Source organism: Leucopleurus acutus (genome assembly GCF_964270905.1).
Source record: "Leucopleurus acutus genome assembly, chromosome: 3".
NCBI lineage: Eukaryota > Metazoa > Chordata > Mammalia > Artiodactyla > Delphinidae > Leucopleurus > Leucopleurus acutus.
The window spans coordinates 64799915-64943079 of NC_139145.1; the positions used below are offsets into that span (position 1 = coordinate 64799915).

General features: G+C 46.8%; 2 protein-coding genes across 2 annotated transcripts; both read left to right on the plus strand.

Moving 5' to 3' along the window:
* The first annotated feature begins 15144 nt into the window (after nt 1–15144).
* VDAC1 (voltage dependent anion channel 1) lies at nt 15145–40236 on the plus strand. Its single transcript, XM_082837348.1, has 9 exons — nt 15145–15189; nt 25242–25314; nt 25848–25897; nt 26575–26727; nt 26822–26874; nt 32378–32605; nt 36451–36601; nt 38270–38327; nt 39284–40236. Exons 2-9 carry the CDS (start codon nt 25248–25250, stop codon nt 39373–39375), a joined length of 852 nt encoding a protein of 283 aa, XP_082693474.1. The 5' UTR covers nt 15145–15189; nt 25242–25247; the 3' UTR covers nt 39376–40236.
* Nucleotides 40237–43811: 3575 nt separating this feature from the next.
* LOC309960136 (keratinocyte-associated transmembrane protein 2) lies at nt 43812–56538 on the plus strand. Its single transcript, XM_082836763.1, has 3 exons — nt 43812–43950; nt 52841–53361; nt 55060–56538. The coding sequence occupies exons 1-3, from the start codon at nt 43824–43826 to the stop codon at nt 55189–55191; spliced, it is 780 nt and encodes a 259-aa protein (XP_082692889.1). The 5' UTR covers nt 43812–43823; the 3' UTR covers nt 55192–56538.
* The last annotated feature ends 86627 nt before the right edge of the window (nt 56539–143165 follow it).

Below are 143165 nucleotides of genomic sequence, written 5' to 3' on the forward strand. Positions count from 1 at the left end.
AAAATAGTGCAGAGAGGTCTCATGTACCCTTCACCTAGTTTCTCCCAGTGGTTACATTTTATGTCACTGTGGTACAATATCAACCAGGAAATTGCTGTTGGTACAATGTGTGTATAGTCCTATATCATTTTCTTACGTGTTTAGATTTATGTAACCACCAGCACAGTCAAGATACAAAACTACTCCATGACCACAGAATTCTCTCACATGCTGCCCTTTTATAGCCACACCCATCACTATTTCCCCCACCATCTGTAACCCCTGGTAACTACTAATCTGTTTTCCATCTCCATAATTTTGTCTTTTTGAGAATGTTATATAAATGGAATCATACACATGTGCTATTTAAATTTAAAGTTGAATTCGTTAAAGTGAAATCAAATAAAAAAATCAGTTCCTTGGTCTTACCAGTCACATTTCTAAGCTCAGTAGCCACAGCTGACCAGTGACTATCACATTGGGCAGCACAGATATACCGCTGTTTCATCGTTGCAGAAAGGTCTATTGGAAAGTGCTGCTTTAGGGAATAAGACCAGATCCATGGTTCACAAATGCTGATTCATAGCCCACGGCACCCGGGAATGTCATGAAATAGAGAGTCCTGAGTATATTACTCATCTGTTGCTGTTTAATAAATTATCTCCAAAGTAGTGGCTTGAGACAACAGTCAACCTTTATTATCTTGCATACTTTCTGTAGGTCAAGAGTTAAAGAGTGACTCAGCCGTGTAACTAGGCCCAGAGTCTTTCACAAAATTGCAGTGAAATGTTGGTCAGGGCTGCGGTGTCTGGATGCTTGGCTGGGGCTGGAGGACTGACTTGCTCACATGGCTGGAAAAGTGCTGCCTGTTGGGGTGACCCCTCATTTCCACTTGCCCAGGACTAACAGGTTTCATGGGATGTGGGACTTTAGTGTGAACACTGGGACTGTCCTGGACAAGGAGAACAGTTGTTGGCAGGAGGACTCAGTTCCTCCCACCATGGGCCTCCTCCGGGGCTGCTTGAGTGTCCTTATGACATGGCCATCGGCTTCTCCCAGAGTGAGTGATCCTAGGGAAAGCAAAACAGAAGCTCCGATGTCTTTTCTGACCTGTCTTGGAAGCACATGGCGTCACTTCTACTGCATTTTTTCATTAGAAGCAAGTCACTAAATCCTTTGATCCACAATCAGGAGAGGAGAATTAGGATCCTCCTTTGGAAGGAAGGATTGTGAAAGAATTAGTGGGCATATTTTAAACCCTCTACACCGGCCTATACTTGGGATCCTGATTGGGCAAATGGGGCACAGCCCAGGAAACCATACCAAGGTTCCCTGTTGACCCCTGATGTGCAGTCACATTTGCCCATCTCAAGGTCCTGTCCCACCATAAGATAGTGGTCATCCCACGTACCTCAGTGGATACTCACAGGAGGGAAGAGGGGGAGGGCAACTCCAGGCTAGTGAGATTGGTGAGCTGAGCATGATTCCTGAAGCTCTATTAGATTGCTTGGATGTCCTTTCCCACAGGATGGGGGAACAACAACTGGGAACCATTGAGAAAAGTTAAAAAATTCTCGCCACACTGAAACATTGAATGCTTTTACAAATGACCATCACCAAACTACATAGCAACAAGGGAGAAACAAACTTATGACACAATATATACACTCGTGGGATGGTTGAAATGCTATAGCAATACAGGGACAAGGTCTGGAGATGAATTCATTATACAAACAGCAACATAGTTGCAGTTATGGTAAGTGGGTGGGGAGAGAATTGTGAGTAATGTAAAGAAATGCATGTTAGTGTTACGTATATTGTCTTTTCAATAAAAGAGAGTGGTTCCTTCTTCAGACCTCAACTGTCACCTTTCAGAGGCCTTTCCAATCTTGGTTAAAGTTGGGCCCCTCTAGTTTTTGGTATCTCAGTGCCTTGTTTGTGCCTATGTAACACTCGTAACATTTGAAAATATGTTGTCTCTCCCTGCAGCCTCTGAGCTCCTTGAAAAAGGCAGGGACTTTATCTGCTTTTGTCCCCTGTGGTCTCTCCAGGGCCAGAACAGTGCCTTGGACATGTTTGCGGATCAGGAACTGTTGAGTGAGGCATGAAAGAGGTGATGTCTGTGGGAAGGAGGAGGGAGATGCTGCAGGGGAAGGACGCAACGGGAGGCCTCTCATGGCTGCCTGGGGGAGGGGGGCTGGGAGTCAGCCTAGTCCAGTGGCCCCTGGTCCATGGATGTCCAAGACCCCACGAGCCACCCACTCTTGAGACTCTGATTAAATTGGTTTTCTCACGCTTGGCGCTGTTGCTCATCTGGGCTAGATGGTCCTCCTCGTTGTGGGCGCTGTTTTGTGTGCGACGCTTGGCAGCACCCCTGGCCTCTCTCCAGTCTTTGCCAGTAGCACGTGCTCCCCCCCTGTGGTGACAAACATATCTCCAGATGCATCCAAATACTCCCTGGGGATCACCCTTGGAGCTGGATCGGAAAACCAGCCCAGCACCCTAGTGGCCTGAAATCTTTGCATGACGATGAGCTGGGGGTATAAATGAGGGAGACTGATGCCTGTCTCACCGGAAAAGCTTCTTTGGTTTTTTTTTTTTTTTGGCCGCACCACGCAGCGTGTGGGATCTTAGCTCCCTGACCAGGGATCAAACCCGTTGCCCCCTGCAGTGGACACGCGGAGTCTTAACCACTGGACCGCCAGGGAAGTCCCCCGCCTTTTGTTTGTTTGTTTGTTTTTGGAAAAGCTTCTTTGAGAATTTGTTGTTCAGAGCCTCTCGGTGATGGGCACAGAGTGTGCTGCCACCTGTTGGTGGATGGGTGGGAGTGCACCCTTGGCTCAGCCAGCCCAGAGCCAAGTGGAGCAACTTGCCTTGGCAGGTGGACTGCAGTCGGGCTAGTTAAGGGCCGCTCCTTAAGGCTGGGCCAGAGAAGCCCCACATAAGGCCAGGGTGTGCAGCAACCAGGGAAGTCAGCGAGAATGGGACATTTTCCCATCATTTTGGTTAAATGTTTAACGACCAACTTCATTGGTTGCTCTCTCCCCTTTTCCTACAGACGTGATGATTCCTCCACCTCAGACTCTCTTTCCCACCAGGCTGGGCTTGGGGAAAAAGGCAGGAGGTTGGCGCCTCCCATGGTCAAACCCAAACTCACCATCTTTCCCACACCTGTCCCTCCTCAGTGCTCCCAGCTCAGTAGAGACAGTACCAGCCCCTCATTACACAGCCAGAAGCATTACCTCCATCACTGAGCCCTACAGATTCCTCTACTTCCTCCACTCTTCCCATCTTCACTGCTGTTCTCACCATTGTCTGAGCCACATTCATCCCAAGCCTGGGCTAGTGCAGTGGCTCAGCTGTTCCGTTCCTTTGTTCCATGTTGTGTTGCCTGGGGTCACACTTGTGGTCGCATTTAGCTGGGAGCTCGGCAGAGCTGGAGTGTTCTAGATAGCTGCCGGGGGTGGGGGTGTGGAGGCAGCTGGGCCCCTCTCTCCAGCAGGGTAGTTGAACTTATTTGCGGGGGGGACCGGGCTGCAAAAGACAGAGAGCGGCAGTTGACTGGTCTCTAAGGTCTAGACTCAGAACTGGCACAGTGTCTCACCCACCACATTCTGTTGGCCATAGCAAGCCCCGAGGCCAGCCCAGTTTTAGTAGGAGGAGAAGCAGACTCTACCTCTTGATGAGAGGAGAGGTTGGGATGAACTGACCTCCATCTTTACAGACAACCGACCACGCCCACCTTCCTCTGGTCAGGTCAGGCCCTCCATTCAATATCCACTTGCTCACTTCATTCACATCCTTCATTTCTATTCAGAAGTCACCTTCCCAGAGAGGCTTTCCCTGACTGTCCTGAGTAGATCACCCCCCTGCCATTGGTCTCTACCCCACCCCTGACTTAATTTTCTAAAGAACACTTACCAGCACTTGACATTGTAATTCATATTTATTTGCTGTCAGTCTTGCCCACTAGACAGTAAGTACCAAGAGAGGAAGGACTATATCTGCTTATTTTAATGCTGAGTCCCCAACATGTGGAACAGTGGCCGGCCCATTGTAGGACCTCAATACGTAGTTGTTGAATGAATGAATGAATGTTTCTAAGAATCTTTCTTCCATAGAACTTATCAAAGTTCATCTTTACATGTTTATTTGTATGATGATCCGAGCAAAGTCTATCTTTTCCACAAGGGAAGGGACAGTGTCTGTTTCTACCAACCATTATACTAGGTCCCCAGTTCTTAGGGCAGTGTCTGGAAAACAGCAACCTGCAATGAATATTGGCTGAGTAAATGAGTAGGAGGGACAGGATATTGGCAAAAAGTGAAGCATCTTCCTAGAGAGTCACATCCCTCTCTACAGCACACAGATGTTGGATCTTGAAGAAGAGCAGTGTTAAAAAAAAATCTTCTGAATTTCTTTCCTTTAACACCCCAGGGGACTGATGTTCAGAGCAGCCACACCCCGTATTTCTTCCTGTGAGGTTATGTAAGGTCACAGCCATTCTCTGAGCCTGCTGTTCCAGGATCAATTGGGGTGCCTGTGAAAAATGCAGGTGCTGGCCCCACCCCGGAAATATTAATGGAGAAGCTTGAGAGGTGAGGCCCCGCTCCCTTCACCGTCCACCAGCCCTGCAGGTGACTCTCATGTACACCACATGTTCAGAAACATCACCTTTCCATTGCTGTGTTCTAAGTTTGGATTTTCTTGGACTGCTTTTCCCTTAGGCTAGCTTGTGTCTCTTAAGACCTTGGTAGCTTTATTTACTTATTTCCCCAGGAAGGCTTTGTAAATAAGCAGCCTGTTCCATAATCCCTGGAAAATAAAGAGTGTTTCCTCACTTTTGCTGAGCCTGATGCTCAGGGTCATGAAGAGGTCATGTGGTCCAGTCTTCTGTGGTCGGGCAGGATGATGCTTAAACCACACCAGACAGGGAGGAAGCTAAACTTGGTTCTCTCCTACTTCAGATTTACTGTGTATGGAATAATGAGGTTTGTGTTTGTGGCTTAGGGAGAAGAGGGGTGAGGTCCTTGGGGGTAGGGGCGTTTTAGCACACTTAAGGGGAAGCAAGGATTTCCCCAGGCGTTAGGAGGAGCTGGGGAGGAGTGAGGGAGGGAATAAAGGGCCTAATCTTCTTGTTTTGTAATACCAGGGCAGTAGGGCTGCTAAGTTTATTTTATTTTAAAAATTTATTTATTTATTTATGGCTGCGTTGGGTCTTCATTGCTGCACACAGGCTTTCCCTAGTTGCGGCGAGTGGGGGCTACTCTTCGTTGCAGTGCACGGGCTTCATTGTGGTGGCTACCCTTGTTGGGGAGCATGGGCTCTAGGCGCGCAGGCTTCAGTAGCTGTGACACGCAGGCTTCAGTAGTTGTGGCACACGGGCTTAGTTGCTCCACGGCATGTGGGATCTTCCCAGACCAGGGCTTGAACCCGTGTCCCCTGCATTGGCAGGCGGATTAACCACTGGGCCACCAGGAAAGCCCAGGGCTGCTAAGTTTAGATTTGAACCTGAAACTTCTAAACTTCCGAGAGGCATCCAAAGCTGCTGCTGTCTTGGGCTCTGCTGACTGTGGCTGGAAGTGAAACAGGAGGGAAGGAGGCAGGGCACAACCTCTGAAAGAGTGACATAGCCCGAGGACATGACATAAACTGATTAGAACCAAATGGGTCCAAGATGGCGGACAAGTCGACTTCCACTAGACCTTGAGCCTCAGTATACACTCACTGTAACACATCAGCAAGCTAAATGACACACCCACAGGCGCTGTGACGGATCCAAAACAGACCTCAAGGATCAAAAAGTGGTCGGTGGCCCAATTCCTGGAAATCCCCGCCCCTTCCTGAAATAGCTGGAATACTCCTCCCACTCATTAGCCTATGAAATTACCCACCCCTATAAAAGCTGACAACCCCATACCCTGGTGCCTTTTCTCACCTTCTGAGATGGCCCACACTCTGTCTGTGGAGTGTGTGTCTCTCTAAATAAATCCACTTCTTACCCGTCACTTTGTCTCTCACTGAATTCTTTGTGCGATGAGACATCAAGAACCTGAGCTCCATTAAGTCCTGAAACCAGGTGTATGATCTCAGTTGAAAGACTGTGGGTTTTGGCCGGGTTCGAGTCCCAGCTGCATGGGTTCGAGTCCCAATCTGAGTTTAGGCTAGGTTTGAGTCCTGGCATGTGTGTTTAAGTCCCAATCTGAGGTGCACGGTTCCAGAAGGACTTTGTCTGTGGCTCTGCAGTCTCCTCCTGGGCAGCTGGGGGAGCTGGTGGGCAGTAGAGAAAGGAGGGTCCTAACAAGTTTTAGGAAAGCTCCAGCATTTCCAGAGAAAACCCTGTTGGTCAGCCCGCCCTCTACAATCTCTTCTCCAGCACAGACTAGAGTAGGTCACAGAGGAGAGGCCTATGAGAGACTGGGGTGGGGACAATAGCAGGGACACTTGAGCTCCTAGCCAGGCTGCTGATTCGTTGTCTGTCTACCTGTCACTGCCCACACTGGAAAGAAAGTTCTTCCCAGCAGCCGGGAAAGAGGAGCAGAGGAAGCAACTACTCTCCAGCTCCTGGAGGAGACCTTGGGGAATAAAAACCAGTAGGCAGTGTGCTCCCAGCCGGGGCAGATGCCTGGTGGTCTGACAGCAGACCTCAGTCAGCCAGGAGAAACCAGGAAAAGCCAGTCCTTGGGCAGTGTGTGTGTGTGTGTGTGTGTGTGTGTGTGTGTGTGTGTGTGTACACGTGTGTGTGTGGGGGGCGGTCAGGGCAGTGCAACATTAGAGGGAGGACAGTCAGCAGGACGACCCCCACTGCTGACACCAGTTGCAAGTTTGGGGTCTCCAAGACCATCCTTACATTTGATAATTCAGTAGAAGGACTTGCAGAACTCACTGTGGGCCGTTATACTCACACTGATGGTTTGTTACAGGGAAAGAGTACAGATTAAGATCAGCCAAAAGGGCTTCCCTGGTGGCTCAGCGGTTAAGAATCCGCCTGCAAATGCAGGGGACACGGGTTCGTGCCCTGGCCTGGGAAGATCCCACATGCCGCAGAGCAAGTAAGCCCATGCGCCACAACTACTGAGCCTGCGCTCTGGAGCTCACGTGCCCCAAATACTGAGCCCGCGTGCCACAGCTACTGAAGCCTGCGCGCCTAGAGCCCGTGCTCCGCAACAAGAGAAGCCACCGCACGGCAACCAAGAGTAGCCCCCGCTTGCTGCAACCAGAGAGAGCCCGCGCACAGCAGCAAACACCCAATGCGCCAAAAATTAAACAAATAAATTAAAAAAAAAAAAGATCAGCCAAAAGATGAGAAGCGTGGGGCAGAGTCCAGGAGGGCTCCAAATGTGGAGCTTCCAGCTGCCCTCTCCCAGTGGACTCACAGACACTGTTAATTCCTCCAGCAACGATGTGTAACAATACCCATGAACTATTGCCCACCAGGGAAGTTCACCCAAGCCTTGGTGTCCAGAGATTCACTGGGGCTCTGTAGTCGACTATCCACATAGCTGACATCAGCCTCCAGTCCCCCTGGAGGTTCAGCTGATACCGTGTGAGTCAAAGCACCCGCCCTAAATCACAGTTAGTTTATCCTGTGTGGCCAGTCCCCACCCTAAATCACACTGTTAGTTTATCCTGTGTGGCCAGCCCTTGCCCTAAGTAAAGATACTCCTATCTGGCGTGACATTGCCAGGGCTCAGAGGTTTCTTTCCAGAAGCCTAGGGCAAAGCCCAGACCTTCCTTTGGGTGAGGTTAAATTCTTTACACGGGCAGATTAAACAGTACCAGCCCACACCATGGCTGTGAGTCCATTCTTCCTGGAGGATTCACAACGCATGGAGCATGATTCCTAGATGTCTGGCCATTAGGACAGAAAACAGCGTTTGCCAAGGTGTGCAACCTGCAAAGAGGGGCGTTAAGTGACTCCAAGTCAGTCCTCTTTCTTTCTTTCTTTTTTTAAACAATATCTTTAAAAAAAATATATTTATTTTAGGCTCCATTGTGTCTTCTTTGTTGCTCACGGGCTTTCTCTAGTTGCGGCGAGCAGGGACTACTCTTCGTTGAGGTGAGTGGGCTACTCATTGTGGTGGCTTCTCTTGTTGCAGAGCACGGGCTCCAGGTGCATGGGCTTCATTAGTTGTGGAGCATGGGCTCAGTAGTTGTGGCTTGCGGGCCCCAGAGCGCAGGCTCAGCGGCCATGGCGCACGGGCTTACTTGCTCCGCAGCATGTGGGATCTTCCCGGACCAGGGCTCGAAACCGTGTCCCCTGCATTGGCAGCCAGATTCCTAACCACTGCACCAGCAGGGAAGCCCCAGTCCCCTTTCTTTATGCTGCGTGTCCCTTGTCATTTATTCAGTCATTTATTTACTCACCATTTACTGAATACCTGCAACGTGATCAGCACTCATTCTAGTTGGGGAGACAGATAACAAAGAGCAAACCAGCTGTTAAGTCATTTTAAAGGGTGCTGCGTGCTGCGGAGCAACCAGGGCTGAGCTCCGAGTAAGGACGGAGGGGAGAAAGGAAGCTGCCTTAGATTGTGGGCGGGGAAAGGCAGCTTTGAGGTCGTCCAACTGAAGCTGAGGCTCAGAGAATGAGAAGGCACCAGCTGTGGGAGAAAACAACAGAAGTCAATGCCTGGCAGAGAGACACATGGGCCTCAGCTGCCAGCTGACGCCTCCAAACAGATTGTGAAAAGGTGCCCAGAAGCAGAAACACAGTCCTTTTCTTGTGGCTGACACAATCTTGTTGGGACCCAAGGCTCCATGAGCTGTGGCAGAATTTCAGCCCCACGCATCCCCTTGGCCTGTGCTTGTGCAGTGTGTAAACCACTCCACCCTACATGGCGGGCTTGGACAGACAGTGTCTGGAAGCCAGCATCCCTGGGCAGCCCTACAAGGTTGGTACCAGATATAAACTCCATTTGACTTCACCCACCATTTAAATTAAAAAACAAAACACGTTGTGCCTCTTAGCAGAGTCCATGATGTAGAAATTGGGAAATTCTTCATCAAACCCCAGACCCTTGGGCAGTGAAGGCAAGTCATGGGGAAGAGGCAGCTCCATTTCTGCCTTTAGAGAAAAGCACATGTGTCCACTTACTGGTAAGGTCTGGAAAAGGGGTTCCCTGCAATAAAAGGGGATCCCAGCTGAATTCTCCCCCCGTTTTCTTCATCTCTCTCAGGAGCCAGCACATGCTGAGCGAAGGAGAAACGCTTGTTCCTCTTAGCTCAGAAGTCTCTGGTAGGATTCCAGCCCGGGTCAATTCTCCTCACCACCCTCACAACCCACACCCACGTGCGCAGGCACACACACTGACGTCCCTTTTAGGGGACCGGACAAGTAACAGAGCCGGGCCTGGACTGAGGCCTGGGTTGGCTGCACAATGATAGGAAGGTCTGTGTTCCAAACTGCAGTGGGTTTTATATAGCAGAAATCCCTGCCTCTTTTCATGATTGTTTGCTTTTAATATGTTTACCACATTATTTAAAAGTTGGAAAGTAGAGAATATAAAAGAAAAAAGCCACTTGGAACCTTGCCATTTATTAGGGGCCACGTGTCTGTGTTTCCCCACCCCAACTCCATTGTTGAACCACCAATGGGAAGGTCTTAGGATGTGGGGCCTTTGGGAGGGAATTAGAGCTAGATTAGGTCATGAGGGTAGGGCCCTCACGATGGGATTAATGCCCTTATAAAAAGGAGAGGAGACAAGGGATCTCTCTGCCTGCACACATCAAGGAAGACCATGTAACCAGGCAGAGGGCTCTCACCAAGAACCCGATCATGCTGGCACCCTGATCTCAGACTTCCAGCCTCCAGAACTGTGAGGAATAAATGGCTTTAAGCCACCTGGTCTTGTTACACATAGCAGCCCGAGCTGACAGCATTCTAACAAATCATTTTTAATATTGTCTTCCAAAGGTTCATGTATTAGTTTCCTACTGCTGTCATAACAAACTACCACAGATTGAGTGACTTAAAACAATTTAGATTTATTATTTTACATTTCTAGAGGTCAGAAGTCCAAAATCAGTCTCAGAGGCCTAAAGTTAAGGTATCAGCAGGGCTGGTCCTTTCTAAAGGTTCTAAAGGAGTATCCATTTCCTTGTCTTTTCCAGCTTCTATAGGCTGCCTGCATCATGTAGCTCACAGCCCCTTCTTACATCTTCAAAGCCAGCCATGTAGCATCTTTTGGCTTCTCTCTCTCTTTCTCTCTGATCTCTTCTTCTGTTGTTACATCACCTTCTCTCACTCTGAGGCTCTTATAAAGATCCTTGTGATTACCCTGGGCCCAACTGGGCAATCCAGGTTAATTTTTCCATCTCAACATCCTTAGCGTAATCACACCTGTTAAGTTCCTTTTGACATGGAAGTCTTGTGTGATGAGGGCAAGGACCTCTTGTGGAGGTCATTATTCTGTCTACTATTTTTAAGGTTTTTAAGCTGTGGTTGCAGTAATACTGAAATATAATAGTAACAGAAATATTTCCCCAGAGGAAGTCTTTGTAACCTTCTTTCCTCAAGGTCATGAGTGCTCCACTGAGGGGATGTGCTTCTGTTTGCTCATGCTGGAAACCAGTCTGTATTGCATTCTGGGCTGCGATCCATCTTTCTGAAGCTAGCATTCCCCATACTTGGGATTGTTGCCTTAGCATAGGTTCTCAGGAACAGGTCAAAGGGAGCAGGTTTATGATTTGTATTACATATTGCCTAATTGCTATCCCGGATTGTATCACTTTACGTGATCTCTCCTAATCAACCTCATTTGGCTTTGTTAAAAATGAAAGAAAGTTCTTTTTCTAGGAAAGGTATTACATCCTCATTAAAGAATATCTGGGAAATACAGAAAGAGCCAAAGGAATAAAAATACCTCATAGTCCCATAAACTGAAACACAGCTTAAATTAGTATTTAATACCGTTCTTTCTAATATTTCTGTCTTTGAGCGTATATATAAACACCACCACCACCACCACCATGGTTATGATATTGGAACTTCTTGGAACTACTTTAGTTGTGGGACACCTCATGGTTTTGGATATGGGGGAGAAAAACTTTTATTGTTCTTATCTTGGGATGGTTACCATCTTGTTTTTCCAATTGATTTCTGCTCTCCGTGTCACTCAGAACCTGGAGGCCTGGTCAAGTCCTTTCCTGGATAATGAGTGACAGGGCACATTGTAGGGAGTATGGACTGGGATTCTTGACCACAAATCCTCAGTCTTGACTCCTCCTACCCAGTCTCTAGCCTGAAAAATGGTTGGAAAGTTTAAGTTTTATAACAATTCAGCTTTATAATCCAATTCATTGATGCTGGTTACAAGTAGAATATTTTTAAAGAATAATTTATATATATATGTTCCATCTTCCATCTTCCATTTCTATTTTCATGGACCTCATCTTCAAGCTCTGGTTACTTGACAAAGACAGTATTAAGAAATCATATTGAGGAAGTCCTGGCCACAGCAATCAGATAAGAAAAAGAAATAAAAGGAATCCAAATTGGAAAGGAAGAAGTAAAACTGTCACTGTGTGCAGATGACACGATACTATACATAGAAAATCCTCAAGATGCCACCAAAAAACTACTACAACTCATCAATGAATTCAGTAAAGTTGCAGGATACAAAATTAATATACAGAAATCTCTTGCATTTCCATATACTAACAATGAACTATCAGAGAAACATCAAAAAGAATACAATACCTAGGAATAAATCTGAGAGGTAAAAGACCTATACTTGGAAAACAATAAGACATTGATTAAAGAAACTGAAGACAACATATACTTACACTGATCACCCATTCCAATATTAAAAATGAAAGTAAAATCTCCTCTTTCCTAGACGTTGTACATTGCTCTGCTTGCACAGAGGAGAGGAACAGAGTTAGGACCTGGAAGAAAACCTAATCCAAACTGGACTAAGCAAAAAGGGAATCTTTCATTTCAGAGAGCTAGAAAGCACAGGGGGTAGTCAGAGGCAGGGCTAGATCCTGGAGCAAGATGTCCCCAGGACCTGGTTTCTGTCTCTTTTGTGGGCTGGCTTCATTTTTAGGGAAAATCTTTATTTCAACAGACTCAGGAAGTCTGGGCGGGTCTCACTGGTCCATCCCTATAGCCAGGGGAGTGCAGTACTCTGATTGGTCAGGCTGAGCCAGGGTCACCCCAAGGACAGCCCTGGAGTTAGGGATGGAGTCAGCTCCATTAAAGCTTGTGTACTGAGAGGAGAAAGAGAAGGGTCATTCCCCCAAATGAAAACTTTTAGACTTGACCTGGATTTCTTAGTTTGCAAGAGAGGACCTGATTGGCCACTCTTGGGTCAGGTTTCTATCCCCAGCCCAATCAGCTGTAGCAGAAGGAGTGGAGGCAGGGCTGGCAGTGTGGCTCTTGGTGGTGTGGTAAGCCTGGTAGGACAGGCTGCCTTTGCTCAGCTCTTCCCTCAGGGCTGCGGTCGGGAGGGGTCAGCACTAGGTCCTGAGGCTTCCGTGTCCTACCTGATTTCCTTCACTGTTTTCTGAGTGCTTATTTGCATGTGTCTCATTTTAAAATCACAAAAACCCTCTGAAGTTGAAGCTGAGAGGTTGTGCCTCTTGCTCAGGGTCACACAGCCAGTAAGTGACTCAAAGGGCACTCGGGTGATTAATCTGAAAGTGAAACTGTGCACCTCAGATTGGGACTCGAACCCATGCAGCTGGGACTTGAACCCACGCAGCTGGGACTCGAACCCGGCCAAAACCCACAGTCTTTCAACTGAGATCACACACCTGGTTTCAGGACTTAATGGAGCTCGGGTTCTTGATGTCTCATCGCACAAAGAATTCAGTGAGAGACAAAGTGATAGGTAAGAAGTGGATTTATTTAGAGAGACACACACTCCACAGACAGAATGTGGGCCATCTCAGAAGGTGAGAAAAGGCACCAGGGTATGGGGTTGTCAGCTTTTATAGGGGTGGGTAATTTCATAGGCTAATGAGTGGGAGGAGTATTCCAGCTATTTCAGGAAGGGGCGGGGATTTCCAGGAATTGGGCCACCGACCACTTTTTGATCCTTGAGGTCTGTTTTGGATCCGTCACAGCGCCTGTGGGTGTGTCATTTAGCTTGCTGATGTGTTATAGTGAGTGTATACTGAGGCTCAAGGTCTAGTGGAAGTCGACTTGTCCGCCATCTTGGACCCATTTGGTTCTAATCAGTTTATGTCATGTCCTCGAGCTATGTCATTCTTTCAGAGGTTGTGCCCTGACCCCTTCCCTCCTGTTTCAAGAGTAGCACCTAGGGGAGCCCCAGAAGGGACCCAGAGACGGTGGGGCATGGGGAACTCTCCCCAGGCTGAAGGTCAGTGAAAGGGAGGTTGACAGGGAGGTGCTGGAGGGGAGGGAGCACCTTGAACATTTGGTCCAAGTGTCACACCTGGGCTTTACTGACCTTGGGCAGGCATCTGCTCCTAGCTCGTGAGGTTTCTGAAGCTGCATCTTCTAGAAGAGCCACCTGAAGCTGCATCTTCTAGAAGAGCTACCTACCTCTCTGAGGTCCTGTCCTCCCAAGTTCTTCCTCACTGCATTGGTGGGTAACTCAGTGGCTTTCCAGGAGTGGGCTGGGGCCTTTGTATGGGGGTGGGGATGGCCACGTTGGGGAGCTCCAAGTCTCCAGTTAGTCATGGAGCAGGTCATGGGCCTGGGGAGAGTTCTGGTATTAGTCTTCTACTCTTCAGGACCTCAAGGCGTCCAGGAGCTCCTCCTCACATTTTCAGTCAGACCGGAGCCCCTACAGGGGCAGGGCACTCTGTTCACACCCGCTCCCCCACCATAAGCTCCTTTCTTTCTCAACACCCCTAGGGCACTGGAATACTACTTGCCACTTTCCTCATTGAAGCTGCTGCCTCTTTCCAGCAGCCTGGCCTGCTTGCCTCTTTGAACGCCCCAGTTGCTTACTCCTCTAATTTGTGCCACAACTGCTGCGAGCAGGTGTCCTGATTCTGTAGACTGGCGCCTCCCCCAAGGGGCCCTAGACGCCTCAAGCCTTGGAGAACGTTTTTTGGCCAAAGGCGAAGGATGTGCAGAATCTTCATCCAGCCTGGCATTCATTAATTCTCCAAGTCCGCTAGGGGTGGGTCGCGTAGGCCTAGGGGGGAGACTGCGCAGGCTTTAACCGAGCCCCTCGGGCAGGCAGGCCCTGTCTGAACGCGGGTTCCCGAAGGGCCCTAGGCTGGTCCGCGCGCCATAGGACCCAGCAGAGGACGTTCTTGCAAGAGGCAATTTACTTTTCTCACTTCTCAAATGCTCCGAAAACGGCTGCTAGCAGCTTCGCTATAGGGGTAAACTGTCTACTCATCTTGAGGGGTTTTCTCGGCGCGTTCCGTTCCAGGCCCCTGCAGGGATTTGCGAGCCTGAAGCTGCAAGACGGAGGGTCGGAGGCGCCGGAAACATTGTGTCTGGAGCCGGGAGCCGGGAGCCGGGAGACGAGGGCCGAGGGCCAAGAAGCAGCATTCGTGGGCGCTACTCTGTATCCGCGCCGCCTCGGGCGCCCATTCCCCTCGCCGAGTCTGTGACTGCCCTCAGGGGCTCGGAGTCTGATTTAACACCCTGAGCAGGTTTTGCTGGGGAGGACCCGGGGGTCACCTCGTCCACCCAGGCCAGGCCTTGGTCCAGCCACCCGCCACATCAACTCCCGGGGGAGGGGTGTTGTCTCCCAGCTCCGAGGCCGAGCAGGAGGCCCAGGTCCCCGCGTGTCTTCTGTTAGCGCAGGGGACCTCGGCCACTGCTCAGCTAACCGGAAGACCCCTCCCTCCCCGAACGCTTCAACCTGCAGGGACCTCCAGCAAGGTCGGCCCGCGCGGGCGGCGACACGCCTGTCCCTGCGCACGCACACAACTCTGCACACGTCAGCCCCACGCTGTCCCGCCGCCCTGTGCCCGGGCGCACGCAGGCAATCACGCGTGTCCGCACTCGCCCGTGGGTACCCGCGTCCGCCGCGAGTACCGAAGGGCCCCGAAAGGTCCGCGCGCGGATCAGGCGCTGGAAGCGAACCCGGTCGGGGCCCGGGCGGTGTCCCGGGAGGGCCCAGGGGGCGGAGCTCGCGGGGCCGGCCTCGCTGGGTCGGGGCGGGTCTGCGCCGCCGCCGTCTGTGCCGCCCCGCCCTCGGCCCCGCCGCTGGCTCTGTTCCTCACGCTGCAGCCCCCGCCGTAGCCGCCGCTGAGCCCACTGCCACCGCTTCTGAGGTAGGCGCAGCGGAGAGGGGTCAGGCCTCTGACTGCGCCCCGAGTCGCGGGCCGGCCCGTGGGGAGTTGGGGGAGGAGATGGGACGGGGAGCGGGTGAGGGCGAGGGGCCCAGAGCCGGGCCGGGGCAGGGAACGGGAGCGGCCCGCCAGGGCCTGGCGGGTCAGCGGCTGGCAGAGCAGGCCGCGCGGGGCGGGCAGGCGGCGAGCAGGCCCGGGCGGGGGAGCGGGTGGCCGGACATCCGGAGGCGCCTGCGGCTGGGGACCAAAAGCCCGCGGGGACCTTTGGGCGGAAGGGCACGGGCCGCCGCGTGGAGGCCCGGCCCGCCTTAGGTCTAGGTGACCTTCCTTGGAGGCGACCTCTGGCCCTCGATCCCGCCAGCGCGGGTCGGGCAGGGACCCGCCCGCCACCTAAGCTCGCCGGGCTGGGCTCACGGACCCGTGCGGGCCACGCTGTCGCCTCGGGGATGAGCTCATGTGACGACCGGGGTCCCGCGCCCCCGGCCCTGCACGCCCTGTCGGGTCCACGCCCGGAGAAGCTGGCTTCCGTCACTGCCTGCGCCTGCCAGCACCTTCCGGGCGGAATGGGAGGCTGACAGTCGACTTAGGCCGCAGGGACCAGGGCCGGAGCTGGGGGCTGGGCAGAAGGTTAGGCCTTAGAAAAAGAGGTCCCGCGGGTAGTGATGTGGCCTTCTTGGCCTTAGGAGGGATTCCTGCCAGATTCGGTTGCTCATTCATTCATCAAATGCAGCGGTGCCTTCACGAAACTGCTTCCGAGCCCTTTGGATTTGAGGCACGCAGCATTAGTGATTTGTCCAAGGTCACACAGCCGGGAAGATACTAAGCCTCTGTTTTTTCATCTGTAGAACGGGAGCAATCATACCTCTTCTTCATTGGGCTTTTGGGAAGAATAAAATGAGTTGATTAACTTCAAACATTCAGAACAGTGCCTGGTAGGGAGAAGGTCTGGGCAGAAACCTTGACACTTACCCTTGAGGCTTTTAGGGGAGGATCTAGCCCATCCCCTGCAGACTATTTTGCTCCACGTGGTGCTCTGGAAAGGGTTCAATAAAGGTGGTCTCTGTTATTTTAAACATTATTATTAGGCATTTGTGTGCCGGGCATTGAGTAACTTTCAGGGTAATTTAAAAAACCTTTAAGTTTACAGACAGGATCAGGCTGGAGCAGAAAGTTGAATGTGGGTTCAGACCTGGGCTAAGCCTAGGCCTGTTCCACCTGAGGCCCCCAGCCCCTGGACCAGCCTCACCTCTCCAGAGGAGATAGGGAAATGAACACCTCCTTTGCCTAATGTGCTGTAGGCAAGGGCAGGGCAGACTGCCCAGGGTCTGCCTTCTTTCCACCCCAGCTCTGGACTGAGTTCCTACAGGGTCAGGCTTAAGCCTTATACAACTTGGTTTTCAGTGTGTGGGGTGGTGCCACCTGGCAATACTAGGTACTTGAGAAGGGTCTGTGGGGGTGAATGTACTCTTGCTGACAGAAGGATAGTTTTCACCATTCCAGCATGTGGCTTATAGTAGGTGCTCATTAAGTATTTGTGGGATTATTGAATGGGTATATGTGGTGGCTGCAGGCCCAGACCATAGTCCCTTGATCTTGGACATCCTTTTTGAGGGACACACGTCTCATTCACTTTCAGAAAATAGCCTTGCCTAGCAGAGAGTCACAAATAAATAAAGGGCTACAAGGGTGTGTACAGCCCTGGAACAGTGATAGGCAGAACTGTTGCCTAATTTGAAATAATTGCTTTGAACATGTTATCCTCATTCTGTGACTTTCCAAGTCCTCTGGGAAACTTGTTGAACTGGTGTTTCTGGGCTTGCAGGGCTGGGGGTGACACTGGTGAAGGGGATTCTCCTAAAGCCCTTGGGCCTGGTGCCTCTTCCTCTCAGATGGTGAGGGGGTCAATGGCTTCTACTGGAGTTGTCCTGAATAAAGTGCTTGAGCCTGGGTATGGGGGGCTGCTCTCAGTCAATTAGTTTATTTCTGCTATTCTATAGGCAGGGGCTGTCTGTAGACAAACAGAGGGGCTCAGGGGGACCATATAGTGAGGATTTGCCTTTGGGCCTCTGGCCCCACTGGACAGTAGGCACACGTCGACAACCACCTCCAAGATGGTGGTCATGGGGAACATTCACCGCCACCTTTACCGGTAAGGTGCTCCCAAAATCCATTTTGCCCTTGATGGGATTTCTCAAAGTGTGACATCTTTGGTAAGAGAGAGGCATGTATGGCTGAGAGCCAGCCCAAGCCTGCAGGCAGCCCCCCAGGGTGCTCAGGGGCTCCCCTCTGGTTGCCACTGAGGAAAGGTGATCAGGTGATCAGCTGGGCCTGGGCACAATCCTCCATTTCACTGCCTGCTCTCAGAGGGGTGAGGGTAAGTGAGAATCTTAGCCCTTTACCCAGAACTCTGCTGGAAAGAGTCCAGGAGTGCAGATTGAGCTCATATAACACAGCTCTGACATGAGCCATAGGGTCTAGTTACAGGCCAAGTTACTTTCTTGTTCCTCAGTTTCTCCACTCTAACTGTGATCGTCATCATTACAGTCATTCTTTATTGAGGGCCTGCCCAGCACTCTCCTGGCTGGTTGACGTATGTATTATGACGTTGAATCCACTGTCCTCCAAGCTCTGGGAGAGAGGTACTGTCGTTTCCATTTCACGGGTCAGGAGACTTGAGCACAGAGTGGTGAGGTAACCATCCCAAGGTCACACAGCTCAGCAGGAACGGGGTTGGGATTCAGGGCCTGGACTGGCTAGCTCCAGTGCCGATGCTTTCACACTGCAGTTGCCACTCCAAGGGGCCACTGTGAGGAGCTAATAGATTTGAGTGCCTTTTGAAAGGTAGAACTTGCTATTCAGAGCGGCACTGTTACCCTTTTACACTGATCAGAGGGAGCATGTGCATGGCTGGGTATAGTCTAGCTGTCAGTGGACAGCAGTCAATGGAGTTACCCTGTTTGTTGCGAGGACAGTGGCACAGGGTGTTTATCAGGAGAAGGGTCAGTTTTCCGTGGGATGAGGTAGGAGGCATTCTTCCAGTACCTGGCTGGACAATATTCAGCTAAACAATACCTCATTATGGTTGGGGAGAACTCTGGACCCTGTGGTTCAGGGTGACCTTTCGGCAACCTGCACAGCAGCTATAATTAGGATAAGAAATATATAAAATGAAAATCTGTAATAAGTTCTCGCTGTGTTTGCTACATGTTTACTGGGTACCAGCCACTGTACTCAGTGCTTTGTACTAGCAATCTCATTCAGTCCTCAGAATGGTGCTGAGTCAGGGACTCTTTTCCTGTACTGGAACTGAAGAAAAATGAGGGGCAGATAGGTTGTGACTTGCCCAAGATCTCATAACAAGAGAGTGGTGGAGTAGGATTGGAACTCAGGTCTGCTGGACTCCCGAGTCTACCTGCCCAGGCACCGTCTATTTTATCTCCACTGGGTCAAGCCAGGCAGCGAGCAGGAGCCCTAGGTGCACCTGGGATCCAGACCTTGGCAGGCTGCCTGCCAGCCCCGGTCTTCTCCTCTTGATGGGTAGGTGGGCAGGCAGGGTGTCCCCAAGTCAGCTGCATTCTCTTGAGGCTTGTGGAAGGCTGTGCCGGTGGTGGCCCACCTCCCAGGGTGTTTTAAAATAGAAGCAATACCTGGAAAGCCCAGCTGCCCTGTGTGAGACATTCATGGAGGGGGGTGGGAGGACAGATGCACTGAGAGGACAGACCTACCAGAGTCTGGAGTGGATCTGGAGGGGCAAACAAAGAATGTCCAGAATAATGGATTGTGGTTCCACTGCCACTTATTGAGCCCGGGCATTGGCTTTGCCAGCATCCTGGAGATTCAACCAGGGCCCTTCTCCTGGGCTGCCACTTCTGGTGAGAAAGTGTGGGGTAGGGGTGTAGGGAGGCTCCTGATGGCGTTGGCCTCACATACTGGCTTTCAGAGCAGCTCTGGCCTCCTGCGGGCGAAGTTTCTTTTCCTGGTCCCCAGAGTTAGGAGTAGTTGCTTTTGCTCTAATCCCTGGCTGGTCTGATGCCCCTCTTATAGGCTGGCCCAGTTCTGCCCTGACAGACTACCTAGAATGGTGTTAGAAATAGCAGAGCCAAAGGCTTTCCTACAGTTCTCCCTTCCTAAGGGGAACCCGGGATGGTGATGGTGAAGGCGATGATTGCTGTGTTGGTTGGGTTCCTTGCAGGAGTCAGATGTACACTCCCATGGGTTAATTAAAGAAAGCGTGATGAAAGGATCATCTGCAAAGGTATGGGCAGAGTGTGGGGGACCTGACAAGGGGTGTGGGCCCCTTGGTCCTTTAGAACAGGAGGGGGTCCTTTGGCAGGAGCTGTGGCGTTGGGTAGAGGAAAGTCACTGCCCACCTGAGGACCAACAGGGAGGCAGCCTGGGGGATGAATACCCCAATTGCACTCTCCCATCTTCTGCTGGTGCCCCCTATTTGCTGACCCCAACCCATAGCTCACTGAAAACAGTCCATAATGATCAGCTCTTGGGGCACAGAGCAGGACGGAGGAGGAAGGTGGATCTGGAGGGGCAAACAGAAAATCTCCAGATTAATGGATTGTGGTTACACTACCATTTATTGAGTACTCACTGTGTGTCAGACATTTCTGCATGCTCTATTTTCCTTACTTAATCCTTGCAGCAACAGTGGTAGCAAGGCACTATTGTTAGCCCCATTTTATAGATGAGCAAAATGAGACCCTAGGAGTATAAGTGGCTTGTCCAAAGTCACACAGCTAGAACGTCTGCCAGGCTCATAGCCCCTTCCATTCGTCACTGTGCCCTGCCACCTGGGTACTCGGATGGGTGGAGAAATGCCATGGCAGGGTGGCTCCTGGTGTTTAGGTCCTAGCCCAGTTATACCCTTGCCATTAAAAATGTTGTCTGTTGACCCACTGGGTGTTCCCTGTGTTCAGAAAACTTTTCCTCTCCACTGTTGCTGACTCAGCCGTTTGGACCCATGGCCACCCTGCTCTCTGTATCAGCCATTGCAATGGTTGCTGGCTTTCTGAGAGCACCAAGGCTCCCCTGCCTGGATCCTTCTGAGGGAGCTTCTGCAGAGAAAAGAACATGCTTCAAAGTGGGGGTTCTGGGGGGTGCTTGGTGCGGGGAGCCAGCCCACTCTTCTCAGTGGCATCTGAGGGCTGCCCTGCCTGTGCGATAGGCAATGAAAGACTGAGAGGGAGGAAGGAGGCTTTTGAAAACGTGCCTCAGGTGACTCTCATGCACACTGAAGTTAGGGAGCTCTGCCCTGCTCCTACCTTCTGGGCAGGGTGGCCAAAGCCATCAGTGGTCACCTGAGGGTAGAATGTGCCCCCCACAGGCCTTACCTGTTAACCCTGCCACCTCGGTGTGATTTGAATCTGTTCTTGGAACCAGTATAGACACTTTGATGGTTTTCCCTTCTGGCACCTCTGCTGCAGTAGCCTTTTGGAATGTGACTTGTGGCATCATGAATGCAGCGTGGCTTAATTTTGAACACATTCATTAGGTTTTTAAATTTTCTGTCCTTAGTTTAAAAAAAATTATCAAGTACACAAACAACTTAAGTGATTAAGTAGAATCAAAAATGAAAATCCTATTTTAACTTCACTCCTTTCCTAAACCCCCTTTCCTTTCTAGAAGCAGCTCCAAGGCAGCCACAGTTTACAGGTTAGCTCATGTCCTTCCCTTTCACATGCTTTTCCATCCATTCACAAATGTGGAACATATAAAGATGCATATGTAAAATGGTTTTCCTCCAATCACATGGAATTATACATTTTCTGTGGCTTGCTCTTTTCATTGAACTATTATCATAGGTAGCTTTCTATGCCACCACGTAGAAATCCACCTCATTCTTTTTGATTACCACATGGTATTCCTTAGTTTGCAAGCACCTTAATTTTTATTCATTTGTTTCCTTATTGGTGGACATTTAGGTTGCTTCTGGGTTTTGTGTTAAAAATAACCCTTCAGTCAGCATCCTCCTGTATACATCTTTGGGTGCCTTGGGTGCCACTGTGAGTGTGTTCCTAGCAGTAGAATTGCCACTAGAGTTACTGCGTGTTCACTTAGGCACTGCCCACCAATGGGCTCCTCAGGGGCTGTACTGTACGTAGTATTCCTACTTGGGGAGAATGGGAGTGATCATTTTCCAGTGCAACAGTAGATATTGTCATTTACATTTTTGAGAATCCATTGGTTGAGTGAGCTGCCCAAACACAGATGTGTCAGACTTTCTACTGTGGCTCTGTGAGGCCCTTTTAATAAAGTCTGCTTGGCTCTGATGTCAGAAGTGGCAGTACTCTCTTCTGAAGGCGCTTGGTTGGTCTCAGCTTGAGTTCAGCTCTCCTTAGGCCATTGTGGCGGTGGGGCATGCTAGTTGTGCGTCTCCCCCCCCATCCCTGGTGATGCCGCAGTTTCCCTGTAGAGGGAGCTCCTGCCTACTGGTTACGTTGTCATTTACTTAGTCCCTATTGTCGGATACTGTTTCCTTTTTTTTTCTACTGTAAAAATACTTTGATGCTTACTGCGCGTATACTTATTAAACAGACAGTGCTGTCAGAACACCCTGCTTCATGCTCAGCCTCTAGAAGCTGAGTTTCTTCTTTTTTTTCTCTTTTTTATTGAGGTAACATTGGTTTATAACATTGTTTCATGTATGCAACCTTATATTTCTACTTTTGTGTGCACTACAGTGTGCTCACCACCAAAAATTTAGTTTCCATCCATCACGATATCAATCCCTTTACCCATTCCCACCCTCTCCCCTCCTTTTTCTTTCTGGTAACCACTATTCTGTTCTCCATATCTATGTGTTTGTTTTGGTTTGTTCATTTATTTTGTTTTTTGTTTATTTATATTCCATATTTGAGTGAAATCACAGGGAATTTGTCTTCTCCATCTGATTTATTTCATTTAGCATAATACCCTCAAGGTCCATCCGTGTTGTCACAAATGGCCAGATTTCATCTTTTTTTTTTAATGGCTGAGTAGTGTTCCAGTGTGTGTGTGTGCGCGTGCGTGCGTGTGTGTGTGCGCGCGCGCGTGCGCATTATCCAGTATTCTCCATTATCCATTCATTATCCATTCATTTGTTGGTGGTCTCTTAGGTTTTTTCCATTTTTTGGCTATTGTAAATAATGCTGTGACGAGCATAGGAGTTCACATGTCTTTGCGAATTCGTGTTTTCATATTCTTTAGATAAATACCCAGAAGTGCAACTGCTGGCTCATATGATAGTTCTAGTCTTAATTTTTTGAGGAATCTCCATGCTGTTTTCCGTAGTGGCTATACCAGTTTATATTCTCACCAACAGCGTATGAGGGTTCCCTTTTCTGAAGACACGTGGGGTGGATGCTGCAGAGACAGATGGGGAGTGATTTGGAGCTGATTGAGGTGGTGGGAGGGGCCAGGACCAGGGTTCAGTCTCCAGGTCAGTGCAGGCAGGGTGTTAAGTGAGAAAGCAGAATGCTGAATTCTCTCCCCATCTAGTCCTGTTCTGAGAAAGTGTGGATGGCAGTCATTGTTTTTACATTAAAATTGTTTTTGAAGCAGGTGCTGAGAACTGTGCTGGGTGCTGTTTGCAGCTGTAGGAAAGCTGGGCTTCTCAGAGAGGCAGAGCTGCTTCAGTCCTGTCAGATAAGTGCAGCAGGAGACGAGAGGTGGGGAAGGAGGAAGACTCCGTGAAAAGCAAAAGGGGAAGCTACAGCCACACAGCCTTTGGTGCAGGGGAGTCAGCGTCTGGCCCCCCTTGGTGGGTGTTACCTCAGGGCCAGGAGTGGGTTTGGCTCCACTCAGCTCGTGGCTCCTGTGCATCTTCCTTGCCCGCTGCTGCGCTGGGGATGCAAGGAGAGCCTGGCCTTATGTGAGCTCCCTCTGCCATCCCACCTCTCCTGTCCTTGCATGGTAATCTCCTCAGTGGCCGCTTTAGGGTGATTTTTGCTGTGGGTGGAGTGTGTTTTGACAGTTGGCTTTGCTTTTCAGTTTTGGGGATTAGGGATAAGCAGGGGCATTTGGGGAGCATTAAATGATGAGTGTTCTGACTTTTTCCTGAGGGATGGACCAGTCCAGACGTGAAAGCCACGTGTGCCGCGTGTGGTGAGGCGGGTCCTGGAGCCAGGGGAGGGTACTCGGGAAGGCCCTGACCTCTGAGGTACAGGAGGTCTTAGCTGACCCGGAGATATTGCCACTGGACTGCTCTCCCTGTCACCCGGCTGGGGCTGAGTTTGTAGCCCAGCTGGGAAGGGGACAGTACTGAAGAGGGGTGTTCTGTCCACTGATCACTGTTAGCAATCGGTGTGTGTGTGGAGAATGTTCTGGGCCCTTTGCTGAGATGTTTTGCACGTTTCCTTGGGGCTCTGTTACCTCAGCCTTCAGTCCAGGGTTGTTTCATTGCTTCTCCTGGGAGGGGCCCAGGCCCATCTGTGGCTGGGGCGTGTGCCTAAGGCAGAGAGTGTTTCTGGAGGACCTGGTGGATGGTTTCCTGGTTTGTCCCTGGGGTGGGTGTGCCTATGGGGTTCATTTGGGGTGGAAGGGGAGAGGGGAGAGAGCCTTGAAAGAGCCAGTGGGAGCAGCCTGAAATGGGTCTTCCACCGTGTTCTTTATGCCCTGATCCTAATGGGGACTGAGTTGCCCATGGTTCTGGCCCGATCATGTGTGAGAAATACAATAACAACAGCAACAAAAATAGGAGCACGTAAACAGCTTACTGGGCTGCTCCTCTCTGCTCTGACACAGAAGGGAGCTGGGACAGAATTAGCAAAACCTCTGAAAAAAGTAAAATAGGACCAGGACCACAGTTTTATAATTTAAAATTGTGCAAGTTTATAGTTTTTTAACATTATACTCATTGGTTTTTTGGGCTCCCTGCAATGTCTTTGAAGTTGAGGCTTTGGTCAGGATGCAACTTCCAGTTGTGATATTGTTCCCCTGAGATCACTTGCACCACTTTTCATTGGGTTCCCATTTAACCAGGAATATGCCATGTGGGTGTTAATTTGTGTGAATACATTTATATGTGACTTTAGGTGAGGTGTATGCAGTTTGGTAATTTAGGTATGCTGTATTTAAAATGGATGGAACCGTCCTTGGGTTAATTGAATTTCTGGCTGAGGCTAACAATTTTGGAGATGGAGAAGATGTAGGAGATGGTGCTTTCTCGCATTCCCCTCTCCTCCTGGGTGGAGCACAGAGTGTGTGCCATCTGGATTAGGGTTTTAATTCTGTGTACATAATGTATCAGTGCAGAGCCTCCCAGCAGCGCAGTGTGGTCCTTAGGGCAAGGACTATTTGAAGTTCTTGCCTTCCTTGAACAGCGAGGTGTTTAATAAATGCTTGTTGACTGACTTAGTGATGTGCATCAATCCCAAGTAGTACTTTGATAGTTGGTTTTAAAAGTCAAGTCACATTGAAGCTCAATAGATGTTTATTTGAATTAAATTTGGGGGGGATGTGGTTGCATTTCCTTCCATGTGAAGAATTGCCTAGTTAGGTAGGTAGGTTTTACTGTTTTCTCTATGAGGAATATGATACTCTAAAAGTGGGTTCCCGTAGCAAAGGTTTTGTGAAAAGTTGGGTCCATTCTGACACATAGTAGATACTCCATAAATATTTGTTGAATGAATGAAATCAGAACTGTATAGAAAATACGTTGCCATGTATTTAATGTCCTAGCAGTTGATATTTTGTCAGAAGATTTGTTTTATTGGCAAGAGTCCTGCAGTTCAGTAAAGTAGCTGGCTTATGGGACTGTGTCTTTGCCAATGAATTCATTTAGAAAATATTGACTGACTCCTACCATATTCTGGACCTGTGCTCAGTCCTGGGGATGCCTAGGAGAAGAGGTCCAAAGTCAGGCTGGTCTGCTGTCAATAAAAACTTACTGGGTGTTTCAAGCTCTGGCCACAGAAAGAAGCAGGAGATAGCACAGTCTTCTTTGTCCACACCTGGGGGAATAAGGTATGTGGAACTCAGTGCTGATGATTTTTATTGGTGGAAAACTTACCAATGTGTTTATTCTGGTGGTTCTTTTATTATAGCAGAAGATGGCTGTGCCTCCCACGTATGCTGATCTTGGCAAATCTGCCAGGGATGTCTTTACCAAGGGCTATGGTGAGTGTTGCATGGAGTGGCCTTTCAGCTCAGAAACTGGGTTGGCATGTTTGGTATTTTACCCATTACAGTTTGAGAGACTTGGGTCAGTCAGCTCTCAGAAACTTCATGTCAGGGAAAAAAGATAAGCCTTCTGTGGCTAGTGAAGCAGTTTTGGTTGTGCACCCAGTACGGGTAGGCTTGTGAATTGCTGCAGACAAGTGGACATTCTTGTTTCTTCTCCTAGGCGGGAGCAGGTCTGTGGATGCTGCTGCAGTGGAGTGCGGCTTCTAAATTTGGAGCTCGTCTTTAGGCATGTGCTCACGCTGTCATGCACCCTTTTCTCAGACTCCACTGGGAGTGCAGGTGGGGCCTGTGTCTGTTCTGCCTGCCACTGTTCCATGGCAGCCGGGCTCCACACACAGAGAGGCAGGCAGCAGTGGAGACCGGTGCCCTCTGCACTCATCTCATTTTTAAACAACCTAAGGGAGGCAGAGATGCTGCTCTTGAGTTAGTTATTTAACCTATTAACAGTTACCATGTTCTTTCTTTAGGGTTTGGCTTAATAAAACTTGATTTGAAAACAAAATCTGAGAATGGACTGGTAAGTTGTCTGCCTCTATGGAGCATGGATATTTATTGTAGATCAATAAATAATCAATAACTTCCGTCTGGGTGGCAAACAAAGGGACTTTTCTGATTGTGGCAGCTTGTGGTTGTCACATTCATTGCATCCTCTGTGGCATGGGTGGTCCAGGGGAACCATGTGACTAGGTCCCCAGTTCAGCAGCTGTTAATACTCATAGGAATATGGGGCAGGCCTCAATTTTATTTTTCCTCATGTTTCTTATTTCAAAATTGACCTGTGTTCCATACCACATAATTATTGAAAAAAAACCCCAAAGCTTAGTAATCCCTTTTAGATTGTGAATTGTTGGAAGGAGGAAGTTTTGGGTAGAATTACTGCAATGTCAGCTTTAGCTCAAAGCTTTTTCTCTGTACGAGCCTGGAGGTAGGACAGAAGGAGAATTGCCTTCCTGTCCAGACTAGAGAGTTACAGGGGAGGAAGGAATCTTTCTCCTGATAAAGAATTCCCTGAAAGATTCCTTTAATTAGCAGACTCCATCTGTACTTCACATATCTAACTGAATTATAGAATGAGCTTTTGCACCCACACATTCAGGGTCTCACCTCTTGCATAAAGGAAAGTACAGTGCATTTAGGGGTGGAGCAATGCAGAATGAAGTGCTGGCATGCAGGCTGTGACTCTCTTCTTTCAAGGAATTTACAAGCTCAGGTTCAGCCAACACCGAGACCACCAAAGTGACGGGTAGTCTGGAAACCAAGTACAGATGGACCGAATATGGTCTGACGTTTACGGAGAAATGGAACACTGACAACACACTAGGCACGGAGATTACCGTGGAAGATCAGGTAATGGTCACTTGTGAAAAGACACAGTTTTATTAAGTGACATCGGCTGCCTGTCTTGTGACTAAACCTGTTGGTGAATTTCTTTTCTGTTCAGCTTGCACATGGCCTGAAGCTGACCTTCGATTCATCCTTCTCACCAAACACTGGGTAAGAATATCATCTGCTTTCTCCATAAGGACCTTTAGTGGTGTTTCATAGTAAGATTTAAGATTCATTCTGTGCTGTTTGTTATTGTTCTCCTGGCCTCAGCTGTGGAGGCTGCAGGATTTCTGGTCCAGTAATGCTCCATTCCATGTGAGTGAGGCGGCTCACAATGTAAGTGGCCAAGGCTCTAGGGCAGCAGGCAGTGTTTGGAAGCAAGGGCTGCTGGTCACTGTTGCCAGCCCCATTTTTCATGCTGGAGGGCCTCTTCCCTAGCTTCCTACTTAGGGACACTGAGAGTATGTGGGCTTAATTGCAAGGTGGCTCCTGAGACTGCACTTTCCTGCTTTAGGCCCTCCAGTCACAGATAGATTAGGCTTGCTGGTTATTGGGCACGTCAGGAGGCAAGAGGGCATGTTGATCTGCCTCAGCTCCTGGTGCTTTTCAAAGTGGCTGGAGGGAATCAGTCTCTTCTAGAACACTCTCTTGTTTTTTTCCATTCAGAGCAGTGGGTCTCTAGGCCTGGGAAGGTTGTTTTGCACACTGATGACAAGGCCAAGGGCATGTATTGAATTTCATTTCATAGTTTTTTTAGTTTTTAAAAATTGTGGGGACTTCCCTGGCAGTCAGTCTAGTGGTTAAAACTGCACGCTCCCAGTGCAGGGGGCACAGGTTCAATCCCTGGTCGGGGAAGATCCTGCATGCTGTGTGGTGTGGCCAAAAATAAAATTTGTGGTAAAATACACATAAAATTTACCATCTCAACCATCTTTTTTTTTTTTTTTTTTTTTTTTTTGCGGTACGTGGGCCTCTCACTGTTGTGGCCTCTCCCATTGCAGAGCACAGGCTCTGGACGCCCAGGCTCAGCGACCATGGCTCACGGGCCTAGGCGCTCCGCGGCATGTGGGATCTTCCCAGACCTGGGGCACGAACCTGTGTCCCCTGCATCGGCAGGCGGACTCTCAACCACTGCGCCACCAGGGAAGCCCTCAACCATCTTTAAGTCTTTATTTTTCATGACTCTGACACTTTCAAAGGTGATTGGCCAATTATTTTGTAGAATCCTTGATTTGGATTTGTCTGATGTTTTCTCATGGTTAAACTCAGGTTATTTATTTATTTATTTATTTTTCAGGTTATTTATTTTTGATAGCTGTAGATAGGATGTTGTGTTCTGTCCATCTTGGTGCATGACATCAGGGGGTATATATCAATGCGCCTCATTACTGGTGACGTTACTTTGGTCACTTGTTTAAAGTGGCGTTTGCCAGATTTCTCTGTAAAGTTACTTTTTTTCTCTTTATAATTAACAAGTATCTTGTGGGGAGATGCTTTGAGACCATGCAAATATTCTAATTTTTATACTTTGACTCACAAATATTAGCATCCATTGGTGATTCTTGCCTGCAACAACTGTGTTTGGCAAATGGTGAATTTCTTTCTTTTTTTCTTTTCAATTTATTTTTTTATATGTTATTTATTTATTTTTGGCCGTGTTGGGTCTTTGTTGCTGCACGCAGGCTTTCTCTAGTTGCAATGAGTCAGGGGGCTTATTGAGGTGGCTTCTTTTGTTGCAGAGCATGGGCTCTAGGTGCGTGGGCTTCAGTAGTTGCAGCACGTGGCCTTCAGTAGTTGTGGCATGCGGGCCCCGTAGTTGTGGATCACGGGCTCTAGAGTGCAGGCTCAGTAGTTGTGGTGCACAAGCTTAGTTGTTCTGTGGCATGTGGGATCTTCCTGGACCAGGGCTCGAACCCGTGTCCGCTGCCTTGGCAGGTGGATTGTTAACCTCTGTGCCACCAGGGAAGTCCCCCAAATGGTGAATTTCTATTCCCATCATTCCTTCTACATTTATTAATTGGGATTTTACTGAAAGGAAGAGCTCTTTCTTCTCCACCTTTTATTTATTTGATCAGTTATCTGTATCAGTACGGATTCTTGGACATTTATTTTATTCTGTGGATTGTAATCCATTACTATATTTTGTTACTCATATTGTCCCAGATATGGCCATTGGGAGCCTTCAAGTTGACATCCTGTGTGCTTTTGACAAGCCCCTGTCGTTTTTTTGGAGCACTTCTTCAGAAAGTGTACTTGTTCTTCCCTAGTCCTGCTATCAGCTGCTTCTCTGAGGAGCCTTTGTTCCTTTTATTGAAGAATGGTGTTTAGAAACTAAGACTGTGGGTACAAGATGTACTCATTGCTACTGGGTATTTGAGGAAAGTTTTGATGACTCGATGGAGATTGGAAATGAAAGCTGACTTTCCAAAGTGTCTGAGGGGTACAGCCTGGGAATATCCTGGCTTCCTTTAAAGAGGTAAGCATATACCACATTTGGATGAAGCTGCAGACAGACCTCATCAGGGGACTGGCACCCACACTGAGTACTTACCACAGATCAAGCCAGCTTGTTAACCACAGATTAAGAGTATACCTCTCTCAGGTGCTGTCAAATTAGCACCATTATTTAAATAGCTTTAAAAAATCCCAATAATATTTGAAAGAGGAAAAGCTCCAAAGGCGTAGAATGCTGCCTTAGAGCCAAGCCTGGAGAGAAACCTAGTCACTGCCCCACCAGTGCCCTTTCCCTGGGGACCTGGTGCCTCTGGCCAGAATCCAGTGGGGTGGCATGTGGAGGCACTGTGTAACTGTCCAGTGTGGCTTGTGCACACCACTGGTCAGAGGCCCTGGTACAGGTGTCACATTTTGTGTCAGCAGCAGCATTTTACCCAGTGGTTAAAAGATGCCTAATTTCTACATGTCTTGATTTCCCCTTCTTTCTAAATGTCAGCCTCTGAGCAGCTGTTTTTTTCATCAATCATCCTACCCTGCTTGGTGCCAACTGGATACTTGGTCATAACCCAGGTTTCTTCCTCTAAAGAGCCGGCAGACCAAAATAGGTTTATTTTAAGTTTTTCTTATTGAGAGTTAGTTTGATTGTCACTCCTTTCCTTCAAAGCTTGCAAAAATGCACAGAAGCAACTTGAACAAAAGTTGTAAGTTTCATTGTCACTAGGGAAGGGTGTTAACTTTATTTTCACCTATGACCTCTGAAATTCTGACTCATTGGAACTTGGAGTGTTTAATCTTTAAATTTTTTATTATGGAAAATTTCAAACATGCGAACGAATACGGAAAAGCATATTATACCTTCATCATGTTCTCATCACTCAGCTTTAATAATTATCAACCCATGGCCAATCATGTTTTACTTACACATCCATAATCAACCCCTCCCACCCTCAGATTATTTTGTAGTAAATAACAGATATCACATACTTTCATCTGTACATATTTTCATATGTATCTTTAAATAAGTTTCCTTTTAAAAAAAGCATAGCCACAGTATCATTACATTGTGAAAATTAATCATAATTTCTTAATATTGTCAAGCCTAGTCTCTTCAAATTTACATGATTTCATGAAAACTTTTTAGAGAATCAAAAATTGTCCGTGCAAAATTGTAAAAATTGCTTCATATGGCTCCTAAATCTTAGTTTTTAGGTTCTTCTTCTGTTTTTTTCCCCTTGCAGTTTATTTGTTAAAACTAGATCATTTGTCTTCTAGAATTATATATAGAGTAAATTTTGCTGTTTGCGTTCTGTGGTGTTGTTTAACTTGTTCCCCTGTCCCCCACATTTCCTGTGAATTGCTAAGTCTAGAGGCTTCATCACATTTAGATTCCGTTTTGGGGGGTGCTGAAATCTGCTTCCATAGGGAGGCACACAGAAGGCCTGGTTTTCTCTTTGTATGTTAGTGCCATTCATGATCTACTCATAAGGGGTTACGAATTGGTGATAATTCCACCTTTATCTTTCCTTCTTCATTTTTAAGCTGGAATATTTCTATAAGGAGAAACTTATCGAATCTTTGGTTATTTTGAGATATAGTTAGTATAGGAAAGGTGGGATACATGTTTGATTCCTTTCTTATTTACCCTTTTCAAAATAACAGATTGATCCTCTAGTCTCTAAAGATGACCAATGTGTGTGTGTCTTGAGTGTCATTATGAGTTCATAGATTTAAACATTTGATGTGCTTCAGTCGCTGCTGATATTATTCTTGATGCTTATATTGTCTCATATTTGAAGCCCTTGGGAGCCTGTTTTTTTTTTTTTTTAAATATATTTACATATTTACTTATTTGGCTGCGCTGGGTCTTAGTTGCAGCACGCGGGATCTTTTAGTTGCGGCATGCGGGATCTTTTAGTTGCGGCATGCAGGCTCTTAGTTGTGGCATGTGGGATCTAGTTCCCTGAACAGGGATTGAACCTGGGCCCCCTGCACTGGGAGCATGGAGTCTTAACCGCTGGGCCACCAGGGAAGTCCCTGTGGGAGCCTCTTCATCTTAGCTCTCCAGTCCTTTTGCCCCAACCTCAAAGTCTTTGATAGCTTTGATAGATGCTTCAAGCTCATTTTGCACCTTTCCTGCCCCAACCTGTAATCTGCAATTTTCTGAGGAGTGCTGGTTCCTTTTAGGAGGGAATGGTATTTAGGGCCCCCAGTTTGGGTGCTGGGGATGAAGCTTTAATCTCAGTGTGAATGAAGCTGGGCTGGACAGGGCTGTGTGGTCCTTGAACCTTGAAGCATATCTGGTTTCTCCTGTGGTGTCTGCTGAGAATGTTTCTCGCTGTGGAAGATGTCCATTTTGCAGTTGAATGACAAACAATCAGGTGAAAATAGTCTAAATTTTATTTGATAGATGTGATCTCGTCTCTAATGCTGACTTTTGGTAAAAGTCATTGTGATAATATATTTGCAGGTGACATGAGTCACCTGCCTTTCCTGAGAAATGCTGGGTCTTGAGTAATAGTCAAGGGAGGCACTATCTGGCCGTATACGCAAATCTGGGATCAGCAGACTAGACCTGGGATCTTGTCCAGTCCACCAGGGCTTCCTGGCCCCCTATGACTGCAGGGCCCCAGGTTCTACCTCACTATCCAGTTCTCTGAAATATATATTCATTGGGATCTCATAGATACTGAATTAAAAGCTATCTAACTGTTGTATTTACTTAGAAGGGAATTAGTATATGTTTCTTTACTAAGTGAGCCACAAAGTAAGAAGATGACCATCTCTTTAAAAGCTGCTGTTTAGATAGCTGCCTTCATGACAGATGTATCTTTTCCACAGACTTGGAAAATAGCAAAGATGCATCTGTTTCATAATTACATGGTGGTGCTCTGCATAATGAATGCCTGTGTAGGCCACTGTATTAAGCACAGGGAGAGGATAGTAAAAATTACTTAGCGCTTCTTTTTCCAGCTTTTCTTGCCTGTGTTCTTGCTTCATTATGGTGGCGTTTCTTCATTATTCTGGATTCCAGTTGAAGAGAGGTTGTGTTCTGCCCATTGTGGCACAGAAGTTGCTTAAGGGAGATCTGGGGCCCTGGCTTTGCCTTCCTACCCTCCTATTCAAACGGGGATTATTATTTTTTTAAATTTGTGTCTCTTGGCATGCTTGTTGCAAGATGAGTTAGCTTCTGATTTTAATACAACTTCTTTTCCTCCAGGAAAAAAAATGCTAAAATCAAGACAGGGTACAAGCGGGAACATATCAACCTGGGCTGTGACGTGGATTTCGACATTGCCGGGCCTTCCATCCGGGGTGCTCTGGTGCTGGGTTACGAGGGCTGGCTGGCTGGCTACCAGATGAATTTTGAGACCGCAAAGTCTCGAGTGACCCAGAGCAACTTTGCAGTTGGCTACAAGACTGATGAGTTCCAGCTTCACACTAATGTGTAAGTGTATGTGAGTGTGTGCAGTCGGGGGATTGTTTACCATGATTTTTTTCTAAGCTTAATTTTTAATCACTGGGAAGTGAGTTTGTTGGAATCAGATGAGCCAAATGGCCTGCTAGTATTGTTCTTGTTTCCCACCTACCCGTTTCCTGAAGTGATGTAGTTTCTTACTATTCTGTGAACAGTAAATGTTGTCCCTGGTACACACAGAATGGCTGATCACTTACGGCAAGGGCATGATGTCAGTCCACAGGCGTGTTCCTTCCCTGCAGCTTTATGGACATTGGAGGGCCTTTCATTTTAGTTAACAAAATGGGGGTGGGGAGGTGTAGCTCTCTTTCTCTGTATACTGCCTGAGGACCAGCTTGCTGTGCTTTAATGAAATGTAGGCATGGGAGCCAAATTAGGAGTTGATTATCTCAGTTAAATACTGAGTGTCTTCTCTGCATGGCAGAACATTTAAAAGTTTATTAACTGGACAGTATCATGAAGGGAAGAGGAAATTACAGGGTAGGTTAGAGAGAGCCCTTTGTAATCAAACTTGAGGGTTGAAGCAGAGTGCTGATTTAGATTTAAGGGAAACAGATTTCATCCATGAAATCTCTGTAGACATGAAGAACTAAGGCATGGTGCAAGTTGGGTACAAATTTACCAAATTTCTCTCTTTCCACTAGAGGTCACTAAAGTGACTTCTAAAATTTAGAGACAAGTAAATGGTATTTGGGTCTAATAACATTGGGTCTAGTAACATTTCCGTAATAAAAATTTTTGAGGAATTTTTATAATTAATAAATTAATATAATACATTAATATAATAAATTAATAAAATTTGAGTCTTTTAAAACTAAAAAAATCACAAGAAAACTATGGAGATGGACAGCCCAGTGGTTGGGGGAGGAGAACAGGAAGGGTGTCACTTTGAAGGGGTGGCACAGGGGAGTTTGGTATTGGAACTGTTCTGTATCCTGGCTACAGGAGTCTTTGTATTAAAATTCATAGAAATGTTTACTGAAAAAGGTCAAAAAAGATACGTAAATTTAAAAAAGGTAACATGCAAAAAAGCCATAGGAAAAATATCACATGCATAGAAGTGTTTTTTAATTGAAAATTTTGGCTGACATGGAAAGTGCTTCCTTGGTTTGGAATTGGGAACTTGCACCAGTTCCAGGAAGAGCAATGACTTTTAGGTTTTACTAACCTGAGTTTCAAGATTTTTAATAAGTGGACATGGTTTATTTTTGGAACTGGCATGGAAACAGCTGACACAGCTAATCTGGGTTGCCCTGGTCTTGCAGAGGCCCAGGTGTGTAACAGGTGTTCTGTGTGCTTCATGTAGATGGCTTTTTTGTTTTTGTTTTTGTTTTTGTTTTGGCGGTACGCGGGCCTCTCACTGTTGTGGCCTCTCCTGTTGCGGAGCACAGGCTCTGGACGTCCAGGCTCAGCGGCCATGGGTCACGGGCCCAGCCACTCCGCGGCATGTGGGATCTTCCTGGACCGGGGCATGAACCTGTGTTCCCTGCATCGGCAGGCGGACTCTCAACCACTGCGCCACCAGGGAAGCCCTAGATGGCTTCTTTAAAACAAATTAATTAATTAATTAATTTTTGGCTGAGTTGGGTCTTCGTTGCTGTGCGCAGGCTTTCTCTAGTTGCGGCAAGGAAGGGCTACTCTTCATTGCGGTGCGTGGGCTTCTCATTGCAGCGGCTTCTCTTGTGGCAGAGCACGGGCTCTAGGCACGTGGGCTTCAGTAGTTGTGGCGCGTGGGCTTCAGTAGTTGTGGCACGTGGGCTCCGGTAGTTGTGGCTCACGGGCTCTAGAGCACAGGCTCAGTAGTTGTGGTGCATGGGCTTAGTTGCTCTGCGGCATGTGGGATCTTCCTGGACCAGGACTCAAACCTGTGTCCCCTGCATCGGCAGGTGGATTCTTAACCACTGCGCCACCAGGAAGCCCTAGATGATTTTTGTTTGTTTTTGTTTTTTTGCGGTACGCGGGCCTCTCACTGTTGTGGCCTCTCCCGTTGCGGAGCACAGACTCCGGACACGCAGGCTCAGCGGCCATGGCTCACGGGCCCAGCCGCTCCGTGGCATGTGAGATCTTCCCAGACCGGGGCACAAACCTGTATCCCCTGCTACGGCAGGCGGACTCTCAACCACTGCGCCACCAGGGAAGCCCCCTAGATGATTTTTTGTTTACAACGAGTTCCTTTGTGGTTTTAAGAGTTCAGTACAGGAAGGCAGTGTTGCTGGTTTTAGAATGTATTGAAAAATCTAATGTTTAAACACATTTAAGCCCAAGGAAATTTCCCCGTTTGAGTTAAAATCTATTATTTTTGACAAGCTGCTGTTTTGTAGCATGCTCAAGACTTTCTGAAGAAGTCAGGATTCTCTGTGAATCAGGTGGTGTCTATGCTCTTCCTGTACTTTCTGGAAGCACAGTGTCTGTCTGGCTGAATTTCAGGGAAAACTTAAGAGTTTAGAATGTATTTGATGAGCATCTACTTTAGGGAGAGTATATTAGTGAAGAGCAGAGTTTGCAATGAAACAGCAACAATTTATTCATGGGTTAGTGAGTTCTAAGCTCTTTGCTGGATTCCAAAGCGTATGGGACCTGCCTTAATAGTTTCCAGTGCTATTTCCACTGGAGACACCCAAAATGATGAGGCAGAACTTTGACATTGTATTTTTTTAAAATTTCTTTGTTTTATTTGTTTATTTTTGGCTGCGTTGGATCTTCGTTGCTGCACGCTGCCTTTCTCTAGTTGCGGTGAGCGGGGGCCACTCTTTGTTGCGGTGCGCATGCTTCTCATTGCGGTGGCTTCTCTTGTTGTGCAGCACGGGCTCTAGGCGCGTGGGCTTCAGTAGTTGTGGCACGCGGGCTCAGTAGTTGTGGCTCGCGGGCTCTAGAGTGCAGGCTCAGTAGTTGTGGCGCATGGGCTTAGTTGCTCCGTGGCATGTGGGATCTTCCTGGACCAGGGCTCGAACCCGTGTCCCCTGCATTGGCAAGTGGATTCTTAACCACTGCGCCACCAGGGAAGTCCCCTGACGTTGTATTTTTATGTTAAAAATGTTAGAGTGGGGAAGGGGATATTCCCAGAGGCTGCGGTCAGTACGGTGTGTTTGGAAGAGAGGAAGGAGTTTGGCTTGCTGGGTTTCATTCCATTTTTGAAAGACAGAAACATTTTGTAATGTAGCAAGTTGCTCCTTTCCAGATCTCACCAGGACCATAGATGTTGCAGCATGGGCCAATAGTATGCATAGGCCAACAAGTCTGAATAATAGGTTAAGCTCTCCTGTAATTGCTGTTCCTCCTAGGGCCTGGGTCAGTTCTGGCTGTGCACCCTCAGCAGTGGATGCAGCTAAGGGTGCTAAGGGTGCTGGTGCTAAGGGTTATAAGCTGCCTTCTGAGGAACATGAGTGGCCCAGACTTTCTTGCCATTTCTGGCTTTGTTCTCTCTTTCCATTTTTATAATAGAGCATTTATAAAAGTAATAACCTTAGCAGCAGAAGAAAGAAATCACTCAGAATCCAGAATCCCAGTGCCCTAGTTACTGCTTTTATTTTAAAGATTAATGTAGAAGCAAACTTCAAGTTCCATGCAGCCTGAGTAGTTGACTGAGCTGCCTCTGGGTGTTCCCAGTGATGGCTGAGATAGCCTTTCCCTTCCTCTGAACCTTCCTGACCCTGGTGTCTGTGCCATTCCTATCAGGCTTGCCGTAATTTGGTGCCTGTGTTGTGATCAGTTGAATCCATTTACAACATGCTTGTCCTCTGTTAGACTTGGTCAGCTCTGCCCAGCTCAGGTCGCCTTCCTGGGCTGCTTGGCATCCGTGCTGTGCTTATTTGCAGAAACGACGGGACAGAGTTTGGTGGCTCCATTTATCAGAAGGTGAATAAGAAGTTGGAGACTGCTGTTAATCTGGCCTGGACAGCAGGAAACAGTAACACTCGCTTCGGAATAGCAGCCAAGTACCAGATCGACCCTGACGCCTGCTTCTCGGTGGGTACCTGTGGAATCATGTATCTCTGAGACCTTACCCTGACCCTTAGGTTGGAATCCTTTTGGACTGATGGAATTCCATGCTTTGGCTAGAGATCTTCTCACTGTGAAAGGGTTCACAATGAGTAAAACGATCAGAGTAATGGTATTTACTGTGGCTGCCAGGCACTGTATGGAGACCATTATATGTGGCTTACTGTATTTAATTCTTATACAACCCATTTGAAATAGGTGCTTTTTTTTTTTTTTTTTTTATTATCCCATCCATGTTTTCACAGATGAGGAAATGAAAGCTTAGTAACTTGCCCAAGGGCAGGCAGGTGGTAAGTGCTGGGGTTTGTGTTTGACCCAGACTGCCTTGCTATGGAGCCTCCTTCTCTAACCAGTCCCTGTTCCATGCTGCAGACTGTAAAGGGGGTTACCTTGAACCTGAAGGTTTTAAATGTTCCTTTCCCCCTCAGTTTTCATTCTCTTGCCCAGCTCCTGTACTGCATATTAAGAAATCAGGCCCTGGCATTGGGTGGTTGGCATCTTGTCTTGCAGACCCTGTAGCATAGCTAATGGACCCTTGCGTTGCTGCACAGTTTTTGCGTTAAGTCTTGTTGAGCTCATCTCTGTTGTCACAGGGCACTGCCGGCTGTATCCTTTTTGGGGTGGAATGAGGAAATCTCATGTTGCAGGATGGTTTCTGGGCTGACTTGTGTAATTTACAGACAGCCTATTTTAAGTCTCCTGAAGTAGGAACTGAATTTGGCTTCCTTAATGTTAGGCACTTTAAAACAAAGGAAAAGGGGCCTTATTATTTGGAGGGCATGGGCAAAATGGAACATCTAGATGGGGCACTGACTGCCTGGAGGCCTAGTTTCCTGTTTTCTCCTGTGGGAGATGCTGCGTCTAAAAACAGCATGTGAGCAGGAAGACACACACCCTGGTAGCTCTGGCTTTCGCCAGGTGTTCTCACAGCGTGCGCTTGCTCTGCTCCTGACCTCTCCTTACTTCCCCGGAAAGGGGTCAGGGAGAGGCCCAGATTTCCCTACAACTCAGGCAGAAGAATAAGGGTGAAATTATTATCGACTCAGCTGCTTTATTGATTAATTTATTAATCAGCATTCAGTAAGTGCTGACATTTAAGTGATTGTCTAGGTTATTGTTTTGCTCCAAAAATTCAGGCTTGTCAGTGCCAAATTTTTTTGATTTTTGCTTCTCTTTTTCATGAAGAAAAAATTCGAACAATGTTTTGCTGTTTAAAAAAACGCTTTAAAACCCCATCTGACATTTGGTCTGTTTTTCTTTATCCCAACAAATACAAGAAAGTCTTTTATGTCTCTGGCCATAAATGAAGGTGTCCTCACCTGTTATAACTTAAAAATACAGACCTACTATGTATAAATGGAATTGGGCACACATACTGTAGGGAATCAAATGTAAATAATAACTTTCTTTTACTTGAAAATTGTGTTGTTTCTTTGCGTTACCCTTCTGAGACCTAGTTCCTAAATTTGATATATTTCATATTGAATTTAATGAATCCTATAAACAGAGTGGTCATGAAAAAAGAGAATTTGATACTGAAGTCCAGAGTTGGTTGATTAAAAAGCTCTTATTCAGTTTGGAGACAGAAATGTGAAGTACTTAACATTTTCACTCTCTTATCTTTTCCTTGACTAGGCTAAAGTGAACAACTCCAGCCTGATAGGGTTAGGATATACTCAGACCCTAAAGCCAGGTATGTGTTGGTTGTGTGAAATTAGTTCTTTGTCTTAAAAAAGATGTGGTGCTCGTTTGCTGCTTCATGTTATTGCTTGTAAAATGACTGTGTAGTACATTGTAAATGAGTGTATATAAAGTTTTATAGTTGACTGTTTGTAAAGGAGTTGCAGAGTCATTATAAAACGGTTGGCGAATAGGAGAAGTAGTAGGTAGGAGGAAAAAGGCCAAGGCTAACATGTATTACATTTTTGGTTATTTTCTTCCATTCTTTTTCCCAGTGTGTGCCTAATGCTTGATACTTATTTCCAGCAGGTTCTTAAAACCAGCCTATAAGTCATCCCCATTGTGAAATGGGTTTGTAGGTTTCCTCTGCACAGTTAGCTAGGCCAGTCCATAGTATGTTACAGCTACAGGAAATAATACCCCCTTGGGGTTAGTTTGGTCAGACTGGGGCTTTGAACCCTGGAAATCTAAGGTTACATGATGGCAGAATCAAGCTGTTCTAGAGAAAATAGCATTTAGTCGTGTGTGTGTGTGTGTGTGTGTGTGTGTGTGTGTGTGTGTGTGTGTTTGCATTTGTGTGCATGCTGTGATTGGGAGTGTAAGACCGTGGAGTCTGATTCGTGGTTGGGGTTTCATTTCAACGGGCTTTTGCTAAAGAAGTTTTCTGCATGGATTTTGTAGTGGGGATGATGAGAGGATGAAGGAAAGTGGATTTGGGTGAGCTATGGAGTCGTCATTATTGTTGCACAAGCTCATCCTCAGCTACCCAGTCATTAGTCGGATGGCGCTGAGTAACAGGGATTCAAGGGCCTGTGGTTTTGCCCCTGCTGATCACACTCAGCTGGAACAGGTTCTGGATCTGGTGTGGTGTCACCAGTGTGCTTCAGCCATCCTCCATTTGCTAACCTTTCTTCTCTTTTCTTTCCTCCCTCTCTCCTCCCTTCCTCTCCCTGACTTCTCCCCCTGCAGGTATCAAACTGACACTGTCAGCTCTGCTGGATGGCAAGAATGTCAACGCTGGTGGCCACAAGCTTGGTCTAGGACTGGAGTTTCAAGCATAAATGAATACTGTACAATCGTTTAATTTTAAACTATTTTGCAGCATAGCTACCTTCAGAATTTAGTGTACCTTTTAATGTTGTATGTCTGGGATGCGAGTATCGCTAAATATCATGTTAGACTTCCAGGTTAAAGATGATTCAGCTTTAGAGTGTTACCCTTTCAGAGGTACAGAAGAAACCCAATTTCAAAAAAGGTCCTTTCAGCTGTAGACTTGAGGGGGAGCTTGCTGGCCCCTCTAGAGATGTCAGGTTTCTTTTTTACCTAGAAATGGCTGCAAGTGGAAGTTGATAATTTGCAGGCACTTTGTAATTTGTAAATTCGTATTGAGTAAATGAATGAAATCGTGACTTCCTGAGAATTGAACCTTGGTTTCCTACCCTGATTGAGGAGAGGCTGTTGGATGGTGTACACAAACTCATCTGAAAGGGACTTTTTTAGGCAGGGACTTTTTCCACCCCAATCCGTCACCTCTTTTACACCAAAAGTAGTCTGCAGGGCGTGGTAGCTGTTTCTTTTGTGCCATTTTGGGGTGGAGAAGGTGGATGTGATGAAGCCAATAATTCAGGACTTAACTGTGTTTTTTCTCATGTTGTGTTTTTTTGCCCTTGCACCAGAGTATGAAATAGCTTCTAAGAGCTCCAGCTGCAAGCTGGGAAGAGTCTCTGTGACTGTAATCACATGGTGACAACACTCAGAATCTAAATTGAACTTCTGTTATATTCTCGCCACTCAGTTTATTTTTTAGCAGTTTAATGGGTACATTTTAGGGTCTTCCATTTTGTGTGGAATTAGTTCCTCCCCTTCAAATGCTGTAATTAACATCACTTAAAATAAAACTTGAATAAAATATTGAAACCTTATCCTTCTTTTGTTGTCTTTATTAATAGGAGTGTGAATAAACAGGACATATGTTTGGTCTTGTTCTTTGGCCCCTTGGTGTGGCTGTGTGTGTGTGATATTTTTAGTTTTCTATTGCTGCATAACAATTACCACAAATTTAGTGGCTTAAAACAACACTTAATTATTTCACAGGTCTGTCTGTCTGAAGTCCAAGCACCGGGTGCCTGGGCTCTCTTAAGTTTCTCACAATGCTGAAATTAGGATGTCAGCCGGACTGTGTTCTCATCTGAAGTTTGGGGTCCTCTTCCAGGCTCATATGGTTGTGGCAGAATTCAGTTACCTTTCGTTGTAAGATAGTGGTTTCTATTTCCTTGCTGGCCATCAGCTAGGGGCCACTTTCAGCAAATAGAGGCCACCTGCACTCCTTGCCATGTGGTGTCCTCCATCTTCAGAGCTGGAACAGAAAAATTTCACTGTCAAATCCTTCCCTACTTCAAATATCCTCCAGAAGAGCCCAAACACCTTTATAATTTTTTGAAAATTTGTTTTTAAAATTAAGATGTAATTGGCCTATAACATTATATTAGTTTCAGGTGTACAACATAATGATTTGATGTTTGTATATATTGTGAAATGATCACTACAATAAGCCCAGTTAACATCCATCACTGTACAGAATTGTTTTTTTCTTGGGATAAGAACTTTTTTTTTTTTTGCGGTACGCGGGCCTCTCACTGTTGTGGCCTCTCCCGTTGCGGAGAACAGGCTCCGGACGTGCAGGCCCAGCGGCCATGGCTCATGGGCCTAGCCGCTCCACGGCATGTGGGATCCTCCCGGACCGGGGCACGAACTCGTGTCCCCTGCATCGGCAGGCGGACCCTCAACCACTGCGCCACCAGGGAAGCCCGGGATAAGAACTTTTAAGATCTACTCTCTTTGCAACTTTCAAATAAATAACGCAGTACAATTAATTATGGTCACCATGCTGTACATTACATCCCCATAACTTATTTATTTTATAAGCATTCCTGTCCTTTTAAGGGCTCACCTGATTAGGTCAGGTCCACTGAGGATAATCTCCCATTAAAGTCAACTGTCCACACATCATAACCTAATCACAGGAGTGATATCCCATCATATTCACAGATTCCTCCCACACTCAAGGGCAGGGGATCATATAAAGGCATGGGTCATTGAATATGGTTTCAGAATTCTGCCATATATATTAAAAAAAATAACACGGATTTCAAACGTTTACGAAGTATCAATAGAATAGTAACAACTGCATATACATTATCCAGCTTCATCAAATGTAGACTTTTTTTTTTTTTTTTTTTTTTGCGGTACGTGGGCCTCACTGTTGTGGCCTCTCCCGTTGCGGAGCACAGGCTCCGGACGCGCAGGCTCAGCGGCCATGGCTCACGGGCCCAGCCGCTCCGCGGCCTGTGGGATCTTCCTGGACCGGGGCATGAACCCATGTCCCCTGCATTGGCAGGCAGATTCTCCACCACTGCGCCACCAGGGAAGCCCTAGATAGTTTTTTCTATTCAATGATAAATAATTTTAGGCAGAATTCCTTTTTATGGACGTTTGGAAGTGACAATTCCCAACAGGTATCAGATTTACTTCCAGCATTTTGTGTAACTGGTCACCCCAAACCTGCTGGCCTCAGTATTTGTTATACTGTCTTCATCAGGTTCATAGGGACCCGCAGCTATTTCAAAGTTCACTTTATTAAATGTGTCCAGAGATTTTGGTCCATAATGGTTGTTGGGTACATCCAGTCAGAAGCCAGTTGCATTTTTGGTATTTTGAAATGTACAAAGGGCCCTCTGAGGGAATATTTTCCTCTCATTTACATATTTTCTGGTTGTTGCATGTCAGAGTATTGTGCAAAATGCTTTGAGTTCATGATATCTCACCAGTAAGAGAATTGAAATAATCTGGTATGGGGCCAAAGGAACAAAGTGGACAAAGAAGAGAGGATTGAAGGTGTGTTTATTACAGGAAAAAGGCCTGATTAAGTCTGAATCTCCCAACATGCAGAAGCTAGAATTGAGAGGCTTATTCGTTAAACTGAGTGAAGGTTTCTGTACTCACAGAGGGAAAGCTCCTGGGGAACTTGGGAAGACTTTGTACCCTGGCTACCCTGGAAGTTTTGCAATAAGTGCACCATTCAGTCTATCTGGGCTTGTGGTGGGCTTAAGGAAATGAATAGATGAATGACCTCTTAGTTTTCTTAACACAGAGTTTGTGTTTTTGAGCGGTCACTAGTGCCAGATAAAATGTTAAAGGAAACCAGATTGAGGAGAACACAGGCTTTTCTCTCTTCAAAGAGGCAGTTCAACTGTCTCTGGGGGATAGCAGCAATCCTCTGAGGAAATCATGGAGACCAGAGTGGTGAAGCTGTGGGGTAAAATAAATGTCTTGCTTCATGCCATGCTGATTTTCCTGCAAATCAATCAAATGTAATTTTACGAGCTGAAGCCTATAGACATTAAGAAAATATTCACAGAACACACAGACCAAAGCATTGTGGCTAGGGCCCTAAGGGAACTTCCTGGAAGTTTCTAAATTTGCACTTTCATATTCTGGGGGGTTTAAGTTAACAACATTTAAAAGAAGCTTATTGTAGGAAATGTGGAAGCTGTTTGCACACCTCTTTCCTAGCCCACTTCCCTGCTTTTCCTCCATAATACCTTTACCATTGTATATAGTATGTATTTTACACGATAGTCTCCCTCACAGAAAAATAAATTCCACAAAAGTGTTTTGTTCAGTGCTGTATATTGAAATATGGAGAGGTACTAAGTATTTGTTGAAGTAATAAATGATTATGGGGAAATGTTAAAAATAGAACACTTAACCTAAAATTCCACCAACCTAAAATTCCACCACCCACTCAACATTTATTTCCTTTGCCTTTTCTCATTTTTGGTTGCATTGGGTCTTTGTTGCTGCGCACGGGCTTTCTCTAGTTGCGGCGAGCAGGGGGTACGCTCTGTTGTGGTGCTCAGGATTCTCATTGCGGTGGCTTCTCTTGTGGAGCACAGGCTCCCTGCGCGTGAGCTTCAGTATTTGTGGCTCATGGGCTCTAGAACGCAGGCTCAGTGGCTGTGGCACAGGGGTTTAGTTGCTCCGCGGCATGCGGGATACTTCCTGGACCAGGGCTCGAACCCGTGTACCCTATATATTGGCAGACGGATTCTTAACCACTGCGCCAGCAGTGAGGTCCCCCTTTGCCTTTGGGAGGGGGAGGGCGGTTACTTCTCTTTTGGGATCAGTCTATTACACAGATGGATACTCCTTCTAAAAATGTTCTAAAAGTTATTAGCTGATACTAGCTCATCACGTGGGAAGAAGGGGCTCGTTCTGACTCTCTTCACACCTTACACAATACATCCTTAGCTTGCAGCCGAGTTTCTGGCGCTTCCCTTTGCCCCAATTCCCGCTAACACTCTCCCTCATTTCCGGCTCCCAGAACCCCACTCCAGGCTGACACGTCATCACGTTGGGACGTAAACGCCTACGGCCGCGATGCCATACGCAGTGTCTGACGTCATGACGTAGAGCCTAGCAACAGCGCAGGCTCGCAACCGAGACCGTTATGGCCGCCGCCACCCTGAGGAGGATGAGGAGCGCCCAGCAAGCGAAACTGCGGCCCAGGCCGGCCATCCAGCTCCCCGGAGGGCTGGCGCTGCCGCTGGTCCTGGCGCTTCTGCTTGCGTCCAGTGGTAAATGGGGCGTGGCGGTAGGGAGGTCGCGGGAAGGGCCCGGGCGCGGGCGCGGAACGCCAAGACGGGCCCGACCAGGGAACGGGCGCTTCCGAGTGTCCGGAGCAGGTGGCGATGTCTAGAGGGGCAGGGTCTCTACAGCCCCGAAGAGGGAGAGTAGGCTGTCTGAAGGGGTCTGTGGAGGTGGGGTCTCCAAGAGGCCTGAGAAGTGGGGTTGAGAGCTGCAGGGACCCAGGCAGCGAGCGTGTAGATGGGCGGGGAGGGAGGAGTGGTGGTGGTGTCTAGAGTCTTGAAAAATGGGTTGCCACAGAGAATGGCGGTGATGCGGTCTCCAAGATCCCTTGGAGGTGTCGATTACAAACAAAAACGCACAACTGTTAAGAACTGTGAGTTTATTCAGTGTCTTACTGAAGGCTGTAGCGGGGGTAGCCAGTTTCTCAGTTCTGAGAAATTGTTCGAAGAGGTGAGGCAGGAGCCAGGTTAATGGATGAATTTTTTTGCTGGGAAAAAAACATGTAGTCAAACATCAAAAGATTACTGCTCATCATAAAGAACAGACATCTGAAGTTCATAATTTTAGTACTTTGTATGGGAAGACGCAAGAATCTGGGGTTATTGAAATTCTTCCTTAGGTATGCATCTTACCTGTCTAGGACCCGTGTATCCAAAACAGAATACTTCATCCTGTTTTTCTCCATCCTTAGTTCCCCTCAGATCCACTGTAGGTGGGCAACTGCAGTGGCTAATAGCTTGATTCTTGTAGAACTGGAATGGCATGCAACGTTCTTTTTTTTTCTTTACAGAGATGGGAGTTAGGAGGGTCTAGAAGAGAGCACAGAGGGGACAGGTGCTGAGGAGACAGCCGAGAGTAAGAGGTGTGGTGTCTAGAGAGAGTCCCAAGGTCAGGTGCGGGTGCCCAGGGGTTTAGCTGGGCCAAGGGAAGGCGGGGGCTTTCCAGAACGGGTGGGATCAGCGGTAAAGACGAAGGTGGGTAGGGGCCGAGCCGATGGAATAATTTGGAGAGCGAAAGTGAAAGGAAAAGAGCTATCTTTGAGTATTGGTGCATCTGTGAGGACTGGGAGGTTCCGGGGCTTGGTAAAGAGCCAGAATGCTGGGGCGTTGGACTCCTGAGGGTCTTGGGAGGAGAAGAGGAGTTCTGGGACAAGGGAGATTCTTTGTAAACATGGTCCCCCTTCTCTGTGTCCTGGGTTAACCAGACAACCCTGCTTCATTTCAATGGATCTGTAGGATTTAAGTATTTATTTTTTAATTGAGGTATAATTGACATATTAGTTTCAGGTGTATAGCGTAATGATTTGATGTTTGTATACACTGTGATCGCACACTAAGTCTAGTTACCATCCATCACCACACGTAGTTAACATTTTTTTCTTATAATGAGAACTTGTCAGATTTACTCTTAGCAACTTTCAGACATGCAGTACAGTATTATTAACTATAGTCACCGTGCTGTACATTGCATCCCCATGACTTATTTATTTTACAAGTGGAAGTTTGTACCTTTTGATTCCCTTCACCTCCACCCTGCCCCTGTCCCCGCCAACCACCATTCTGTTCTCTGTATTTATGAGTTTAGATTTTTAATTTGTTTTGTTTTGTTTTTTAGATTCCACATGTAAATGAAACCATATATCTGTCTTCCTCTGACTGATGTATTTCACGTAGCATGTAAATGAAATCATATATCTGTCTTTCTCTGACTGACGTATTTTACGTAGCATAATGCCCTCAAGATCCATCCATGTTGTTGCAAATGGCAAGATTCCATTCTCTTTTGTGGCTGAATGATAATCCACTGTGTGTGTGTACCACAACTTCTTTATCTATTCATTGATCCATGGGCACTTAGGTTGTTTCCATATCTTGGCTATTGTAAATAGTGCTGCACGATTAAGTATTCCTTTTCTTAGAAATGTTACATTGTGAATCAAGATATTGAAGGCTTTATTGAGAAAAGAGGAAACCTGTAGACCATGGCCTGAGACTTAGGGGGAACAAATCCACTAATAAGAATTTATAATGATTAAGCAGTATCTTGTTTAGTAGTCCCTTTTTTATTTCAGGTCAAGACATGATCCTTCTTTTTCTGCCTAAATCTTGTTTGAGTTCAGATGAAAAACAGTATAAATGGGATAGTGTTCATTTATTTGCCAACAGGGGCTGTCTAGCCATACATTCCTGTACTACAGTGCTGTGGTTACTTACTTGGGTTTCCCCAGCAGCCGTGAGGGCAGGGCACCTGGACCACCCTCCCAGAAGTGTTTGTAACTCAGTGGGAAAGGACTGTGGCCCATTTTCCCAAGGCCCTTTCATTGTTAGTAAAATATAATGAGGATTTCTCTGGTTGATACAGATACTCCTGTTCCTAAAGTTCCTAAGTAGCATGGTTGTTTTGGTCATTTAATCATCTAAGAAAAAACTGACATTTAAGCATTTATATTTCTTGCTGGAGTGCTTAAGATATACAGTTTGGGGAATATGTAGCTGGTAACTATAGTTTCAAAAACAACTTTTTCTCTTAAGAGATGGTTGAAAATTTTCTGATGTGTGGGTAAGCAGGGTGAGTGTGGAGTATTAAGGTGTCCTCTTGTCTTTTTTTATTTGTTAAGGCCCCATAAACATTGCTCCAACTATACTAGGACATTTCAGGGAATGGTTTTCTTTTATTAAGTTTTTGTATATATCAATTTTAAATTCAGGTTATTCCCTATTGAAAATAACTTAAATGAAAACTAACATGTATGCTTTTAATAGGGAAGCAGCTCCATTGTAGTACAGTGTAGCATGTGTAAAGCTTTGGGTAATATAAATGTTTTTTGTAAGCGTGCCTTATGGTAAAGTGATTTCAAAGTAATTACTCTTGTAATAAGAAAATTAAAGTCTAGCTAGAATATATTGCATTCCAAACTTCAAGTAAGCATAGGAAGTTAGAAAGTTTCTATATCAGATTTATTTAAACTTGTTCCGTATTAGGTTTCTTAAAATTTCAGTGCTTGGGTATATTCTTGGCAATCTGTAAGACTTTTTACAGATGTTTTTGTTTTGGTAAAGTTTAAAGAAGTTAATGTAAGTGTTATTTTGGATCACTGGATGCTCACTGTCTGACCCAGTCTGGCCATGCCATTTCAAAAGTGCCTGCTTTCTACATTGACCATCATATTGCTCCTAGATGTTGCCTAAATTTATTTAATGTGTATTTAATTTTTAAGGCAGTGTGTGAATGAATTCTCAGGGTCTTCTGCATTCTTGTTCGAGAAATATTGATATAGTTTTTTTTAAGGCAGTTTTTAAAAAGGTACCAGTAGGAGAGAATTAAATTAAAAAATTTTAATTTTAAAGTGTTAAGTTTTAACTAGAGAGGTGATATCAAATAGGAAAGGGTAGAAATGGAACATATATCAATATGTAAAAGTCTAAAGTTTATATATATATATATATATATATATAAACCGAAACAAATCCATAAAGTCAGAGTTATCACTTTGTTCTGAATACTCTTTATAGCTGACTGGATCAACCTCTTTCATTTGAAGGAGTGGCAGTCCAGGAGGTTGATCTAATTTACGTCAAATGTTTCAGATGAAGTCCTAGTTTGTTTTCTTGTATATAACGTCCACGTGTCTTTTGGCTGTGTTTTGTGGCATGTGGGAACTTAGTTCCCCAACTAGGGATCGAACCCTTGACCTCTGCAGTGGAAGCACCAAGTCTTAACCACTGACTGCTAGGGAAGTCCCAACTTCCAGATTTTTACTCCTTGAACAATATTTATTAATTCTGCTCCTACTTGGTGCTAGGTATTGGAGTTACAGCAACAAATAGGGTGATGTTGGAGATATCCTTAGAAGAGTGGCGGGGTCTTACCTGGCTGAGAACTATGAGAAAGGCTTTTCAGAGGGTGTAGTAGGTGCAAAAACGCTACTTGGGAAGCAGTGTAGGATTTGTGGTGAGAGTTGAGCATTTTCAATAAATATTTATTGAATGCCTGCTATCTGTTAAGTAGGCAGTGGGGATAGAATAGTTAGGAAGATTAGTAGGAGATAACAGCATTGAGATAATGGGGACCAGATCATATAGGATCTTATAGGCTATTATAAAGACTTTGAATTTCACTCTTGAGGGAAATGGAGAGCTACTAGATGGTTTTAAGCAGAGGAGTAACGTCATTTTAACTTAAGTTTTTACAGGATGACTCTGGCTGTTATGTTGAGAGTGGACACTAGGGGTTAAGGGAGAAGCATACCGATCATTTAGAAGGCTACCATAATAATCCAGGGGAGATTGTGGTGGCTTGGACTAGGCAGTAGCAATGGAGGGGTGAAAACTCTTCAAATTCTGCATATATTTTGAAGGCAGAGAAACAGATTGGATGTGGGGTGTTAAAATAATGACTCCAAGGCTTTTGGCTTGAGTAACAGAAAAATGGAGTTGCCATTAACTGAGAGGGAGACTATAGATAGAACAAGTTTTTGTTTTTGTTTCTTTGTTTTTTCTTTTTGGAGTGGGAAGAAAAAATGCATTTCTTTAACCTTTTCATTCTGAAATAATTGTAGATTCACTTGCAGTTGTAAGAAATAAAATACAGAAATTCTGTGTACCCTTTACCCAGTTTTTCCCAGTGATAACATCCTGCAGAACTGTAGTATAATATCACAACCAGGATACTGATATCGATACAATCAAGATACAGAGCATTAACATCACCATAAGGATCTTTCCTGTTGCTCTTTTATAGTTATCCTCACTTTCTTCCTATCCCTACTCCCTCCTGAAATCCTGGCAACCACTAATCTTTTTTATTTCTACAATTTTATCATTTTGTGAATATGATACATGGGATCATATGGTATGTAACTTTTTGGGATTGGCTTTTTTCACCTAGCATAATTCTCAGGAGATTCTTCTAAGTTGTTTCATTTGTCTATAGTTTGTTCCTTTTAATTGCTGAGTAATATTCCATGGTATGGATGTACTACACTTTGTTTAACCTTTCATCCATTGAAGGACATCTGGGTTGTTTCCAGTTTTTGGCTATTATGAATAAGGCTGCTATAAACATTTATATACAGATTTTTATGTGAACATGTTTTCATTTCTCTGGGATAAATGCCCAGGACTGTAACTGCTGGGTCACATGGTAGTTGCACATTTAGTTTTTTAAGAAACTGCCAAGCTGTTTTCTGGAATGGTCGTCCTATTTTACATTACCAGCAGCAACATATGAGTGATCTTGTTTCTCTGCATCCTTGCCGACATTTGGCATTGTCATTATTTTTTATTTTAGCCATTCTGATAGGTGTGCAGTGATATCTCATTGAGGTTTTTTTAAAAAAATTAATTATTGGCTGTGTTGGGTCTTCGTTGCTGTGTGCGGGCTTTCTCTAGTTGGGGTGAGTGGGGGCTACTCTTTGTTGAGGTGCACGGGCTTCTCATTGTCGTGGCTTCTCTTATTGTGGAGCACAGGCTGTAGGTGCACAGGCTTCAGTAGTTGTGGCATGTGGGCTCAGTAGTTGTGGCTTGTGGGCTCTAGAGATCAGGCTCAGTAGTTGTGGCACACGGGCTTAGTTGCTCCACGGCATGTGGGATCTTCCCGGGCCAGGGCTCGAACCCGTGTCCCCTGCACTGGCAGGCGGATTCTGTGACCACAGATTCGTAACCACTGTGCCACTAGGGAAGCCCTCTCACTGAGGTTTTAATTTGCATTTCCCTAATGGTTAACATCTTTTCATGTGCTTATTTGCCATCTGTATGTTCTTTTTGGTGAAACGTCTCTTTATGTCTTTTGCCCATGTTCTAACTGGATTGTTTGCTTTTTCACTTTATGTATTCTAGATACTAGGCCTTTGTTGGGTATGGGGCTTACAAATATTTCTCCCACTTTGTAGCTTGCCTTTTCATCCTCACAGGAAGGTCTTTCACTGAAAAAAGTTTTTAAGTTTTGATGGAATTGGGCTTCCCTGGTGGCGCAGTGGTTACGAATCTGCCTGCCAATGCAGGGGACACGGGTTCGAGCCCTGGTCTGGGAAGACCCCACATGCCACGGAGCAGGTAAGCCCATGCGCCACAACTACTGAGCCTGTGCTCTAGAGCCCGCGAGCCACAGCTACTGAGCCTGCGTGCCACAACTACTGAAGCCCGTGTGCCTAGAGCCCGTGCTCCACAACAGGAGATACCACCGCAACGAGAAGCCCGCAATGAGAAGCCCTACTCTACCGCAACGAAGAGTAGCCCCCACTTGCTGCAACTAGAGAAAGCCCATGTGCAGCAACGAAGACCCAAAGCAGCCAAAGATAAATAAATAAAATAAGTAAATTAAAAAAAATTTGATGGAATTCAATTTATGAATTTTTCCTTTTATGTATTTTTGGTATCAGGTCAAAGAATTTGTTGTCTAGTCCTAGATTCTGAAGATTTTGTCCTAAATCTTCTTTAAAAAATCTGTGTAGTTTTACATTTAAATTTGTGATACATTTTTAGTTAATTTTTGTAAAAGGTGTGAGACTTAGGCTGAGGTTCGTTTAGCTTGTTAATATGGTGGATTACTTTGATTTTTGAGTATTGAGCCAGTCTTGCATCCATGGAATAAACCTTAGTGATCATGGAGTATCATTCTTTTTATATATTGCAGATTTCTTTCTTTCTTTTTTTTTTTTTTTGGCTGCACTGCGTGGCTTGTGGGATCTCAGTTACCCATCCACGGATTGAACTTGGGCCACGGCAGCGAAAACCCTAACCACTAGGCCACCAGAGAACTTTATATTAAAGTTGATTTCTTTTTAAAAAATATTTATTCATTTATTTATTTTCGGCTGTGTTGGGTCTTTGTTGTTGCACGTGGGCTTTCTCTAGTTGCGGTGCGTGGGCTTCTCGTTGTGGTGGCTTCTCTTGTTGCGGAGCACGGGCTCTAGGCACGTGGGCTCAGTAGTTGTGGCACACGGGCTTAGTTGCTCCGCGGCATGTGGGGTCTTCCTGGGCCAGGGCTCCAACCCATGTCCCCCGCATTGGTAGGTGGATTCTCAACCACTGCGCCACCAGGGAAGTCCTAAAGTTGATTTCTATTTGCTAATATTTTGTTAAGGAGTTTTGCATTTCTGTTCATGAAAGATATCAGTCTGTAATTTTCTTTTTCTGTAGTGGCTTTGGTTTTGGTATCAGGATAATAATATTAGCTTCATAAAATGAATTGTGAAGTGTTCCCTCCTCTGCAAGTCTCTAGAAGAGATTGTGTAGAATTGGTGTTAATTCTTCATTAAACATTTGGTAGAATTCTCCAGTGAAACCATCTGGGCCAGGAGATTTGATTTTGGGGAGTTTTAAAATTAAAAATTCAGTTTCCTTGATAGTTAAAGGGCTATTCAAATTATGTATTTTGTATGGGGTAAATTGTGGTACTTTGTGTTGTTAAGACTCTGGTCTGAAACTTTCTCTTTTAGTTGGCTTTTTATGACATTGCTCTGGCAGGGGAGGTGGGGATTGGTGCACATTACTGGCAGGTAGAGCTAGAAATCTAGGGTCTCCACTTGATCTGTGTTGGCACCTGAAGGGTGGTGGTGGTCCTGTTAGTTCTGGGTAGGGGTGGGAGTTTTGGCTCCCCTCATGGTCTGCACTGACATATTGTTGGGGGTGGCCTCATTACTGCTAGACCATGGTTAAAGTCTTGACTGTTCACTAGGCCTCCTCTGACATCATCCTATTGTGGAGGGGAAGGGGCACCTCATTACAGCTTGGTGAGGGTGGAAATCTAGGCTCCCCACTCGGTCTTTGCTGGTGTAGGTGTGAGTGGAGCCACAGTTTTTTCTGTGTTGTTTGCTTGGAGTAGAGCAGTCACTGTCTAAAAGTTTTCTTTCTTGCTAGGCTGCCTCTCTCCTGATCTCCTGGCAAAAGAGAGCAGGCTTTTTGGGTGGCCCTTTTTGTCCACACCCGTGGTGTTTCCAGGTTGCTGGGCTCTTCAGCTCAAGTCTGGAATATGTGAGGTAAAAAGAAAATCCAGAAAAGTCACCACTGGGTTGTTTCTCATGTCCTCAGGTCTCTAACCACTCTGCCTTATTCTTTCCACCTTTCAGAGTCATCTTATGTTATTTTATATGTAATATGCAGGGTTTTAATTTGTTTTTAGTGGGAAGAATAGGGAAAAATACATCTACTCCATCTTCCTGGAAGCCAAAGTCAGAATTCATTTTGAACATGTTAATTTGAATGACAGACGTCTAAGAGGAGATATCAGGTAGGCAGCTGGACTTATGAGCCTAGAGTTCTGGTAGTACATGGAAGTTCTCTTTTGATGGCTTCATTTTTCTCAGAGAAATTAGGAAGTGATGTTAGCCTTTAAAAATGAGGACAACAGAGAAGGTGTTAGAAGTTTGAGGACAGAGGAAATGTGAATGGTCTGCTAAGGGAGTAGAAGGGTGAACGGACTAGGAAAATACAGTATAATTGCTGACAGCATTACATGTATATCTCAATTTTGGGCATTGAATTTAAAATGAAATAAAAAAATGAAAAAGTTAAAATGAAATAAATTGAAGTAAAAAATGAAATATTCATCAGATAACAATTGCCTTGCCAGATAGTAACAACTTAAGCAGCATAAGAGACCTACTGCATTACATAGCCTGCCACTGTAAGAAAAAGAAAAGAAAGAATAGAGAGGGGTTTGACTTTAGGTCACAGTGGCAAAGTTCACACAGAGCTTGTACCCTCTGTTTTCATTTCACAGAGGTTTGACTTCAGGACCCAGACTCTACCCCAACCCCAGAACAGAAAGACAGGTGGCTGATCCTAGCTTAGTGGAAAATTTAGGTATATGTGCTTCTAGCTTGGTGGAGATAAATTTGAAGATTTCAGTTTAATGTTCTTTATTTACTTATTTTAGCTCTATCACAGGCTGATTCGCCGAGCCAGACTGTACCGAAGTCACATGTTTCTACTCCAAATATGGATGCTTTAACAAATGAAACCAAACCTTCTGTTTCCCAAATCAACATCACTCTCCCTCACACAACTAGTACAGAAAAAAGTGGAGTGGCATCTCTGTCCCCTCATCCCTCGCCTACTACTTCTCTGTCCCAAGAGGAAGCTGATAACAATGAAGATCCTAGCATAGAGGAGGAGGATCTTCTCACACTGAATAGTTCTCCGTCCACTGCCAAAGACACTCTGGACAATGGAGATTATGGAGAACCAGACTACGACTGGACCACCAGCCCCCGGGACGATGAGTCCAATGAGGCCTTGGAAGAAAACAGGAGCTATATGGAAATTGAACAGTCAGTGAGATCTTTTAAGACCCCACCCTCAAATATAGAAGAGGAAGATAGCCATTTCTTTTTCCATCTTATTATTTTTGCTTTTTGTGTTGCTGTTGTTTATATTACATATCACAACAAAAGGAAGGTAAGTTTGGGATTTTTCACCCCCTCTAGTTGCCCTCTATAATCTCAGTCATATTTCTTATTAATACTTCTGCTGATTCATATCAGTTTATAAATTTGTGGTGTATTTTAACAAATGAAAGACAGAATGCTTTACTACATGTGCTTCTGAAAAAAGAAGCCAAAATATTTTTATTGAGCAAAACCAAAGCCCAGTGATTTTTTTAAAAAAATGTTTTGTATCTTAACTTAGCATCGCTACTTCACTGGGAGTGCTTGTGGAGAGAGATTGTTAATTTAAGACTTCTAATTTATTAAGCACTGAACTTTATGATATTTTGATAACTTTTTTCCCTGGTTGTTAAAGTATTACATGTCTTTTTTAGGGACACAGAAAAGTGTAGAAAAGAAAATACAAGCTACTACCCAAAGCTGAGCATTATTAACATTTTGGTATATTTCTGGTCTGTAAATGTGTGTATAGTTCAGACATATATGTGTATGTTAATTTTTAAATGAATTTGATTATTTCATATAGAGTTTTGTATCTTCCCTTTTACCTAACAAATCATGAGCATTTTTCATATCATTAATATTCTTTAAAAACATGATTTAATAGCTACATAATTTATTTGGCTATTTTCCTGCTGAGTATTTAGATGGTTTTCAGTTTTTGGTTCAGAAATAATATTGTGATGAACACTGCTGTACTGGAGTTGGTGTGTTGGACTACGTGAGGCAGAGGAGGCATAAATAGGACTGAATGGATAATTTAGTGTGAAGGTTCATCTGGGCACTGTGTAGTCCCAGAGCTAAATAGTTAAGCTTTTTAAACATTTAAAGGGAGATCAAGCACAATGTGCTTTTTCTTTTTTTTTTTTTTTGCGGTACGCAGGCCTCTCACTGTTGCCTCTCCTGCTGCAGATGGAGCACAGGCTCCGGACGCGCAGGCTCAGCGGCCATGGCTCACGGGCCTAGCCGCTCCGCGGCATGTGGGATCTTCCCGGACCGGGGCACAAACCTGTGTCCCCTGCATCGGCAGGCGGACTCTCAACCACTGTGCCACCAGGGAAGCCCCACAATGTCCTTTTTAATACTTATTGGCCAGGAATTCTCAGTCTTGACTTTGTTGTAACTTGCTTTGTTATTCCTGGCAGCCACCTTCCCCTTTGGGACCTTGATTTTCTCACTTGCGAAATGATAGAACTGGACCAGAGAATTTCACAATGCCTTCCAGCTTTGAGAATCAGTGATTCTAATATTTTACTTGTTGTTTTGACTCAGAAAACAAGCAAACAAACCCTTTGGTTATTTGTGGTTTAGTGGTCTGTCACTAGCTCTGTAAATATTTGTAGGTGGACAAAATTTTGAATGCCAGTGATATTTTATTCCAGTGTTTAGTGTTGGACCATCTCTATTATAAATACCTAAGGGACTTGTTAAACAGGTAGGTTCCTCGACTCCACTGCAATCTACTAACTCATCTCTGAAGAGAGACGCCAGGAATCAGTCTTTAATAGGCATTCCTATGTACATTAAAAATTAAAAAGCACTGTCTCACCTTGTTTACAAGATGGAAAACAAAATAGCCCTTTTGTTGTTGACATTTTACTTTTGTATTTGGGAACCTAGGAGAGAGATACTTCACTTGTTATAAAAAACTTTTAGCATGTCCTCTATTTTCTTTTTTGCATATCTGATTTATTTTGTTTTATTCCAGATTTTCCTTCTGGTTCAAAGCAGGAAATGGCGTGATGGTCTTTGTTCGAAAACAGTGGAATATCATCGTCTAGACCAGAATGTTAATGAGGCAATGCCTTCTCTGAAGATTACCAATGATTATATATTTTAAAGCACTGTGATTTGTGTTAGCTTATTACATAATTTTATTTGCTTGACTTTTTATATGATATTGTGCAGATGTTCGCCATTGGCAGTTAGTACTTAAATGAGAGGTGGGCCTCTCTTTATTTTGCCTTGGTGCTTTGGAAGTTAAGTTTCATGAACAAGGAGTATATAATTTTTTTATCTACATTTTTAGAGTTGAATTCAATCAGGTGTCCAAAATGTGGAGCTAAGCATTACCTGTTTTTATTGTTTTAGATTTCTTTATTGTTCTTTTTCTGGAAGTGTTAGTAATGCTACTTTTAAAAGATCCCAAACTTACAATTAAATTCTAACACATCTGATACTGCTGACTCAGATTCTCTTTCTGCCATCCAAATACTGTTTCTTAAGCACACATTTCTTTGTGCTGTCAAACTGTATCTATGTATGTAAGGATGTATGTAATAATGCTTTATATATAAGTAACATTTTTTTCTTCCAGGAAAATTGCTTTGGATATTTTTGGATAATTTATACATAATTTATTATTGCTCATTCTGACCACAATTTTAAGTAACACATTAATAAATTTGTCTAGAAATTCTGCAGTAGAGACTCTGCAGTTTGCAGTAGACATAAATAAAATGTTATAGAGAGCATTTTTTGGTTTGAATTACTGAATTAAATTTAGAGGTAGAAATTGTCATAAAATTTTAAATACGTGAATAATTGCTTTTACTTAGCAACTGATTGTAGCAAGGGTTTCTCCAAGCTTTCAAGCTAGGGGCAGAGTTTAAAATTATACCATATTTGTTCACTTGTTTTTTTTTTTATAGTAAGTTTGAATAAATTTTCGGGGCCATGTCACTTAAATAATATTGTATCTAAGTCTTTCAAATTAAAATTATACCTGAATGAAGTTGTTTGTATACATGAAGGATATATGTGTATGCTGACTCTTTCTCCCCCTGTATTTGTTTTGTTTTCTTGTTCTTTTTTAATAGAAACTGGAAATGATTTACTGTATTTAATTTTAGCCTGTCTTTCTATCATAAGGAGTTGATCAATATGTAAATATGTGATTTGAAACCTGGTTGACTTCTTACAAGTGTCACGACAACTTTTTAGAAAACATAACCCCTAATATATGTTAAACACCACTCACAAAGCCCAGATGAGCCAGTGGGCATGCGGTTTGTGTAGAGGTGGAAGAGGCAGGGCAGTCCATTGTTGCTCTTGGGTGGACAATTTACTGTTATAATAAGGAAGGGAAGCAGAGTGGAAATACACCTGAACTGTTTTATTGCAGTAATTTTTTTCATATCTGAAATTGTATTATTTAATATTTTGAATAAGATTTTAAAAATAAATGGCAAAGCTATAAATCCATGATTTTATAAGTGTGTTTCATTTTAATGCTGGCATGGGGTCCTTCATTTGGGTGGTGATAGATGGGTAGTGCTGTGTCTGGGAGGAAGGTAAGCTGATTAGCTTGCTTTTATTCCTTTTAGCAATAGGACTGTGCTTCTATGAATTCCACGTACATTTCTAGATCTTACTTTAGGTCTAGTTTACTGTTATGTACTGAAGTTTATTGAAAACTGTAGCAAAGTAGGATTGCAAAGAAAAGTAAAGCAGCTAAATCAATGTGCACTTGTAGCATCCTAGCTTCCCTGTTGTCTCCCTGTTGAAGGCCCCCCGATCCTGGAGGATCATCCCGCTTAGTGGATCTGGGGTTCTTGGGTGCTTCCGGATGGCACAGTCTTTGCTACCCATGTCCCAGTGCTGCAGTCAAGTAGCCTCTGACTTGGAGCATCAGACTGTACATTGATTTAAAATGCTGCCAGTGTCTTACAGAGGCACCCAAGCCACTGGTCTATAAATGTGTATATAATTCACACATATGTGTATGTTAACAATTTTTAGATGAATTTGACCTCTATAGCGTTTTGTATCTTGCTTTTTACCTAACAGATCCTATCATTAATATTCTTTAAAAACATTTAATAGCTACATAATTTATTTAGCTATTTTCCTCTTGAATGTTTAGATGGTTTCCAATTTTTGGTTCAGAAATAATATTGTGGTGAACATTTCTGTACTGGAATTGGTTTGTTGGGTTAAATGAGGCAAAGGCGTAAATAGGATTGAATGGCACAGATAAGACCCACATTTGAGTCTTACAGCACTAATATATCCTACTTACATGTGGTATTGTCTGCTGCCTTCTTTCAGTGTCAGTTTCTGGAGAGACCAGGAGCACTGCACCAAATGTTGGTACTAACGGCAAAATAGAAAACACTTTAGTTCCTCTTTCTGTATCTTATCTGAAAAAGAATGTGTTGAAAGTTGTGAGGCAGACAGAAACAGACATTTAGAATTTGTGCAGGCAGGCATGTCTTGACTGGGGTTTTGATTTTAGATGTGAACTCAAGAGGGTGAGTGCAAGCTCTTTGGTAGAATGTGTGCAGGAGGCGGCCCTCGCTATGGTTTGCTCCACAGAGTGTGAGCTTGAAGACTGAGACTGGCCCTTACTCAACTCTAGCCCCTTACTCAGCACTGCCTGACACCTGCTAGGCCCCTTGAAATCATTTGATGACATACTTGCGAAATTAGATGAGAAAACAGGCCCTGCACTGGCTCATGTAGTCAGCATACAGTCTAATACTACTAACATCTGGGACCTAGCACTGCAGGCAGTGGGGGAGAACCAAGATGTAGTGTGTGAGCTTTATCTGAATATCCACATTCCTACATGAGCTAAAGCCCATATTAATTGTGTGAGATATCACCTCTTCATTCAAATCCCAGGTTCTGATCAAAGCAGCTGCTGCCCGTGAAGGTGAAGGGGATGGAGAAGGTTACTGCAGGCACAGCTGCCAGTGTTCTGGTTCTCTCTTTACCTCTCTGGCTGACTTTGCATTTTGTCTTTCGCCTTTTGCCCTCTCTCAGTCCTATCTGGTGGTGCAACAGTTTGCCTCCTTTTCAGCAGTAAGCTGAAAACGGTGTGGGAACTTTCCAGCAGAAATTCAAGAGGTTATAAGTATCTTGTGAGGGCCAGACGTCTTCCAAGGGAGCTGAAAATGGGGCTGTCCTGAGGTTTGAGGTCAGTCTGTAGCTAGATTCTGTTCACCTCTCGTTTTACTTACTTGACATTTACTTACTTGAGGGGAAGTTGCTAGGATAGATTGTGGAAATGGAGCTGGGGCCATTTCCGACTCCCCTCTCAAGAGCCCTGTGTGGTGGTGACCTGCTGTCTAGGCTGCTGAAGTGACTCCAGGGAGCCTGATTTTGGACCCATAAGCAGCAGCTTTTACCCACCTCTCTTCCAGCTCCCTCTTATGGAGTCCCAGACCCCTCTGCCACTATTGATGAGGTTTCAGATTTAAAAGCCCCTGCTCCTTAGGAAGCCTTTCTCTACCTAACACACTAATATTTCTGCTCTGAAACCCTATGGATCTTTCTCTCAAAACCCCAAAACTCCCTCATTTCTCTGCTGGGAAACCTAGAGATGCCGTGTTCTGGGAATCCTTTACTTCCCGCATGCCCTTCTAATAGGGCCCTTTGTGCTTCTCTCCCAGGCTACCCTTCGGAATGTGGATTGGACAGCACTCCCGGGACCCTTCCAAAGGAGGCAGTGCCTTGCAGTGGGTTAGAGCTCTGGTGGGCCCTGGGTCAGACAGTTCTGGGTTGGATTCTCACCCTAGGCCTGACCTCTAGACTCAGAGTCCCTCACATGCCATTTTGCAGCCTCCAGGGAGAGACCAAACACATTTCCTGATCCCCTGGGAGTGAGGAAGGGTCCGGGATCTCCAGGGCTAACTTGAACGTCCCTGGGCTTTGCTGAGTCTAAGGACGTCCTGGCCCACGTTGCACCTACCTGCTCTTCTAGGAAGACAGACCTGGGGAGAAATGGAGGGGAAGGAGGAGTGTGGGATGAGGTCAAGGCTGGATGACTTTGGTCTGAGCTCTGTGTTTGTATTAGCCTCCTACCTTATAAAATGGGCAACTGGTTAGCTTCCGGGTTTGTCAGGAAGAAAAAATGGATTTATGTTTGTGAAAGGACTTTGTGTACGGGGAGGAGTTTCCAACACATCACTGACGACAGAAGAGCCAGCTTGAACCTTGGGCCCACCAAGGAGTGAGAGCCCGAAGGAGCTGCTAGAAGCTGCCCACAGTCCTGGGACTGCCTGCCCAGCTCCCCCGGGGCTCGCTGGAACCATGCAGCTTGTCAGAGCTGGGTTTATACCCTGTCATCTAGGCTTGTACAACCTGCTAGGGAACAGATGGGGCTTCCTTGGAGCCACCCAACCCCATTCCCTCTTCCCATCCTCATCCTTTCCCTGAAGCAAGGCTAAAGGGTCCTTCCCATCATGCCCTGGGCTGTTCCCAAGAACTTTGTCTAAAGGCAGTGAGACCCAGGACCCCAGGGAGGGTTGCTTTTAGGCTCCTCAACGTGCCTGAGCTAAGGAAGCCTGCAGGTCTGCCGGGGGTGAGGGTTGGGAGGCGTGCAAGGACGGAGGCAGGGCTTGGGAGCCGAGGTTCACCCTCAGGTGTCCACTTTCTGCCATTACCACAGCATCGCACTGAAAGCCAAACACCTGGGCTCCTTTCACTCCGGCTCTCTGCTGTGAGCTGGGGGTGCCAGTAGGTCAAGGCAGACACTGTCTCTGTCCCCATGGTGCCCTCTGTCAGGCAGAGAAGAAAAGGAATTAGCAGTCACAGTGAAGTGTGATGAATGTTATACGCCAGAAACCAGATTGCGCCTTTTTTTAAAAAAAGTTTTTGACCATGCTGCTTGGCTTGTGGGATCTTAGTTCCCTGACCAGGGATTGCACCCCGGCCCATGGCAGTGAAATCACAGAGTCCCAACTACTGGACTGCCGGGGAATTCCCTCACCTTTGTTTCTTCATGGTCAAGGTAATTTTTTTTTTTGCGGTACGTGGGCCTCTCACCGCCGCGGCGTCTCTCGCCGCGGAGCACAGGCTCTGGACGCGCAGGCCCAGCGGCCATGGCCCACGGGCCCAGCCGCTCCGCGGCACGCGGGATCCTCCCGGACCGGGGCATGAACCCGCGCCCCCCCCACCCCCCCACCAGCAGGCGGACCCTCAACCACTGCGCCACCAGGGAAGCCCTCCAGGTGCTTCTTTATTCACCTTTCAGAGGTAACCATTTTCTGATTTCTTTCATCGTAGATTAGCTCTGCCTGTTCTACAACTTCATATAGGTGGAGTAAAAAGTATGTATTCTCTTGTGTCTGACTTCTTTTGATTAGCACAATGTTTTTACTTTTGGTTTTTGTTTTTAAATTCAACCCATATTGTTGCATTGTCAGCAGTTTATTACTTTTTATTGCTGAGTAGTGGTCATTGGACTAATAGCCCATAATTTATTTATTCATTCTTCTATTGGTGGACATTTGTATTTTTTCTAGATATAGTCATACACATATATCTGGATTTAATATATATTATCATATTAAATATATTTTAGTAATTTAATAATGTTAAATAATTAATATATAATATTAAACTTTTAATTTTGAGATAATTATAGATTAATATGCAATTATAAGAAATAATATAAAGATCCTGTGTATCTTTTACCCAATTTCCCTTGATAACATTTTATAAAACTAGTACAGGAATAATACACTATCACAGCCAAGGTACTATCTTGATACAGTCAAGATACAGAGCATTTCCATCACCACAAGGGTCTCACTTGTTGCCCTTTTGTGGCCACTCCCACTTCCCTCCCACCCTCGAACTCTCTTTCATCCCTGGCAACCATTAAGCTCTTCTCCATTTCTGTTATTTTGTCATTTCAAGAATGTTGTATAAATAGAATCATATAGTATATAACGTTTTGGGATTGGCTGTTGCATTCAGCATGATCATCTGGAAATTCATCTAGGTCATTGCGAGTAGCAATAGTTCCTTCCTTTTTATTGCCCAGTAGTATTCCATGGTGTGGGTGTACCCCATATTTTTTAACCATTCACCTGTTCAAGGACGTCTGGGTTGTTTCCAGTTTTTGACTATTATGAATAAAGCGGCTTATAAACATTTATATACAGATTTTTGTGTAAGTATAAGTTTTCATTTCTCTGGGATAAATGCCCAGGACTGTAGTTGCTGGGTTATATGGTAGTTGCATATTTAGTTTTTTAAGAAAGTGCTAAAGAGTTTTCCCGAGTGATTGTCTCATTTTGCATTCCTATCAGCAACAAACGAATGATCCAGTTTCTCTGCATTCCAACCAACATTTGGTGTTGTCACTATTTTTTTACTTAGGCATTCTGATAGGTGTGTAGTGATGCCGTATTATGGTTTTAATTTGTATTTCCTTAATAGATAATGATATAGAATATCTTTTCATGTGCTTGTCATCTGTATATTCTTTTTGGAGAAATGTCTCTTTATGTAACTGGAATGTTTGCTTTTGGCTTTAAAAATTTTTTTTTATTGTGGTAAAATATAACTTTAAAATTTATCATTTAACTATTTTTAAGTATATAATTCAGTGGCATTAATTACATTCATACCATTGTGCAACCATCACCATTAACTGTTTCCAAAACTTTTTCATCACCCCAACAGAAACTCTGCAATCATTAAGCAATAGAAACCCCCCTAAACCTTGGTAACCTCTAATCTACTTTCTGTCTCCATGAATTTGCCTATTCTAGATATTTTACATAAATGGAATCATATACTATTTATTCTTTAGTATCTGGCTTATTTCACTTAGTATAATGTTTTCATGTTGTAGCTTGTATTAGAACTTCATTCCGTTTAATGGATGAGTAATATTCCATTATGTGTATATACTACATTTTGTTTATCTGTTCATTTGTTAATGGTCACTTAGGTTGTTTCTACCTTTTTTTTTTTTTTAAATGTTGAGCCTTCTTTTTAATTTATTTATTTTTATTTTTGGCTGTGTTGGGTCTTCGTTTCTGTGCGAGGGCTTTCTCTAGTTGTGGCAAGCAGGGGCCACTCTTCATCGCGGTGCGTGGGCCTCTCACTGTCGTGGCCTCTCGTTGCGGAGCACAGGCTCCGGACGCGCAGGCTCAGTAGTTGTGGCTCACGGGCCCAGTTGCTCCGCGGCACGTGGGATCCTCCCAGACCAGGGCCGTGTCCCCTGCATTAGCAGGCAGATTCTCAACCACTGCGCCACCAGGGAAGCCCCGTTTCTACCTTTTGACTATTGTGTATTGCTGCAATTAACACTGGCATACAAATATCTGAGTCCTTGTTTTCAGTTCTTGTGGGTTTATACCTAGGAGTGAAATTGCTGTGTCATATCATAATGCTATGTTTAGCTTTTTGAGGAACTACCACACTACCACGGCAGCTGCAACGTTTTTACATTCCCGCTAACAATGTAGGAGGGTTTTAAATCCACATGTTTGCTAACACTTGTTATTTTCATTCATTCATTTATTTATATGTATCCTAATAGGTATAAAGTGGTATCTTATTGTAGTTTCCATTTGCATTTCCCCAATGACTAAAAATGTTGAATATATTTTCATATGTTTATTGGCTATTTGTATATCTCTTTGTCCTTGTTTTGATTGGGTTGTTTGTCTTTTTGTTGTTAAATTTTAGGAGTTCTTTGTGTATTTTGGATCTTAATCCCTTATCAGATATATGATTTGCAAATATTTTCTCCCATTTTATGTTCTTTGATGCATAAAAGATTTTAATTTTGATAAGGTTCAATTTATTTATCTGTTTTTTCTTTTCTTGCTTATGCTTTTGACTTTGTGAGTAAGGATTCATTGCCATATCCAAGGTCATGAAACATTGTTTTCTTGTAAGAGTTAATGGTTTTAGCTCTTACATTTAAGTCTTGATCCATTTGGAGTTAGTTTTTGTTTTGTTTTGTTTTGTTTTTTTTGGCCACATGGCCTGTGGTTCTTAGTTCCCCAACCAGGGATGGAACCCGGGTCCCTGGCAGTGGAAGTGCAGAGTCCTAACCACTGGACCACCAGGGAATTCCCCATTTAAAGTTAGTTTTAACATCTTGTGAGGAAAGGTGACAACTTCATTCTTTACTGCATGTGGAAATCCAGTTTTCTTAGGACCATTTGTTTTCTTTTTCCAGCACCATTTGTTGAAAACACTGTTCTTTCTCCACTGAATAGGCTTAGCATCCTTGTCAAGAATAGTATCTATAGATATATGGGTTTTTTCCTGGACTCTCTGTTCTATTCCATTGGTCTATATGTCTATCCTTATGCTAGTACTACACTGTTTTGATTTCTGTAGCTTTGTAATAAGTTTTGAAATCAGAAAGTACAAGTCCTCTGAATTTTTTTTGGTGGTTTTGGGCCCCTTGCAGTTCCATATGAATTTGAGCATCAGCTTTTCTATTTCTTCAAAAAAGTCTGTTGGAATTTTGATAGGGGTTGAATTGAATCTGTAGATCTCTTTGAGTAGTATAGACATTTTAATAATATTAAGTCTTCCTACCTATGAACATAGAGTGTCTTTCCATTTATTTAGGTCTTTTAAAAATTTGTCAGCAATGTTTAAAGTTTTCAGTGTATAAGACTTTTACCTCATTAGTTAAATTCATTACTAGGCATTTTATTCTGTTAGATGCTATTGTGAATGAATTTGCTTTCTTAATTTCATTTTTGGGTTGTTCACTGCTGGTGTATAGAAACAAATAGATTTTTGTGTTTTGATCTTGTACCCTGCAACTTTCCTGAACTTGATTTTTAGTTTTAGCAGCTTTCTGTGGATTCTTCAGGATTTTCAATATATAGGATAATGTCATCTGCAAATATAGTTTTACTTCTTCCTTTCCAATTTGGATGATTTTTATTTCTTTTTCTTGTTTAATTGCTCTGGCTAAAACTTCCAGTACAATGTTGAATAGCAATGGTGAAAGTGGGTATTCTAGTTTTATTCCTCATCAGTCTTTTACCACTGAGTATGATTTTAGCTGTGTATTTTTTGTAAGTGCTCTTTATCATGTCAAGTAAGTTCCCTCTTATTCCTAGTTTTCTGGGTGTTTTATTAAATGAAGAAAAGTTCTTTCATTTTGTCAAATACCTTTTCTGCATCAATTAAGATGATCTTTCCTCCCTTTTTCTATTAATGTGATATGTTACAGTGATTGGTTTTCTTACGTTGAACCACCCTTGCATTGGTTCCACTCAGTCATGAAGTATAATCCTTTTACTATGCTGTTGGATTTGGTTTGCTAGTATTTTTTCGGTACGCGGGCCTCTCACTGTTGTGGCCTCTCCCGTTGTGGAGCACAGGCTCCAGATGCGCAGGCTTAGCGGCCATGGCTCACAGGCCCAGCTGCTCCGTGGCATGTGGGATCTTCCCAGACCCGGCCATGAACCCTTGTCCCCTGCATCGGCAGGTGGACTCTCAACCACTGCGCCACCAGGGAAGCCCGGCTAGTATTTTAAAATCTATATTCATAGGGATATTGGTCTATATTTTTTTTCTTCTGAGGTTTTTATCTGGCTTTAGTATCATGGTAAGGCTGGCCTCATAGAATGAGAGGAAGTGTTCCCTCCTCTTCTATTTTTTGGAAGAGTTTGAGAAGGGTTGGTGTTATTCTTGTTTAAATGTGTGGTAGAATTCACCAGTGAAGCCATCTGGTCCTGACCTTTTCTTTCAGAAGGTTTTGTTTGCTGATTCAATCTCATTACTTGTTATAAGTCTGTAGAAATTTTCTATTTTATCTCGAATCATTTAGGTAATTTGTGTGTTCCTAGAAATTTGTCAGTTTCATCTAGGTTATCCAATTTGTTGGCATACAATTGTTCATGGTATTCTTTTATAATCCTTTTTATCTCTGTAAGGTCAGTAGTGATATCTCCACTTTAATTTCTGATTTTAATTATGTGTATTTTCTGTCTTTTTCCCTTGTCAGTCTAGCTAAAAGTTTGTCAATTTTGTGATCTTTTCTAAAAACTAACTTTTGGTTTCATTGATTCTATTATTTTTCTATTCTCTATTTTATTTATCTCTTTTCTAATCTTTATTTCCTTTATTCTGCTAACTTTGGGCTACTTTGCTTTTCTTTATTCTAGTTCCTCAAGGAATAAAGTTATTGATTTTAGATTCTTTCCCTGTTTTTATTATTATAGGCATTTACATTTATAACTTTCTGAGCACTGCTTTCTCTGCATCTCATAAGTTTTGACATGTTGTCATTTCCATTCATCCTTGTTTTCTTGTTTGATCATTGATTAAGAGTATGTTGAATTTTCTGGTATCTCTTCTGAATTATTTATTTTTAGCTTAATCCCATGGTCATTGGAAAATATACTTTTAAAGATTTCAGTGTTAAAATATTTATTGAGACTTGTTTTGTGGCCTAATATTTGGTCTATGCTGGAGAATGTTCAATGTGGATTTGAGAGGAAAGTATATGCTGTTGTTGGGTAGTGTTCTATGTATGTCTGTTATGTCTAGTTGATTTACAGTGCTGTTCATGTGTTCTGTTTTCTTGTTGATCTTCTGTCTGATTGCCTACCCATTATCAAAAGTGGTGTATTGAAGTCTCTAGCTATTATTATAGAACTGTCTAGTTCTTCCTTCAGTTCTGTTTATGCTTGCTTTATATATTTTGAGGCTCTGTTGTTCGTTTATATATGTCTATAATTGTTATATCTTCTTGATGGCCTTTTTCTCAATATATAATGACTTTTTTTTTTGGTCTCTTTCAAAAATTTTTGGTTTAAAGTCTGTTTTGTCTGATTTACTATAGACATCCCAACTCTCTTTTGGTTACACTTTGTATGGAATTTCTTTTTATGTCTTTTCACTTTCAACACATTGGTATCTTTTGATCTAACGTGAATCTCGGGACTTCCCTGGTGGTCCAGTGGTTAAGACTCCATGTTCCCAATGCAGGCGGCCAGGGTTTGATCCCTGGTCAGGGGACTAGATCTCTCATGCCACAACTAAGAGCCCACATGCTGCAACTAAAACAATCGCACATGCTGCAACTAAAGATTCCCCCATGCTGTGACGAAAGATCCCACATGCCGCAACTAAGACCCAGCACAGCCAAATAAATAAATAAATATATAAAAAAGTGAATCTCTTGTGTATATAGCATGTAGTTGGATCATGCTTTTAAATCCATTCTACCAATCTCTGCCTTTTCACTTGAAGATGTTAATCCATTACATTTAAAATAATTACTGATAAGGAAGGACTTACTTCTCTGCCATTTGACTATTTGTTTTCTGTATGTAATTTTAGCTATGATATGTCTTGGTGTGGGTCTATTTGGGTTAATCTTGTTTGAGATCCTTTGTTCTTCCTGTACCTGGATATCTATTTCCTTTTTCAGGTTTGGGAAGGTTTCAGCCATAATTTCATCAAATACATTTTTGACCCCTTTTTTTCTTTCTGGGACCCCTATAATGAGAATGTTGGTACACTTGATGTTGTCCCAGAGGTCCCTTAAAGTGTTCTCATTTTAAAAAATTTGTTTCCGTTTTTGCTGTTCTGATAGGGTGATTTCCATTATTCTATCTTCCAGATCATTTATGCATTCTTCTGTATCACCTAGTCTATTGTTAATTCCTTTTAGTGTGTCTTTCATTTCCATTATTGTATTTTTTTGGTTCTGATTGTCTTTTTAAAAAATTTTTTTAGTTCCTCATTAAAATTCTCACTGTGTTTATCCTTATCTTTCCTAATTCAGTTAGCACTCTTATTACTAATTCTTTGAACTACTTATCTAGTAAATTATTTATCTTTGTTTCATTATTTGTTTTTTCAGGGTTCTTTTTTCATCTTCTTTCATGTTCTTTTATTTGAAACAAATTCCTCTGTCTTGTCATTTTGCTTAACTTTCTATCTATTAAATTAGGTGAAACAGTTACCTATCCTGGTCTTGAAGGGTGTCCTTGTGTGGGAATATCCCTATACAGTCTGTGTGTGCCCAGTGGCTTTGCTGGGAGAGTGGGTCTGACATGAGTATGAGTCATGTTTTCCCCTAGGGTGTGCTGGCAGCTATCACTGAGGTGGGGCTGGAGATGGAGGGGCTAGAGCCAGCCAGGTGTGAGGCAGGGCTTCTCCTCTGCTCACTGACCATCACCACCCTATTGGGGGTGGGGTCGGGTCCCAAGTTTCTGGAGTGGAAGCACTGAGGCTCAGGTCCATACTGTCTTGGTCCCCTCTAAATGTGTGCTTCCCCACCTCCCAGCACTGGTAGCTTTGCCCCAGAGAGGAGCAGTGATGGAGCAAGAGGGGCTGGAGTGGATATTTGGCATGGGTTGGGGTGCAGGCTGGGGTGGTCCCATCGTCCGTCAGAGCTCCAGGCCACTCCTGATTGGCTGCCTCAATGAACACCAGCAATGGCTGCCCTCACCCCGTTCAGATGCTGTGTTGGGTCTGAGCTGGCTCTGTCCTCCACAGCTGCTCACTCTCTTTTTGGCTGTGGTAGCCTTCACCTTAGTGTGGAGCTGTGCCTTGGAGCAAGTGGGCTGGAATAGGTGCTTAGCTTGGGCTGGGGTGCACACTTAGGTGATTGCAGGACATCGGCCAGAGTCCAGGGCAGTTTCTTCTGCCTTGTTTCGAGGGTAAGCAAGTGTGTGCACTTTTCATGAGTGGAGTCTAGATTTCCTACAGCCCCCCTGTCATTCCCACTGGTTTTCAAATCAGCTAGGGCGACTCGTCCTCCCAGTGTTGAACCCCAGAACTGAGGTGCCCAATATGGAGTTGGAACTGCTTACTCCCCAGGGAGGATCTCTGAGCCTATGTAACCTCCTTTCGCTTCTGTGTCCCCTCCCAGGGGTGCAGATCTTGGACTGCTGGCTTCTCTTCCCTTCCTATCTGATTCCGTGTAGATCTTTCTTACAGTCTTGGTTGTATAAGAGTCTTTCTGCCAGTCTCCAGTTTGTTTGTCAGTGAGAATTGCTCCATTTGTAGACTTTTTTTTTTTTTTTTTTTTTTGGTGAAGGGAAGTACAGCATTTATTGATTGCAGGGCCCAGTGAGAATTATGCGCAGCTATGCTCAAAAGGTCTGAACTGTGGATATATTTTTGATGTGTTCATGTGGGAAGCTGAGCTCCACATCCTCCTACTTTGCCATCTTGATCTCCTCCCATTTTCTGTATGTCTTATACTTTTTTTGGGGGTCCCTCATTCCTCTGTTACTGCCTTATTTTGTGTTTAGTTAATTTTTTATAGTGAACCACTTTGATTCTGTTCCCATTTCCTTTTGTATATATTCTATAGACATTTTCTTTGTGATTACTATGGGTTTTACATTTAACATTCTAAATTTATAACAATCCATTTTAAAACTCTGCTCTTAAACATTTCCATCCTCCTCCCTTTAAGTTGTTTTTGTCACACACATCTTTTTTCATTGTGTGCCTAGTAACAGATTTATAATTATTTTTTAGATATTGATCTTTTAAATCCTGTAGGAAATAAACAGTGGAGTTATAAGCCAAAAATATAATACTTGTTTTTATATTTGCCCATGTCTTTATCTTATCAGAGATCTTTATTTCTTCATGTGGCTTTGTGTTACTGTCTAGTGTCCTTTCATTTCAATCTGAGGGACTCCCTTCGACATTTCTGTAGGGCAGGTTGGATAGTACTGAACTCCCTCAGCTTTTAACAAGTCTGGGAATGTCTTAAGTTATCTCTCATTTTTGAGGGACAGTTTTGCTGGACTTAGAATTATTGGTTGACAGTTTTTTCTTTCAGCCCTTTAAACATGTCATCCCACTGTCATCTGGCTTCCTTGGTCTCTGATGAGAAATTGATTGTTACTCTTATTGAGGGTCTCTTGTACGAGATGAGTTGCTTCTCTCTTACTGCTTTCAAGATTCTCTCTGTTTTTCGACAGTTTGACTATAGTGTGTCTCATTGTGGATCACTTTGAGTTTATCCTGCTTGGAGTTGAGCTTCTTGGATATTTGGATTTGTAGATTTATGTTTCCTGTCACATTTGGGAAGTTTTTGGCTATCACTTTTCTTCAAATATTCCTTCTGCCCTTTTCTCTCTCCTCCTTCTGGGATTCCCACAATCCGTACGTTGGTCTGCTTGATGCTGTACCACAGGTCTCTTAGACTGGGGTCATTTCACTTTTCTCTTTCTGCTCTTTAGACTTGATAATTTCAGTGGTCCTATCTTCAAGTTTGCTGATTTTATTTCTGCCTGTCCAAATATGCTGTTGAACCTCTCTAGTGAATTTCAGTTATTGTCCCTTTCAGCTCAATAATTTCTGGATATCTCAGCTGACTGTCAGGAGTGTTAATGTGGTGTTATCCTGTGTTAATGAGATTTCTTCACTCAGGCAGGGTGGTAACATCAGTTTCCCTCAGCACTCTTTCTCTCAACCCAACAGCAGCTACTATCTGGCAAGCCTTAGGTGGTCTCTTTCTACACATGTATAGCCTAACCATCAGCCACAGATTTACAAGGAACCCCTACACTGACCTCCTGGGCTCCTTACCTGCACATCTTGCGTTTTTTTAATGACCTACCTCTCCGATTATAGCTGCTTTAGCTGGTCTGAACTCTGATCTCTGCCTCTTCAGCTCAGTAGGTAGTCCTGTCACGCTCTATTTGGACTCCAGCTCTTTGAAACATGATTGGGAAATAAATGAACGAACAAAAACCAACCAAATAAATATTCCAGTTTTATAGTTGTTTATGGTGGGAGGACTAGACTGTACTAGCTACTCCATCATAGAGGAGCAGTTTCCCTCTTCCTGGATGAAATGGATTATGTGTTGGCAAAGATGTCAGGCAGAACTAGCTACTCTCTCTGATGCCCTGTGTTTGTCAGGCCTCTCTGAGCAATAGGACCATCACTTGTTAGGCTCTGCAAGTGAATAGATATGATGTTTTGTGTCCCGCCCGCATCCTTAGTGTACTTCAAGTGAAGGGACTTCTACTACATGAGCGTTGATGGCAAGATTCTCTTGGACCCTGGAAGTCATTCACCTTATTGTTGCCAACAAAGAATGTATTCATTTTCCATTAAAAACTCGGTTCTGCCTGCCTTAGCCTGCTCTTCTGCAGCAAGGAGGTTAATGTTGCTCTGTTGCCTGGTGGAGGGTGGACGGGAGCACAACACCTTCAAAGTCTATTTGGCTTCTTTGCTGCTGTAAGTCATTAGCATGTGGACCAGACTCTAGGCCTTGGGCCTGCAGGCTGAAAGCCATGTGGTAAACCACGTTCCAGCAGAGGAGGACACACAAGGGATGTCTTTCAGAGCATGAGGAAGGAGGCACTGCCAAGTCAAACACAAAAACACAGGAGTTACTCTGAGACATGCTATGCCTATAAAGGAATATAAAGTTTGGCGTCTCACCCTGCTCCAGGAGCCCACAGGCAGCTCATTCATTCAATAGACATTTGATGACTGCCTGTACTGAGCCAGGCCCTGGGTTGGGTTCCAGGGATACAGGGTAAGGGGAAGATTCATCAAGGATATGATGCTTGAGTTGGCTCCTGGGGTCAAATCTTGGTTCCAAAGAAAACTGAGGGAAAAAATTGCAATCAACTCATCTTTCCATATTTCTATTTGAATAGAAGAACATACAAACTGAATTTATTTTCTAGGAAGGGATCCAGAGATTTCATTTTGGAGGCTGGGACACTGCTTTGAGGGGGACCTCTGGCCTTCTCTAACTCACCCACACACTCTTAGAATAGGCCCTCTCTAGAGCCCCTACCTAGTTGTGTTTCCATAGCTGAAGGCATGAACAAGCTCTGGCCTTTCTGGAGGGTTGAGGACCCTTTCTGATCTCACTCCTCTTCCTCTCTTCTCCAAGAAATAGCTGTCTGAGCTTTAGGTGGCCCGCTCCACAGGTAGGATTAGGTGTGGAACTTTGGACTCGATCCCTAGGTTACTCCTGGGACTGGACCCTCTCTTCTTGACCTCCTGGCACCCTCAGTCTGTAGGTGGGTTTCTGGTAGGTAGAAAAGGGGAATTTCTATTTTAGGTGCCATGAGCCTCACTCTGGAGCAAGGAGACTGCTGGCCAGGGTGAAAATTTGTGGGTCTGTGTGTTCTTTGAATAAGTGAAACTACCACCCTCAAAAAAAGTCTTGGCATTTTCTCTGTAAATTCGGTTTCTGTTGTAGGGAGGTTTCTGCAGGATCTAATGGTACCAAGACTCCAGAGACTTCCTAGGTTTCCAAAGATGATTTCTGGGCTTCCTTTTTGTTAGTTTTACAAATACATCTCTGCCTTCTTTCCTCAGTCACGTTCTTGTGGACCCTCTGGCTTAAGGGGTCTGGAGCCATAGAATACGGGAAGGTAGGCAGGGGTTTTTTGCCTGCTGGGTGTAGTTTTGAGGTTCTCTTGGCCACACTGGTGGATGAAGCTTCCAGTTTGGGGTCAGACGCTGCCCAGGGCCGTATGCCTGGACAATGCCCTTACCATTCCTTGTCCTGGTTTCCCCATCTTCTCTCTCTGCCCCTCCCACCAGGTTGCACAGCCCTTTTTCCCTTTTGCGCACTGTCATGGGCATGATGGTACTGCTCACATACACCGTGCCCCTCCATGGAAAGGCTTAGATTTTTGAGGAAACACAGATTTTTTGTGTGTGTGAGGGAGGAAAAGTCTATGATATTGTGGTTAGAATTAATTGTGATGGAAATTTATTGATTTAAAAATAAAACAATTAGGTCTGGAAAAGATAGCTTAGATGAGGTTCTCTAGGTGGACATCTGTGGACTATGTGGTATGCTCTGTTTGTGGCTGGAATGGGGTTGACATAGGAGGCTGGAGCCTGCCCTTCTGTGCAGAGGGAAGCTAGTCAGCACCACCACTAGGGGGCGACAGAAACCACAGCTGCCACATTCCTGGGTGATGGATCTAACACCGGCTTGTTCTCCTCTCTCTGGAGAGTAGGTATGAATGCTAGACAAGAAAGGGGACACTGTTCTACAACCTGCTGTATTGTACAAAGCAAGTAAGCTGTTTGGGAACATTAACCAAGGTCACCAGGGTGTAATGGGACCAAGGCTTAGAAACGGTGCTCTGGACTCTCCAGGAATGTACCCGAAGGGGAGGAGGGTCGGGGGCAGGGAGACAAGGGGGAGTTCACAATTTTGACTCAGGCAAAACAAAAACAAAAACAACAAATAGATAAATAAATGAATAGGGAAAATATATGGAGCTGAGAGTAGTATTGGCCAAATGGATCCAAAGCTTTCCTATAGACCAGACTTTGAGGACCGGGTTTTCATGGTGCATGAACTGCTCTGAGCCTTAATGGGTTTGATTCCTCCCTTCTCGCTCTCCCTGCACAGTGAGAGGAGGCTTTTCTATAATTGGCCCTTGAAACATTACTACAATCACTTTGTGGCCTCCTTCAGCTTATTTTTAATTACAAGCTCTATTGCATTGTTAAATTATTAACTCTGACAATTACTTATCTTAGCATTTTCTTATCTTGATGGAAATGAAAATAGCAAGGTCATGTTAGCTCACTTGTGGTTTTAGTCTGCTACCGCGAAAATTGAGCTGGAGCAGCTCAGCAAATGTTTGCAGAGCGGCGAACCGAGTTTGCAGAGGGTCTGCCAGTGGAATGGTGCTGAGGGGGCTCTGCACCCACAGGTGCTTATTCTGGCTCGTTAGGGCCAGGCTGTCCCTGGAAGGGGGACGTGCTGTTGCAAGTGATGGTGTCGCAGGCGTGTGCAGCTTCTTCTGTAACCTTGAGGAAGGGTCCTGCTTGCAGGGCTCACACTTGCAGAAGCTCTCAGTCCGGTGACTGAGACAGCCAAGGCAAGGTCGGGAAGGGGAGCACGTCCCACTGCCTCTCCTGATGTGTCCCAGCTTCTGCTCTGGCTCACGGTCCCCCTTCTGCTTTTCTAAGTCCCACTCATCTGAAGCCCTTTCTGGACCCCTTCTTCCCTACTCCTCTCAGCCCACACTGACCTCCCAAGGTGCTCACTGTATGACACACTGGCAACAATGACAGCAACTAAACAGCCACAGTAACAATGACTAACATATATTGAGTGCATACTGTATACCTGGTGCCTTGCCCGCAGTGGACTCTTGGCAAATGTCTCCGAATGCTGGCCATGGCAGGCCTCATTGTCATGCTGCCTTCTGTCCAGCAGGGGGTAGTGTGACTACACCATAAAGGGGACCCTCCTTTACCTGCGTTCTCAGGAAAAGTGAAGCTTCAGAGTTTCTGTGGATCCAGGGTGCTTCTGGCTTTCACAGTGGGTCCAAAGGCTCCGAAAGACAGTGAGGGTAAAAGGCTGCACAACGGTCACCCCTTGTTCTCCCCAGCCTCGGGCACTTGGGGTCCATCAGTCCCAACATCAAGTCATTCTATGTTCAATCCCTGGCTCTACTGACTTCATGGAGAGCAAAGGGCAGGCACGAACTTGGAGAAATGGCTTTGGCCTCAGTCGACAGCGCTGATTCCATGGCAGGTACTTGGCACCTTGCTTCCTTAGGGATACACAGATGGTTCCCAAATCAGACAGCCTCTTGGTAGGAGCTAGAGATTGGGGGAGCGCAGATCCCCAGATGTGTTATACACATTAATGGATGGTACCGCTTTTGGGAGACCCCTTGGCCCCATGAGGCAGTGGTTTCAGTGGGCAAATGTCTAGGCTGTCTAGAGTTTCTCAGGCAGAAGCCTGTGAGAAAGTCTCATCTTTCTCATAGCCTGGGAGCCAATTGTTCCCACAGTGAGAGGAAGAGGGGAAGAGGTGAGACTGTTGGCGGGTTGTGGTCGCATCATCTCCCACCTCTCCTACTTGCGGAGAACCTCGGTGAGAAGGTGCGGTACGAGCTGGCTCCCACCGTGGGCAACTTCTGTTGACCCAGCTCTGGCTGTGGTCTCATACTTTGGAAAACAGGCAAGAGCTTCCCAGAAATGACTCCACTGACATTTCTGCCAATACTAGGGCCTGCTCAAGACTCTGAAGGCTGATTCTTTACTTTAGGAGGGATTTTTGTGTCTGGTCCCCAGCACAGATAGGCTGGGAGATCTCTGGCTAACTTCCGTGAGGAATTCAGATCCTGGGTCCCTCAGCACAACCCACATTTGAGTCTCTAGTTCCATGAACTTAAAGATCCATGTGGCTGCCCAACCTCTCGGCTTCTGAAGTGCTTTGGGTTCAGATGTTCAAAGCAGCCCTGAGTTATCTTTGTAGCTTCTCCAAATTCCTCCCCTATTCTCTAGGCCCCTGTGAAAAGAAAATGCTAATCTATCACAGACTGCTCACTCCACCCTGAACCATCCACCAACTGGCAGCCAGAGGGAAGCGCTCAATCAGAAGATGTTCAAACTGTAAAATGTCTGTGCGTCCAAGGCAATGCCCACATTCGAGGCCTCTTGCTCCCCACCACCAGGCCTCACCCAAATTGGCCTTTACTCTAAAAGGGCTCAAGTTCAAGGAAACTGTGTCTGTGTGTGCATGCTCACTCCAAGTCTTTTTTTTTTTTTGTACGCAGGCCTCTCACTGTCGTGACCTCTCCCGGAGCACAGGCTCCGGACGCGCAGGCTCAGCGGCCATGGCTCATGGGCCCAGCCGCTCCGCGGCATGTGGGATATTCCCGGACCGGGGCACAAACCTGCGTCCCCTGCATCGGCAGGCGGACTCTCAACCACTGCGCCACCAGGGAAGACCATGTTTTTTTTTTTTAAAATATTTATTTATTTATTTTTGGCTGCGTTGGGTCTTCGTTGCTGTGCGCGGGCTTTCTCTAGTTGTGGCGAGTGGACGCTACTCTTCGTTGTGGTGCGTGGGCTTCTCATTGCAGTGGCTTCTCTTGTTGCTGAGCACGGACTCTAGGGGCGCGGGCTGGAGTAGTTGTGGCATGTGGGCTCTAGAGCTCAGGCTCAGTAGTTGTGGTGCACGGGCTTAGTTGCTCTGCGGCATGTGGGATCTTCCCGGCCCAGGGCACAAACCCATGTCCCCTGCGTTGGCAGGCGGATTCTTAACCACTGCACCACCAGGGAAGCCCCTCCAAGCCTGTTTTGAGAGATTTGCCTTTCACTGCCCGAGCTGCCGCTGAGGAGGATACGTTCCCTAATTCCTCACCTGGTAGATCAGTTGGGGCCATTTATGTACTCTGGTTTAAAATAATAATAATGGTAATAATAATAATAGTAATAATATGTGACAGTTTTGAGCCCTTTACGTTAGCTAGGTTCTTCTAATGGATTACCCAATTCAATTTTCACAAGAACTTTATGATATAACTGCTATATATAACATAATACATATGATTTATTTATTTATTTATTTTTTTTTGCGGTACGCGGGCCTCTCACTGTTGTGGCCTCTCCCGTTGCGGAGCACAGGCTCCGGACGTGCAGGCTCAGCTGCCATGGCTCACGGGCCCAGCCACTCTGCGGCATGTGGGATCTTCCCGCACCGGGGCACGAACCCGTGTCCTCTGCATCGGCAGGCAGACTCTCAACCACTGCGCCACCAGGGAAGCCCACATATGATATTTTACACATATTTTATATACTATTTATAGTGTTCCCGTCATATAAGGTAGAATCAGAGGTGTGGAGGGGTTAAATTGAAGGTGATCACGGAGGATGTCGCTGAGGCAGAATCTTGGGGAAGGGGATCAGAGGAGGCTGGCTGACAAGCAGGAGACACGCTTCAGACCCCTCAACACCCCAGGTGCTTGCGCCCACCTGATCTGGAGGGACCTGGGGCTTGGGAAGTACAGCATGACCCACCCTGCACAGTCTTAGGAGCAGGGAGGAATGGCTGTATCCTTCAGCCTTGAGAAAAGTGTTCTATCACACTTTGATCTGACAGATGGAATGACTCCCTGGAATTCAGGGAGGATGGTGGGGCAAATGTCTAGCAGATGGGGAAACTGAGGCCAGAAAGTTTAGGGGCCTGCTCAAGTCAATAGTGGGCTTTTTGGGGCTTCCCTGGTGGCGCAGTTGTTAAGAATCCGCCTGCCAACCACAACGAAGAGTAGCCCCCGCTCACCGCAACTAGAGAAAGCCCGCGTGCAGCAACGAAGGCCCAACACAGCCATAAATAAATATATATAAAAGAAAATAGTGGGCTTTTCTGGATCTATAGCACCTTCTCCAAGACCACATAGCCCCTGAGTTGGGACTCTGAATGTCTCTGTCTGAGAAAACTGTCCAGTGAGGTCAGAAGCAAGGAGGTCACTTTAAAAATTTTATTTTAAAAGGTGTTAGGTTAATTTGTATTTTCCAGATTGCTAAAACATATACATGAGAAATTAATTCAAACAGTACAAAATGGTAAATGGTGAAAACTAAGGCTCCGTCCCACTTCTGCCCCCTGTTCCTCTCCCCTGTACAATCACTGTTCTCGTGTATCCTTCCAGAGATAATTCATGCATATGTAATCATCTATGGAAATGTGACAGGTTGTTGGAATGGGTTCTCTACCTCTCATCTGAAGTCCCAAGCCCAGCAAATCTAGCAAGAGGGGCTTCGGTAAGATCACTTGTAGGAAAATCACTCGAATGTGGCCTCTGGAGTTGGGGGGCTGGGATAGACACCGGAAGAGTCTAAACATGAGATAGAGGGGGGTGGATGGGAAGAGGAAAGGTGAGAAGAGGAGAGGATTGTAGAAGAGAGGACTGGGAGAGAGAGAGAGAGAGAGAGAGAGAGGGAGGGAGGGAGGGAGGAAGGGAGAGAGAGAGAGGTGTGTGAGGTACTTTTGGAGCCAATTATGCTTTTGCCAAAAGCGAGGCCATTGATACATAAATGTTCTTACAGACCAGCTATGGGCAAAATGGGGAGAGGGCTGGTCTAAAAACACCAGAAGGAGAAAGCATCCCTAAAGAGAGATAGACCCCTAAATTCCTGCAGATTGAGGGAGGGAGGGGGCCAGTAGCCATGCAGAGGAAAATGCAACCAAAAGTTCCAATGTTGGTCTCTGAAGAATCCACAAAAGCACTCAGGAGAGGAAGGTTAAGTCTAGAGAAAACCAGCTTTCAACATCAGTTGTGACCAGAGAAAGCCAATGCCAGATGACACTGGTGACAGTCAGGTATCCTCCTCCTTCCTCCTTCCCACGTATTTAGTGTGGTAATCAAAATATGTTGTTCACGGACATTTTTGTTGGTAGCTGCTCTATCACAGTGCCCCAGAGGCGAAGTAGATGGGCAGCATCCTCCAATACTACTTGGTCTACATAGCAGGAAAAATGAGATCCCGTGGACAGAAGCCAAGTTGTGATCTCTTGTGCAGTTGCCCAGACCTAGGCCAGTTCACATACCTGAAACCACACAACTGAAGGGGGTTCTTGGCCCTCTTGAGGAAGAAATCTACAACAGTGCCACATGCTCCCAAGCTTTCCCCAAGGGAATCCATAGCCATTTACTAGGGTGACTGTAGACTAAGGAAATATACAATCCTTTTGGGGGCAACTTGACACTGAATCTTAATTTTTGCTAATTCCTGGGGACTCAAAATGCCCCTGTAGTCTACCAGTCAAAGAAAAGGTTTATGACGGTCAGGTGATAAATGATGTTTCGGGCAATCTTCCTCTCACACTGGGTCCTCCCTACTCTGTGATGGCTCCTTAGTTTCTAAATGTGTAATCAGCATCGATAAACCCAGCAGCTGGCAGAATTGGCACATTAACAACCTGACCTGTGAAGTGAGAACTAATACAGAATTTCCCTTTCCTACAAGGATGCTAGGCCAAACCCAATATTGCATCCTTGCAAGGGGTAGAGGGTAGGGAGAGGATTTCAGAGATTAGCATCAAAAAGTCTTGAAAGATGTAGAGAGAGTGATTTCTATCCCATGCCCATTTCACTCATGTATTTGACCCATGTGGAAAGTGAGGGGATCTTGGAAAATTACTATGGATTTTCATAAACCTAGATTTTTTTGGTAATTCTAGTTGCAGCCACTGTTTCAGTTGTGGTATCTTTTATTTATTTATTTATCTATTTATCTATGCCTGTGTTGGGTCTTCGTTGCTGAGCGTGGGCTTTCCCTAGCTGTGGTGAGCGGGGGCTACTCTTTGTTGCAGTGCGTGGGCTTCTCATTGCCGTGGCTTCTCTTGTTGCGGAGCACGGGTTTTAGGGCATGCGGGCTTCAGTAGTTGTGGCACGTGGGCTCTAGAGCACAGGCTCAGTAGTTGTGGAGCACGGGCTTAGTTGCTCTGCGGCATGTGGGAGCCAGACAAGGGCTCGAACCTGTGTCCCCTGCATTGGCAGGCAGATTCGTAACTACTGTGCTACCAGGGAAGCCACCGTTGTGGTATCTTTATTGGAACAAATCAACACAGCCCCTGGCACCTGGTCTGATCTGACAAGTACTTTTGATTTTACCTGTCAGGTACTGTTGACAGGGCACCTCTCTAGTGTTGTCTCAGGATTATGTCATCTTTTCTGGCATTTGCCATTATATAGACAGTAGAGATCTTGATCACCTTAGCATTCCGCAGAACATCACGCAGGTACATTGCACTGATGACAGCTTGCTGACTGGACCAGATAAGCAGGAAGTACGTAGTATCTTAGAAGCCTTAGAAAGACACATATAAACCAGAGGATGAGAGATTAACCCTATGAAAATTCTTCGAGGCTTCTGGAGTCCAGTGGTTTCGAGAATATGGGGATATGCCCTCCAAAGTGAAAGAAAAGTTGCTGCGTCTTATATCCCTTGCCTTTCAAGAGGCACAATGCTTGGGGGGCCTTTTTGGATCTTGGAAGCAATATATACAACACTTGAGTGTGCTGCTCCGACCTATTTATTAATTTATAGACTTACAGTTTTGCAAGGAGCCCAGAGCAAGAGGAGACTCTGCAGGATGTCCGGACAGCAGCACAGATGCTCTGAGACTGAGCTTCAGGACCTAGTGAGTGCCTGTGGTAAATAAGGATGCTGTGTGGAGACTCTAGTAAGCCCCAAAAGGATAATCAGGGCAGAGACCATTAGGGTTTTGAAGAAAAACCATGCTTTTTTATGCAAAGAACTATTCTCCATTTGAGAAACAGCTCCTGGCTTCCTACCAGGCCCTGGTAGACTAAATTCCTGACATCAGTAAACAGGCCACCTGAACTACCCATTGTGCACTGGGTCTTATTTGACCACAGCCATAGGCTGGGTTTCCATAGCAGCAATCCCTCAAGTGGAAGTGGTTGCTGAAGGAACTGGGAACTACAAGTAGGGTGCATGAGTAAGTAAGTAGATGCTCTTGCTGCATTGCTTCCTCTCCCTCAATCCATACCTATGGCCAAATGGGGGAGTTTCTTATAACTACTTGAGTAAGAGGAAAAAAATGGACCTAGTTTGCAGAAGGTTCTGCAGGATATGCTGGCACATTCTGGAACAGGATTGCTAGGGTAGAGACCATAGTAAGGAATATTTCTGAAAGAAAATGGTGAAGAGAAATCCTCCAAGAGGACAGAGCTTCGAGAACCACCTGTGGTTTTCCACCTTCTGTGGGCTCAGAGGTGGCCACAAGTAAGAATCTACTCTAATTAATGGGCCGTGGCTGATAGTTTGGCTGGATGGTCAAGGACTTGGAAAGAACAGGATCAGAAATTCATAGACTTTACAGACAAGCAAAAGCTAAGAGAGTTCAACACCTCCAAACCAGCTCTACAACAAATGCTAAAGGAACTTCTCTAAGTGGGAAACACAAGAGAAGAAAAGGACCTACAAAAACACACCCATAACAATTAAGAAAATGGTAACAGGAGCATACATATCGATAATTACCTTAAAGGTGAATGGATTAGATGCTCCAACCAAAAGACACAGTCTCGCTGAATGGATACAAAAACAAGACCCATATGTATGCTGTCTACAAGAGACCCACTTCAGACCTAGGGACACATGCAGACTGAAAGTGAAGAGATGGAAAAAGATAGTCCATGCAAATGGAAATCAAAAGAAAGCTGGAGTAGCAATATTCATGTCAGATAAAATAGACTATAAAATAAAGAATGTTACAAGAGACAAGGAAGGACACTACATAAAGATCACAGGATCAATCTGAGAAGAAGATATAACAATTATAAATATATATGCACCCAACATAGGAGCACCTCAATACATAAGGCAACTGCTAACAGCTATAAAAGAGGAAATCGACAGTAACACAATAATAGTGGGGGACTTTAACACCTCACTTAAACCAATGGACAGATCATCCAGATAGAAAATTAATAAGGAAAGAGAAGCTTTAAATGCCACAATAGACCAGACAGATTTAATTGATATTTATAGGACATTCCATCCGAAAACAGCAGATTACACTTTCTTCTCAAGTGCACATGGAACATTCTCCAGGATTGATCACATCTTGGGTCACAAATCAAGCGTCAGTTAATTTAAGAAATTGAAATCATATCAAGCATCTTTTTCAACCACAACACTATGAGATTAGAAATCAGTTACAGGGAAAAAAACATAAAAAACACAAACATATGGAGGCTAATCAGTACATTACTAAATAACCAAGAGATCACTGAAGAAATCAAAGAGGAAATCAAAAAATACCTAGAGACAAATGACAATGAACACATGACGATCCAAAACCTATGGGATGCAGCAAAAACAGTTCTAAGAGGAAGTTTATAGCAATACAAGCCTACCACAATAAGAAAAATCTCAAATAAACAATCTAACCTATACCTAAAGGAACTACAGAAAGAAGAACAAACAAAACCCAAAGTTAGTAGAAGGAAAGAAATCATAAAGATCAGAGCATAAATAAATGAAATAGATACAAAGAAAACAATAGCAAAGATCAATAAAACTAAAAGCTGGTTCTTTGAGAAGATAAACAAAATAGATAAACCTTTAGCCAGACTCAACAAGAAAAAGAGGGAGAGGACTCAAATCAATAAAATTAGAAATGAAAAAGGAGAAGTTACAATAGACACTGCAGAAATACAAAGCATCCTAAGAGACTACTACAAGCAACTCTATGCCAATAAAATGTGCAACCTGGAAGAAATGGACAAATTCTTAGAAAGGTATAACCTTCCAAGACTGAACCAGGAAGAAATAGAAAATATGAACAGACCAATCACAAGTAATGAAATTGAAGCTGTGGTTAAAAATCTTCCAACAAACAAAAGTCCAGGACCAGATGGCTTCACAGTGAATTCTATCAAACATTTAGAGAAGAGCTAACACCCATCCACTATGGAGAACAGTATGGAGGTTCCTTAAAAAACTAAAAATAGAATTACCATATGACCCAGCAATCCCACTACTGGGCATGTACCCAGAGAAAACTATAATTCAAAAGACACATGCACCCCAATGTTCATTGCAGCACTATTTACAATAGCCAGGTCATAGAAGCAACCTAAATGCCCATTGACAGACGAATGGATAAAGAAGTGGTACATATATACAATAGAATATTACTCAGCCATAAAAAGGAATGAAATTGGGTCATTTGTAGAGATGTGGATGGACCTAGAGTCTGTCATACAGAGTCAAGTAAGTCAGAAAGAGAAAAACAAATATTGTATATTAATGCATATATGTGGAACCTAGAAAAATGGTACAGATGAACCGGTTTGCAAGGCAGAAATAGAGACACAGATGTAGAGAACAAACGTATGGACGCCAAGGGGGGAAAGTGGCGGGGGTAGTGGTGGTGGGATGAATTGGGAGATTGGGATTGACATACATACACTCATATGTATAAAGTGGATAACTAATAAGAGCCTGCTGTATAAAAAAATAAATAAAATAAAATTCAAAAAAATAAAAGAAATTGGTAGAGGTTTGGCTAAGAGGTATATCTATATCTGTCTGTCTGTCTCTCTCTCTCAGGAAGAGCACAGGGCATGAAGATGGTTGTATCCCATGTGAATGCTCACCAAATTACATCCACTGCAAAGGAGGCTTTCAGTCATCAGGTGGATGTGATGACATGTTCTACAGAGTTAGTCAACCTCTTTCCCCAGTGGTCCCAGTGCTCGCTCAACGGGCCCATGAACGAAGAGCCCATGGTGGAAGGAATGGAGACCACACATGGCCTAAAGACCTGGGCTTGTCTGTCCCAAGGCTGATCGTTCTCACCACCACTGCTGAATGCTTAACCTGCCAGCCACAGAGACCGATGCTGAGCCCCTGATATGGCACCATTCCATGGGCTGTTTGGCCTCTTCCGTCATGGAGGGGACAGCAATTCGTTCTCTCTGAAATAGACAGGTATTCTGGATATGGATTTGCCTTCCCTGCTTCCTGCCCGCACCGCCATTAATGGACATATAGAATGCCTCGTTCACCGTTAAGATACTCAGATGACATTGCTTCTGACTAAGGAACTCATTTTGTTGTAAAACAAGCACAGCAGTGGGCGCATGCCTACGGAATTCACTGGTCTTATCCTGTAACCCATTGCCGAGAAGTAGCTGCCTGAAAGTAGGTTGAAATAAGCAGTTTTAATGATTCAACTCAATATAACAGTGGAATGGCCGAATGAAGGTTCATGTATGGTACCAGCTGGGAGACAACATCCTGAAGGATTGTATAAGTGTACTGTCTTATATGATGCAGTATACTTACTCTGAATCAAGGACCAATTATGGTGCTGTTTCTCTTCCAGCCAGAACACAGGGATCTAGGAATCAAGAGGGTGAGTGTGGGAGTGGCTCCCATCACTACTATACCCAGTACCCCCCACTATGATGATTTTTGCTTCATGGCCCTGTAACTTTGGGCTTAGCTTATTTTGATGTCTTGGTTTCCAAGGGAGAAATGCTTCCACCAGGCAACACAACAACCACACAGTGGAAGTGGAAGTTGGGACTGCCACCTGGCCACTTTGGGCTACTCATGACACTGAGCCAACAGGCAAAGAGTTGGTTTACTGTCCTGGGTGGGATGATCAATCCCAATTACCAATAAATTCATTGTTTTGCTTTAGTTAGTTTAAGTTGGTTTTCTGTCCTTTGCAACAAAGATATACAATAGGAGCTCAATAACTACTGAATTATAGGTTAGCATCTCTCTATCTCTTTGGGTTGTTCCATAGGTGGGTCACAGAAAAGCATGTATAATTTAAGCTTTTTCTCTGGGTGGGAGCTTCCTGTCTTTGGCTTTTTTTTTTGGCTGCATTGGGTTTTTGTTGCTGCGCGTGGGCTTTCTCTAGTTGTGGCGAGTGGGGACTACTCTTTGTTGTGGTGTACGGGCTTCTCGTTGCAGTGGCTTCTCTTGTTGCGGAGCACGAGCTCCAGGCACGCAGGCTTCAGTAGTTGTGGCTCGCGGGCTCTAGAGCGCAGGCTCAGTTGTGGCACACGGGCGTAGTTGCTCTGCGGCATGTGGGATCTTCCTGGACCAGGGCTCGAACCCGTGTTCCCTGCATTGGTAGGCAGATTCTTAACCACTGTGCCACCAGGGAAGTCCAGGGAGCTTACTGTCTTGAGGACACCTGGAGATGCTGCTGTCCACTCCAGGAGGGATGAGAGGGCAACCTGGATAGAACAGCAGAGAACAGAGCCAAACTTCTGGTTGTCATTTAAAACATGAAAAATGAAAAAAAAAAAAGAGCAATTTCACAGATATCAGTTTGTGTTTAATTCTTTTCCCCAAACTCTCCCAAGGATCTCCGGAAGTTTGAAATTGCTTCTTTATTTCACACCTTTGACCAGGGATGGCTTAAGGTCCGAGTCAGAGCTCTAAACGAAGTTGCTTTTCTTCCCCCTTCTCCTTGTTACAATGTCCAGTGATGCCTATTTAATGGGTCAGAAATGAGGTCCCATGTGTCTACGTCAGGGCTTTGAGAATCTTATCTGGTCGTACAACTTTCACTCAAAATTAAGGCACTGTGTGGTGAGGGGGATAAATAAACTCGTTAGGAAAGTTAACCAGCATCCTCATTGTCACCTAACAGCATTCATTGTGTGTGTGCTTAGAGTAATGTCTTTTCTACAAGCCAGAGGAGCTGCTCTAATGCACTTTCCTGAATTTGGCCTGCCACTCTTGTAAATTACCTTGCTTAATGAACTCTGGGATTCTGTTATCTGTTTGGAAACTCCGGAGCTCCTGGAGAACCAAATCAAGTGCCTTAGTCTGGAGGAAGGGAAGGCAGGCTTAGAAGATTTACAATTCCGTGAACATCATTATTAATGTCTGTTGTGTTTTGCAAACAACTTTCTAGTGGAATAAGTGCTTATGATGAGGCCACGGGCACTTTTTTTGCTAAGTGGCCCTGAAATGATGACTACCAGGGCCCATAAATTACCTCCGGAAATCAACATGCCAGGATTATTCCACCCCCACCCCCAGCCCGGCTGCATGTGGGCATCCTGCCAAGGCCCTCAGCAATCTTCCGGCCATTTACCAAGAGCCGCTAAAATAGTCATAATATACCCACCACCACCACCATGGCAGCCCACAAGTGTGGAGTACTTTACAGCTGACAGAGGGATTCGCTGGCCTCGTTTCGTCTGCTGCGACGTGGAAACGGAGGCCCGGAGAGGTCAGTCAGGAGTGAGGGCCAGAAACAGAGTGGAGCCGGACCTCCTGACTCACTTCTACTGTCTTTGCTCCCTACCACTGGGACAATTAATTTTATGTGTTGGCTTGACTGACCATGGTGCCCAGTCATTGGTTCGAACATTATTCTGGGTGTTTCTGTGAGGGTGTTTTTGGAAAAGATGAATATTTGTATCGGTAGACTGAGTAAGGCAGACTGCCCTCCCCAGTGTGGACGGGCCTCATCCAGTCTGTGGCTGAACTGACTAGAACAAAAGGCTGACTCTCTCTTGAGTAAGAGATTCTCTTGCCTGATGACCTTCGAACTGGGACATCAGATTTTGGCTTGCCAGCCTCCATAATCACATGGCCAATTCCTTAAAATTAGTCTTTCTCTCTCTGTCATATATATGCGGGTTGGCTGTAACATGTTACGGCAAACCCCGAATCAACTCTTTGGCCAGCCCCAATATGAACTTCCTATTGGTTCTGCTTCTTTCTCCTCATGTAGTTATACTACCTGCCCTGACGGCCAGTCCCTGAGCTGAGGTACGGACCTGAGCTGGGGGCTACAAAGAGGCTAAAATTGGTTGTGGAAGTAAAGGTTAAAAAAAAAAAAAACTTAAAAGAATTTGTTTTTAATTGTGTTAAAAAATGCATTACATAAAATTTACCACCTTGATCACTTTATTTTTTAAATTTTATTTATTTATTTTATATTGGAGTATAGTTGATTAACAATGTTGTGTTAGTTTCAGGTGTACAGCAAAGTGATTCAGTTATACATATACATGTATCTGTTCTTTTTCAAATTCTTTTCCCATTTAGGTTATTACAGAATATTGAGCAGAGTTCCCTGTGCTCTACAGTAGGTCCTTGTGGGTTATCTATTTTAAATATAGCAGTGTGTACATGTCAATTCCAAACTTCCAGTCTATCCCTTTCCTCCACCCCATCTTGACTATTTTAAATTGTACAGGTCAGCATTGTTAAGTATATTCACATTGTTGTCTAAAGTTTTGATTTCAGCTGGGCTAGATAGGGCTTTTTCTTTTTAATTTAATTTAATTTATTTATTTTATACAGCAGGTTCTTATCAGTCATCCATTTTATGCACATGAGTGTATACATGTCAATCCCAATCTCCCAATTCATCCCACCATCGCCCCCCCCCCGCACCACTTTCCCCCCTTGGTGTCCATACGTTTGTTCTCTACATCTGTGTCTCTATTTCTGCCCTGCAAACCGGTTCATCTGTACCACTTTTCTAGGTTCCACATATATGCGTTAATATACGGTATTTGTTTTTCTCTTTCTGACTTACTTCACTCTGTATGACAGTCTCTAGATCCATCCACGTCTCTATAAATGACCCAATAGATAGGGCTTTTTAATACCTGAAGATGAGATCACCCTTACAACGAGAAGTGACCCCAATAGTTATGGGATTTGCCCGAGATGGCTCTGAGCGACAGGAAAGGAGATCCAGTGGAGTGTGTTTGGAGGTAGGGATAAGAGGAAAATAAAAAACAAAGCTCCTGGCTGTTTGCCTCTGTGGAGCAGAGGCCTTTCTCTAAACCGGGAACAGAGCCAGCTGCAGCGCTGTGATAACATCAAGGTGAAGTGGGGCTGAGGAGGAAAAGGAGGCTTGGGGGGAGGCGGTGGCTGAGCCGAATGTTGAGGGGTGGTGGGATCTGAACAGCTGAAGAGGGGAGGGATGTGGGGGCGTGAGGCAGAGAGCAGCGTGGGTGAAGGCCAGCCCCGGCCTGCACACCGGCCTCCCTGCAGCAAGGATAGCGGCCACATGGCCTTGGGCCACGTCTACCATGGTGACCATACACGTTCCCACCAGCCTCCGCAGCCCCGAGCCCTGGCCAGGCTCTGAATTCTGGAGGAGCGCCGTGCCCACCCCCCAACTCCCCTTGAGCTTCCAATCCTGAGAAGCAGCATTTTATACATAGCCGTGTTGACAAAACCTTAAATATAGCACCTCTGGGAGCTTAATTACCCAGTGGCAAAGCTGAGACTACCATCTGGGGTGTGACTAGTGGGGCTGGCAGTGCAGGGAGGGGCAGGGGGTCTGAAACGCGGCAGGCTGCCCTGACTCCACGTGCCCGTCCCCCCACCTGCACCCCCTCTGCCCCACGCCCTGATCATTACCAGCAGGCCTGGCCTGAAAGAGGGGGGTAGGAGCCCCTGGGAGCAGCCTTTGTCTACGCAGAGGGAAGTACCAGCCCAGCCCCCTTTTGTGGTCCTACCAGTTCCCTGTCCCTCATCTGATCAGGCCTCGGGGTCCTCCGTCCTGACTGGCTTCTTCTTGGAGACTGTGAGATGACAGAGGCCACAGCAGGGGCAGTTTCGGGAGGAGCCAGCTTCTGGGGTCAGGCCTGGGACCGTGCTCAGAGGATTCTACCTGAGCAATTCACTTAAGTGGACCACGTCTGGCCTGCCTGCTCTCAGCAGCCCCCCAACCCTCCACCATGCTTTCCACACCGTGGCCCCAGGCGCCTTCTCTTGGGACCTCACAAACACCAAGCCCGGGCTGCACACAGCGCTCCTCTCCCTGCCCAGAGCGCCCTCCTCTTCCTGTTCCCCTAACAGCCTTGCCCTGCTACCCTTCTCATCCCGACCTCAATCCCGACCTCTGCAGGTGAGCACCCCTGCCCTGGTGGAGGGCAGCCCCCAGGGCACACTCACGAGGCACTGTGTTTTTCTTGGGTACCTCATATTCTAATCGTTATTGCGTCCTCCTTGGTGTCATTATTGGCTGCATGTCTGCCACCTTTGCGAGGCTGTAGGCTCCACGAGGGCAGGGGCAGTGTCTGGCTTGTTTCTCCCTATATCCCCTTGCACAGGGCTTAGCACACAGTTGGTGTGCAGTGAGAGAAGGACTATCTAGCAGAGCCCACACTTGTCTAGGACCAGAAGCACCCACATCCCACAGCTGAGACCTCCCTCCACCTCCCTGGAAACATCTGGCAACCTCAGCAGCTGAGGCCAGCAGAAGGAGATGGAAGGGTCAGCTGAGACCTCTCTGAGACCAGGGTTTATGAAGCATGTAGAACAAGAAGCACTGGGCTGAGGTCTTTGGCCAGCAGGCTGTAATGGCAGCAGGGACGATGGATACGCATTGGTTCATGGTCGGTGCCATTGGGTCAGCCACTCCGAGTGGTCCAGAGGGTCAGGGAGACCACCTATACCCACAAAGCAGGCTGTGGAGGGGCGGGACCTGCTGGGGAGGGGCACCTGCGCCGTGTAGGCTGCCAGGCTTCAGGAGGGGATGCGCAAGGCTCCAGGGTGTGTCAGGAGACAGAGACGAGGATGCAGGGAAGATGCAGGGATTGGCCTCAGTTCTCACAAAAGCCTCAGCCTTTCCTGATGAGTCCAGGCTTTGCTGCCCACACCGGCAGCCTGATGGCATGGTCATTTAGATCCTCTGCCAGAGAGCTGGAAGTCTGGCATCCCTGGGCAAGCCACAGCCCAGCAAGTCCTAGGGGCAAGGCAGAGGACTGGTCAGCAGAGGCAGTTGGTCCAGACAGGGCAACAGGTCTTCACAGTTTGCCGGGCTCAGAGGTCTGAGAGGAGGAAGATGGGGGAGAGGCAGGGAGGGGAGGAGAAGGAAGGGGGTGGGGGATGCCCTGGCCTCATGGTCACTGGGACAGGCCTGGTCAGGCACATGCGTGGCCTCAACGCTCCCCCTGGGGGTGCAGGGCCTAGGCTGGTGCCAGGGCAGGGAGCCTTTTGGCCCGAGCCTCACTTTCACAACCACCTCTTCACATTTAGGCTTTAGGAATTATTCCAAGTGAGGTTTTAATGTTAAAAACAGTAATTTGTTCAATGTAAGCATTTAAAACCTTCCACAGGTTTACAGCTCTATCTTGGCATGTCTTTGGTTTTTTTTTTTTTTTTTCTATTATAAACATAAGTGATTTATTAATTCTAGAAAGGATTTATGGTAACTTACAAAAATTCATTCAATAAGAGATAACATCAAATATTAAAACTGTTGAAGGACTAAATTAGAAATAAAGCAAAGGTGATATATATAGCTTTGATGGTATATAGCTTATAAGAAAATTTGTCTTACTTTTTTTTTTTTTTTTTAACATCTTTACTGGAGTATAATTGCTTTACAATGGTATGTTAGTTTCAGCTTCACAACAAAATGAATCAGTTACATATATACATATATTCCCATATCTCTTCCCGCTTGCGTCTCCCTCCCTCCCACCCTCCCTATCCCACCCCTCCAGGCGGTCACAAAGCACCGAGCTGATCTCCCTGTGCTATGCGGCTGCTTCCCACTAGCTATCTACCTTACGTTTGGTAGTGTATATATGTCCATGCCTCTTTATCGCTTTGTCACCGTTTACCCTTCCCCCTCCCCATAGCCTCAAGTCCATTCTCTAGTAAGTCTGTGTCTTTATTCCTGTTTCACCCCTAGGTTTTTCATGACATTTTTTTTTTTAAATTCCATATATATGTGCTAGCATATGGTATTTGTCTCTCTCTTTCTGACTTATTTCACTCTGTATGACAGACTCTAGGTCTATCCACCTCATTACAAATAGCTCAATTTCGTCTCTTTTTATGGCTGAGTAATATTCCATTGTATATATGTGCCACGTCTTCTTTATCCATTCATCCGATGATGGACACTTAGGTTGTTTCCATCTCTGGGCTATTGTAAATAGAGCTGCAATGAACATTTTGGTACATGACTCTTTTTGAATTATGGTTTTCTCAGGGTATATGCCCAGTAGTGGGATTGCTGGGTCATATGGTAGTTCTATTTGTAGCTTTTTAAGGAACCTCCATACTGTTCTCCACAGTGGCTGTATCAATTTACATTCCCACCAACAGTGTAAGAGGGTTCCCTTTTCTCCACACCCTCTCCAGCATTTATTGTTTCTAGATTTTTTGATGATGGCCATTCTGACTGGTGTGAGATGATATCTCATTGTAGTTTTGATTTGCATTTCTCTCATGATTAGTGATGTTGAGCATTCTTTCATGTGTTTGTTGGCACTCTGTATATCTTCTTTGGAGAAATGTCTATTTAGGTCTTCTGCCCATTTTTGGATTGGGTTGTTTGTTTTTTTGTTATTAAGCTGCATGAGCTGCTTATAAATTTTGGAGATCAATCCTTTGTCAGTTGCTTCATTTGCAAATATTTTCTCCCATTCTGAGGGTTGTCTTTTGGTCTTCTTTATGGTTTCCTTTGCTGCGCAAAAGCTTTTAAGTTTCATTAGGTCCCATTTGTTTACTCTTGTTTTTATTTCCATTTCTCTAGGAGGTGGGTCAAAAAGGACCTTGCTGTGATTTATGTCATAGAGTGTTCTGCCTATGTTTTCCTCTAAGAGTTTGATAGTTTCTGGCCTTACATTTAGGTCTTTAATCCATTTTGAGCTTATTTTTGTGTATGGTGTTAGGGAGTGATCTAATTTCATACTTTTACATGTAGCTGTCCAGTTTTCCCAGCACCACTTATTGAATAGGCTGTCCTTTCTCCACTGTACATTTCTGCCTCCTTTGTCAAAGATAAGGTGACCATATGTGTGTGGGTTTATCTCTGGGCTTTCTATCCTGTTCCATTGATCTATCTTTCTGTTTTTGTGCCAGTACCATACCGTCTTGATAACTGTAGCTTTGTAGTATAGTCTGAAGTCTGGGAGCCTGATTCCTCCAGTTCCTTCTTTCGTTCTCAAGATTGCTTTGGCTATTCGGGGTCTTTTGTGTTTCCATACAAATTGCAAAATTTTTTGTTGTAGTTCTGTGAAAAATGCCAGTGGTAGTTTGATAGGGATTGCATTGAATCTATAGATTGCTTTCGGTAGTAGAGTCATTTTCACAATGTTGATTCTTCCAATCCAAGAACATGGTATATCTCTCCATCTATTTGTATCATCTTTAATTTCTTTCATCAGTGTCTTATAATTTTCTGCATACAGATCTTTTGTCTCCTTAGGTAGGTTTATTCCTAGATATTTTATTCTTTTTGTTGCAATGGTAAATGGGAGTGTTTTCTTGATTTCACTTTCAGATTTTTCATCATTAGTATATAGGAATGCCAGAGATTTCTGTGCATTAATTTTGTATCCTGCCACTTTACCAAATTCATTGATTAGCTCTAGTAGTTTTCTGGTAGCATCTTTAGGGTTCTCTATGTATAGGATCATGTCATCTGCAAACAGTGACAGCTTTACTTCTTCTTTTCCGATTTGGATTCCTTTTATTTCCTTTTCTTCTCTGATTGCTGTGGCTAAAACTTCCAAAACTATGTTGAATAAGAGTGGTGAGAGTGGGCAACCTTGTCTTGTTCCTGATCTTAGTGGAAATGCTTTCAGTTTTTCACCATTGAGGATGATGTTTGCTGTGGGCTTGTCATATATGGCCTTTATTATGTTGAGGAAAGTTCCCTCTATGCCTACTTTCTGCAGGGTTTTTATCATAAATGGGTGTTGAATTTTGTCAAAAGCTTTCTCTGCATCTATTGAGATGATCATATGGTTTTTCTCCTTCAGTTTGTTAATATGGTTTATCACATTGATAGATTTGCGTATATTGAAGAATCCTTGCATTCCTGGAATAAACCCCACTTGATCATGGTGTATGATCCTTTTAATGTGCTGTTGGATTCTGTTTGCTAGTATTTTGTTGAGGATTTTTGCATCTATGTTCATCAGTGATATTGGCCTGTAGTTTTCTTTCTTTGTGACATCCTTGTCTGGCTTTGGTATCAAGGTGATGGTGGCCTCGTAGAAGGAGTTTGGGAGTGTTCCTCCCTCTGCTATATTTTGGAAGAGTTTGAGAAGGATAGGTGTTAGCTCTTCTCTAAATGTTTGATAGAATTCGCCTGTGAAGCCATCTGGTCCTGGGCTTTTCTTTGTTGGAAGATTTTTAATCACAGTTTCAATTTCAGTGCTTGTGATTGGTCTGTTCATATTTTCTATTTCTTCCTGATTCAGTCTTGGCAGGTTGTGCATTTCTAAGAATTTGTCCATTTCTTCCAGATTGTCCATTTTATTGGCATAGAGTTGCTTGTAGTAATCTCTCATGATCTCTTTTATTTCTGCAGTGTCAGTTGTTACCTCTCCTTTTTCATTTCTAATTCTATTGATTTGAGTCTTCTCCCTTTTTTTCTTGATGAGTCTGGCTAGTGGTTTATCTATTTTGTTTATCTTCTCAAAGAACCAGCTTTTAGTTTTATTGATCTTTGCTATTGTTTCCTTCATTTCTTTTTCATTTATTTCTGATCTGATTTTTATGATTTCTTTCCTTCTGCTAGCTTTGGGGTTTTTTTGTTCTTCTTTCTCTAATTGCTTGAGGTGCAAGGTTAGGTTGTTTATTCGAGATGTTTCCTGCTTCTTAAGGTGGGCTTGTATTGCTATAAACTTCCCCCTTAGAACTGCTTTTGCTGCATCCCACAGGTTTTGGGTCGTTGTGCCTCCATTGTCATTTGTTTCTAGGTATTTTTTGATTTCCTCTTTGATTTCTTCAGTGATCACTTCATTATTAAGTAGTATATTGTTTAGCCTCCATGTGTTTGTATTTTTTACAGATCTTTTCCTGTAATTGATATCTAGTCTCATGGCATTGTGGTCAGAAAAGATACTTGATACAATTTCAATTTTCTTAAATTTACCAAGGCTTGATTTGTGACCCAAGATATGATCTATCCTGGAGAATGTTCCATGAGCACTTGAGAAAAATGTGTATTCTGTTGTTTTTGGATGGAATGTCCTATAAATATCAATTAACTCCATCTCGTTTAATGTATCATTTAAAGCTTGTGTTTCCTTATTTATTTTCATTTTGGATGATCTGTCCATGGGTGAAAGTGGGGTGTTAAAGTCCCCTACTATGAATGTGTTACTGTCGATTTCCCCTTTTATGGTTGTCAGTATTTGCCTTATGTATTGAGGTGCACCTATGTTGGGTGCATAAATATTTACAATTGTTATATCTTCCTCTTGGATCGATCCCTTGATCATTATGTAGTGTCCTTCTTTGTCTCTTCTAATAGTCTTTGTTTTAAAGTCTATTTTGTCTGATATGAGAATTGCTACTCCAGCTTTCTTTTGGTTTCCATTTGCATGAAATACCTTTTTCCATCCCCTTACTTTCAGTCTGTATGTGTCTCTAGGTCTGAAGTGGGTCTCTTGTAGACAGCAAATATATGGGTCTTGTTTTTGTATCCATTCAGCCAATCTGTGTCTTTTGGTGGGAGCATTTAGTCCATTTACATTTAAGGTAATTATCGATATGTGTGTTCCTATTCCCATTTTCTTAATTGTTTTGGGTTCGTTATTGTAGGTCCTTTCCTTCTTTTGTGTTTCTTGCCTAGAGAAGTTCCTTTAGCAGTTGTTGTAGAGCTGGTTTGGTGGTGCTGAACTCTCTCAGCTTTTGCTTGTCTGTAAAGGTTTTAATTTCTCCATCAAATCTGAATGAGATCCTTGCTGGGTAGAGTAATCTTGGTTGCAGGTTTTTCTCCTTCAACACTTTCAATATGTCCTGCCACTCCCTTCTGGCTTTCAGAGTTTCTGCTGAAAGATCAGCTGTTAACCTTATGGGGATTCCCTTGAGTGTTATTTGTTGTTTTTCCCTTGCTGCTTTTAATATGTTTTCTTTGTATTTAATTTTTGACAGTTTGATTAATATGTGTCTTGGCGTATTTCTCCTTGGATTTATCCTGTATGGGACTCTCTGTGCTTCCTGGACTTGATTAACTATTTCCTTTCCCATATTAGGGAAGTTTTCAACTATAATCTCTTCAAATATTTTCTCAGTCCCTTTCTTTTTCTCTTCTTCTTCTGGAACCCCTATAATTCGAATGTTGGTGCATTTAATGTTGTCCCAGAGGTCTCTGAGACTGTCCTCAGTTCTTTTCATTCTTTTTTCTTTATTCTGCTCTGCGGTAGTTATTTCCACTATTTTATCTTCCAGGTCACTTATCCGTTCTTCTGCCTCAGTTATTCTGCTATTGATCCCATCTAGAGTACTTTTAATTTCATTTATTGTGTTGTTCATCGTTGCTTGTTTCATCTTTAGTTCTTCTAGGTCCTTGTTAACTGATTCTTGCAATTTGTCCATTCTATTGTCCATTCTATCTCCAAGATTTCGGATCAACCTTACTATCATTATTCTGAATTCTTTTTCAGGTAGACTGCCTATTTCCTCTTCATTTGTTAGGTCTGGTGGGTTTTTATCTTGCTCCTTCATCTGCTGTGTGTTTTTCTGTCTTTTCATTTTGCTTATCTTACTGTGTTTGGGGTCTCCTTTTTTTTTTTTGCAGGCTGAAGGTTCGTAGTTCCTGTTGTTTTTTGTGTCTGTCCCCAGTGGCTAAGGTTGGTTCAGTGGGTTGTGTAGGCTTCCTGGTGGAGGGTACTAGTGCCTGTGTTCTGGTGTATGAGGCTGGATCTTGTCTTTCTGGTGGGCAGGTCCACGTCTGGTGGTGTGTTTTGGGGTGTCTGTAGACTTATTATGATTTTGGGCAGCCTCTCTGCTAATGGGTGGGGTTGTGTTCCTGTCCTGCTAGTTGTTTGGCATAGGATGTCCAGCACTGTAGCTTGCTGGTCGTTGAGTGAAGCTGGGTGCTGGCGTTGAGATGGAGATCTCTCGGAGATTTTTGCTGTTTGATATTATGTGCAGCTGGGAGGCCTCTTGTGGACCAGTGTCGTGAAGTTGGCTCTCCCACCTCAGAGGCACAGCACTGAGTCCTGGCTGCAGCACCAAGAGCCTTTCATCCACAGGGCTCCTTAATTTGGGATGATTCGTTGTCTATTCAGGTATTCCACAGATGCAGGGTATATCAAGTTGATTGTGGAGCTTTAATCCGCTGCTGCTGAGGCTGCTGGGAGAGATTTCCCTTTCTCTTCTTTGTTCTCACAGTTCCCAGGGGCTCAGCTTTGGATTTGGCCCCGCCTGTGCGTGTAGGTCGCCGGAGGGCGTCTGTTCTTTGCTCAGACAGGACGGGGTTAAAGGAGCCGCTGATTCGGAGGCTCTGGCTCACCCAGGCCGGGGGGTAGGGAGGGTCACGGAGTGCGGGGCGGGCCTGCAGTGGCAGAGGCCGGCGTGACGCTGCAGCCTGAGGCGCGCCGTGCGCTCTCCCGGGGGAGCCGTCCCCGGATCCCGGGACCCCGGCAGCGGCGGGCTGCACAGGCTCCCCGGAAGGGCGCGTGGCTAGTGACCTGCGCTCGCATACAGGCCTCCGGCGGCAGCAGCGGCCTTAGCGTCCCATGTCCGTCTCTGGGCTCCGCACTCCCAGCCGCGGCTCGCGCCCGTCCCCGGAGCTCTCCCAAGCAGCGTTCCCAATCCCCCCTCCTCGTGCACCAGGAAACAAAGAGGGACGTAAAAGTCTCTTGCCTCTTCGGCAGGTCCAGACCCCCCCCCCCCCCCCCCGACTCTCTCCCGGCCAGCCGCGGCGCACCAACGCCCTGCAGGCTGTGTTTACGCCGCCAACCTCAGTCCTCTCCCGGCGCTCCGACAAAAGCCGGAGCCTCAGCTCCCAGTCCCGCCCGCCCCGGCGGGCGAGCAGACAAGCCTCTCGGCTGGTGAGTGCCGGTCGGCCTGATCCTCTCCGCTGGAATCTGTCCGCTTTGCCCTCCGCACCCCTGTTGCTGTGCTCTCCTCCGGGGCTCCCAAGCTCCCCCACTCCGCCTCCCGAAGTCTCCACCCGCGAAGGGGCTTCCTAGTATGTGGACACTTTTCCTCCTTCACAGCTCTCTCCCGCTGGTGCAGGACCCGTCCCTATCCTTTTGTCTCTGTTTAGTTTTTTCATTTGCCCTAACCAGGTACGTGGGGGGTTCCTTGCCTTTTGGGAGGTCTGAGGTCTTCTGCCAGCGTTCAGTAGGTGCTCCGTAGGAGTTGTTCCACGCGTAGATGTATTTCTGGTGTATCTGTGGAGAGGAAGGTGATCTCCGCGTCTTACTCTTCCGCCATCTTCCCCAGTTTTTTCTGTCTTTGGTTTTTAATCAGAGGACTAGAAAAGTGGAAGTGGTCCAGGCCTCTTGGCCGTGGGCAAACCAGCTGAGAGGGCCTTTCTCAGGGACAGAGACCTAGGTGCAGCCCCAACCTGTACACTTTTGTTGGGTGTCTCCCCTTGCTGGCTTTGCTCAGGCCACCATGCACCCCTCCCCCCCCCACCATGGAGAGAATGTAAGGATGTTTTCATTGCTTCTTGTTCACCCTAGGGTGATGGGGCTGCTGAAGGACAGATGAGAGTGACAGCAATTTATGGGTCACATATACTCCCGGCCTGGGGAAGGAGGAGACAGCACACCAGGCAGGGCCGCACCGGGGCTGCATGTGGGAACAGAGTGGACAACCAGGCTTTATGAGAGGCAGGTTTTATAGCATCAAGAGGGTGAGGTGGCCCCTGCTCCAGTGGGAGGATGTGATTGGCTTGTTTGAGTAACTCAGTGACTGGCAGGGAACTGAGCGCTGCTACTCAGGGATGAGCAGGAACTATGGCTGGCCTCTGTGATGAGAAAGGTTGTTAGCTAGGGGACCTTATCTGTGGGGCAGAGTGGTGAGGGGCAATGCGGTTAGACCATTCGAGACCCTCCCATTTTCACCAGCTGTCGGACAGCACATGATATTAGGCCTTGATTTCAGGTTGTAGCGCTCTTGCCGAAAGTACAGGGAGTGACACAGGCTGAGACTGGGCAGATAGCCACGTGTGCAGGGGCTCAGTGAGAGCTTGGGACCGATGAAAGTTCTCCTCTAGCTGGCATGCTGCTGTGAATGCTTCTTGAAGCTGTCCCTGCCGTGTTTAGACCAAATCAAATGTACTCCCACTAGAGCACACTCCTGTTTTTCTGACCTGATGGAGAACACATATATCGGTGTCCTTGGACCAGGGGTCCCAAGGCCAGGAGCCTAGCCACCTGGGAGACAGACTGACCTTGGTAGCGGAAGGCTCAGGCTCCTGGGAAGCAGGAAGCCCCTCAGAGTGTCCACTGCTGCCCCCCCTCCACCCCCAGACTCTGGATCCAGGCTCCTGGAGGGCTTTGGGGAGCCAGGGGCAAGATGGAGAGATATGGCCCAGAGTCACACATTCCAGGTCTCCATGGTTCTGCCCTCTGGTCAGGACCTTTGTCTCCATCTTCTCGCAGTGACGTGTCAGCCCCTTGCAGTGTGTGCTTCACTGCAGCGGCCTCTGTACCCTCCCCGCAGGCTTGCTGCTCTGCCCTGCTCTGTGCCAGACCCCAACACCTCACCTGAGCCTTCCTGGAGCTCCTTCTGGGGTTCCACCTGCCCTTCCATAGACCTTTTCCAATGCCACACACGCTGAGCATCTGTCCTCAAGGGCCCTGGTCCCTATTACACCTTCCTGAGTTGTGTGTAAAATGCAGGATGCAGGGACAGTTCATTTGAATGTGGATCAGTTTTGTTCTCACTGGCACATTTGGGGCCATCTTCCTAAACCTGGGAAGGGGCTGGTGGTTTGGTTTGCAGGTTTTACAACAATAGAGATGGTGCCCCAGGCCTAGCCATTCCCTAAGGATGGGCACGACCTCAGGGAGGACGGTGTGCAAGATGGGCCTGGCAGAGGTCCACCCTCGACGCCGCATCGGGGGTGACCAGGGAAGACCGAAGATGCTAGATTCTTCCTGAACATTCTCCTCTGTGCAGGAGCCCCAAGAATACCGCACAACTCTAGGGAGGGGAAGAGGCTTCCCTAAATCCCGACAGATGTTGGATTTCTCGTCAACCTTGGTGAGTGGCACGCTCGTGAAACACTGCGAGCTCATTTTATTCTAGGCAACTTGTCTTAGAAAATTTGGAAAATATGGAGAAGTACAAAGACACCCAACCTCAGCCAGGGGTCAGCACGACTGCCATTTCGGTATCTTACCCTGCAGTCGCACCTTATGTGTATCAGATGTGGGTATGTCCAGTTGACAGGACGGGCATTCACTATAGAGAGAGTTGTACTTCTGCCTTTGGTTTAACAGCTGCACGACATTCCACTCTGTGGATCTGCAATCATATAACACTTTCCCGATTTTGGGCAATTGGGGTTGTTTCCAGTGTTTTGCTATTATGGGTAATGCTGCAGTAAATATCCTTGTTTGTCAGACCGTATGTATGTTTCTGATAAAGTGATTTGTCAAGTGTTGCCACGTAAAGCCCCCGCTTGGGGGTCAAGGGGTCTCTGACGTAGAGGTCCAAAGCCAGAGGCAAATGCCCATCTTCGGAGCTCTCTTCCACTTAGAGCTGAACTTCCCTTTACCTACGTGATCTCATTCAAACCTTCCTCACAGCCTTTTAAGGACACCCTTCCTGCCCCCACTGGACAGATGAGGGAACCGAGGCACAGACAGAGCCAATTAATCGCCCAAGGCTACAGAGTCGGTAAGTGGCTGTGCTGGACTTAAAGACAAAACAAACAAAAGCAAAGGGCCCATGCAGTGCACAGAGGGGCTCTGGCCTGAATGTGGATCCGACGTCTCTAGAGGCGGCTCCTGGGCACCCACCGCGGCACTTCGCTTTCTCCCCTCGTGTTTCACACACCCCAGCTTTCCGGTGGGTATTCGGACGCTGCCAATTCAGGACTGTTGAGGCTCACACTTCCTCTGCATTTGTTCAGCTCAGAGCTGCTGTCCACCTCCACCTACCTCATCTGAGCAGCAAGAAGGAGCCTTGAACATGCCACTGGAGCAGGGATGTCATGCTCTCGGGTGGGGGCCCCGCAGTGACTCATGGTTGGGCTCCGAGCCTCTGGAAACACTCCTCTTGGCAAGGGGGTCACTGTGGCCGACGGAGCTTTGTGAGCCCCAGTTCCTGCCTGAGCTACCCAGGAACAGAGCTCCCCCTGGTGCTTCCGGAAGGACCCCCATGGTCTTCCACAGCCTCCACAGATGCTCTGAGGAGTGAGACCCAGGCTGCAGGTGGCACTCAGAAGTCCGCAGTTGCCACCACACACTCTGGGCTCTCCCCAATCCCAGGATCCTGCAAAGCTGCTGGGCCACCTTTCCAGAAGATTCTTCCTGCCAAAGCCTGAGGTGCTGACGAAGAAGAAGCAGAGTGAGACCACGATGCTGGAGAGCATGTGCATGGGGGGCGTCGTGGGTCAAATTGTTCAGCTGTTACCACCATCGTGTGACTAATGGGAAAACTGAGGCTGCATGGGGTGAAGTGACATGTCCACGGTGCCACGGGGCTGGGGTGTGACCCTGGCTCTCCCTCCTGGAGTCCAGGCCTTGTAGCCTGGATCAGTGAGGAATACTAGTACTTGTTAATTTTGACATTGAAAAAGAAAACAGCCGGCCCATCCAGCATTTTCCAGAATGTGCTCTGAGATTTTTGGACCCTCAAGTTGCTTTGTGAAAAGTCTGCAAGCTCTGGTCTGTTGCATGGGGGCATAAGGGAATATGTCACAAACACATATATCAGCATCTCTGAGGAGACCTGCAGTAAGGCTGCCCTTTTAACTTCCCAGAGCACTGGGCCTCCCTGTGGGTTTGGACCTTGGAAGCCTCTTTCCCTATGCCTTCCCTTCATTTCTCGTAATGAATAACCATCCTGCAGTAGACGACTTGGACTCCATCAATTCTTTGGTTTCTCCTTACAAGAAAAGCCCTCACTTGCCATTTCCAGATGATAACTGGAGGGGAGGAGGGGACAGGGCAGAAAAGTCACGGCAGAGCCTCAGATCTGGCACCGAATCCTCCTGGGCTCCTGGACTCACGGATCCTCTCGGGAAGTGCTGGACTCCCCAGGAGGGAGGGGCCCCGGGGTAGCCGGGAGCAGGTGTGGGCTAGGAGAGAGCCGGGTCCTGTGGCGGGAGCTGCCCTCCTAAGACAAGTGGAGCAGATTGTGGTTAGTTATTTGTTTTCCTGGATAGCACTGCTTACCCCTACCTGCAGTTCCTGGGCCTGATTGCATTACCCCTCTCCGTGCAGATTCGTCTCCAACCTGTCTGATGCTTCTCCAGAGAGCTCCATCTGGTTCCCGCACTGTTTCTGACAGGTGGCTAACACAGCTCTCCCGAGCGCCCTCAACACCAGGAAGCATCGTCTGCAGAACTGACTTGGCTTTTAGGTCACGTTTCCGGCTCCCAGTCGTGTGTTTGCCACGACCACAGACATCCGTATGAAAATGGAATCCGTGCTTGTAAGGGCTCATCTGCTCGGGCTGCCCGAGAGGAGGCCCTGGGGGGCACTCTGCCAGCCCGGCAACAACCCACACGGCTCCACGGCTCCCCATGCCCGGCTCCCCCGGCCTCTGAAAGCGTGGGATTCAGCCGGGAGTTATGGCCTGAGCGGGCCTCCCCGGGCCTCGGGAGCATCTGCTTCAATGTGGCAGCATCTCCAAGCATCTGTCCAGGCCTGGGCTCAGGCCTTGCAGGCTGCGGGCCCCATCGTGGAGCCTTGGCAGGGGATGGGGCCGGCCTGCTGGGCTGGGAAGGGCCGGTGACCATCAACAGGCCAAGGGGGTTAGAGATGAGCCACCAAAAAGGACACTGAGTGAGGTACCAGGGCCTGGGTGAGAGCCAGCCCAGGTCCTGGCCTGACGCAAATAAGCAGGGAGCGTGTGTCTTTTCCTCCCATGTGAGCACGGACCTTTAGTGTTTGGTGTTTTCAGGGTGGGTATTAGGGACTGAACATGTGTGTCTCCCCAGAATTCATGTGCTACGGCCCTACTGCACAATGTGATGGTATTTGGAGGTGGGGCCTTTGGGAGGTAATTAGGTGTAGACTAAGTCATGAGGGTGTGGACCCCATGATAAGATTATTGCCCTTATAAAACGAGGGCAAGACATCAGAACTGCCTTGCTCCACCATGTGAGAACACAGTGAGCAGGAAACCAGGAAGCACCCTCACTAGAACCCAACTTTGCTGGCACCCTGATCTCGGACTTCCACTGGAGGGCTCTGAGCAGAGCAGTGACAGAGCCTCACCCATGATTTTTTTTTTTTTTTTGCCGTATGCGGGCCTCTCACTGTTGTGGCCTCTCCCGTTGCAGAGCACAGGCTCTGGACGCGCAGGCTCAGCGGCCACGGCTCATGGGCCCAGCCGCTCCACGGCATGCGGGATCTTCCTGGACCGGGGCACGAACCCGTGTCCACTGCATCGGCAGGCGGACTCTCAACCACTGCGCCACCAGGGAAGCCCTCTCACCCATGTTTTGACAGGAGCACTTTTTGTTGAGGATGGACTGCAGGGCCAGGGGTGGAAGCAGGGAGGCCTGTAGGGAGGCTGGCGCAGTGTGATCCAGGGAAGAGATGGCAGTGGGTGCCTGGACCAGGGAGGAGGTGGTGGAAGGAGTCAGATTTTGACATATTTGCTGACCATTTGGATTTGGAGTGAGAGAGAGAGGGAGAGAGGGAGTTTGTGGCGTATGCAAATGGAAGAATGGATTTCCACTGAGAGGTGGACGATGTAGGAAGAGCAGGCTTCCAGCCAAAAGACAGCATTTCCATCCTGGAAGGGAAAGGTTTGTGATGTCCATTAGAAATCCGAGTGAGGCTGTCGAGTGACCCTGGAGCTCAGGGGTGAGTCTGGCTGGAGAAATCAAGCTGGGAAGGTCAGCAGATGGAGCGCATTTAAAGTCACGAGACTGGATGATATCACAAGCGCAGGAATGTTGGTAGAAGAGAAAAGATGCCCGAAGCTTCTGTCCTGAGCTGACCAATGTTAAACAGTGGGAGAGATGGGGAGGAACTGACAAAGATTCTGAAAAGAAGGTACCAGGGAGGTGGGAGGAAAACCAGGAGAACGAGTTCACTGGAAGCTAAGATGTGTTTTAGGGAAGAAGCCTATTGCATTTTTCATTCCTCTGGCCACAGTGTTTGGTTCACACACATGACCCAAGTTAGCCTAACTGGAGCACATTCAGGGCTCTTAGTGAAATTATAAAGAGTAAGAAACATACTCTCTTTTGCCTCATGGTTCTTAGCTGGGGGATGAGCCTGGAGCTATTGGTAGCCATTTTACCCACCGGAGTGAACAGCCAGCACAGAATCAAAACCGCAGAGACACAGAAGGAGACAGACCTCTGATGACATCATCTCTGCCCTGGATCCAACCATGCCTGAAACCCCTAGACTTTTAGTTTCCCACTTTTGCTTACGTCAGTTTGAACTGGATTTCTGAATTTGCAACCAAAAGTGTTTTTTTTTTTTTTTTGTGGTACGCAGGCCTCTCACTGCTGTGGCCTCTCCCGTTGCAGAGCACAGGCTCCGGATGCGCAGGCTCAGCGGCCATGGCTCATGGGCCCAGCCGCTCCGCGGCATGTGGGATCTTCCTGCACCGGGGCACAAACCTGCGTCCCCTGCATTGGCAGGCGGACTCTCAACTACTGCGCCACCAGGGAAGCCCACAACCAAAAGTTTTGACCAAAGCAGTAATGTGCCCCTTCCCTAATACCATCCACGGGAAAAACATGCCCCACTGAAATTGTGAGGCTCCCTTCCCCCATGTTGAACACCTGTTCCATGTGGCACTGAGCCCTCTGTCATAGGGACATCTTACAGTAGTCACCTTTATCTGAGGTTGAGCAAAGAGAGACTGAGGAGAAAGCAATGGAGAATCCCTGGAGAGGATTTTTTGTTTGTTTGGTGGTTTATTATTTGCTTAGCTTTTTATTATTTAAAAAGTTCTGAGCTTCCCTGGTGGCGCAAGTGGTTGAGAGTCCGCCTGCCGATGTAGGGGACACGGGTTCGTGTCCCGGTCTGGAAAGATCCCATATGCCGCGGAGCGGCTGGGCCTGTGAGCCATGGCCACTGAGCCTGCACGTCCAGAGCCTGTGCTCCGCAATGGGAGAGGCCACAACAGTGAGAGGCCCGCGTAATGCAAAAAAAAAAAAAGTTCTTATTATTTTTTATTTTAAATATTTGTTAAATTGAAAATGTTTATTATTTTTATTATTATTTGCTTTATCAATTAGTTTTTTATAAAAAAGGGGCAGGGCTTCCCTGGTAGCACAGTGGTTAAGAATCTGCCTGCCAATGCAGGGGACACGGGTTTGAGCCCTGGTCCGGAAAGATCCCACATGCCGCGGAGCAACTAAGCCCGTGAGCCACGACTACTGAGCCTGTGTGTTGCAACTGCTGAAGTCCTCGCACCTAGAGCCTGTGCTCCACAACAAGAGAAGCCACTGCAATGAGAAACCTGCACACATGCAACAAAGAGTAGCCCCTGCTCGCTGCAACTAGAGAAAGCCTGCGCGCAGCAACGAAAGACCCAATGCAGCCAAAATAAATTTAAAAAAATAAATCAATTTATAAAAAAAATAAAAAAGGGTGGCATGACAGGATTGTACCTGTACTTTGGACCCCAATGGCTGTGATAAAGGTGAGCTGGAGGGGCTGAGGCTTCCGGCGTGGGGAGGGGTAATAGGAGGATGGGCCCCTGAACACGGGAATAGGCAGGGTGATGGGTTCAAGAGAAGTAGAAATCTTTAAGAGTTGTGACATATTGACCTGAGGGGATGTGTGGAGAATGGAATCGAGGACTCCTGTTTATTTTGTTTTTGTTTTGGCTAAAGCAACTGGGTGGACAGGGAAAAGCCACTGAGTCAGATAAAGGGTTGAGAGAAACCATCCCCTGGAAGGGGTAAATCCTGGCCCTGGCCCTGAGGCCCCCTCCCCAGATTATTAATCTCTTGCTGTATCTACATGTTTGCTTTTCTTTTAATATGATTTAAAAAAAATATTTATTTATTTATTATATAGTTTTGGTTGCGTTGGGTCTTCGTTGCGCACGCGGGCTTTCTCTAGTTGTGGCCAGTGGGAACTACTCTTCATTGCGCTGCGTGGGCTTCTCATTGCGGTGGCTTCCCTTGTTGTGGAGCACGGGCTCTAGGTGCGTGGGCTCAGTAGTTGTGGCTTGTGGGCTCTAGAGCGCAGGCTCATAGCTGTGGTGCACCGGCTTAGTTGCTCCGCGGCACGTGGGATCTTCCTGGACCAGGGCACAAACCCGTGTCCTCTGCATTGGCAGGTGGATTCTTAACTACTGTGCCACCAGGGAAGCCCTACATGTTTGCTCTTGAAGGGCATTTTTTCCTGCATGCCTTGGAGTTACTTAATTCATTAGTCCTTCATCATTTATGTCCTACTTCATTATGTTATGATTTAAAAAAAATAATTAATTAATTTTTGGCTTCCCTTATAACAGGGAAGCCCCGTCATAATCTTTACAGTCGTTAATTTGCATTTCATTTCCTGCAGTGACAAAAAAAACCCTACCCGTGAAAAATGTTATTGTTGTAAATATTAATACGAGTCACAAATGATCACCATCCAGACCCCATTTCACAGAGCAACAGCTCCCTTTGTCTGAAGCTGGGAGGATTCAGGGTAGTTACCAAAAGCAAGAGCTCTGCATGCCCTGAAGCTGAACAGGCAGAACCAGTCACAAGCCCTAAGATAATATTAAAAGAGGCAGAAAAAACAGCACTTGTGGGAACTTCCCTGGTAGCGCAGTGGTTGAGAATCTGCCTGCCAATGCGGGGGACACGGGTTTGAACCCTGGTCTGGGAAGATCCCCCATGCCACGGAGCAGCTAGGCCCGTGAGCCACAACTACTGAGCCTGCTTCCTAGAGCCCGTGACCCACAACTACTGAGCCCGTGTGCCACAACTACTGAAGCCCACGGACCTAGAACCCATGCTCCACAACAAGAGAAACCAGTGCAACAAGAAGCCTGCGCACTGCAACAAAGAGTAGCCCCTGCTCGCCGCAACTAGAGAAAGTCCTCGCACAGCAACGAAGATCCAATGCGGCCGGGGGCAGGGGGGAAGCACTCGTGGATGGCCACAACCCACTTGTGCACCTAGTGCCACTCCTGACATAGACCCCACGCTGCTGCACCTGAGTGGCTCAGAGGCGAGAGGGATAGATGGCTGCCTGCATGCCCTGGGGGTTGGGGAGCGCCCCTTTGTCCAGGAGGACAGAGGAGGAGCAAAACCGAGGTGAGGTCCTCCCTGGAGGAGAGCCAGGGAGAAGGGGGCCCTGGGAGGGAAGGAGAGGGTGGGCGGTGGGTGAGCTGCTGCATGTACTCCAGCCCCAAGCCCCTCAATTCCTTCTCTCCTGGTCCAGAGCAGGACTCTTGCTTTGTGTCTTTTTAAGGACGTTTGCACTGCCAAGAGTCATTTCTTTGCCCTGGAGACTAGAGATGACCAATACTCCCAGCCCCTGAATGAGCTGCCTCAACATCTAGATCTGGAAGGAAATGCCCGTCACTCCTGAGAAAGTTCTGTGCCTCCCCGTGGACCCCCCCAATCCCCCGCCCCTTAAGAAGCTCCAGAACAAATCTGGGGCAGCTGAGTGAGAGCTCTTCCCGGTGGGGCCCAGTGCTATGCTGGGAGGTTAAGGCTATGAAGGTCATCCCCACTGTGGTCTCTGCTCCAGAACATATCTGGGTCCCAGCTCTGACCACTGACTGGCCCCCACCTACACCTGGCCCCAGGATGAGCTCCAACTCTGGTCACAGAGCTCTCTGGACCCCACCTCTGATTAAGCCCTTACTCTGACCAGGTACTACTGCCCCAGTCACTGATCCAAGGAAGAGTCCCAGTTCCACTCACTCCTCCCCGGTGTAGCCTTGGCTTTGATGGAACATGAATCTCTGCTGTGCCACACACCAAGCTCATAATCGATCAGGCTGGGCCAGGGGCTGCTGGAAATCTGTCCCCTGGGAGCCGTCTCCCCACCATCCTCTTCTCTGTGTGCTTCTCCACTTTTGCTGGTAACTTCAGTCCCTCTTCCTCCAGAAAGTCTTCTCTAGTCAGCCCAGTCCTCACTGACCTCTCCTGCCACGGGCAACCCGGGGCCTGGACCGCCATGACTTTCTGGTTCTCCTGCTAATGTTAATATCATTTGCTGTTACTAACTAGGACTTAATAGGCGCCAGCCACTGTGCCGAATTCTTCACACCCCTTAGCCCAGTTAATCCTCCCAATGGCCCAGGAGATGGAGACTAAGTTATGCCCTTTGTACAGGGGGGGAAACAGGCTCCGAGATGCAAAGGAAGTTGCTCAAAATCACTCGACATGTGAATCACAAATCCCAAGGTTTGAATCAGGTACTCTAGCCATTTCATTTCTTTAAAAAATTTTCTTCCTTCCTTCCTTTCTTTTTTTTCTGTGGAAAATTTTAAACCTACAGAAAAGTTGGAAGAACTACACTGTGCCATGAACACCTGTGTACCCCGGTTAATATCTTCTTGCCCACTCCATTTTTCTCTCTTTATATACACACACAGAGTTTTCTTTTTTTGGTTGTCACTACGGACTCACGATTTTTTCCCCCATCAAATGTGCGAGAATTTCCATGATCATCATTACTCTTTTTGTTGCTAGATTTGTCCCAAATTTGACCCATGAGATCCCCTTTTGCCTGGTTATGTCTTTTAAACATGACTCCATTAAATCTTTGATCAGTCCCTTGCTTTCTGGTCCACGATATTCCAAGTTCCCTTTGTACTTTCCCTGCTCTAGAACTGGCGTCAGCTGTTTTCTAAGAAGTCCTGGGTTATTATTTTTTTTAATTAATGAGTCTCCTCACAGGCTGAGCAGAGAGAATATGCCTACTTCTTTCTTTGTTATTTCTTGTAGAATGGGTCTCCCGGAGAGATCTTTTGTGATCTATGGGTCACTATCTGAAGGTGATGTCTGGAGTGATGACGGTCAGGAGAAATGGAGATGACCTCAGGGTGGTAACAAATCATTGTCCAGAATGCTAAGCGTGGACTAGGGTACCCGCAAAGCAAAGGCACTGGGTGGGCTGAACAGGGCCCCCCAAAAGATATGTCTGTATTCTGGAACCTGAGATTGTGACCTTATTTGGAAAAAAGGAGGTTTGCAGATGTGGTTGAGTTAAAGATCTTGAGAGTATCCTGGACTACCTGGGCCCTAAATCCAATAACAAGTGTCCTCATAAGGGCTAGAAGAGATGCAGAGAAGGCCGTGTACGGACAGAGGCAGAGATGATTGTTTTTCAGCCACAGGCCAGGGAAGGCCTGGAGCCACCAGAAGCTGGAAGAGGCAGCAAGGACCCTCCCCTTTCCTTCTGAGGGAGCCCGGCCCTATCAACACCTTGATTCTGGACTTGTGGCCTCCAGAACTGTGAGCGAATAAATTCCTGTTGTTTTAAGCCGCTCAGTTTGTGGTTCTTGGTTAAGACAGCTCTAGGAAACTCATGTGGCGTCAAGAAACACTTTTCCTGAAAACTCATCTAAGTGTTTACCATGGGAGAAATCAGAGCGGTATTAGATCATCTTACGCTTTGGTATGTGTGCTTTACTGTTACCTGGGACCACTGCTTGAGCCCTCTAGGTCTCGGCTGATCCTGCTCTGCCCCGTGTTCCTGATGGCTGTGGCCGTGGCTCTGTGGTGTTTGCTGTGGTCTGATGCAATCCCCCAGATATGTGGTGGCCAGCTCTGGGCCGTGCGTCCAGGTGTCTGCAGGCTGCCTCCCCCAGGGCGCTGCCACTGCGGCCCGATGGTCCCCCGCAGTGCAGAAGGTGCCTGACGGCATCCCTCATCTGCCTCCCCCATTCCGTGGTGTGTGCAGCCTGGGCCACACGACTGGAGCCCAGAGCGACACTGAGGTGACACACCAACATGCTAGTCTGGAACCACTGTCATTGCAGCTGTGAATTCCCCCAGTAATTCTGAATCTGATGGGCTGGGGAGCAGCCCCCAGAGTGCAGGTTCGGGCCAAACCACAAAGCCAGGTGGGGGCTGGAGAGGCCAGGGGGTCTGAGAGAGAGCCTGGTGCTATAAGGCTTGGAGGCCCCGAGCCTGTTTGATGAGGGGCGTCTGCTGGAGGGCCTGGCATGAGCCCCAAAGAGCTGAGAAGCAGGCTGGTGGCAAACACAGCCTGGTGGCTGCCAGGTGACCCAGGGAAGAGAGGGGCTGTATGGGGTCAGTTTCTCGCTCAGAAGAACTAAAGCTACTCCTCTCTTGAGATGTGCCTAACTGCAGGCTTTGCTGAGTAGTTTTGCACCCTGAGTGGTTTGGAGCTTTTGAGAAGGTGGGTCCTCAGAGGTGAACCAGACCAGGGTGCCTAAGCTGAGCCTCGTGGCCTGGGCCCTGGGGGGGAGGGGACTGCAGAGCAGTGTTTCTGCAGAAGCCCCCACCCCAATCCCTGGGATGCTTAGAACCTTGGCCTCCTGACTAGAGGAGGGCAGGAGGAAATGACCTTGGGCCTGAGCTGAGTCCTCTAGCTCTGAAATAGGGACACCGCTCTGACACTCCTGATCGCCACTAATGGCCAAACCAAACCATAAATTCTGATTAGGGAAAGACGCTGGTTAGCAATGACATACAAAAAGTTTGTGATCAGTGAACCGTAAAAGCTACCATGACATGCTCATGATTGGGATGTATTTACTGTGCAAAAAAGTGTCACATGCCATTCGGGCAAAGTGACTTTGAGGGAACTTTCTAGAGGAGTCCAACACAACTTTCCTCTTTTGCTTACCAAACAGCAAAATAACCATTATTGATGGTGCTTTTCAAATGGAGCTACAGAGAGAGGGGGCTGTGATTTCTTGTCAGAACTGTTTTATGGTGTCGTATTTTCCGGGTGTGTAAGAAGTCCTGTTCATGTGTGGCATTATCCTGGGTGATTTATGGACCCTCAGAAAGCTCACTTCATTTCGATGTTTTAGGCATTTCGCTTTTTTACAACAAACCTTCTTCCAATATAATCAATGGAGGTTTCTCCCTCTGGCCTGTGAGGGGAGTGCCGTGTGGGTTTATAGCAAAATCAATAGGAGGATAAATGGACAGCAAAGAAAGTCCACTGTCAGGGTGGAAGGAGGCTTGAAAGTCCCCGGCCCCGCGGTACAGCCATCAGCAGGCGCTGGTCTGGAGGCCGGCCTTGCTGAACGCGGTTGCGGGAAGGTGTTCTAGCTGACCAGCCCAGGGGGACGCTGGGGACAGCACAGCCAGGCAGTGGGGAGAGGGCTCAGACACACTTTTTAATTAAATAAGTTTATTTATAAGCGACCCCCCCCTCAAATCTCGTGAATGTTTGATGCTGTTTGAATGTGTTTTGTAATTAAAGTGAAAAACGATTCCCAAACACATCAGTGTTCCAACTGATGAGAAGGGGACGAGAAAGCAGTTGAGTAGCTCCCAGATGGGTCTAATGTCCCCTGAAGGAGACCTTGCAGCTGCAGAGGCCCCTGGAGGAACCCTGGATCCAGTTGCTAACCCTTGTCCCCGAGTCCTTGCCAGGAAAGTCCTTGGGTTTTCTCCGGAGACATGGAGGGGTACCACGGCAGGCCGCTGCTTCCAGAGGAGCTTGGAGGTGGGGGAGTATAGAGCACCAGGATGGGGTCCATCATGAGGTAAATGAGGCCATTTAAGACAGATATGAGTTTGCTTGTATAGGAGAAGGAAAACTTACAATCCTCTTGAGGCCCCTTGGTGGAACACAGTAAATATTAAATTAAGGAGCAAACAAAGAACGTTCTGGCTGGAAGTAGAATCCAGCTCCAGGCAGAATAGACAGACAGGTAGAGGGATACCTGCCTGCCCTGGGCAGCCTCATGGTGCAGACAGTAGCTCTCTGTCCTATCTGCTGGCCTTACGTTCATTCACTCATGCATTCATTCACCGATCACCTAGCATGGGCCAGGGCCGGCCCAGGGCCTGCAGGCACAGTGGTGCCTGGGACAGGTAGGCTCCGGCCCTCAGGGAGCTCACAGTCTGGTGCAGTAGATTCATATATCACTACCAATGATCAGTGTCATGAAGGAAAAGAGCCCAGTCAGCTCCCCAGCCCTCTAAAGTACTCCCACTACCCTCGGGCCAGAGAGAACAACCTGTTCCTAGTGCGTGATGGATGTGGTTCCGGCCTCAGGCCTTTATTTAAGTAATCCTCCATCCCCAATAATCCTTTCAGGGAAGGTCACAGACCGCTCAGGGCCACCCCTTCATCCTTTTCTCCCCCATCTCCCCCAGACGGTTTAATCTGAGCGGGCAGAGGTCTTGTGAGGTTTGGCTCCACGCTGGTCCTGTGCTGGGCATGGAGAAGTCAGCCATCAACTTCCAGAAACAGTTCCTTTCCTCCAAAAATTTACACCCTCATCTTTGTGCCAGGCACCGTTCAGCATTTGATTATCTCCTGCCTTGGGCTGGTGCCTGCTCTTTTCACACATTAGAGCTCCAGTATATCTGGGGGTTGCTAGAGGCTGGGGCCTCACGGCCCCCTTGGTGGTCCCCTGGAGCACGTCTGCGCACAGGGCCAGACTCAGCTGGGGCTCCTGCTCAGCTTGTTCTGGCTCCCCCGGGGGACTCGTTACCTCTTCTAAATTACGGTGACTCTCTCTATCACTAGCCCACACAACTAAGCCGAAGCTGCATGTGGCAGAGATGGCTGGCTGCCCAAGAAAATCCATCCTCTCCTGGCCAGAGCAAAGAGCAGTATCTGGAAAGCCCATCCAGGGACATTTTCCAGCCTCATCCCCACTTCCCTGCCCCCATCCCATGCATCTTAGCATGACTGTGTGCCTAGTTTTTTTTGTGACCAATTTTTTTTGTGTGTGTGTGGTACGCGGGCCTCTCACTGTTGTGGCCTCTCCCATTGCGGAGCACAGGCTCCAGACGTGCAGGCTCAGCGGCCATGGCTCACGGGCCCAGCCGCTCCGCGGCACGTGGGATCCTCCCGGACCGGGGCACGAACCCGTGTCCCCTGCATCGGCAGGAGGACTCTCAACCACTGCGCCACCAGGGAAGCCCCCAATTTTTTTTTTTTAACATCTTTATTGTTGTAATTGCTTTACAATGGTGTGTTAGTTTCTGCTTTATAACAAAGTGAATCAGCTATACATATACATACATCCCCATATCTCCTCCCTCTTGCATCTCCCTCCCACCCCTCTAGGTGGTCACAATCACCGAGATGATCCCCCCTGTGCTATGCGGCTGCTTCCCACTAGCTATCTGTTTTACATTTGGTAGTGTATATATGTCCATGCCACACTCTCACTTTGTCCCAGCTTACCCTCCCCCCTCCCCGTGTCCTTAAGTCCATTCTCTACATCTACGTCTTTATTCCTGTCCTACCCCTACGTTCTTCAGAACCATTTATGTGTATCATTATTTTTTTAAAACATCTTTATTGGAGTATAATTGCTTTACAATGGTATGTTAGTTTCTGTTTATATCAAAGTGAATCAACTATACATATACATATACCCCCATATCTCCTCCCTCTTGCATCTCCCTCCCACCCTCCCTATCCCACCTCGCTAGGTGGCCACAAAGCACCGAGCTGATCTCCCTGTGCTATGCGGCTGCTTCCCACTAGCTATCTATTTTACAGTTGGTAGTGTATATATGTCCATGCCACTCTCTCACTTTGTCCCAGCTTACCCTTCCCCTCCCCATGTCCTCAAGTCCATTCTCTAGTAGGTCTGCATCTTTATTCCCATCTTGCCCCTAGGTTCTTCATGACCACTGTTTTTTTTTTTAGATTGCATATATATGTGTTAGCATACGATATTTGTTTTTCTCTTTCTGACTTACTTCACTCTGTATGACAGACTCTAGATCCATCCACCTCACTACAAATAACTCAATTTCATTTCTTTTTATGTCTGAGTAATATTCCATTGTATATATGTGCCACATCTTCTTTATCCCTTCATCTGTTGATGGACACTTAGGTTGCTTCCATGTCCTGGCTATTTAAATACAGCTGCAATGAATATTGTGGTACATGACTCTTTTTTTTTGTTTTGTGGTACGCGGGCCTCTCACTGCTGTGGCCTCTCCCGTTGCGGAGCACAGGCTCCGGACGCGCAGGCTCAGCGGCCATGGCTCACGGGCCCAGCCGCTCCGTGGCATGTGGGATCCTCCCGGACCAGGGCACGAACCTGTGTCCCCTGCATCGCAGGCGTACTCTCAACCACTGCGCCACCAGGGAAGCCCAACGTGACTCTTTTTGAATTATGGTTTTCTCAGGGTATATTGTGACCAATTTTTGACAATAGAATGTGAACGGAAGAGGTGTATGTTGCTTCAAGGCCCGGATTCTTTGTCCTTTCATCAGCTGTATGAAGATGACCAAAGGCCGTAAGAGATGGTAGAGCCACAGAAATAAAAATCCTGGGGCCCTGAATCACTGTGTGGAGAATGCTGTCCACCTGCCTGGGGCACTTGGTTTAGACTGTTTTGTAAGCAGGAAATAAACTACTATTAAGTAAGCCAACCCCCCCGCATATATTTAGGGCTACTTGTTGCATGCCTGTCCTCCCCAGTCTGTACACCAGCATGAGACCCCCCCCCCCCACTTTTCCAGCCCCCACCAGGCTCTGCTTTCTCGGCCACTTACTCATCTGTCTCAGTCTTTTGCTTATGAGGGAGAATTGTGCCTTTGGCCAGAGCGTGTCTCAGAAATCACCATGGTTTGCTTGTTCGTGTTGTTTTTAAACTTTATATTATGAAGATATATATACAGAAAAGTAGAAGGAATAGTATAACAGGCATATATAGTATAATGTATATTATAGCAGTCTAATGGACACCCTTATGCCTGTCACCTGCATTGAACTACTGTTTACATCCTGTTACATTTGCTTCATCTGGTTTTTACTTCTGAAGTATTGAAAAATCAATTACAGACACTATTACATTTCACCCATAACTATTTCAATATGCAACTCCAAAAAATAAGGTAATACTGACACATAATCATAATGCCATTATATTAGGTAGGGCTCTCCAGAGAAATAGAACCAACGGGATGTATGTAGATACATAGAAAGAGATTATTATAAGGAATCGGCTCACGTGATTATGGAGGCTAAGAGGTCCAAAGATCTGCAGTTGGCAAGCTGGAGGCCCGGGAGATTTGACGGTGTAGTTCCAACCTGAAAGCCAGCAGCCTTGAGACCCAGGAATTGCCGATGGTTCGGTACAGGGTCCCAGCTCAAGCAGTCAGGCGGGAGGCATTCCCTGTTACTAGTGGGAGGGTCAGCTTGTCAGCCTTTCTGTTCTCTTTAGGCCTTCCACTGAGCAGGCGAGTCCCCCCCACGTGAGAGAGGGCAGTCTGCTCTACTCAGTCTACCTAGTCAAATGTTGATCTCATCCCAAAAACCCTCCCAGACACGCTCAATAACGTTTGACCAGATGTCTGTGGCCCAGTCAAGTTGACACGTGAAATTAACCATCACAGTAATTATTGTACCTAACAAAGTTAACAGTTCCCTGACACCGTCCAGTACCCTGTCTCTATTCAGATTTCCCCAAATATGACATACAGAATTGTTTCTTCAGACTAATATCCAATGAGAGACAAAGCATTCCATTCAGTGGTTTCCCATGACCCTTTGAGAAACCCAGCGGCCAGGGTCCATGACTCCTCTTGGCTTGGGTGAGGAGGGACTCTTTGGATGTGGAGTTGGGCTGCAGGTCTGAGAAGAGAATTATTCATTACTGAGAACAAGTGCAAGTGAAGCCTCATCATGCTCAGAGCTCCATCTCTGGTAATTTATGGGCTCCAGCCATCAAGCACTTACGTCTCTAAGTGCTTTACATTGTTAATTAGATACACTCGGGAACCCCAGCAAGGGCGAGTCGTCGCTGCCAGGGTAACCTCCAGCAGCGCATGAGTGGCTGAGCTGCCCACTCAAGGTCACCAAGCAGGTCTGGGCCTGAGTGTGGACCTCTGCCCCGAGAACAGTGTTCTGGACTCCTCTCCAAGGCTAGAAGCCAAAGTCCAGCCAGACAGGGGCTGGGCACCAGCCAGGCCTGGCCCAGCATTCCCAGGCCCAGGATGATGAAGCCTTCTTCCCTGCAGGGAAAGTGGCAGGACAGCAGCCCAGGGCACCCAGAGGCAAGCGGAGGTTCCCAACAGGCAGGGCACTAAGTATTGTAAATCAGATCACATGTTAAACGCATTAGGGAAGTTTGCTCAAACTCCAGGTGAGTGCTTTCCCAAAGAAAAAGATCCTTTCCTTATGTGGATAATTTGTCCCTGAACTATCAGGTTTCTGTGAACTGGGTTTTCTGAAAATGACCATAGAAGCACAGGAGTTAAAATGGCGGGCCACTGGATTCCAGACTCTGCCTCACCACAGGTGGCTTGCCTGTACAACCTCACATATCAAATGGGGATTATAACAGTGTCTCCCTCAAAGGGCGGTTACGAGGATTATATGAGATAATGCTCAACTTAGTGGCTGGCACATTACAAACAGTAAATGTTGCCTAGCTTTCTTGTTATCATTTTGTTATGATCTATTGGCCAAACAGATAGATGATCACATGAGCAAAACTGCACAGAATTTAGTTCAGGTCCCAGGTTTCCTATCGGTCACCCAGACTGTACTAACACCTGGAAGACGTCCTCAGGGCGTGATGACCACTAGTGTGGGTTCCTGGTGGGGCAGGGATGCAGAACAGGCTGGGGGGATTAAAGCCTGGGGAGTGTGTTTGGGCTGATCTATACGTTGTCCAACACAAAGCTCCAGAAAAATCCCAAGCTTCATCCAGGCCTGGACTGTCTCAGGCTAGCCCAGGACTGAGGCTTGGCCATGTTGCTTAGTCTCCCTTTCACCTTAGTTTTCTTGTCTGTCAAATGAGGGTGATAATGTCCACCTCCCAGCATGATAAGGCCAGAACGGGATTCAGCGGAGAAGGTGTTTTGCTCAGGGACTGGCATAGGTGGTCTGGGGTAGCCACTTGTCGCGCTAACTTAAGTCCTAAACACTCCTTGAGGGCATCTCCCAGAGGTGACAGCCACCCCCATGAGCCAGAATGCTGGTGTATCTGGGCTTCCACCACCAGGTCCAGGGCCCGTCCCCATATTCCAGCTCAGGAGTGGAGAATCTCTCTTGGAGCTCCCTCTTGCTGGGCCAAGTGGCCCTCTGGCTCTCGATGCGCCCGGCTGCCCAGGCCTCTCTGCGAGCAGCAGTTTTGCATGCCCCTGCTTGCCATTCACAGCCAGCTGCCTCTGCTTCCCTTGCCACATTATTTTTCAAAGTGATGACCCAATGAAGCAATTACTGTTCCAATCGGGAGGAAGATCTCTCCAGCCTGCAGCCAGGCACGGCCTCTGCAGCATCTGTTACTCTCCTCATTTCTTCCTCCGCCTCGCCAGAGACCTTCTCTATGTTCATGCCCACTGAGGGTCGCTAAAGGCTCCAACAGCAAGGCCAAACCCCCCTCTGAGTGGACACTTTTCCTAAGAAAGGGGGCTCCACGTTATCCCAAGAGACTTTGTGAAGAAGCCTTTGTGTGGTTCCACGCATGGTGTTTGGATTCCAAGAGATATTTCCCCCTCGGAGAGCAAACAATTAAAATTGCACTTTGTTTATACATATGGTATGACTGCAGTCTAGAAAGTTGAATCGTGGAAGAGTAGTTCCACAACGCTTGGCCAGGCACTGGTGGTCTATGAAAAGACTGCTCGCTCCAAGGTGCCGTCAAGAAAAAATAATTGTGGAGCAGAATAAGATGGGGATCCTAGAAGTTGTGTCTGCACGGATTCCACTTCCGCACAGTGTGTAGACGCTGCCACTGAAGACGCACGGATCATCTCACCTGGTGCAGGTGGAGTCCCAGCCTGGAGCTGTGGAGAGCGGGCTGTCTGGCATCCCACCTGCAGGGGGACTGTTAACTGCAGGGGTGGGACCTTGCACTTGGAAACAGGCAGTGGGCTGGCAGGACGACTGATGCATCACCTTCTTCCTGAGGCCTCTGCTCTCATCCCCACCTTCCCCCAGAAGCGTCCCTCCAAGGTGCTCAGCTGGCTCTGCCTCAAACAGTCGTTCCTGGACCCCCAGGCCCCCTGAGAAGTCTTCTCCAGGTAAAGGAACAGGGGACGACTGTGCCGGGTACTCTACTCTGTCCAGCTGCCACAGGAAGTTCCCGAAGGCTGTGTGTGCTGTGACCCTGCGAGCCTCAGCCATTTCTGTATGAATATGGACCAACCTAGGACTTGGGGCGGCAGGGCCCTTGTTCCAGCCTGGCTGGGGCTATGTGCAGATACTCTGCAGTCTCAGAAGAGGTTATAAATCTATGTGGCTACAGGTCTCTTTGCTGGGAAGGGGAACTGAGAGGGACATTTCCTGACACTGCAGAACCTCTCCCAGCTGCCCCGTCTGAGGCTACCCAGTTGCCCATTGCGAGGGATGCAATGGGCACTGAGGCCTACAGGCAAATGCCAAACGCTGCAGTTAGGATACCCCCTTCTTGCAAAGGGCCCAGGCTCAGAGCTGCCAGGACAATGAGATATTTTTGAATACCAGTGCCCAGTGTCCCTGCAGGACGACTCAGAACTGCGCTCTCCCAAATCAGAAGCAACGGCAGTGCAACTGTCATCACATTTTGTTATTCTCTGCCTGCATTTACATAACGTTTCTGCAAAGTGCTTTATAATCATTTCATTAGTCATTCATTTGCTTAATTGCATAGCCTTCAATTCAATTAGAAATTCTGACTTTAAATTCAAGTTTCCACTACCACAAGTTTTAATTCAGAAAACCTTTTTTTTTTTAATAGGTGGAAACATTTCCAGATTTTTGAGCCCCATCCCATAAGCAGTGACTGTTTCTGGAGTATAGAGGGAAAGACATTTAGAAGTGGTGGCAGCGGTGGCCTGGTGTTAAGGTCTAATTTAGAATGGCAGAGGACCCTTGCCCACCATCTTGAAACAGGAGGAGCGCCAGGTTGAGCACTAACGTGGCAGCTGGACAGAGTGATTGTTAAAACAGACTCACAGGATCTCAAATCATGATGCTTAAGAACCTGTGGTTTATTGCAGGACAAGGATACAATACAGTACTGGCACACAAAAAGGAAATGTGTCCCTGCCAAAGGCTGCCTTGTGGTATCGCCCAGAGAGGCCAAGTTTGGGCTCCAATTGTCCTCTCTGTGAAGGGTCATACTAGATACACTTCCTCTCTTGGACCAGGAATCTCCAACACGTGCATGGAACACCTTGAATTGGGAAGCCCGAAATGGAGTCTTGGCCAGGACTCCTTATCCCCTGCTGGTCCCATAGGCATATTTCTTGCTGCAGTGCTGGCCTAACGGCAGAGCCTTTGGGGTCTCATTGAGACTAGGTGCAAATCATCAATCTCGCCGTTCTCAATAAACAATGCCGTCTACCCGGTATAAAGCGCCCTGAAACTCCTCAGACCCGTGGTTGCAAAGCAACACTATTTTTTTTTTGTGGTACGTGTTCCTCTCACTGTTGTGGCCCCTCCCGCTGCGGAGCACAGGCTCCGGACGCACAGGCTCAACGGCCATGGCTCACGGGCCCAGCCGCTCCGTGGCATGTGGGATCTTCCTGGACCGGGGCATGAACCCGTGTCCCCTGCATCGGCAGGCGGACTCTCAACCACTGCGCCACCAGGAAGCCCAAAGCAACACTATGAATCAGTGAATTTACCGCGCTGATCATGGGGGCAGCACTGTGCAGGTACATCTCTTCTTTCTGTAACACAGCTCAGCCCAATACCAGGTCTGCTGGAATTAACCCTCCCAGTTCAGGTCAGGGAGTATGCGTTACCAAGAATGAAGAGGGAGTAGAACCCACCCGCTCTGCCAGCCTGGGGAATCCCCTGGCGGAAGACACAGGGCTCCCTGACCCTGACCATGGCCACAGCCTCTAGTGGCTGCAGGCCTCCAGCCTCTCTCCCCTCCCATCCATTCTCCATTGACCACCCAAGCCCCACTCTGGAGCGTGCAGTTTTGGTCATGTCCTGACTCAAATGACTCTCTTTCATAGAGCCCTTCCCTGCACCCCTTATTTAAAATTGCACCCCCTCCTCACACTCCCTATTCCATTTCCCTGCTATATTTCTCTTTTTCATGTGTAACCCACATATCTTGCTTATTTTTGTCTTTCCCACTAGAGTGCAGGCGCCATGAAGCAGGGGTTTTGCATCTGGGTGTTCACTGCATCTCTGTGCTTAAGTCAGTGAGTGCCTGGCGTGTACTGTCTCTAACCTGATGCCTCACACCCCACGTTCGTTCCCCCTGGTTTTCAGGATCCTGGCCTGGGCCCTCTCTCGCTTGGCCCAGGCTGCCTTTTCGGTCTTCTCTCCCATAGCTTCCTCCATCCCACCCAACACATACCTGTCATGGCCACCAACCGCTTCCTGGTCCTTTAACCCCTCCCACCTCACACATGTTGTGCCCCTGCCTGGATTCCCACCTATTCTTCACCTTCCTGTCGCCCCCAGTGCCACTGTCTCCAAGCCTGTTCCCCCAGCTCCTAACCATCTTTCAAGCTCCGGTTGAAACGGCACTTCCTCCCACATACCCATCCCTTCCCTGATTCCCCCAGACCAAACCCGCTGTCATAGCACCTTGTGCTCGCCCTGCAGCCCAGCCCTGCTCCTGTGGCCAAATGTTCTGTCTGTGACCACCCGCCTGCTGGACTGTGAAGCCTCCAGGGAAAGGTGAAGAGAATTTCTGTGGCTGCTGCCATGGCCACCACCATCAGGTGCCAGGTGTTGGGTGGAGGGCCTGACATGGATGATCTTGTTTGGTTTCCCAGACTCCCCACGAGGTAGGTATGTGACTATCCTCATTTTACGGAGGAGGAAACTGAGGCACAGAGATGCCAAGAACCTCACTGAGTGTCACACAGCTAGTAAGGGGTGGAGCTAAAAGTCAGATCCAGGTCTGACTCCAAAAACTTGTGCTCTTGGGCTTCCATGGTGGTGCAGTGGTTGAGAGTCTGCCTGCCGATGCAGGGGACGCAGGTTCGTGCCCTGGTACGGGAAGGTCCCACATGCCTGTGCTCCGCGACGGGAGAGGCCACAGCAGTGAGAGGCCCGCGTACCGCAAAACAAACAAACAAACAAAAAAACTTGTGCTCTTACCACTCCCATCCCACGCCTCCTCCCCCAGCTTGCTGATATATTTTAAAATTTATTTTTATTTTAAAATTTAAAAAAATTTATTTTTAAATTTGACGTTAAAAAATTTTTTTATTTTATACTGGAGTATAGTTGATTAACAATGTTGTGTTAGTTTCAGGTGTACAGCACAGTCATCCAGTTATACATATACGTGTATCTATTCTTTTTTCAAGTTCTTTTCTCATTTAGGTTATTCCAGAATATTGAGCAGAGTTCCCTGTGCTCTACAGTAGGTCCTTGTTGGTTGGTTATCTATTTTAAATATTTGCTGCTGTTTTTACTCACCATGATGTTGGGGGAAATGTCACCTTTCCACACCTCTGGTTCCCCTTGATGGCTCCTGACTCCGTGCCCCACCCCTTGCTGTGCCTGGTTGAGAGGTTTGGGGAAGGAAGTGGGTGTGCCTGTCCTGCCCCTTTCCTTTGTCTTGGTCCTGGGAGCCAGGGGCCCCCAGACAGCCCGTACTCCTAACTGCTGTCAGTCCTGTGGTGTGTCCCCACCTGACGAGGTGGGAAAGCCTATGTATTTTTGAGGTCGAGTATCAGAGCTACATGCCCTCAGATACAATTCAACTGAGGAAATGAATTCCTCAATGCAGCCTGTTCAGAGGCAGCCTTTTAGTCTCCCCCTCCCTTAATATCTTGTTTGTCAGTTGGCTCAGATTCAGGTAGAGAAGGGGGTAGTTATTTACCAGGTCCCTGAATGGAGCTGAGGTAGGAGAAGTGAGTGTGAGGAATGGAAGGCTTGGTGGGGGGCAAGGGGTGCGGGGCAGAGGAGGGTGGACCAGGCTCTTTGCACAGAATGGAGATGTTCTCCAGCCATAAGGAGAGCCCTGGGACAAAGCGGAAGCTACAGGAACCGTGCGGGGGTGATTCTCCTGGGCCCCAGGTGATCCCATGCTGGGGCTTGATGAGATCAGGGTTAAGGGAGAAGGTGGTCCTTTCAGTGCAGCTCCCAGCCCAGCATTCTGAAGATGACTTTGTGCCTCTCCCGTCGCCCTGGCCTCCATGTGGCTAGCATCCTTCTGGCCCACAGCCAGTCTGCAAAGAGTGTGTGGTCTTCGGGGTCAGCCGCAAGCTCTCTGGGCTTTCCTCTGTGCCCCGCGTTTGCTCCATGCTCAGGCTCGGCCTCGCTGTCTTCCAGTCAGCTCTCCCACGCTCAGCACTCCCGGCGGCTCCTGCCCGCGGGGCTGTTTGGAGCTCCCACGGCTGCGTCTCGCCTCATGGCCCCCTTGCCTCCCCTGAGAGCAGGGTCTCCAGCTCACCAGCCTGGCTGCAGCTGGCTGGATCGTCCTTGGTATGCTGTCACACGGAGCCCGGAGCAGGCAGCCTGAGGTAAGGATGCGCCCCGCCCCGGGCATGGCTGCTCAGAGCTGAGCACTCAAGGGCTGCATGGCGTTCTCTCCGTCAACTTTAGCTTCTGAGCCTGGGCGGTCTGCCCCTGGGGCTTGGCAGGTGGGAAAGTACAGAGGCTCAGGGTGTCCACGGCTCAGCCAGAGCCCTCAGCAGCCTCCCTCTTTCCCACTTTCCTCTAAAAATCTCAGCCAACTTTTCGTGAGGCTTATTGTGTGCAAAGTGCCTTACACACAGCACCTAATTCCATTCTCACAGCCTCTTTCCCCATTGCAGCTGGGGCGGGAGAGGCCAGGCCTGAGGCCCAGCAGGTGCCGCAGCTGATGCTCGTTTCTCTTTCTCCGCCCTTTCTCTACCAGGGCCCGTGCTTCTCCCACCAGGCCCTTCCACCTCCTATTGTGGTCAGATGTGCGTGAGCCCTGGGAGGCCCGACTTGGAGCCCAGGTGTGCCTGCCTGTGGAAAGTTCTGTTCAGGACCGAGCTCACTAGGGTCTCTGTTCTTTTTCTGTGTGACGGATGTCTGCCCCTTGCTGGGTACATGATCCTTAAACTGTCACTCTGTACTTACCCCTGTAGCCCACTGAGCCAGGAGAGGAGACCAGGCAGTACTGTTCACGGCCCCTTGGGGCACCTGGTATCTATCAGGGCAAGACAGGAAATTCATAACATTTAGACCAATGATGTTATAAAGTTTATTTCTTGCTTACACCTAGTCCAGTAGGGCTGACCCTGGTCAGGCAGCTGATACAGTGATTCAGGGACTCAGGCCCCCTCCATGTCGTGACTCCGCTGACTTCGGTGACCCACAGTCACTTAGGGGTTGTTTCCGCTCCAGCCAGAATGGAAAGCAGCAGGGTGACTCTCCCGTGGAAGGTTTGTATTGGCCAGGCTTGCAAGGAGCACACATCACTTGTGCCCACATTCCATTTGTCAGGACTTATGGCCACAGGGGCAGCTGGGAAAGGTCTTCCGGCTGAAGGCCCAGAAGGAGACAAGCTTTGGTGAGCAGGCAGTGCTCTGCTATGAGGCCTGGCTTGGCCACATGGGGGCCATCTGCAGCCTCAGAATCCTGGTGTGTCTCCTTGCTGCCCGCTGGGACAGGCCGGGTGAGCCCCTGGCTGAAGGCCCTGGTGCCTCTGCAGGATCAGGGGCGCTGAGTAGTGAAGGCTGGGTGAAGGCTGGGCTCCTGCCCCGACTGATGTGCAGGTGCCCATGGGTGAGGCCTTGCACCTCTGGTGTGTCCAATATCTGTTGAGCCCAGCCTGCCTCTGGGAGTTGCCAGAGGAACAAGGAAAGGCACTCAGAGAAGATAAAGAGCTGAAGGGAGGAAGAGGCAGAAGGAAAAGGAGGTTGATCACAGCTGGACACACCCGACAAAAGGCTGTGGACGCCCAGCCCCGAGGATGCTGAGGTACCCAGCATGCACGGTTCATTAGGCCCTGCTCTGCCTTCCATGGCCAGGCCGTCCACCTTGCCCCTTTGTCTGATCACTCTGCACTGTACACCCCTCCTCCCAGGGGATCTTAACACATTAGAGGCATTTGATCCAACACTGTTCTCCTCCAGTTAAAAATAAGGCTCATAAATTGAGGCCATGCCCTAGGGGACAGCAATGTTATAAGCTCATCACCTGATGATGATCAAACCTAGTTATAAAAATACACAGCACCTCCCCACCAGGGAGCAAGTGACCTACTTTATACCTCATGGACCGACACTAAGTTGGCAGGGGGAAGGTCCAGGCCCTTGTTCTGCCTTTAAATTCTTTATGTATTTATTTTTGTGGTACGCGGGCCTCTCACTGATGTGGCCTCTCCCGTTGCGGAGCACAGGCTCCGGACGCGCAGGCTCAGCGGCCATGGCTCACGGGCCCAGCCGCTCTGCGGCCTGTGGGATCTTCCCGGACCGGGGCACGAACCCGTGTCCCCTGCATCGGCAGGCGGACTCTCAACCACTGCGCCACCAGGGAAGCCCTGCCTTTAAATTCTTGACAAGCGGTGTTCTCTGGCTGGTTGCTCTTCTTAAAGCCGGAAGCCCCTAACTGGTGTGTTTTTCTTGGGCTAATGCTGCAGCTTGCTTGACTCTGGGGCCATGCAGCAAGGTGCTCTGGGACTCAGGTTTTCTGGACACCTGACAGGGAGACTTCTTGGGTTTCTTTCTGTCTCCCCCATCCAAGGGTGTTGGTCCCTTAGAACGAGGAGTGAGGCCTTCCCAGGTGTTTGGTCTCCCCCCTTCACTGTGCCTGTTGCCAGGTCCCTGCAGGATGGGGCCCCATGGTCCTTGCTGTCATTACTCTTGCGTCCACAGTCAGCTCTGTGACCTCCCGCCTTGGAGCCTCCCCTGGGTCCAGAGGCCGAGGACACAGAGGACCATCTGCTTGCTCTTCACTCATTCATTCAACAAGTGTTTACTGCGGGTGTTCTGTGACCCAGGCCTGGCGGGCAGCAGGGCACGCAGATGTGAAACCTCTTGTGTGTAGCTCAACCTCCTGGGGCAGGTGGATGTCTACGTACCAATTTCCTGAGTGTGTCTCTCTCTCTATCTCTCTATATGTCCAAATCTATCTGTCTACGTATATGAAAATTGCTAACGGTGGTAAATTCCAGGAAGGGAGGGGGCACCTCCATGGTATGGTGCTGGGAGGCTACTGCGTGGAAGTATGACCTGATCGTTGAAGTCAGGGAAGGCTCCCTGGAAGAAGTGACGAGGTTGCTGAGACTGAAGATGTGCAGATCAAGCCGGGTCAAGGAGGAGAATGTAGAATCAGGACATGAGGTGTGGAGCAGAGCACGGGAGGTCAGCTGAGGAAGGCTCCCCGGGGCTGCCTAACCATAGCTGCATCTGGCTCCCACTGGGGGCACAAGGGCCAGTGGCCAGGGCTGTGTCTCCTGACCCTCCTCCTCTAATAGCTGTGCCTTTAGCAGTCACACACCATGGCTGTGCAGCAAGCCCTTGCTGGGTTGAATTCAAGAACAGTTCTTCATTTTTCTATTAACCCCCCTCAAGGTTTACATAGTTTCTTTGAGGTCATAACATAGCCCAGAGTCACCTGTCTGGTCAGCTTTGGCAGTGGCGGGGGTCAAATGCCCACACCTAACTCTGCCCCTCCCATGAGTTTCAAAGATACTCTCAATATTTATTCTTAAAGGGAAGACATTTGCTTTCCGGAAAAAAAAATCGGGGATGTTTGCTTGCTTGGGGAGTCGGGGTGCCATCGTATTTGACCTGTTTAGAAGTTGGGCCTGAGAACTGAGAGATTGCTCCTTTCTGCCCGCTGCTCCTGGTTGATGTCGACTTCGCACACAGCAGTGTGCAGTCAGCTGACCCCGTTGTCCAGGCTGTGAGTGACCAGTGTGCTCCCTGTGGCTGGGTCTGACCTGATGAGGCTCCAGGGGAAGGCCAGCGGCTCACAGGTGCCGCCACGTGGGAGAACACTTGGGGGGTGGTCCTGTACATTGTGGGGAGGCGACAGTGCTAAGGTGAAGTTGCTTAAGGCAGCACACGGGACCCATGTTTCCCTCTGGAGGACCAGCTCTCTGTGTGAGGTTCTGCTCCAGCACTAGTGCCTCCTCTGTTCCCACATCTTACCTCTGGCTCTCGTCCGCTCCGCGTTAGCCTGGAAGGGGCTCACTGGCAGTGCAGGCTCTAAGGGCTCCCATGGCCTCCTCACACCGGAGCTGGCCCTACACCTCTCTCCTCATTTCCAAGGCAGCTCCCAGTCCTGACTGTGGAAACACCCAACCTGCCACACTGGTCTCAGGGCGGTGGCCTCCCTGCTGGGAGAGGCCATCCCACGTTCTCCCAGTCCAGGGCCCCTGGAAGACCTAGGATAGAGCTGGGAGGGGGTCTACAGATCTCTAAGGCCAGAACTTGGCATTAGTGGCGTGGCTAGAGAGAGCTTTTATTTTATTTTATTTTATTTATTTAATTTTGGCTGTGTTGGGTCTTCGTTTCTGTGCGAGGGCTTTCTCTAGTTGCGGCGAGCTGGGCCCACTCTTCATCGCGGTGCGCGGGCCTCTCACTGTCGCAGCCTCTCTTGTTGCGGAGCACAGGCTCCAGACGCGCAGGCTCAGTAGTTGTGGCTCACGGGCCCAGTTGCTCCGCGGCATGTGGGATCTTCCCTGACCAGGGCTCGAACCCGTGTCCCCTGCATCGGCAGGCAGATTCTCAACCACTGCGCCACCAGGGAAGCCCCTAGGGAGATCTTTATTGATGTAACTGTTACCCTTTGTGGGACAGTTAGAGTGTAATGAGGTAAATAAATGAACTGAACAGCACTGATTTTACCTTGTTATGTTTACACTTACCAAAGAGCTTCCCCTCTATTATGAGGGGTCATATTTGACACCTCAGGGCTGAGGGGTCAGAGGGCCACACAGAGCAGTCCTGGCCAGATGTGGAAGGCAAGCCTTGGGGACGCCTGAAGAGAGAAGCAGGGACTCTGGGAGGCCCAAGCAGCCCCATCCTCAAAGCCGGAACACAGGTGTGTCTCGGTGCTGAGCCCCGGCACGCCTTGCTGGCAGGGCCTCGGTACGGGGACTCTCCCATCCGTGTACTCAGTCGTCTGCGCTCCTGCTGTCTAGCCTGCCCTGCCCGATGCATTATTAATAAGGCAGCCTTCATTTCCAGCTTTGGGTAGCTAATTTGTTCCTACAGTCATGATTTCAAATATCACATGAATAATTTAGAGAATTGTTTTATTGTAGTTTGATAAGCCCGTTAGCTGTCACACATCTGAATACATTAGCTTCACCATCTCATGGGGCGTGGAGGAGCGGTGTTGGCGATGAAGCGGGGGTCTAGCCCAGGCCAGCACAGCACTCAGATCTTGGCTTCAAGAGGTCAGGTCTGTCTCGGGGCTGAGGGTATAATATGTCCTATAATTTGTCATGGAGGTGCTTGGTTGATACTGAGAGTGGGTTGGTCACAAATGACAGTCTCCCTTGCCCAGATCTGGATCGGAGAGGTGCACAGCGGTTCAACAAGCCCTGGGTGGTACAGCTGAAGCCCCTCAACTCAGAAATGCAGACTAGGGTCCATGCTCTGCGTGTGAAGCAGGGGACTCTTCCACGTGACAGTTTCAGAAAGCGCCCCCGACCCCGCATCCATATACTCCCTTCAGGAAGGTGGGGCACGGATAGAAATTCACCTGATTTTTAATTTTGCTGTTGGTGGTGGTGGGGTGCCCTGGGTCCATCCCTTATTAAGGGGGTTGTATTTGGGAATTTGCTTCCCTTCTTTGAGTCTTGTTTTCTTCATCTGTAAATTGGGTACAATATTCTTAGAATGCCTCACCCCACTGGGTTTTTGCGAGAGATGAAAATGAAGTAATGGACATGCAAAAACTTTGCAAACTTCAGAGTCCCGCAGGGCTATCCAGGTTACTCAGTGCCTGCCTCCTTCAGGACAAGCCTTATCTGTATCCCTCCTCAGTAAATACCCGAGAAAAGGCAAGTCTAGCCCTCTCCCCAGCATCCATTCTGGTATTTGAGAGCCTACCCAGTTCCCCTTTTATGCAGCCATCACTGGTCATGTGCCAGGACCTATCTCTGGCCTCATTCCTTGTGCCCCTGGTATGTCATTCCCAGCAACAACTTTGGTTAAGACAGGTGGTCACCTGTGCCAGGGGCAGCAAAGCTTCTGGCCCTGGGGATGGGGCTGTCTCTGGTGTTAACCATCTGACCGAGAAGCTATGTCGTTGAAGGCAGAAGAGTAAGGTGCCCTTAGGCCCCATCAGGGAGCAGCCTGAGCCTGGGAGACCAGGGAAAGGGGCAGGTGTGGCCTGGAGGCACGTCTGCTTGTGCCTGGTGCAGTGCTGGCCGTGGCATGTGTCAGCAGGCGCCTGCTGAAAGAATGACCAAGTCCCTTGATCCCACTTGGATAAAGTAGGCTGGGTCCCCATGTGGGTCCCAGCTAGAGCTCAGCTTGAGGGGGAGTTTGGGGAGCAGCTGGGCGGGGCCTGTGGAAGGTGGGAGTGAGGTGCTCAGCTGGGGTGACCAGTGCCGGTGAGGGGGAGGTCTGGGGCTCCCACAGGGGAGGGGAGGAAGGAGGCTGCAGAAGAGCAGTGGGAAGGACTGGAGAGAGAACCAGGGGCCAGGACTTCAGGGGCTATGGCCAAGGGCAGTGTGGCCTGGAGGGTAACGATGCAGGCTCTCTGTTCAGACCTAGGAACGGTCCTGGTGCCACTACTGGACAAGGACCGTGACCTCTTCAGACTTTGGTTTTCTCCTCTGTGAAGTGGAGGTGATAAATGCACTCATCTCTGGGTACCATGGTGTGGGTTCCATGAGATAATACTTTGAAAGCTCTTAGCACAGTGCCTGGCATACAGGGAGGGCTCAGTACACATGAACTACCACCCCTACCGTCATCATTGTACCCATTACTATGGTCCTCACTGGTTTCTAGACCCTTGTCAGTTGCCTCAAACCGCAGGGCCTTCCCTGGAGTCCTGGCCAGACAGGCATGAGGTACAGGGGGAGGAGATGTGTGCTCTGCCCCACCCTTCACATCTCGTTTGAGGCTATGCTGAGCATCTTTCTAGCACTGCCCACTACCCACTGCTTGGGAGTCCAGAACCTCCTCATTGGCTCCTCATTGGCTTCCTTAGCCTCTTTCTCTGGGTCAGACCCTTAGGCTCGGCTTAGATGCCCCCAGGGGTGTGTGGCGGGGGTGGGGGAGACTCTGCATCCTTAGGGACACGTGGTTAATTTAGTTGGAAGACTAAGGACATCAGCGTGCACAAGCTGGGGCTGGTGGAGGATATCCTGGGGGATCCTCTGTATTAGGGAGCCCCAGGACAGAGTGGGAAGATGCTACCTGCCTAGTAAGGAGGGCTCCGAGCACCACCTGAGGGAGGAATCCATGAGGCTGTGCAGGAAAGTGGGATGGCTTGGCTGAGATGCCAGAGGCAAGCAGGGCTGCAGAGCAAGCCATTTGTCAGGATCTCCGCGACAAGTGTTTACAAGGAAAAATATTCGCATGTGTACATTTTTTCAGAATGATTAATATTCAAATTAGCGTTGGAGATTCAAATTGCTAAAGTGTAACTAGGCAGAAAACTTCTCTGACAGCTTGTAATTTTTGGTCCATTGCAGTGTTCCCCACTCCCCCCATACCCTCCTACCTAGTTCCCAGATATACCTCTGGGCTTCTACCGACTGGTCCCGGGATGGCAGCAGCTCCACGGAAATTCAATTCCTGCTTCTTACTGTGCTGTGGGTGCCTGACCTTCCAGGCCAAAACAGCAGCTTCCCTGTGACCGGCCGGAGCCCTTGAGGTGCTCACCTCCTGACATGCTCCCCCCTCCCCCTCTGGCATCCTCCTGCACACATCACATTCCAGAGGTGCCATTCTAAGGCACAGCTGTAAACATTCCTCCCCCTACTCTGACAGTGCCAGCATTACCCCAGTGTTTGCAGAACAATGTCTGAATGCTTTTTTCTGGAAATCAGCATCAGGACCCAAACTAGCTTTACAGCCCTCTGACTTCTGCTTCCCTCTGCTTCAGCCAAACGAGCACCTTCCCCATCCCCTCCCCTCCACCCCCACCCTGCCGCCTGTCACCATTCCCTGGGCACGAGTGCATCTCCTTTTCCGTGCTGTTGCTCAAGCAGTGGCCTCAATAGGAGTATTTCACGGCACTACAGCATCTTCTTTCAAAGTTCTTTAGGGTCCACTTTCCCTTAACCAAATGTAATTCCACTTGCAGTTGAGGAAATGAAACTGGCAGAAGGTGGTAACAATAGTTACTTTTATTTCTCAGGTTTAGAGCAGGCTGTAAATACGCTTTCCAGTTTACAGATTGTTCTTAATACTCTAAGATACACATGGAGGAAGCAAGATCACTGCAGCATGGATTCATAACTTTGAATAGATCTTAGGCTCTACCTATGAGAGCTTTTGTCTGAGGACGGTTCACTGAGCTTGTGCCCCATGAACCAGCCTCTGGCAGACTAGCTCTACCAGCCAATCACACGTTCCACCCTCTCGTAGTCCCTGCATCCTTATTCTTGGCTTGTTTTTCCTCTTACGTACTGAGTGTTCCCTGAGGGCAAGTATAGTGTCTTATGAATCTCCAGCACTTAGCATCCATCCATCCATTTACCTATCCATCCATTCCTCCATTAATCCAACCAGTATTTATGGAGCACTTAATGAGTCTTAGGCCTTTTTCTAAGGGCTGGGAATCAAGCAGCTTACAACCCAAATCCACTTCCTGACCTCTAAAAGCCCCTTGTCTAGTGGCCAAGGCAGCAGGGCAAGGAAGCAGTTATCACGTAGGGTGGTCAGGGAGCTTTGGGAGCCGGAGGAGGCACAGATCAGGTAGGGTGGGGAGGGAGCAAAGGGGAGGGGTCAGAGGAGCCTTCCAGAGTCAGTGACATTTAGGCCCCAAGAATGGGTGCTAGAGAGGGGGGGCTTTGGGGTCAGGTGGCCCTGGATTTAAGTCCCAGTTCTGCAAGCTGAGAGACTGTGGGCAAGTGAGGTCACCTCCCTGAGCCTCGGTCTCCTCATCTCTGAGATGGAGATAATAACATCTACCTCATCTGGTTATTGTGGGGATTTAATGGATTTCTATGTAAAGTACTTAGCATAGTGCGGGGCGCTTGGTACGTGCTCAAATCTCTAGCTAGTAAGCTGAGACCTGCAGGCTGAGTAAGAAATAGACAAAGACAGAGTGTTCTAAGCAGCGGGACTGTCCACAAGCGGAATCCAGAGGCAGGAGAACTCATGAAGCTTCTCTCTCTGGTGGACATCTTGGTGCTCTCTCCTGCCTCTGGGAGTGGGGGGAGGGCTGGTGAGGAGGAGGAGGGAGATGGGTCCAGCCGGGTGGAGTGAGTGCAGGGGTGGCCCTGGTAGCTGCTGGGGCAGAGTGGGCAAGGTCTCAGGAGGGAAAGGCCTGGATCAGCCAATAGGGGGTGCCATTTCAGAGAGCTGGAGTGGGTGTTCTCAAGTGGTGGCTTAGCCCCTGGGTGTCATTGGAGATGGGTAGGGAGCCAAGACCAGGCCACATGTGCATCTGTCTGGCATTCAGCGGCAGGTCCCCAGACCTCTGTTGTTGTCTCCAAGATCTGCCTTCAGACTGGAAGAGCGGGTGCCCCTCTCACAGATGTGACCAGGTTGAAAGCATTCAAATCCTCTTCCTCTCCAACATCCTCTCCAACCCATCCCCAGCTAGAGGACCCAGCCTTTGTATGGTGAGCCCCACAGGCAACTTTCTACTGGGAAGGCCAGAGAACCACAAGTTGGAAGCAGAAAGACTGATGTAAGAAGCAGGAGGGACAGAAGACACCAGGGGGCTTACAGACTCTGGGTGGGAGGGTTCTTAAGGGTGAGTACAGCTTCAGGTGGGTGGGATGCTAACAGACTGGAAGGTGGAGAAAAAAGATTTTAAGAATTTTTATTATGCTTTATGAAGGAGTCTGTCTTTGGAGATAAAGTTTTAGCTTGCTTTGCAATTATATTTAATTTTTGGACTGGTAAGTTTTTGAAAGTGAGTTTATACCCAGACTTGCCCATGAGGTGGGCCAACTCTGCATGGCTTACATACCAGGGCACTCAGCCTGAGAGGTTGGACCCATCCATGGTCACATGTGTGTTGAGCCAATGATCACATCTGGGCATCCCAAACAGGACCTTTTCCCTTAGATCATGCTGGACTGTGGGTGAAATTCCATTTACCATATTCCCAACCCTAGCCCAAGAAGTCTGGAAATAAATGAAAAATAATTTGGGGGTGTACTACTATATGGACATTTAAAAAGTTACCTTAAAGACTGCCTAAGTCAAGAAGAAAATCCAGAACAAAAATCAGAATAAGTAAAAAAAAGTACAAAATATCAAAACATATGGGATGTTGCCAGAACGGTTCATTTAGAAAAACTATATTATTCTAAATCCCTATGTCTCTCGGAAAGATAAAAAACGGAACAAAACAAAAAATCATACACTCAGAGAACCGAGTCCCTACATTGAAGCTCTCAGACACGTAAGAAAGAGGCTAAGAAAATTAGGAAAGCAAGAAATAATAAAGCTGCCTAAACAAGACAGAAAAAATGAATATTGATGGATAAGACCAATAATTAGGGCTTTGAAAACATCCACAAAGCCGTCAGTCCAACGGAGCAAAGAAAGAACAAATGTAGAAGCAAATAGAACCAGAAGTGAAACATGAGATGCAACCAGTAATATAAAAGAGATTTGTAAGATTTGGGGAGATACTGATTTCATTTATATGAATAAATATGCAGATGTGGACGTGCATCTGCACAAAAGTCCAAGATATGGCACCTAATGCCATGAGCACACTTGCAAAGAAAATGTATCTTCTTGCTTTGTCACTGAGATCTGTTACGGGTTGAATTGTGTCACCCCAAAAGATAGGCTGAGGTCCTAATCCCTGGTGCCTATGAATGTGACCTTATTTGAAGACGGAGCCTTTGCAGATATGATCGAGTTAAGATGAGATCATTAGGGCGGTCCCAATTCAATCTGACTGATAGCCGTATGATTCAAGGGGAAAATTTGGACACATACAGAGAGAACACTGTGTGATGACAGGGGCAGAGACTGGAGTAATGCAACTGTAGCCAAGGGACACCAAGGGTTGACAGCCACCATCAAAAGCTAGGAAGAGGCAAGGAAAAGTTTTACCCAGAATCTCAGAGGGAGCATGACCTTGCTGATACCTTGCTTTCCGACTTCTGGCCTCCAGAACTGTGAGGGAATACATTTCTGTTGTTTTAAGCCGCTCAGTTTGTGGAATGTTGTTACAGCAGCCCTAAGAACCTAATACAGTTTCCCTCCATTTGTCAGCCATTGGACCACATATGTCACGTTTCTCACGCTTATAATTTCCCTATTAATCTTCTTGATCTGTCACTCAGAAGGTAGAATGTACAGTCGGGGCATTTGTGTCCATCTTTCTTGCATCTACTTTGTGGCCATGGGTGTTTGAGCCACATGTTTGTCTTGGGCTGCCATTGTTGATTCATTTAAAAAAAAATCTATTCTATTGTACCTTACAATTATAATGCAACTCTTGCTTCTTTCTTTAACAGTTATAATGCAACTCTTGCTTCTTTCTTTATTTTTTTGCATATTAGGGCAATGTTTCAGCTTTTATTTACTTAGGGTTAGGGTTTGTTAAGGTTTTTCTTTGGGTTTCTTTAGGCAGAACTACGTGTTTATTTTGTTTCAGAGTTCATTCATGAAGTTTTTTCACGGATTACTTATCATGCAGGTATTATATGCAGGTACAGGACTGGCACTGGCGACACAGAGATACCCTGCAATGCTGGCTTTGCCCTCCCAGACCTCAGAGTCCAAGGAAGTTCTGCCAGTGGCAGCTCTTCTTTTAGTAGGGAGATCAGCTCATCTGCGTGTCAGGTTAGCACTGACACAGATGGAATGCTCTGTCACTGCCAGCAAAGAGAGAGTGGACAGTGGAGAAAGCAGGAGGAAAAGACAGGAGGGCAGGAGACAGGGAGAGAAAAGGGAGGGCTTGGGGTCCTAAGGATATTTAGAGAAGTGTTATTTTCTCGTAACCAGAGACTTAACAGGTGGTATCCCCGGTCCTGTTCTGTGGAGAAGATGTAATTGGGGCCGAGGTGGCACTAGTGCTGTGGCGATCTCACATAGCTCCTCTTGGCCATCTCTAGCACCAAGTCCCTTCCCGTCTGACCCACTGTCTCTGCCCTGGGGGCCCTGAGAGCAGCTCAGGTTGTTCTCTGTTCTCAACTCCTGAGTGAGCCGGATCCCCAGACCCTCTGCTGTCATCGTGATCGGGAATTCCCTGGAAAATTGGGCTCCTCTAGAGCAAGGCACCTGATTTTCATCTTGAGACGGTGCCTCCTATTCTGTTGTCTCTCGTGCTCCCGACTTTAAGCAGCTGTGGCCTCTAACGAGAGAGAGAGGGCATCAAATCTCACCATCCTTAGAGACCATCCAGTTTAACTGGCTCCCAGGACAGATGAAGAAACTGACCCAGTGTGACGGCCCACAGTGAGCTGGTGGCAGGTGGCTTGACTTGCAGGCAGAGCTCCCTTGGTCCTCTGGGTGGGCATCGGTACTGGTCACCCAACTCTCTTTCCCTGAAAGGGACAGCCTGGTCTGGAAGCAGCCAGTTTCCTGGCTGGCTGGCCTGGCTGAGCTGACCCTGGCAGCCAGCACCGGGAGCCTGGACAGAAGGGCCCTCTTCCAAGCACCAAACTCCGCACGTTCTCACCTCACTTTGATTTCCAACTCCCGTCCAGCCACATCCATCACCCCTACAGCTTCCACCCTGGAGCCTTTACCATTTTAGAGGCCTTTGCTGAAAGATGCTCTATTAATAGAAGCCATGGGTCCAAGTCTTCACCTGACCTTCTCTGGACTGGGGCTTCTCACTGAGCCAAATTTATTTATCCAGATCTTCATTGGCCATGAGGGAGTGGCCCTAAAAGCCCATAAACCAAGTGGCATGGAAAAGGGGTGAGCAGCTTGGAAATAAATCACCAACCCTGGGGACTCTATGCCCTGACTCAGGCCCAAGGACTCAGTGCGACTCCCCTGGCCCAGTCTTAGGGGCCTGGCCTGGCCAGCTCACTGCAGCCGGTGGTGGGGGACCGTGCTCTGGGTATGTTCTAGAAACAGCACTGTGTGTGTGAGTGGACCCGCAGTACCAGAAAACACTGGCCAAGCAGCAGCCTCCACCATATGAGACATAGTCTTGCCCTAGGGCCTGGGCACCTACCCCAGCCCACCTCCTGAGCGGTGGGCAGCAAAGCTTGGCCACCCATGCAGCATCTCACTAAGACCCACAGCCACCTTGCAAGCCAGATATTATTTTTATTCCCTTTCCCAAGGTCTCAGAACCAGAGAGTGGCAGAACTGGGGTTTGTACCCAGGAGTCTTTTACTTCAGAGCCTGTGCTTTTATATATCCACTGCCCTCCACCCCATAACTGGGGTGAGCCTGGCTGGAAGGGAGACCAAGTCTTCCATCCTTTCTGGACCTTACATTCTTTGAGTCCCTGCTTTACACCAGCCACACTACTCAGGGGGAAGAAGATGTCCGTCAAGCTCCCTGGCTCTTGAGGTCGGTAGCCTGGTGAGTCAAAGGCCAGGAGGCCAGAGGTGGGAGCTAGCTCCCCTGCAAATCTCCCATATTCCATCAGCACTTGAACCCCAGTCCCTGCCGTCCTCAGAGACCAAAGAGGTGTCCCAAGGGTCAGAAGGGGGATTAACTCATTTCTGGTCTGGCCCCCCAAGTGTCCTTTTACACACAGTCCCAGAGGGCAGAGTTGGCTGTGTGGCTTTCCCGGCCCCTCTGTGAACCTCCTTCCCGAGCTCAGCCCACTGGACCATGGCCTAGGACTCTGGCCAAAGGTCATCCCAGACAGCGACTGCCATCCCACTGCCGTCCCAGACACTGAAGGGTGGCTTTGGGATACACCCAGGATCTCAACTGTTATTTTATTTTTGTTTTTTAGCTGACAAACACCCATGTAAGTTTCCCTTCTCTGAATTGCTGGCACTGATCAGGGCCAGAGGGGCACAGAAACCCGAATGCAAGTTAAATGTTATCTCAGATCATTCACACTCGGGGAGAAGCTGCCTGAGATAGCTCTGAACTTTGGGAAAACTCTGGAAAGTTGAAAACCTCATAGGGAGTGAAAAGGAATTCCTGTGATTTAATCCTGGGATGCCTGTGTCAGTTTATAAATCTTCATTATTCCAATTTAACATCTCTGAATCTCCCAAAGAACAAAAATACAATAAACGTGGACTGTGGTGTTTTGGGCCGCCCTCATCAAACTGTTCATCGTGCGCGGGAAGCCCAGGGGGCTGGGACTCTCAGATGCGCGGAGTGTCTGCCTCAGCACGTCCCTAAGAGACCTCTAATCTGTAAATGCTGGGGAGGTGAGAGGTGGATGTGGGGGAGGCTGACGGTTGGTCCCTGAGCTCTCTAGGGAAGGTCACCCAAGAAGTCTTGGAGGCACATCAGAGGGGTAAGGTCCCACCTCCGCGCTGTGCTCCCCGAGCAGACTCACACAACTGCAAGCTACACCCCAGCAGGGCTCCGGAATGTTCGCAGCCTTAGAAGTAGTCACAACGCGCTAAGAATGCAGTGGCAACAGCTGTCTTTGGGGAATATTTTTAAGGGTAGTAGGATCTGAGAGTCATTAGTGCCAGAAATGCGGGTCTCATCTTATTCTTAAACACAAAGTGTCGCATCACCAGATGCTCCAGCCCACACCTCAAGGCCACGTCATCCAATAAGCACAGCCCTGGTGTCTCCTGAGTGCTGGGGTCATGGTCAGAAGTCATCCTCATGGGTGTCCACATGGGATTCCTAGTCTTCATGGTTCCAACTCAGACAGAGAGTCTGGTGTGAGGAGGCAGGGCTCCCAACTCAGCTGCTTCTCCTTCTACATTTCACATGAGGCCCACCCCAGGGAAGGGCGATGTTTGGGGCCCTTTGGGCATGAAGGTCACACCTGGCAAAGGGAGCCCCATGTGAGGCAGGCATGGCTGACCCCTCTGGCCAGTGTCCGAGGCCCAGGCTGCAAGGGACCCGAGCTCCATCGGCACCCAGAGATGCCAGTGTTCCTGGCTCCGGAGGAGGAACAGACCCCTGGCTGTGCTGTTGCACAGGGATAAGCTTGAAGTTTGGGGGTTTCAGAGGAAAGGCCCCCTGACCTGTGGTCAGAACTGTTGCTTGGATGACTTTTTCCTCCAGATCAGCGCTGTCCTATACAAATACAATGCAAGCCATATAGGCCATTAAAAACTTTCTAGAAGCCACATTAAAGAATTAGAATGGAACAGATAACATTAATTTGAGTACTAAATTTTATTTAACCCAATCTATCCAGAATGCTGTTATTTCAATATGTAATTAATGTACAAAACTGTTAATGAGACAGTTGACATTCTCTTTGGTACAAAGCCTTTGAAATCTGCTATTTCATATTCACACATATCCATTTGGACGAGCCACATTTAAAGTGCTCAGTAGTTGCATGTGGCCAGTGGTTACCATACTGGGCAGTGTAGCTCTAGAGCCTGTTCTCAGGGGGCATGTGGAAGGGCCAGTGTGTGGGGAGGTGGGATAGTCTCTGGCCCTGAAGGAGCTGATAGTCATTCATGGTTGTTTTTTTCCCAGGGGATCCAGGACAGCTGGGGGTGATGGGGTCAGTCCTTAGGGCTTGGCAAACGCTCTTCCCTCTCCACATGGCCAGTGGCCCAGGTCCTGGGGCACCCTGTGGTTCATCACAGAGGCTGGAAAGAGTGCAGAGGCAAACTTCCTTGGGGTGTGGGCCCTGTGAGCAGACAGCTTCCCTCGCCCCCTGTTTCCTCCCCTATTATATGGTTTCTCTGTGAGACAGGGAGCAAGGTCATCCACCCTTCAACAAATATTTCAAAGCACTGACTACTGCAAGACTGTACTCTAGGATCTGGGAATAAATAGAGCAGTAAAAAAAAATAGAGAAAAACTCCTGCTTTCATGGAGTTTTTAGTTGGAGGAGGTGTGTCGAGAGGCAGACAATAAACAAATATATATCAGTAGTGATAAATATTGTTTTAGTCTGTTTGGACTGCTGTAACAAAATACCATCTACTGGGTGGTTTATAAAAAAGAGATATTTATTTCTCACAGTTCTGGAGGCTGAGAAGTCCAAGATCAAGGTGTCAGCTGACTCAGTGTCTGATGAGGACCTTCTCCTTCATGACCTAGTTATGTCCTAAAGGCCCCACCACCCAGCACCATCACATTGGGGGTTAGGTTTCAACCTATTAATTTGTTGGGAGACAAAAAATTCAGTCCTTAGTGAATGTTAAGAAGTAAAATAAAGTAGGAAAAAAGATAAAGTAAAATAAAGTAGGAAAAGAGAGTACTGGGAGGGGATGTCCACACCTATCTGTGGAGGAGTCTGAGATAGCTAGGGTGATGACACTACACAGAGACTGGAGGAAAGCAGGAGGAGTGAGGTCAGAGCGTGGGGCGGGGCCCACATCGTGTGGGCCTTATAGGCCTTTGTAAGGTCGTCGGCTTTTACCCTGGGTCAGATTAAAGGCCACTGCAGGGTTTTGGGCAGAGAGGTGACATCATCTGACTTACATTCTACCAGGCTGTTGGATTAGTTGTCTGTTGCTGCTCTAACAAATTACCATAAATTTGGGGGCTTAAAGACCACAAAATTTTTTATTGAAGTATAGTTAATTTACAATGCTGTGTTAATTTCTTCTGAAGCAAAGTGATCCAGTTATACACATATATATATTCTTTTTTAAAATATTCTTTTCCATTATGGTTCATGATAGGGTACTGAATACAGTTCTCTGTGCTCTACAGTAGGACCTTGTTGTGTGTCCATCCTATGTGCAGTAGCTGACACCTGCTAACCCCAGCCTCCCACTCCATCCCTCCCCCGGCCCCCTCCCCACCCCAGCAACCACAGCCTGTCCTCTATGTCCCTGAGTCTGTCTCTGCTTCATAGATAGGTTCGTTTGTGTCATGTTTGAGATTCCACATGTAAGTGATAGCATATGGTATTTGTCTTCCTCTTTCTGACTTACTTCACTTAGTATGATAATCTCTAGTCGCATCCATGTTGCTGCAAATGGCATTATTTCATTCTTTTTTATGGCTAAGTAGTATTCCATTGTGTATATGTACCATATCTTCCCTTTTTTTTAATGATACACTTGCTTTAGTAGTAAACTAAAATCAATCTATATTTTTTATGACTTTTTTGAATTTTATTTTATTTTTTATACAGCAGGTTCTTATTAGTTATCCATTTTATAAGTGTTAGTGTATCTATGTCAATCCCAATCTCCCAATTCATCACACACCCCCCTCGCCCCCGCCACTTTCCCCCCTTGGTGTCCATACTTTTGTTCTCTGCGTCTGTGTCTCAATTTCTGCCCTGCAAACCAGTTCATCTGTACCATTTTTCTAGGTTCTACATATATGCGTTAATATATGATATGTGTTTTTCTCTTTCTGACTTACTTCACTCTATATCAGTCTCTAGATCCATCCACATCTCTACAAATGACCCAATTTCGTTCCTTTTTATGGCTGAGTAATATTCCATTGTATATATGTATCGCATCTTCTTTATCCATTCATCTGTTGATAGACATTTAGGTTGTTTCCCCATCTTGGCTATTGTGAATAGTGCTGCTATGAGCGTAGGGGTGCATGTTTCTGTTTGGATTAGAGTTTTGTCTGGATATATGTCCAGGAGTGGGATTGCTGGATCATACTGTAATTCTATTTTTAGTTTTCTGAGGAACCTACATACTGTTTTCCATAGTGGCCGTACCAACTTACATTCCCACCAACCATGCAGGAGTGTTGCCTTTTCTCCACATCCTCTCCAGCATTTGGTATTTGTAGAGTTTTTAAGGATGGCCATTCTGACCAGTGTGAGGTGGTACCTCACTGCAGTTTTGATTTGCATTTCTCTAGAAATTAGTGATGTTGAGCATCTTTTTATGTGCCTATTGGCCGTTTGTATTTCTTCTTTGAAGAAATGTCTATTTAGGTCTTCTGCCCATTTTTAGGTTTGGGTTGTTTTTTTTGTTGTTGTTCTTGAGTTGTGTGAGCTGTTTGTATATTTTGGAAATTAACCCCTTGTCAGTCACATCATTTGCAAATATTTTCTCCCATTCTGTTGGTTGTCTTTTCATTTTGCTATGGTTTCCTTTGCTGTGCAAAATCTTGTAAGTTTGATTAGGTCCCATTTTTTAATTTTTGTTTTTATTCCTATTGCCTTGGGGGACTGACCTAAGAAAACATTGGTCAGAGAATGTTTTACCTATGATCTCTTCTAGGACTTTTATGATGTCATGTCTTACGTTTAAGTCTTTAAGTCATTTATTTTTGTGTATGGTGAGAGGGTGTGTTCTAACTTCATTGATTTACATGCGGCTGTCCAACTTTCCCAACACCCCTTGCTGAAGAGACTGTCTTGTTCCCATTGTATATTCTTGCCTCCTTTGTTGAAGATTAATTGACCGTAGGTGTGTGGGTTTACTGCTGGGATCTCTATTCTGGTCCATTGATCCATATGTTTATTTTTGTGGCAGTACCATGCTGTTTTTTTTTTTTTTTTTTTTTTGCAGTACGAGGGCCTCTCACTGTTGTGGCCTCTCCCATTGTGGAGCACAGGCTCCAGACGCGCAGGCTCAGCGGCCATGGCTCACGGGCCCAGCCTCTCTGAGGCATGTGGGATCTTCCCGGACCGGGGCACGAACCTGTGTCCCCTGCATCGGCAGGCAGATTCTCAACCACTGCGAACATGCTGTTTTGATTACTGTAACGTGGTAGTATTATCTGAAGTCTGGGAGGGTTGTGCTTCCTGCTTTGTTCTTTTTTTTCACGTTTGCTTTAGCAATTCTGGATCTTTTATATTTCCATATAAATTTTAGGGTTATTTGTTCTAGTTCTGTGAAAAATGTCATGGGTAATTTGATAGGGATCATGTAAATTTGTAGATTGCTTTGGGTAGTATGTCCATTTTAACAATATTAATTCTTCTAGTCCAAGAGCATGGGATATCTTTCTATTTCTTTGAATCATCTTCAGTTTTCTTTATTAAGTTTTATAGTGCTCAGCCTATAAGTCTTTCACCCCCTCCTTGGTCAGGTTTATTCCTAAGTTTTTTATTTTTGAGGGTGAGATTTTGAGAGGTATTGTGTTTTTTACATTCCCTTTCTGATATTTCATCATTAGTGTTAAGAAATGAAACTGATTTCTGTATGTTAATCTTGTATCTTTCTACCTTGCTGAATTCATTTATCAGTTTTTGTGTGGAGTCTTTAGGGTTTTCTATGTATAGTATCATGTCATCTGCATATAATGACAATTTTACCTCTTCTCTTCCAATCTGGATACGCTTTCATTTCTTTTTCTTGTCTGACTGCTGTGGTTAGGACTTCTAATACTATGTTGAGTAGAATAGGTAAGAGTGGGCATCCTTGTGTTTTTCCACATTTTAGCTGGAAGGCTTTCAGCTTTTCACCATTGAATATTTTTTTTTAACATCTTTATTGGAGTATAATTGCTTTACAATGGTGTGTTAGTTCCTGCTTTATAACAAAGTGAATCAGCTATACATGTACATATATCCCACCATTGAGTATTATATTGGCCGTGGATTTGTCATAAATGGCTTTTATTATGTTGAAATATGTTCCCTCTATACACACTTTGGTAAGAGTTTTTATCATGAATTGGTGTTGAATTTTGTCAAATGGTTTTTCTGCATCTATTGAGATGATCATGTGGTCTTTGTCTTTTCTTTTGTTTATGTGGTATATCACATTGATTGATTTGTGTATGTTGAACCATCCTTGTGAACTTGGGATGAATCTCATTTGGTCGTGGTATATAATCTATTTTATGCATTGTTGGATTTGGTCAGTTTAAATTATCTTTTACTTCTTGATTTAATTCTGGTGGGCTGTAAGTTTCTAGAAACTTGTCCATTTCTTGTAGGTTGCAGAGTTTGTTGGCATATAGCTGTTCAGAGTATTCCCTTATGGGTTTTTGTATATCTGCAGTATCGGTCGTTATGTCTCCTTTTTCATTTCTTATTTTGTTTATTTGGGTTCTCTTTTTTCTTTTTAGTGAGCTTGGCCAGAGGTTTGTTAATCTTGTTTACCCTTTCAAAGAACCAGCTCTTAGTTTTATTGATTTTTTCTATTGTTTTTAAATCTCTATTTTACTTACTTCCTCTCTGATCTTTATTATTTCCTTACTTCTGCTGATTTTAGGTTTTGTTTTTTCTTCTTTTTCTAATTTTTTAAAGTGGTAGGTTAGATAAACAACACAAATTTATTATCTTCCAGTTCTTTGGACCAGAAGTAGGACATGGTCTCACCAGGCTAAAGTCAAAGTGTTGACAGCAGGGCTGCATTCCTGTCTGGAGATCCTGGGGAAACTCGGCTTCCTCGCTCATCCATGGGTTGGCAGGATGCGGATTGATGCAGCTGTAGGACTGAGGCCCTGTCTTCCTGCTGACTCTTGGGTGGGACTGCCCTTAGCTCCTCCAGGCCAATTTCCCATCTTGCATGAAGCCTCCTATATCTCAGAGCCAACAACAGATGTGGAATTCTTCTCATGCTGCCTTTCCTTTGAACTTCTTCCACTGTCACAGCTTTCTCTGACCATAGCTGGAAAGGTTCTCTGATTTTAAAAACCCACGTGGTTAGATGGGGCCCACCCAGATAATCCAGGGTGATCTCTCCATCCTTAACCTTAATCACATTTGCAAAATCCTTTTTGCCATGTAAGGCAACATATTCTCCAGTTCCAGGGATTAGTGAATGGACAACTTTGGGGGGATAGCAGCATTATTTTGCCTCCCATGGGAATGGATGAGATGGTGGTGGGTGGGCGACAAAGGAAGGAAGCCAGGAGGCAAGGAGGAGGCCAGGGCAATAATCCAACAAGATAGAGTGGTGGCTTGGTCCAGGGTTGTAGGATGGTGGGGGAGCAAAGTGATCACATAATGCACTTATTTTGAAGGTAGAACTGACAGGTTCTGCTGTGAGATTGGACATAGCATGTAAGAGAAAGGAAGGAGTCAAACACCCTGACCCCTCAGTTTTGGCCTGAGCAGCAGGAAGGATGAAGTTGGTACTCTCTGGAATAGGGAAGACTGTGGGAGAAGCAGGTTTAGTGTTTGGGAAGTGGGGTGGGACTCAGGGTTTCTAAGAATTTCTGGTTCCTGAAAAATCCTGTTCAATTCTGGGAGACAGAAAAATGGGGAATATTGTCAAGGAATTGGCCAGCAAGCGTCACAGGGTGAGGTCACTGGCACAGCAGTTCCCATTGACGAGGGCCAAGTATCTGCCAGGTATGCAGAAGGGACGTTATGACAGCAGCTCGACTCTGATGTCGGCTCTCTGCGGCAGGAGGCTGACCGCTACCCAGTACCACCTTGCTGTCTCAGCCCCTGGGCAGCTTTGAGTCTCACTGAGAGGTCAGAACCAAGTGCAGGAAACGCTAACTTCCAGGGCCAGGCAGCAGCTGCTTGGTGCCAGCGAGGGGCCCCAGGTGAGAGAAGCTGAGGGCTGCCCTCCAGAAGAGGCCTGGGCTCCCTGGGAAGTGCCGCACCTGCCACTCAACCCCTCAGCCAGTGGCTCTTCTCTTCCACGTTTGGTGGCTGTGACAGCCAGGCCAGTGTCTATGATTTCCCACATCTGGTGTCCTGGGTCTCCGCGTCCGTGATCCCTCTTGTCTAATCAACGTGGTTTCTCAGGTCACTGTCTAAGATCTCCCATGTCCAGTATCCACATTCTCTCATGTCTGGGGCAGCCAAAATGCCACTCATCACCTGGTGACCTCACTCTGGGAGCACAGTGGGGAGGAGGCTAGTGTGGAGCCAGCTTGGGTTTCTGGAGGAGCTCCTTACCCTGAAAAGAAGGAGGTGTGTCTTGCGTTAGGGTAGTGAGAAGGCTGCCTCTGAAGATCACTTGGTCCAAATTCCTCTATTCCAGATGGGGAAGCCGAGGGGGTTTGGGAGGACACCCTGGTCAAGACCCTTGCAGGCGCTGGTGGCCTCGCACAGCACTGCCCAGTGTCATCTCCCGGGTGGCTTCTCTTCCATGCCCTGGCTGGGGTGACCTTGCTTTGAAGGGTGGGAGGCATGACTCCAGGTCAGGTACGCTCTGCCTTGTCCTATGTGCCCTGGAGCCTCCTCCTCACGCCGTGCCCCTCCTCTTTCAGTTCTCCCCTTTCCTCCATTGATGCTACCCACCTCCTCTTTCTCCTTTCTCGGCTCCTCTAACCCAGCTCCCTCCTCCTGCTCCTGTTGTTTCTCCTCCTTCTTGTCCAGGCTGCAAGGGGAGTTGAAGCTGGGTCTTGGGGTAGCCGGTTGCTGGCTTCTGTGTGGGGCTGGTATTCAGTGCCCACAGATGCCTGGGCCCGTGGCGGGGGACGAGGAGGGAGGTCTGGTGTTCTTCCTGCCCCAGGTTCCTGGCTCCCAGGGATGGTGTGGGGAGACCTGACTGCATATATTGGGGAACTCTTGGGCCAGAGACTACCTTGAGGGCCTTCTGCAAGCAGAGGGGACCATCTCAGAGGAAGGCCTGTGACTGTGACCTTCATGGGGCTCCCTTTGTTGGCCTATGTGGTAAGTAACGTCATTAAGATGAATGTGTGTTTTGGTAAAGGGTGTAAATGTATAAATAGTGTCCTTTCCAGCTCCATATATCACCCTGCGTTTATTCCGTGCCTGGTGCATAAGCTAGAAGGCACACATTGCTATCTGGGGCTGTGAGTTTTAAAGTACATTAAAGGAGTTTACTGAAAACTCTTGGCAAACAGGTAAAATACAATTACTCTAATTCCCAAGGCATTGCAGATAGAGTGTCCTGAAAACCTGCAGTATAATAATTCACAGGGAGCCATGACAGGCAGCCTTTGAGGCATCAGAAGCGCTGCTTTTGTAAACTTCAGAGGCGGCCAAGAGCTGTCCCTCGGGAGACCCATGTCCTGTGTTTTATTAACCTCCCTATTTCTAGCTGAGGAGCTGCAGGGGAAATCTAGCTGGCAGGGCTGGCTCCTGCCCTCGTGAGCTCTTCTAGGGTCACATATTGGGGGGAGTAGGGAATGAGATGTCCCATTTTCTTCTGGCTGTATCCCTCCCTGTCTACATGCTGTTCAGTAGCAGGCTGTGCTGGATAGTTGCCTTGCATCATGGGAAATTCTCATTGCCTATGAAGTATGCAGGACTCTTAGCCCCTTCCTGGGAAATGGAGGCTTTTGCTGGGATACCTGGAAGAAGGATATTAGTGATCAGGTTTTTCAGCTTCCCAGAGGATTTGAGGTTGATTTCTAAGCTATACACAGGGGACATAGGACAAATTCTGATGCAGAGGTGGAGTTGCCACCCCATGGGGCTTGAGCAAGATCCCACAGGTGCTCTTCTCTGCCTTGCTTCCCTCACTTTCCGGAGAGATGGAAAATGCCACTGGGGCCTACAGACTTTGGGTGCTGCTGAGTAACTGGCATCCTGTACCCTGGATGGGCACCTGTGCTGTTCTCCAGAGCTCAGGGAGAGCCCAGACCTTCCTGGGGAGGAGGTTTGGTGGAAGTGGGTGGCTTAGCTTCTGGGCATCTACGTGATCAGTGGTGGACAGCTATGAGAGGGTCAGAACTGTAGGGGCCCTGGACCCCAATTTCTTAGAGAGGGAGCTGTGGATGGGCCTTCCTTGAGCAGGGCTCCTCCCTGGGCCCCAGTCCTGAAACTCCCAGTCCTGGGCCACTCTTCAAAAGCTGGACTAGGTCTACTGTGCTGATGATCATGGGCAGCACCAGAGAATTTGTGCAGGGTGAGCAACGGTCTTTCAGACATGGTGTATAGAGTGGGTAGAGGCGATCAGAGGGC

Coding starts and splice junctions, on each gene's coding strand:
- VDAC1 (XM_082837348.1), top strand. CDS start 25,248: ATGGCTGTGCCTCCCACGTATGCTGATCTTGGCAAATCTGCCAGGGAT. Junction 26,875..32,377: donor TCCTTCTCACCAAACACTGG/GTAAGAATATCA, acceptor CTTTTCCTCCAG/GAAAAAAAATGCTAAAATCA. Junction 38,328..39,283: donor TACTCAGACCCTAAAGCCAG/GTATGTGTTGGT, acceptor CTCCCCCTGCAG/GTATCAAACTGACACTGTCA.
- LOC309960136 (XM_082836763.1), top strand. CDS start 43,824: ATGGCCGCCGCCACCCTGAGGAGGATGAGGAGCGCCCAGCAAGCGAAA. Junction 43,951..52,840: donor GCTTCTGCTTGCGTCCAGTG/GTAAATGGGGCG, acceptor TACTTATTTTAG/CTCTATCACAGGCTGATTCG. Junction 53,362..55,059: donor CATATCACAACAAAAGGAAG/GTAAGTTTGGGA, acceptor GTTTTATTCCAG/ATTTTCCTTCTGGTTCAAAG.